This window comes from Eleginops maclovinus, chromosome 3 (genome assembly GCF_036324505.1).
Source record: "Eleginops maclovinus isolate JMC-PN-2008 ecotype Puerto Natales chromosome 3, JC_Emac_rtc_rv5, whole genome shotgun sequence".
Classification (NCBI taxonomy): Eukaryota; Metazoa; Chordata; class Actinopteri; order Perciformes; family Eleginopidae; genus Eleginops; species Eleginops maclovinus.
In genome coordinates, this window is record NC_086351.1 from 2,801,449 (window position 1) to 2,944,689 (window position 143,241).

The window sequence follows — 143,241 nt, forward strand, 5'->3', positions numbered from 1 at the left end:
GGGATTTTTTCCGATCTTTCTACTTTCACTTTACCAAAACTTTTCCACCTCCTCCTACTCCTCCCTCTATCCCTTTATTTGCTATTCATCGCAGTGTTGGACCTCAATAGGACTGCACACTCTCCCCTTGACACTATTTTTCTCCCTCCAGGGAAATTTCGAAGGAGCTTAACTTCCCTTCCCTTTCCTTCCATGTGTGTGTGTGTGTGTGTGTGTGTGTGTGTGTGTGTGTGTGTGTGTGTGTGTGTGTGTGTGTGTGTGTGTGTGTGTGTGTGTGTGTGTGTGTGTGTGTGTGTGTGTGTGTGTGTGTGTGTGTGTGTGTGTGTGTGTGGTAGTTTTTGAGATTATGTTTTTGATGCCGTCAAAACAAGCGGCTTTGTTTAATGGTGTGACACAGAGAAGCAAACAAAAGGGGGGAGGATGAGGGGAGGGAGACGTGGGGGGTGTCTGGGTGAAAGGGGGAGTGGGTTTGGGGGGTAAATGGGTTGGGGGGGTGCACACGGTGATGAATGCCCAAGGGCCCCGGGGGTAATGGTGATGGTGGGGGTCGTGGGCATTCTTCCACACACACAAAAAAAGCATAAAGAGAGAGGGGCTGGGCAACAGGAGATGTTTTGTGTGTGTGTGTGTGTGTGTGTGTGTGTGTGTGTGTGTGTGTGTGTGTGTGTGTGTGTGTGTGTGTGTGTGTGTGTGTGTGTGACAGCAGTACCCAACTAAATGAAATGTTTAGTGGAATAGAAAATGTGTTAGGGTGAAAAGTAGGTCAAGAGGACATTTTGGTGGCTTTCATTTAAATCGTATAAAATATGGACCCTTTCTGGCAGGTCGGACATTTTTTGGGAACACTGTGTGAACAATGTGTATCCTCCATAAAAACATGATGCCAAAAAGGACTTGAATAAGCACCAAGCATCTGTGAAATCTCTTTCTTTTCTCTTCCCATTTACATCTCTATTCCTGCCTCATACACGGATCCACACAGTGTATTCATTAAGAGCACAATAAGATCACAGTGCCGACCTTTCTGCTTTTATCTGATTTCACTGGACGATTGGTTTTATCTATTCCCCTGTGTGATGCCAATATGAGCTGGTCAGGAAAACAATAACAAAAGGCATCAAATCCGTTATGAAGTTTAATTTCAGGCTCACTTCATGCAGTGTATCTTCAAATCCACCAAATCTAATAAAGTGGGATATTTGTCTTCTCATCTGTCTTCATGTTGCCTCACTGATGTCTATGCTGTCATCTGTGAACCCTTGATAATGAAACTCACAATCAGTGCTTATTCATACTCAAAAAGACCATCTCTACAGCCATGCTGGCTGCTTTGACAGGTAGTTTGACACGGCAGAGCTTTTGACTAACCGCTAACCTTAGCATGCTAATATGGTCACAAAGAGAATGCTAATTAAACTCACAAAAAGTGCTTATTAATACTCAGAATTACAGTGTACAGCCATGCTTAGCAGCTATGTGGTGTAGATACAGTACCTAGCTAAGCTAAATGCTTACATTAGCATGCTAACATGATGCCAATGCTTATCAAGCCCACAATAAGTTCTACTTACTGACTAAAAGTGTTTAGCCATGCTAGCAGCTCTGTGAGCTGTAACATTAACATGCTAACTCTACTCAAATGATCCATACTAATACTATACGAACATGCTGATGTTAAACAAGTTCAATGTTTACAATGTAGTTTGAGGGGACAGCATGCTAATATTTTGTAGATTAGCATTAGCCTCATTATTATTAATAAGGGTGAACATTGTGCTTTAAAGTTAGCACTGGACGAAAAGTGATTACAGATAGTCGAATGGGGACATGATATTTTGTTGCCATCCATCCAACAGTTGTAAAGATATTTCACTTAAAACCACATGTCAACTTCGTGGTGATGCAAGAGAAAAAGTCAGGGGATCAAGAAGTTCAACAAGAAACAGATTATTTCTGGCATTTTCTGTTTGATAAATCAGTTGCATGATTAATCAAGCACTAACATGTTGACCCAAATGCACGAAAAACTGCTTTTGTACACAGTTCCATAGCTGTGACAATGGATGCAAGTGAATTGGTCCTCTACACACACACACACACACACACACACACACACACACACACACACACACACACACACACACACACACACACACACACACACACACACACACACACACACACACACACACACACACACACACACCTCAGAGTAATGCAGTGTGGCAGCCCTGTGTTACACAGTATTTTGGGGTTAATTCCTCCTGCAGCTATCATGTCAGATTGTGGGTCACGTGCTGTTGTGGCAGTCCGGGCGACCTCCTTAGTGATATTAAAAGGGGTACATAATAGATTAGGGGATATTTAATCCTTCCTGCAAAACATAAACACCCACTGACCTTCCCCTCCTTTCGTTTCATCTGAATCTCAGAGGGAATATCACATGCAACCCTGAGCATGACAACCCTTTTTACATCCTTCATCCTCTATCGTCCCTCCTCCACTTTATCTTTTTCCATTCTGCAACAACTTAATAAAAAATTTCAATAAAGTTATACAAACATTGGGCAACAGCTGAACCTGTAGTCAACAACAGACAGAAGAATATCAGGGATTTCTCTTACAGCCCTACTGAAGAAAATGCCACTATTCGTGCAGAAATAATATAACGTTGCAGCAAATGGAAGCTTCTAAAATCCCCATTGCAAGAAACTAGAGGACAAAACAGTAGTTGGGTTCATTATTTTTGATTTAAGCTCTGTGGTAAATTTATAAAATTCTAGTTTTTGCATGAATGCTACAGGTTAGCACTTGTTAGCTTGCCTTACAGAGTGTGGTGCAGAGATGATGTATTTACGTAGGCCGACCCGCAAGGGCTCCTTTGAAAAAAAGCAAATTGCAGAAAACAAGCTCTGCAGAAAACGTACGTTTACGATACTTAACACATTTTGTTCAGCAGGATAATCTCCACTTGTAAATAAAAAGCTAACGCTAGGCTACAAAAGGAACTACATCGCGTGGCGTGGCTACACATCACCACTGCTAAGCTAAAGGCGGCTAATGTTTGCGGTTTAGGAGTCTCATTTGTAGAAATGCTTAGCAACCAAAGTTTTCATGACACATAGAAGCTTCATATTTTCAAGAGGAGTATTTAGTGACGTATTTTTGTTGTAGCAAAAATCTGGAAGTGTTACGACATGTGATAACCACAGACTTTATTTCAGGCTTCTAACCAAAAACCTGTTGACTTCGAGACGATGGAACCAGAAGTGCTAAAGTGCTAACTCATTTCCAGGTTTAGGGCTCATTCCTGCACCAGGCTATACATCCTACTCATGAAAACAGAACTCATTTGTCAGTTGATGTTAGCAGCTGGGCAAGATAGCAATTAAAACCTCTTGTATCATCAAACAGCACACAGCAACAGAGTGATCCATGCATGAAGCAAATTTGCTCACTTCAATATTGCACAGTTCAAACAACTGAAACCAACACAATTCAGTCAGTCTGTATGTGTGTGTGTGTGGGCAGACCTGGGGTCATTGTATGACCTACATCTCTATACGTGCATGCTGAATTGTATCAAGTCTAATTAGCTCACTCTGTAACAAACAGGAGAGCAGAATCTAGCCTTGGAGATTGTTTGCTGCACATATGGAAATGAGATGTGTGCTTGCTTACTTTAAATCTTAATACAATACTCACATGCCCATGTGTTCATTGGCAGAGTTACTGTCCCCTGCACTTACTCTCTCCTCTAAGTGACGCTCTAATTTAAGAAATGTTGCCAAAGTTATTCTTTTTAATGCAAAATCCTCTGTGTCAGGAGGACCCAGAAACTGAAGCAGCAACATGTCCTTTAGCCATCATTTGTTTTATTATTTACACTTTTGCTCTTCCAGGAGATTGCTGCCTCCTGATCGGTCCCCCCGATGATATCAGTCCCATTTGAGCTGCGGCATGACAACAGAGAAGCAGCATTTTGTGTGTTTTGAGATGTGTGCGTAAGTTGTGGTGCTCTGTTGGGAAAAGCTTTGTGTTGAAACCAGATATCGGAAAATGTGTGATTGTTAAGGGCTATTAGTCTTGTTTAATGGTTCCTCTGTTCCCCCAGCCTTTCCCCCATTATTATCCCATCTTCATCCATTTTTCTGTGTCTGTTCTTGGGCTCGGAGGATGCAGCCTGCTGTGTTTGCCAACCAGAGCAGAAATAAACTGTTTGTCCACCCTCTTCATAATCAACCCCTCCCATTTCTGTGCACCAAAAATAATGCATTAATTCCCTCAAAAGAAAAACCCAACTAAACCCATACAGTCTGTTACACACTGCACATGTATTTCTCAAACACTTCACTCAAAGGCATCTCTTTTTCTCAATTGGTGGCTTTTTCCCCCCCTTCTGATTCGCAGGTCAAAATAAAGCTTTGAATGTGTTAATATTTGTTGATGTCTCAAATGGGATGAGTTCTGTCAGGTTGGCATTAATGAAAGGTTTTCTCTCTGGTTTTCCCGCCGCTGCATCCAAGACGTCCAAATATATGCTCTTGTTTATATTTGTCATAGTCCAATACAGTCTGTCTCTCAAAACCAGATTTAGGCTTGGATTCACTGAGTGCCACAGGGTTTCCCAAAAGTTGCTTCTTCAAAAACGACTTGTGTGTTCAGCCTAATTCAATAGTACATTGTCACTCATGTTGCCAAAATGGACAAGAAAGAACTCTGCAGCTACCTGAGTTTTCCCGCCTTTTTTAAGCTAACAGTAAAGCAAGCTTACCACATTGTCGTGGTCTTTAGTACGTTACCAACCTTTGTACGCAAAGGCTGACTAACTTAAGCCCAGTACAAAATAGATCCAGATCAACTTTGTGAAAAGCTAGTAAAGAGGTAGAAAGCTAACTGCAAAACCTGTTTTAGGTGAGACGTGTTAGCCTTAATAAGCTAAGTAGCTAAGTACCCCCTGATCAGCGCAAAAACCATTTGGAAGGGGAAAAAAGCCTATAGAGAGGTACAGTGCAGCGCTGCTCCATCAGTGCCTGATTTACCAAAACTACAACCTTGGAAGCAGTGACGTCGTTACTCTAATCTGACCCCTTTTTTCAGAAATGAGTAATCTATTCCTATTTCCAAACCAGTAATCAGATTAAAGTTACTTCCGAGTCACTGTGCGTTACTGTTTCTGTCCTTTTCCTCAATACATACATGTCAAAAGTTTGAATTAAATAGAGAACATGAACAGAGTTAAAATAACATTTCATATTTTTATTGAATACAGATTAAAAGAAGCACAACCAGTGTCCGAGCTACGGGGGGACTCGGGGGATCCGAGACCCCCTGAAACTGACACGAGATCCCCCGAAAACATGATTTGGGAAATGTTGGGGGGTCTCTAAAATATCAGTCAAGTCAAGCGCAAGCGCAAGAGCAAGCGCCCCCCCCCCCCGAGAGAAAAATGGGACCCCCCGAAAATCTCGGCATAGTTCGAACACTGAGCACAACAACAACAACAACAACAACAACAACAATAACAATAATAATAATAACAATTATAAATTTCCTAATGAATCTAAATTGTGACGGCCGTCTGCGCTCTCCCCCGTCGCTCTTCTGTTCTGACATCGGTCCTCCCCCGTCGTTGTCTGCGCTCTCCCCCGTCGCTCTTCTGTTCTGACATCGGTCCTCCCCCGTCGTTGTCTGCGCTCTCCCCCGTCGTTCTTCTGTTCTGACATCGGTCCTCCCCCGTAGTTGTCTGCGCTCTCCCCCGTCGTTCTTTCTGCACTCTTACCTGTCTGACTTTGGCCCTCACCCATTGTCGCTGGCACTCTCCCCCATCGTCCTTCTGTTCTGACATCGGTACTCACCCGTTGTTGTCTGAGCTCCCACCCGTCGTTCTTTCTGCACTCTTACCTGTCTGACTTTGGCCCTCTCACCCATTGTCGCTGGCACTCTCCCATGTCATCCTTCTGCCCTCTCCCTTGTAGTCTTGCCGCTCTCCCCCGTAGTCTTGCCGCTCTCCCCCATTGTTTCAGCGCCCCCGCCCGTAGTTTTGCCGCTCGAAACCATCGGGCTTGGCGCTCTCCCCCTTTAATATCTCCTTTTCTTGACACACCTCGGCTCCTCCTTCCCCTCTGGGGGCTCCCCAGGGGGTCGCTTTCTCTTCCTGGTGCTCAGAGACGAGCTTTCTGTGGGTTAACAAAGTTTTAAAGTTTAAACAAATTCCAGACAAATGAGAGATGTTCATGCAGGACAGAGGTGGAGAGTTCACACACTCAAGTACTGAAGTACACATTAAGATGAAAGAAAAGATGAAAGATTCAACTTTATTGTCATTGCACAGAGTACAAGTACTAGGACAACGAAATGTGGTCTCTGCATTTGACCCATCCTAGTGTTAGGAGCAGTGGGCTGCCATTATGTACGGCGCCCGGGGAGCAGTGTAGGTAACCAGTGTCTTGCTCAGGGACACCACGGTGGCACTTGGTCTTTCGGGGACTTGAACTGGTGACCTTCCAGTTCCCAGGCCAAGCCCCTATGGACTTTGCCACCACCGGTACTTGCATTGAGATTTGATACTACTTTATACTTCTACTCTACAACATTTTGGAAGCAAATTGTCTACTTTTTACTCCACTCCATTTATTTTACATATTTATTTAGTTGTTACTTTTAAAATTATGATTTAGAAACACAATACTCAGGAAACGCTTTTAAAATATGATTAATTTTTAAGATTTTTTAACACTTTAAGTACATTTTCCTAATCATACTTAAATTCTACTTAAGTACCATTCTCGACGCGGTTCTTTTACTTGAAATGTAGTATATGTACAGTGTGGTACCAGTACTTTTATTCGGGTAAATCCACCACTGATACAGGACGCGGTTAATCAATTTAAGAAATCTCAAAGATGAACTCACGTGTTTTTATCTCCTCCTCATCTAGACTCATCTTCCTCTTCTTCCTCTCCGGAGAGCCGCTGCTTTCAGATCTGCACAGAAGAAACTTGTTTGAATCTCTTGACTTTGAAACGTGATTTGAAATCATTACAAACCGATAACATAACACCTACTTTAACTCGATGTGGGACGCTAAGTAAGTGTCCCACGTCCGCTTTCTCCCGGGATTTATCTTAGCCTCAGATTCATCGGTTTTCCTTTTCTTGAACTCTGGTGACTCCTTGACTTGCTTTCTGCATTTAAAGAATGATTTTTTAGTTTTTAAACTCATGAATTATTACAGGGAGCTTCAAACAGTACAGACAAAGAGATGAACACCTACTTTAACTCGATGTGGGACGCTAAGTAAGTGTCCCACGTCCGCTTTCTCCCGGGTTTTATTCCTGCCACTTCAGACTCATCACTTTTAATTGTCTTGTTCTCCGGTGACACCTTGACTTGCTTTCTGCATTTAAATAATATTTGTATTGTTTATTTTAACCTCATGAATTCTTGTGTGAGCTTTAAACAGTACAGACAAAGAGATGAACACCTACCTTAATCCAGAGGCCGCACAGGACGGAGCCACGATCGGAGCCTCTCTTGCGTCGCTCTTCTTCACCGGTAGAGACATCTGTGTTTGAGTGAACTCTGGATAAGAGAAAGAGAAAGAAAGCAACGGTTTGGTTTGTGTTACTAAATGAGTCACTCGGCTCTTAGATTCCTCCTCAGATTTAAGACATCTGTCGCTGTGTGTAAGTATTAATGACTTGTCGTGTTTTGCTTACTTTCTTCTGTCTGGATGATTTCTGTCTTCCTGCTCTTGCTTGATGGTCCGTCTCTCTCCGGGCTGCTGCAAAAAAACGGTTTTAATATCTCAGATTATAACTGCAGGTATCACATAGTATACACCACAGTATATAAAAGTATACGGTCAAATCAGTGCAGGACCCAAGAGTTGTACTTAAAGGCCCTTTTGAGGTCATTTAAATGTTTGCATAGATTATTAAGAACGCAGAATAAAAATACCAAAAATACTCAACAAATAATGTGTGTGTTATTGTATTGCTGTATTATTTAAGAAAGAAATAAGGGATTTCAACACCAAGCTTTCCCGGGTTATTAGTTCCATTACGGTAATTCCAAAACGTTGGATTATTATACAAAATTATTCTTTAGTTGTGTTGAGATATTTGATTCAAAGGTTGAAAGGAATTCATAATATCTCTTAGTATACTTATCAATAAACTACACTATGAATGACAAACCTCTCTAAAAACCTTCGAGAAAATGGGCTTTAAGGATGTGTAAAGTAAAGATGTATGTACAGATTTGGAAGGCACTGCAGGTGAATAGGTTGTTACATTAAAACCATATTTGTTGTTTTAAAGATGTGTAAATATGCAAACAGTTGCATTAACACAAAGTAGAATAAACACCTCTGTGTGTATTTGGTACATTTTCTCCCCACTAGTCTGATAGCAGACTTGAAGCAAAACTACATGTTAGCCTGTCCTGAGATCTTCATCCTGCAACACTTACTTGTCATCACTGCAGGGTTTTCTCCTCGACGATTTCCTCGTCATCTTCCTCCCGGTTCTCTCTTTCTGGCAGGATGGCGCCACAGCGGTGGGGTTAGCCTGCAGCGCCGGTGACACAGACTTCGTGGCAAAAGACCGGCCAGGGGGTTGTTGTGGGAGATTCTGGTCATCGTTTATCGAGAGGCTGTCCAATACCTGGGACGAGATGCCCAGGGTGAGGGGGTGTTCTTGGGTCCTGTACCAGGCAGGGAGGCCCTTTGCTCGGCTGACGGAGGACTGAAGGGTCATTCTCGGCTGCTGACCCCTGACGTCAAAGCCCTGAGTCTGATCCAGACAGACCTCCATCTTTTCACAGCTGGATTTCACGCTGAAAAGAAGAAAAATAACATTGTTAAAACCAGCGTTCAGAGTCAGGATTTTATTCCACGTTACAGTATTGATTGATACCCTTTTCCACATGTATGTATGAGACTTATTTCCGCACCATTGTGTCGTCTCTCTTGCACTACTGTTATTCTATCTTTGTGTCTTAAGTGTGTTGCAGCGTTGGAGGAGCCTGGGACTTAGGATTTCATTCTCAGAACTACACTTGAGCTATTGTGCAGAGGACAATACAGCCTTTAAATCTTATCAGAATCAAAAGTAAATACAGTAATGCATTAGTCCTACAATTAACACTGCATACAGCAGAGGTCAAGTGCAGGTAATGTGCAAAAATAGTTCATTTTGACTTGTATTTCCACTTCATGTCTGCATCACAAGATTTCAGAAGTCATTTTTCACCTATTATGCAATTTATAGCTTATTTGACCAAAAATTCTGATATAAAGGCTTTATATTGTGCAGCAATTTTGGTTTTCCTATGTAGCTGGGGCACCTAGTCACAATCCAGATGTCTATGAGCTGGAGATAGTTTTATTTAAATAACATCTGAGGTACAACAAAGGTCAGAACATCAGTTATTTCCCCAAATGAAAGCAAAAATGCCCTCCAAAAGTTCACATTTTGGAAGCTTTTCTCTCCTATTGATCCACTCACGTCTGCTCAGATTAATCCGGGGACCTTTTTGAGGGAATCATTAGGCAAAATAAACTGAATGTATATTACATATTTGCCCTTAAAAGTATGAGCGCCCTCAGGTTTTTTGGGAGGCTGATTCAGAATCGTGGGATAATAAAAAGACGCCTCACCGTAACCCTTTGTTTTAACTTTAGGTATAATTAAAATAACAGTATTTAATAAATGAAGTTTCAAAGGCCAGTTACCAAAGGGTTCAAGAGGTTAAAAATCTGATAAATCAGCTACGAACAAGACCAATAGAAGTATTTAAAAATCAGTCCTGAGATTTTAAAATCAGCGTGATGTGGCCTCTCTTTACAGGTATTCTACAAACTGTTTTAATGTGGACTCACTAGAAGCTGGATGGGAAGTTTTCAGCGAGGTTGTTCATGGTGATGAAGGGATGCTGAAGCAGCTCGCTGGGTGAAATCCTCTGACCGACGTCCAGGTGAAGCATCTTCTTCACCAGATCCAGGAAGGCCTGCTGGTCTTCGGTTTCTGCCGCGGTGTCCTCGTCCAACAGGTGATGGGGTGTGTGTAACTGAATCAGAAACAAACCAGGAACGTTAGTTAAACCTGTATCTGTCTCGGTGGATCACGGTGACAGATTTACGGTAAATGTATTATGTTGAACGGCTCGTTTTCAAACAGTATTTCCTACCTTTATTATATCATTGAGCGAGTTGAATTGGGCCAGGCTTGTGTTGGTTTCTCCATACTGCTGAGCGTTCTAAAGAGAAATGGTATGGGATTAGGTAATCTGTCTCAAAGGAAATGAGAAACAGGGAGATATTTTAGTTTAAAAGCAACTCAGTGCCGGTACCTTCAATGTCCAACGACGTCTCCTGCCCCTCCTTCTTTTATGGAAAAACCAACGGGTTTTGAGACCACTGTCCATGAGACGAGCCGGAGGCTGACCCTGAGTCGCCACTATATGCTGCAGCTGTTGACACAACACAAGCGAGTTAGTTACGCTTAAATCAATTTAGAGTTTCTCAACAAATATCCAAAGTTTACAAAAAGCAAAGTTCTATCCCTATTTAACGAGGCCCTATTATGCTTTGGGGGAGTTTCCCTTTCCTGTAGTGAGGTTTTTGTGCATGTAAATGGTCTACAAAGGATCAAATCCCAACATTTTGGAGGAAAAAAAGAGGTAAGGATAGATACATCTCTGATGTCTGTGCATAAAGTACATTTCTATAACAGCCTGGATCTTGCCAAAAAAAGTTACACCATTAATGGCGGCAGTGGCTTAGTCTGTAAGGGCTTGGACTTGGCTCCAAAGGGTCGCCGGTTCACGCCCCGATTGGACCAAAAAATATGGAGTGAGCTGGTAGCTGGAGAGGTGCAGTTCTCCTCCTGAGCCACTTCTGAGGTGCCCTTGTGCAAGGCACCGAACGCTGACACTACTCCCTGGCTCCGGGTACATGGCAGCCTCCCTGCTCTGCCACCTCCTGCATGTGTGGTTGTGTTTGTGCATGTATACAGGGTGTGCTATTTTAAACTACAAAATCTGAATCCTCAGCTACAGAGTCTGTCTCCCTGCTTCCAGCACCACCATTAGGATGTGACATTGATGTAGGTCGATGCAGGGAAGAACTACAAACTACTTAAGCTTGGATTTCTCTCGTTAGCCTCGTCCCGCTCTCTGAATGCCGCCCAAAAAAAAGATTCCTTGTTCTAGTAGCTTGTATCACAAACCAACTACATTTCTAACCATGAAAATATCAAATGAGGAAAGAGTGTCTAAATAAACTACATTTACAATCCACACCGATGTGGACGCCAACATAAAAGGCGGAGGAGTAAAAAGTGTTTGACAGTCAGAGAGCAAGGATAGCAGTTTGTAGCTGCGGTCAGTCTTTATGCTAAACTAAGCTACTGGGTAATAAACACACACATTTGAGCGTGGTATTGACCTAAGGGAAATACAATGTTTCTTAAAGACACTTTTTAAGCTACCACAACTAATATAAAGTGTGTGTCCTACTTTTTATCCCTTCTAAATGATACCTTTATGTTCTGAAGTATTTTTACACTTACCATTTCGTACTCGGTGTCTCCAGGGTACAGCACAGAGCCCGAGAGCAGCTCCGTGGCGATGCAGCCCAGAGACCACATATCGATGGCTGACGTTATGGGGAATCCTAGTATCACCTCTGGAGACCTTAGAAAAGATAAGTAAACGTACATTGTTTTAGCTTTTGTGTATCTTTACAATTGAGTACCGCTACTTCAACTCTTTAAGTATAAAATCTCCTTCCCCCACTGCCGGTTCCTCACCTGTAGTGTCGTGTCTGCATGTAGTCGCCGAGCTCCGGCTGAGAGATGTGACACGCCACGCCAAAGTCGATCACCTTGACTTTCCACGGCTGCTTCACGTGGTCCACCAACATGATGTTCTCCGGCTTCAGGTCGGTGTGCACGACTCCCAGGCACTGTATGAACTGCAGCGTTACGGCAACCTGAAATAAAAAAATCACAATTAAGTCACATAAGAAGAAAAAAGCATCACTTGACTCTTAAACTTAAACCCTGAGCTCAGCGTCAATCAGGTTTGGGGAGATTACACCGGATTAGCTAAAAAGAAAAGGTACCTGTATTCCCTTACATACCGTTCAATAAATGCATTATCAGATTATTGATTTAATTACAGAATTACATTAAAAATAACGTTTTATTCTAATATGGTGCAACTGTCATGAAGCCTAATTTCCCACCTAATTTAAATGATTGATAATTTAAAAAACTAGATTCATCGACAAGATCTGCAACCAAATCTCAGAGGACTTTCAGCTGGATTAGCAGCTGATAGACCTGCTAGCAATACTAACAAATGAATTGATGGTTGGCGTCTATTTTTGTCTAACTCTGCTTAAAATGAAGGACCCAAAAAGCGTTTTGAGGTAATCCTGTGATATCATGAACTAAAAGGTGCAACACAGGGGAATGGGAATGATCTGAGCGGCTGTAAGTGTAGCATGAGGACAGCTGTGGTATTACCAACAGAACAACGACCTTGACTTGAATGTGTTTAGTTTCTAGGTCGAAAGACAGTGTGCGTATTTTTCCTCATCACGTTTTATGCACTGTTTAATCTACGCTCACACAACAAATAACAGTTTTGCACTTTTGTTGCAAGAATATTAAACACAAATGAAGGTTTGAATGGAAAAACAAGCTCTCACATGAACCAAGTTGACTATACTTGCACTTTTCAGTTTTGATTGGTTTACACAAATGTTCCTTAATTTTTCCAAGCAGGGTTTTTCTTATCAGCACAGAGAGAATGTTCGGTAGTTCCTGCGTGGTGCATATAGCTTACCTGGTATAGGATTGGGCGGATTTCCTTCACAGACAGAGAGCGAGAGTTTGGTTTCAGGTAGAGGAAATCAAACAGACTCACGTCCAGCAGCTCAAACTCCAGACATAGGATCTCCCCGGAGATAAACGCATCGTTGTACGTCACAAAGTTGAACCTGTCGGAGTCAAACGCTCTGAGGTATTCCATCATCCTAATCTGGGGAACAAACGTTTGCATGTTGAGAAAATATAGCTTTACAGGGCTTTCACAACAAGATGAAACACAGGTGCATAACAGATACATAATGGATTCATCATTACGGTCTAACGTGTATGAAATGTCCCATCTAGAGGGTCATTACTATGGTTTGGTGTTTAAACCTCGCCCTGTATATCCATTCTTCTTTAAATATATGAACTTGATTTCCAATTCATGCTTTTGCATTATATTGCATTTACAAGATCCTCCCATTTAAAGTACATTTCTGCAACTCTAATGACTAGAATGAAGTTAAAATCTTTATTTCTTGATGTTTTCTGGTGTTTTTCAGCAGGATATGGGGGTTTTCATTTACAGAAATACCACAAAAAGCACATTGACTCCAGGATTTTGGAGTTTGTATTGTGTTCATTTGAATTTTGGGTGGCTTAAATGACCAAATTATATCTTCCACTTGTATTATTCCCAAGAGTAAGATGTAGCTGTAATGTTTTTGCTCTTTACTTCCCAGTCAGGTTATGATAAAATGCAGAAAACTTCAATTTCCTTTTTTTACATTGAAAATACTTTGTCTAACTTAAGCTATGAGGCAGACATCTTAAATATGTATGTTATAATAAATAAATAAATTCATTATTTATTAAAGAAATGGGAATTGGGGGAACCATAGCTGGGATCACATATTTTTTCCTACCTCATTCCTTGCCTCTGCTATTAAGTCTTTGCCCTTCGAGATCTTCACAGCCACCGTTTGGTTAGTGGCTATCTTTAAGCACTTTGCGACTTTCCCAAAGGTGCCCTCCCCCAAAAAGGACTGGATCAGGTATTGGGAGGAGGTGGAGTAGAGGAGATCTATGGCCTTGCGCTCTTTCCCTGAAGAAGAGGATGAGGAGGAGGAGGAGGATGTGTTTGTGTCTTCCTGAGGTGACGGAGTTGAGTTCGGGTTTCGGTAAGACTACAGGAGGAAGAAGAAAGAGTGGTTAACACATGAAGTCACATGTTGTCTCGTAAAACAAGACACCAACTATAGAGGTCCAACAACTGAGGGTGATATTTATCAAACTGCTTTTATTTAAGTGCAGAAATAAGATTTGTTTGGCTACAAATAAACACATTATTTGTTCATTTATAAACCTGAACTAGGATCCAGATGGATAGAAAGTTGCTCACTAATCTAATTAGTGAAATATATCAACATGTGATTAAGGAGAAGCACCTTGTGTTTGTTTTTAACGTCTGTTAACAAAAACAACATTCAAATTCCATTTTAGTGCTTCTTTGACAAGACTAAACTACAGTTGTTGAATTACAAAACCTAAAATAAGGTGCAAGATGGAGTGAGTGTAATCTTCTTGTAAGTGAAATATATCAACGTATTGCTATATATAAGCACTTCCCTGTACACTTAATGTGGTAAAATGGGATCGTATTTTAACATAGTATCCCTTGTTTTGTAACAACAACGTAGATTGAATGTCTTTTACTCCTGATTGGATCAACTCACCATGTTGTCGCTCATGTTGCTAAAGGTGTTTGAAAGTTTGGATTTAAAAAGTTGAGTCTCTCCTGGTTGTGTTAACCCGATTGAAGACGGCTGTGCAGTGAGACCTGCTCCTGCATGAAGGGCCTTCTACGGAACATTCTACGGCTGTGATGTGAATTCCAAACGGAATGATGGTCCGGAATGTTCTCTGAAGAATTCCGAATTGGAACAATGGCGGTCAAACGCTTTTTAAGGGTCATTCCACCGCTGACAAACAATAACAATGATAATTAACAACGTATATCGATTGTAACTGCTGTGTTTATCGTGTGTTTGTGTAACATGTGTGAATAGTTCGTACATTTAGGATTAGAGATCAAAAGGTTAGCCACTCTAACTTTTAATTGATAAGTGAGACTTATTTTGAAAGATTGAACAGCGTTGGCCTTTCAGATGTGACTGGGGAGGGCGTTTCAGAGGGAGGGGGAGGCTGCATCGAAGGCCCTGTCACCCCAGGTCTGGCACTTTGTCCTGACGGGCTGTAGTACATTAGGGATAATGTTAATCACATTTGATTTAATATATAAATAAATATTGTACACGTTCTACAATGATTGCCACATTTTGCATAATAATTCATCTTTCTAAATGTGGTGTATACTTAAACGGTTTTATCACGTGTCTGTCATGGTTGGGTGAGTTATTTTGACTCATAACTGTAAGTGTTTTGTCAGTATATATGAAATGCCTAGGTTAGCTACGTTAGCTTACAGCAGATCTGCAATAATTTCAGAAGAAGTCATGTGATCAAATGCTGGAAATAAGCAGAAAAAACTTCACATTTAAGAAAAGGTTTCCAACAACAGTGACAGTTGGCAAACTTTTCCCCAGAATGTCACAAGCGCTCCGGTGCAGCGTTTCGTCTTTGCAGCATTTCGTTTGCGCCCCGCTTTTAGTAAACGCTCTGCACGTTTCATCAAGGTGGGGTAGATGTTCCTTCAATTGCATGTGTCTTGAAAGTGAGTATTATTTAATCTCAGAGCAGAACAAAAACAAAGACTCTATGGTTATGTGTTTTTGTATTCAAGATAATCTAGTCATGGTCTAGCGTATGCTTTTAGACAGAGTCATTTTTGTCCTTTGTCTCTTACTCAGATGGAGTAAGAGACAAAGGACAATGAAAGACAACTGCTCTCAGGAGGAGGAGGAGGAGGACAAAGAGGAGAGCAGCGTGGGAGGAGGGAGACGTCTTTCCATCGCTCTTTCAAACTCATGTGGTGCTGTGAAACGCTGGCCTACTTTAGCCTTCTCCATTTTTTATGACACACACACACAGTAAGACTGCAACCTGTAAGTGTACACACACACACACACACACACACACACACACACACACACACACACACACACACACACACACACACACACACACACACACACACACACACACACACACACACACACACACACACACACACACATACATTTAACCCTCATAAGCATGCAGACTGGGAAATGTCATCTAGGAAAATGTGCATGAACACACAAACAACCTGCAGTACTGACAGTCTCAAAGTGTTTCAGGGTCAGCTTTCAGTGCCTATATATATATTTATTGGTCAATCAGACATTTCAGAGGTTGTTATTACTCAATAACACATGACTGCTAAGCAAAATAGGGGCCATTTCTAAGGAGGATCAAGAGAGAAGGAAAGAGGTAAAAGACAGAGCGCTGGACGTCAAAGAAATCCTCAGAAGATGGCAGACAGAGGGTTCACATCCACAGGAACACACACTGGCATTGTGCAGGACTTGTTGGTGGAAAAGAAGCTGTGCACATACTTGAACAGCTACAGAAATCATCGATCAGTGCTAGCGTCATTTTGAGTTACGTTGTTTCAGTTCCAGCCGTTGGTACGCAGTGGAACGGAGTGTAGCGGTAGCAATACGATCATCTTCAAGTCAATAAAATCATTTCAATTGGGAGTCAAGTGTTTCGTTTGCCGTGTAATTATTCTATATGTAATTTGTGCATCCATTTAGTCTCACTCAGGTGTGTGCAGTTGATTAGCTAGTTTGATTAGCTCCTACTCGGTTCATGTCATATAATTTGGGCAGCCGACGCGCCCCATTCTCGTTGCCTACATTGGCACAAAACAGCAGAAGCTACCAGGAAGCTCTTTTCGGAGGAATAAGATGCACACCATAACCTAGAAAAAGAGATGAAGCTACAAAAAGTCTGGCATATTATTTACTCATGTGTTAAGCTGCTGGAGGGCAATTCCTGGCATGTTTTTGTGTCACATGCAAGACTATATTTATACGGTTTCAACAGAAATGTACATTTTTTAAAGGTTATATGGAGATAATATCAAAATCTCCCAGCATTGGGTCCCACATTGTCCAATGCAAATCTGTGGCTTGTTGGCACCTGGTCACTCTAGGTAAGAGTGTCAGGGATGGTAACAAGCAAGTTAAAAAAAACCCACAGAGAACGCTCGAGTTGTAAAGTGTAAAGCTCATCAGCAGTGGCAGATTCAGTGCAGATGTTGGAGGCCCAAGGGAGAGGCTATTTTAATTATGAAACATTCTGGGGAAAGAGTGTGTTCGCTCACACACACACACACACTATATAGATATGCTCACGTATGAACATATAAAGCCACAACAGGCTGCTTAACAAGTCTTCAACTGAGGTAGAGGGGAAGAGCTAAGACACACAGGACTTTGAATGCTGATTTTTATTTGTATTGACAGTCCCAGATATATAAAAAAACAAGTCTTTGCTTTGCTCATTTATTTACTCTCTACACCAGCAGGAGGCTGCATGAGGAAGAAGCCAAAGGATGGATGCAACTGGAACATATAAAGGGACTGAGCAGATACAGCCGAGGGAAATAAAACATTAAGCTATCCTCTCCCGTCTGAAACACATTTGAGAAAACAGAAAGTAGTTCATCTTATTATCTGCAACACAGCTCAACATGAGTTGTATTTGTATGTCAAATTCAACAGGGTTGGGGAAACAGGACCCAAGTGCAGGCAGGTAAGGGTCAAAAACAAAAAGCGAGCTTTATTCAAAAGCTGTTGATGAAAACACGAATCAAGGGGAACACAGGACATGAAAAACACTTAGCTCCAGACATGAAGGGCGACAGGAACAGGCAGGTACCATGGACAAGATCAGGGAAGAAATGACGACGACCGAACACCAGACAAAAGGGGAACAGGGACTAAATACACATGGGTAATCTCAAGACGAGAGACAGCTGGAAGGGGGAGGAGAAACACAGGGGCAACAGGTGAACACAATGACACAATCAGGCACAGGAGGGAAACGCAGACAGGAAGTGAAGCTTAACATGAAACAAGAGGGAAAACATTTCAAAATAAAACACAACACAAGGATCATGACAGACACGAAACAAGGATCATGACAGACACGAAACAAGGATCATGACAAAATTCATCCAAATAATTCAATGTACAGCAGCAATGTCATGTGACGTGTTTTAATGAGCTTTTTACACCTCTTAAATGTGATGCAGGCTGACAAGAACTCATTTTTTAGCCACACATGATCTGATCGTGAGCAAATACTCACGTGAGGGCAAATCTCAGCAGACACCTGTCAATCATGTTCCTCTCCGCTGTAAGACTCATTCCAGTCAGGCAAGGAAAAGACAGTCGAAACCTGGAAGAAAATGCAAAATAATATCTAGAGAGAGATCTGACATCAGCATGTCTGAGACTCCAAAAAGGTCAGTGCTGTGTCAGGTCAAAATACCCTTGTGTAAAACACTTGACCCCTGCTTCATCGCTCGCTGTCAGATATGTTTTCAGAAGAAGTATCAGCAAAATGTAAATTAGAGAAAGGGAAACAGTCGAGAGCAGTTACAAGAGTCGACAGATTTGAGAGTCAGATTCAGCACTGATCGTTTTCTGTAGGATTTTTTATCTTTTGTGGAACTGTAAGGAATCCAGAGCAAGTTTCCTTATGGGGACAATAAAGTGTATCTGTTGAGTCACATCAAAGGATCTTAAGTGAAATACAATCTAAGCCAATCTGCCTGCCTTCCTGAACAGACACGTGCACACAGTGTGGGTCACAGTGAGTCTTCCAGACGATGCTAGCTTGACTGCTCTGCGTAATTAACAGCCATGGTCATAGTTTATGTTCTCAAATATCATTTTTAAGGACTGATTTCGGAGGGATGCCGTAAGGAACAGATCGATGTAGCGAACTTGGGACTTTCCCGCCAGATCTAGCAACTTTTGAAGCTAACGCTGCTAACTACATTAATTGGAAAAGAGTTAGCATCATTGGCCTGGGTTTGGTAGTGAGAAAATAAAAGAGCTATGACTGTTAGCTTCTCAAATGCTACTTACCCAAGCTTCAAAAGGGAAATGTATAATAATCATTATTTCTACATACAATAACAGTTAGGTGTTTCTAAAAAGTAACAAAAATGTGCTAATAGTGCTAACACTACACCCCTTTCCCTGTTAGCCTGGCTAATAGCCTGTTGGTCTTCCTCAGTACAGAACAAGGTTTATGATACTGATCATGTTTCATTCAGCAGGATAATCTTCACATGTTAACACCAGTTTGTGAATTTTGAAGCGTAAATGCAATTTGCACAAGTAAATTGCTATAACCAAACTACATCACGGTCGCATGGTATCGCCACTGCTACGCTAAAGGTGGCTAATGTTTGCCTTGATGAAGTCTTATCCAGACACTTATAAGCAACCATCATTTGTAAGACACTTGGAAGTGTTGGACATTCATGAGTGGAACATTTACTAGTGTATTTTATGTTGTAGAACAAAATTAGAAAATCTTTTAAGCTTGTGGTGACTTTATTTCAGGGACGAGAGAAGTGGTAAAACGCTGACTAGGTTACGGGTTTTGGGACTCATTCCTGCACCACTATGGGGAGCTCATTCCAGCTCTTGCTCTGCACCTCTGACTCAAACATTTCCCCAGCTCCGCCCCTCCTCTTCCACATGGAGTAATAATCACCCTCTGGCACTTCATCCCTCTCAATAACATCCTCATGGTCAATCTGCCAGGCCGAGACCCCCGCCCCCTCACCAGATTACAGCGCTGGCTGGGATTAGGTTTTCAACAGGTCTCGCATTTTGCATACACACACACACACACACACACACACACACACACACACACACACACACACACACACACACACACACACACACACACACACACACACACACACACACACACACACACACACACACAGTCCAAAAACAACCTAAAACATGTTCTCCTCTCATGACGTGCCAGGCAAAAAACAACCTGATTTGGGTCTTTCTGTAGCAAACTGGATAAAGAAAAATACAGAAAGTAATCCTATGGCTCCAAAATGAAATATGCAGCATCTATCTAAAATCCCACAGCGGTTCACTCTGGTACCACTGACTGTGTACATTATAATGTACCTCTAATGTGTAGAAATATAGTTTCAGATGTAGATTTATAAGACTAAATCAGGACAATGACCTGTTGATATTCAGCAATTTACTACCTACAAGTCTATTTATGTATCCAGTAATCACTTAAAATTAAATCACATTGATCTGGAATGATGTGGTAAATGTTTCAGCATAGACGTCTATACTTTTAAAAATAAAAGTGAAACACACACATTGACAACAACCTGATAAACCTGTGATGTCACTGGTTCACACACACACTGTATATCACACACTGTGACGCATCCTGCGCAGATGTTATCTAGCGTCCCTAATCCCAACACAAAAGGCAGGAGAGACACGAGCAGATAATCCAGATCCTCTTCCTGGAGCTGCAATCCGACAGAAAACTGACAACAAAAGCAGAGAATACAGAAACAACCTTCATCTCCAGATTATACCAGATTTTTACAGCATGATAACACTCAAACTTGAGGTTTCCTTTTCTGTTTTAAGAGCTGAACAAAGATAGTTTTACTTAATCCTGCTCTCATACTCCAGTGGTGAAATAAGTCCACAGATCATTCGTTTAGGTAACAGTACCAGCAAAACAACGAGGGGAGTAAATACAATTACAAGTCCTTCATATTTTAAAAAGGGCCCTATTAAGCTTTTGGGGGTTTTCCCTTTCTGTGCATGTAAACGGTCTGCAAATGCTGAAATTCCAAAAGGTTCCTCCAGAGGGAGTTTCTCTTCCACTTTCTCTCCCTGCCCGAAATGCCTCCATTGGACTCCTTTCTAGAACATATTGACATCCCCGTGTGTAACACTTGAGCTCTAACACAGAACGTGATAGGCACGTGAAGGGGCGGGACATCTCTGCGAGGTTGACCAATCACAACAGAGAAAGAGCTAAAGAGCCAGCTAAGAGCAGACTGGGCTGTGGTTTCAGACAGAGGGTGAAAAGAAGAGCTGCAGCACAGGCAGTATGAGAAAAATAAAGAGCTTTTAGAACACTAAAGCATGGAGACAACCCTTAAAGTCAGCTTTAAATGAGCGTGCACAACCTTTACCATTTGGACTTTGCCACACGGGCAGCGTAAAATATGTTTGTAAAAACTTATCTTGCACATCGTACCATTGCCTTTTGTTTAAATGTCCCACATGCATTGTTAATCCAGGTTTTCTTTAGCAGCATGAACCCATTTATGTGCTCAATTTTAATGCAGTGACTCGAAGTCACACTGTGCAGGTTAAGCTTTTGACCTCAGTGTGACCCAAAATATGTTTCAGTAACGTGGATCAGCCTTTAAAGCAAAATACAACCAGCTTCTACTTATCTCCTGTAGAAAAAGTAAGAGTGTGGGATTCAGGCTGGCTTATGGAAGGGGAGCGTTGTGCAAGGGAGGAACCAAAATCATTTAAAAAATAAAGAAATCAGGACATCCATCTCATACAAAACACAGTTTATTCAGTGTCTAGGTCCAAGTACCAACAGACCCCGTACAAAAGAAAAAAAACAAACATATGCTACAAACTTCCAAAAAACAAAGAGAACTTCCATCTACACAAAACTTTCTCCGTTAAAAATACATTACCATTAACACAAAAGAGTATCGATTAAAGATAATATATGTTGGGGGCAGGGGGGGGGGGATTTCCGTCATAATTAAGTGACATTACATAACAAGCCTGGTTAAGATGCTGAATGGGAAAGGAGGTGAATGAGAGTGTGTCTTAAATCCTCCAGCAGACAAGAAAGAGGGCAACAGTCAGTGATGCAGCAGTCATGTGGGCAGGGAAGGTACAAAAAGAAAGGAGAGGTAGCGAAGGGATGCGCAGAGAGGTAGCAGAGAGCGAGAGGAGGATTTCTAGAAGAGGTAGCTAGCCGACAAACGAGGAGGAGGTAGCAGAGATGCTAGCGAAGGGGGGAGAGGAGTGGTTTCAGTCATGACTTTCAATCATAACCAACCTTTTTGAGCCTATTATCCACCTGCAGAACGCCATAGTGAGTCAGCAGGAATAGAGTTTGGATCACTTGTCTGTTTTATTAGCTTTATTTTAAGCATGCATTCAAACTGCTGTTTTTAATTGACCTTCAGATTGAATTTCTAAACTGAAAATGTCAAAAAGTAGATAAATACGCAAAGTTAATTTCAACATTGAAAAAAGCAGAACTGCTGAGGAATATTCTGCAATACCATTAGGACAAGTACTATTGGATCTTTGAGTGAGAATATACCAGATATCCGCTGGTCATGGCATTAAATCTCAGGACTGCAGAGTAATCCATCTACATTTCAGGCAATACAGTCAGAAATGAAGCTGGCGTTTTCAAATGTCTATTTTGGTTCGACAAACAGTCAGAAACTCAATTAACTTTTTGTCCAACAACATTTAGGACCAAGAAACTAAAAAAATATTCACATTTGAAAACTGGAAACAGAGAAAATGTGTTATTTTTTGATTGAGATATCTCAAAAATGTCCAGAGGAATTCACCACTACTCGATTTCAGCTCCTTAAATAAACGTTTGGTGGTGTTCCTCGTTGGTCCTGCACTTTTTTTTAAATTTACTTAACACTCATCAGAATCAGAATTTAAAACTAAAGTGTGGAATCATGATTTCTTCTCGGTGTTAGCGCCGTTTTTTTTCCAGTCGCGAGCACAAATACGATGATGCACAGGAATGAGGATATTGCTTCCTGTTGCTAGCGGCTAAAAAGCAAAAATGGCTGTGCATGGAGGTGTGTGTGGGTGTGTGAGAGGTGGGGTTAGCGAGGTAGGCAGCACTAGGCGTTAGGAGAGTTTGAGCAGAAGAGGAAGAGGAGGAGGAGGAGGAGGGCGGGGGTTAATCGCTACAGTATCAGCACCTAAGAAACATCTAGAAGCCCACCGCGGTGATGTTTCGGTCGAGCCGCATCACAGCGTCTACCTCTGTTCTTGTGTGTGTGTGTGTGTGTTAATGCATGTCTGTGTGATGGTCCAGTGTTTTGTGGCAGGGTCAGGCCGAGTCGGTGTGTGCAGCCTCCAGTGTGAGCCTCAGTTTAGCTTACATTTCTGTGTGTGTGTGTGTGTGTGTGTTTGTGTTGTGTGGCAGAAGGATAAATAAAGTCTGTCTCTCCTGTCACTGAGCCTCGTTTTCTATCCAAATCTGTCTTTTGATTTCAATGTTCAACAAATCCGCAGCCAAAACCAGCCATAAATTGATTCCTGTCTTCCTTATGAAACTATTTGCTTGTCCACACAACAAAAAGGACACGTTATACAACAGCTGACCATGAACAGTTATTTTGATTTAATCCCACATTTACGTACTGACTGAATGATTCTAATCTGCCGCTAAAATAGATCCCAACAGTGGCTTTGTTTACTTCCGCTTGAGTAACATTTGCTAAAACCTACAGTGGTTTGCTGTTCTGACAGATTCGCATGATCATAAATAGGTATTGGGCTTTGTGCTGAGGGCCAATCTCAGACAGAAATCAGAGATGGTTCTGGTTTTGTGATACGAGATGTTGAAAATCTGAACAATTTATTATGCGGCCAATCATTTCCTGTTTAAATTCAGACAGGAAACACTTTTTTATGTCAGAGACTAGACCAACAACGTAATCATATTCAGCCTGCACCCTGTAGGGACTTTGTTTGGGTCAAAGAACAGAGATGTACCTTGTGGAACAGATTTTAAAAAAAGAACAACTTTTATTTTAGGTTTTAGACTTTTTGTTGCGGAAAGACGTTAGAGACTTAATTTGTTTCTGTTGCTCTGCCATGAAACACCCACGTCTTGAACACACGCACACACATAGAACTACAGTGTATCATTCAAAGAGGAGCAAGAGGTAGATACTTGACAAGACAAGAGCGAGGGCAGGCTGGGTCACCTCTGCGTGTGTGTGTGTGTGTGTTATTCATATTAATTGATATCTGAATGTGCTGCTAAGCTTCCTGCCTGTGTGTGTGTGTGTTACAGCTCTGCACACACACTCATTCCCCTGCATGTCTCTCTCTAGCTCTCCCTAGTGATCAGCTTGTAAAAAGAGGCACCAGGCACGAAGAAGCGTGTGTGTGTGTGTGTGTGTTTAAAGAAACAGGCGGAGGTTACAGTGTGATTTTAAACAACTAAGGGGAGAAAAAATTTAAAACACACTTTTTTAAATCTTGTTTGGTTTTCTGTACACACTCATTCCCTTCAGCCTCGATCCGAGCAGAAAACAGTGTTTATTACTAGACTACCCTTGCCACTGTGCCCTGAGAGGAACTCTGGGTGTGTGTGTGTGTGTGTGTGTGTAAAACTGGGTTACCCTTGCCACTGAACCCTGAGTGTGTGTGTCTGTGTCCTGTAGGTTTGAGGGAAATATGGCGAGCCAGTAGCAAAGGCCATCGAAAAGATGTTTGGAAATTGTTTTGTATGTTTGTGGGTGGGTGTGTATGTGCGCGTGTGTAGGTCTTAGTTGTCAGCCACTCGTCCACTGGCGGGCGCTGCAGGACCCACAGGCACCACAGGGACCGCTTCAGGCTGTGCAGGGGGGGGGCCGGGGTCTGGAAAAGAGAAAAGATGGGAGTTTTTAGAGTCGGAAAGTAAGAAGCGCTTTATAAAAACTGAAAATTAAAAAAGAGAATCCACGGAAAATAGATGTTTCTTTGCTTTATTTTCAAAATGCTGCTTCCTGATTCCAGTGGCTGCACACTTGAGGTTGAAGGAACAAGTGCGAGCTACAGTCTCGTTGTGTGGTCGGGTGATATTTGCCGCAGTAAAGTAAATACAAGCTGGTTTGTGTCTCCATAGTATTTACATTCCCAGAAACCTCCTTATTTTTCCTGAAGCTGTTTGTGGTGTCAATACCGGGTTCTATAAACACCCCGTACTTTTTACATTACTCTGGTTTTGGTGAATTAAATGTGAAGAAAAACACATCTGAATGCAAATCCTCTAAATCTGATGTACAAAAACATACAAGATTATACATGTGACGTGCACACTGCACAAACAGAGTGTGAAAGAAGGGAGCTTAGCACTCACACATGCCGTTGGGAGCTCCAGGGTGGCGTGGGGGCATCATGGGAGGCATGCCGCCGGGAGGGGCGCCGGCAGAGGGCGGGCCTGACATCATACGACCTGGGATCGGTTGGCCTGGTCCCATCGGTCCTGAAAATATGGTGCGGACAAGTCAGACGTGGAGAATTGTGGAGAGGACCAAGGTGTACATAAAAAAAGAGGGTGTGTTGTTTCTCCTTTCTATACCGGTCACAAATAGATCCTCTGTGTTTTTATGCACAGAGGCAGTGATAGAGGGAACAATCCAGGGCGTAAGGCGTCTGAGTTATACAAATCATTTAGGTAACATTTCTCTGTGTTGCTATCCCAAAAGCAGGAACAGTAACTCCCCACCCCCACTGCTCTGTTATCTGACCTGTCTGTCCAGGATGGTGAGGTCCCATTTGGTGGTGTCCCATGGAGGGGTAGCCTGTGTGCATGACAGCACCAGGTGGAGCCACTCCATGGTGGGGCATTGGCGCTCCGTGGTGTGGCAGGGGCCCTCCGGGGTGCCCGGCGTGGGGTCCAGATCCAGGAGCCTGTCCTTGAGCCTGGGCGGCAGCGGCAGCCGCGGCGGCCGCCTGCTGCTCCATCTGCTGCCTCGCCTTCATCTCGGCGTATTTGAGCTGCTCCATGTGGAAGGCCTGGCGCTCGGTGAGCAGCTGCTGCCGCTGGAGCTCCAACTGTGAGGAGAGACGGAGGGAACGTCAAGAAAGCTGACATGTGCTGGTGAGTTTAGTAAAGTTTATTTATATAGCCCAAATTCACAAATAACATATTTGCCTCAAGGGGCTTTACAATCTGTAGACCACCATCTGTGGTTTGACCCTCGATTCAGATTAAGAATTACAACATTTAAGTAAGTAAAACTTTCATAAGAACATCAGCAAAAGAAACTGAGGAGCGGTTAGATGGATAGACATGTAATAGATGTCATGTGCACAGAATAAGGAATATAATAAATGTACAGCTTTGATGACGAACAGACATTTAAAGAGGTGTAGAGATGAGTGAGGGGTGATGACCCTACAGAAACCCTGAGAGGATCACTGGATTTCCTTTGCCAAATAAAGAGGCTTTTTTTTTGGGCACGTAAATGGTCTGCAGAGACAAAACCCCCAAAGTTCCCTCCATTACAGACAGTAAGAGAAAGTCTGAAAGGTTTCCCCTCATCTTAGAAAGTGGATATATAAAACAGTGTTTGCATGGCTAGATTCTAGCTGTCAGCAGAAAAATGTCAAATCCTCTTTTTTGGTTTATAAAGCTCAACGATAATATCCTGCAGTTGCACACTTCAGTGGCGTCGGAGGAATTGGTGCATGTGGAAGACTCAGTGTAACACTGTCTTGTGTCCTTTTTCTGTTCCATTTGGATCCAGTGTTTCACAGCCAGTGGCAGCAAAGGTTTGATTTCTCTCCAGTCTTTGGAAAGCTTATGTAAACCAGAGTCCTTTTCATGCACTATTTACAGCTGTGAAACTGGGCTGCACTCCCAATGCCTCCTCCACGATGAAAACAGTTTTACACTCTCACTGGCGTCTCCAGGGAGTGTCCAGTGGCAGGACACACGCATACACAGCTGAGGGCTATTTATTTGCGCTGAAGAAGTAGGCAACAGTTTCACTTGCTTGTCAACAAACCGTTGCTTTGCTCTGGAAAATGTCTGTGATTCTGTGTCTCCTCTTAATTACTGAGGAAGACTTAAGACTCATTTGAAAGCAGCTTGTTCAGGGGCCAACATCTACCAATGAACTCCAAATATTTACCTACTACTTATTCCAAACTCCCTCTAAAGAGAACACAGGGATTGTAGCCTTTGCAGACCATTAACATGCACACAAACCTGTATAACACTCTACAGCATAGAGTAGGGCTGCCCAGACTAAAGATGTTTGTAGTCGACTAACAATCGTAATTTCCAGCGACTAATCGTCTCACTTATCTGATATATGATTTATATAAAATAAGAAATCATAATTAAAAAAATCTTCTCCCAAAACGGTTTCCGTTTGAAAGGCTGATGAAGAACCTTATTATAACAGGACGGTACGTTGTGCTTCACATGAAATATGAGATACAACTGTAATAATTAACCGTTGAAATAGAAATGACACTGTACACGTAGAAAGCGCACGAGTCACAGCGCACCGCCCGTCAGCAGTACAAACAGCAGAAGCTCCGGTAAGGATTCTTAATGTGTGTGTGAACAAGCAGCGAGCACACACACTGAGGATTTAGTTCTAGTTTCTATCATTCATATCTGAATATAACACCCCAATAAATACTACACAGGAAATGGATACAGCGAACTCGTCGGCAAAGATCCCTCCGCACATTGCGCCCTGATCATGAAATGAAAGCTAGAATTGATGGTGTTCTGAGCTCAGAGTGATTATATATGTTGATACACAGCTAGGCTACTGCCTGACTCACTGCTGCCGTTTTCCTCCGAGTCTGAGGAAGGAACTCATGTTGTCGGGGATAATAAAGCTCCGTGTTTTGTTATGATGGCGTGGATACGGACGCACCTTTTTTCCAGCGGAGTTTGCATGTCACCTTTTGGGGCTCGTCCCTAACATGCTCAGAAGGATCGCTCACTTTGGATATCTTCCCCGACAAAACTTAAGGACCAGGCACAGCTCTGAATGAAGTCTGAGGAGGTTTCCGGCTGACGCGTCATAGCACATGCAGCGCGCAGACGGACCTTTTTTTCTCGACTCATCAGCTAATGAAAAATCGACTAATGGGGGGCAGCCCTACCCAAAATCATATATAGTTTTTACTCTTTAAGGTTAAATGTCACTGGATGAAGCCCCCACATATACAATTTTACATATACACTTTAGTCAGTGGTGCTACTCGAGCTGGCTGCCTCTTAACGGATCTCCTTCATTATTAATACCCGGAGCGGAGAGCACTAAGTGTGTAGAGGTGAAACGTTAATGCTTGAACTAACGCGGCGGCACAGGGTCAAAGCTGGCCGACATTTAATCTCCAAATCGACACTTGTTAAGCTGATTTTTGGACTCACGGCCTCTTTCTCCCGGTCCATGATGGTCTCCAGCTCCTCGAAGTGCCTCAGCTTGATCTCCAGCTTCTTCATCTGCGTCTCCACCAGCAGAGCCACCAGGGACTTGATCTTCCTCTCCTCCACCGCCGCCAAGTGCTGCGAGGAAGAACACAAACCATAAGGATCCAACCAACAGGAACAAACCAAACTTTCAGCAGTGTTTCCAACATGAGAACAAGGTGAACTGTGGGTAAATCAGACGTGCGTGTCTGCTTGCCGTGTCAGCACGCCTGTACTCTCACCTTGGCCTTGGTGGCAGCAGATGCCAGAGCAGCGGCGGCCGCGGTGGCGATGTTCCCCTCTCCGATGTCGTGCTCGAGTTTCTTCCTCTTCTCCTCTCCCTCCTCTGTAGCTGCCTTCTCCTCCTTGTCCTTCTCCGGCTCCGAGGACGACGTCTCCATGGACTCCTCTTTGTCTTTGTCTGACAGGGAGGGAGACAGGAATTTAACGACTACATAAAACAAAACAAGAAACCCTTCTGATCTCCGGACCGGTCTCTTTGGTCGAACATATTAAAGCATGAAGCATTTGATCCTGATTCTCTGTTACCTGCTGGAGCCGTCTTGACCTCCCCTCCCTCTTCACTCTCCTCCTCGCGCTCCGACGACTCGGACCCCTCCTTCTTCACCTTGTCCGCTGCCTCGGTCTTGTCGCTTTTCTCTGCGGACTCGCTGGGCTTCTCCGCCTCGTCCTTCAACTCCGCCTGAAGGTGGACACAGACGATAAGTGGACGTGTCGATGCCACAGTTTAGAAAATAACGCCTATGTTTCTAGCCTTTGAGACCCTGAGCTAAAGATGTGTTTGAGAAAAGATCGAGTGAGATTTTTGTGTTGCATAAATTAGAAAAGCTAACATTTCTGGGTTTCAAAACCACCAGTTAAACCACTGAAAAGTGATCTCACAATGTAAATGAATGAAGTTATAGCTGGTAAATGTGATTATGCTCAGGTGATAAGGAAAAATGTGACCCTTTCCACTTTTTGGCAGATGATCACTGATTTAGAAAGAGTCTTGACGCTGGTTAATGGATGCTAATGAGGTAGCTATTAACAAGCTGCTCTGCAGAACTAGGACAATGTGATCATAAAAAAGAAACACCATTACATTCAGCAGATGGGCCTTTTCAAACCAAGTGGAAATCAAATGTAGATGAGTGGAAAACATACTTTTAAAACAAAGTAGGAGAGCGGAATTGTGTTAAAAACAAATATGGATTAGAAAGTTGTTCATCCTTTTTCTTCTGGAAAAGAAACTTTATATTTGGGGAAAGTTTTAAAAGATTTATGCCTTCGATCTGGGCTGAGTGCCACGGACAGGGTAGGGAAGTGCTTGGTGACAGACAATAAGTAATGGTCTATATAGTGCCAGCTTTGAGGAGTTACTAGCAGAGGTTACGGTCATGTGATTCACTCGCAAATGCAAAGCAAAACTGATTTTCTTGGACTTTAAGTAGACATGTAAAAACACAAACAAATCTTACCTTATCGGCCTGCTGGGAGTCTGTGTCTGTCTCTATCTTCTCTGCCTCCGGGGTTTCTGCAAGAGTAGAGGAGAGTTTAGCAACATGTCGGACTAAAATGGATCAAGAGGGTCTGGATTGTTTCGTTGTAGCTGTCAACTACTGTTGCTAAAACCAAAGAGCGTGCAAGAATCAGGGTGAGATTGCATTTTATACGACAAACAGACCGGGGCAGCAGTGCTACATCATGCAGTTTGATTTAAAATGCATTATAGATGTATAGAGGGTGACCACGGGCAAAGAAAATGGGGTTTGAGTGAAGAAACTCAGGACAGAAAACTAAGGATTTTTGAAAACAGGAAAGACTGAAGCGTTTGCACACACACACACACACACGACTACATGCGTACGGGTGAGTGTTAAACTATGTCACGGGTGCACTCGAACGTGTGTTAACTGTTTGAATATTGATTGTGTGATGTGTGTGTCGGTCAAATGCTTCAGGCCACTCTACACATTTAAGCTATCGATTGTAACTGTGGCTCAGGAGGGCTGTAATTCAGGTTTAATGAATGATTGGTGTGTGAGTGCAGGAAAGGGAAGAGGATGTGAAGATCAAAAGTGAGAGAGAGATAGGGTGAAATAATTCAAGAAAGCACTGAGGGAAAGAGAGGGAGAGATAAGCACATGGTAGTGTGTGATGACCCAGTTTCCCCCTCCCCCACCTCTGCCCCATCTGCCGCTGTTGTTTTAATCCACTGGTGCGAAAATACACACCAATGTTTCTGCACAGCTCACCCCCTGCTGGGGAAAACTGACGTGTGTATCGCCTACAAATGTCTTCCATCATATTTAGACAAAAAAAAAACACTGATTTGTATTCAAAGATGGAAGAAAGACAAGGATGGGAGGATAAAGTGCTGATGCTTTCCACTCCTTGTAGCTCGAACACACACACACACACTTTTTCTGCTACTATCTGCTGCCCTCTGGTGGCTACATGTGTTACAAAACATAAATACAATTAAAAGTCATGTGAATAAAATAGAATTACAAGTTGTAAGACAACAAGCATGGTGGAGTGTAACATGTATCAGGTATTACACATGAGGTTCCACTTCATACCTCTACTCCGCTGCATTTTGGAGGAAATCTTGTACTTTCTCCTCCACTACATTTACTGACCTTTAGTTATTCCTCAGATTATTAACTAAAATATAAATCAAAGAAAATAAAGTCCAGTTTTAGACACTCGTCAGGTTCTACTCACCGGTCTTCTCTGGTTCCTCGGGGGCGGTGCCAGCGATGCCGCTGCTCTCCAGGCCGAAGGCGGGGTCCACCTTCCCGGTGCTGCGGGCCGCCTCCTGCACCTTCTTCACGTGAGCCTCCACCAGCTCAGCCGGCACCTCCTCACGCACACGGGAGAATTCCTCTGCACACAGAGAGGACAGTTATTCATTTACAATTACCAACTGACTTTCATTTATAACAAGGTCCAAATCGCAGTATGGGCAGCTTTAAAAAAAGGCAAAACGTGAAAACATGTGGATTTGTTCCATCTTGCTTCAGAGAAATGATAAAAAAGTTAGCAAAAAATCTCTGGTAAATATCTGCTTATGAAAAATAGTCATTTTTTATTTATGTTCAATAGAAGTTAATATTGTTCCAAAAGCCATTAAAAAGGCAATTGCAATATTAGTCCAAAAGTGTTTGCTTTTGGACTAATATTATTACCTATTTTCCCCACATTTTGTAGTCCTAAACGGTACAGCACTGAATGATCTTTCATTCCCTGCCCTTTCAAGAGCTCATTATCTTCTTAGGATTGGATTTTTTTAAGCTTACAACCTTGAAAGCTTTTTTTTGTGACAAACTATATAAATATTGTCCATGCATCTGTAGATCCAATCAGGCTGCTGCTCCTTACGAGATAAACAGGTGCAGTTAACTTAATTTTAGGACTACAAATTAGTTGCTACAATTGTTGAGCTTTTGGAAGCTACTACTAAAAAATACTTAAAACATAAACATCCAATATCTGCCACTTTCAACACACTGCAGTTTTAATATCCTCCCCCATGAGTTCTCACCTAGTGCTGCCCTGGCTGCAGCAGACGCCACCCTGGGGTCCACCACCGAGGCCAGGAAGGCAACGGTGCTCATGACGGGGTTTCCAGACTGGCTGAAGGGGATGGGCTGGTAGGCCAGAGGGCCCAGAGAGGCCTCAGTGCTCTCCATGTACGGATCCTCGATGGGCAGCCGCAGGAAGTGCAGGATACACTCGTCCTGGGTGCGCGAACCGATGTGCTCTGACACTTTGTTCCAGTCGTCCTTGAACATCTCCAGGGCCTGGAAGAGATGTCAGAGGTGTCAGTCTTTATATCTTGCCAGTATGCAATATTTATAAAAGGTTGGCAGGAGTAGGAGGCCAGGAATACAGATGAAAAGAGGAGTAATAAAACGGCAAGTCGGTAAGAAAGAGACCAGATTGAAATGGAAATAGGGTTAGTGCCAGGAGACGACATGCAACAAGCACAATTGCCATGTTCTGTTTCCATCAGTGTTTATGACAGCTGATAGGATGGAGTTTCAAACATACGAGTGTATTATTCTAGCTTTTTTTCATCTGGAATGTCTTTGGGGCTCACCTCCAGCAGCAGAAGAGTCTCCTGCTCGGTCCAGTCCCTGGTGGAGTTGACAGTTTTACCCTGTAGGGAACAAAAACAACATCACATTATTATAGATATTAGGACACGAAGATGATGTATTGGCAGAATATTCAACGTAAAATAGCCTCTTGGTTTTATTGTATACGTTTTTTCACTCACTAACTTCTTCAGAACCCCTAAGAAATAATGTCACCCCCGTTTAAAAGAAGTCAAACTCGAAAAATAAACAGGTTTTCAAAGACAGTTGATTCAAAGATGCTGACCTTGAGATTTTTCTTGTTGTAGAGGTCGGAGCGCAGGCCGAAGTTCTGCAGGTCGATGGACTTGTCTTTTATTTTGTCTGCGAAGTTTGGCATCTGCTGTTGAGGGGGGATCTAGAGGGAGGAAACACAACACATGAAGAACAATTCTACTGTGTTAGCTTATAATGCTAACAGCAAAATAAGATATGAACACTACGCTGAACTGCAGTGAAGCTGTGTCAATCCCTTTATCTTCATTCACTCTGTTTATACATGTAAATATATTATAGTCAGCCTTACCGGAGGGGGTCTGTGGTTCAGGGGAATGAGGCCAGAGGGTGTGTCAGCCAGCACGGTGAAGTGGGGGGTGGGTGGGGGTCCCATGGGCAGCGGGCGACTCTCAGAGTCCACCTGGTAGTTCACCAGACCCCACTGCTCCAAGAACGCATGAACCCTGAAGAACAAAACATGAATACATGTCATTTTTCTCCAGTTTATTTCAATGTATTCATACGTATTAAATCCTCTGCTCACCTCATGATGGCACAGACGTCCCCGGTCAGGTTCCTGCGACAGGAAGTGGAGGTGAGGTACTCCTGAGGATTTAACCGGTACGTGTCGATCATGAAGTTACGGTAGGCCAGGAATCTGAGAGAAGAACCACAAATAAATTAGCATGGAAAAACACAAGAGAAAGGGTATGAAGATGTGTGGTGGTTTCATTAAATCTGAACTGTGTATGAGCTCACATCTCTGGAGTTTTGGACTTGTTCTTTCCGTTGAAGAACTCGGGCAGGGCTCTCCTCTCGATCTCATGGATGCTTTTAAGAGAAGGAGAACAAATACAAATAAATAAAACAGTTTGGTTTTATAGTAAATGAATTTACGAGTACAAATGAACAACGACTAATAGTTATTTGCTATATTATCACAGGTTTAACTATTGCTATAAAAAAGGTGTGATCTTCTCAAACCTCCACCTTATACTGGACTGCCTTAATAGTGTACTTTTTTTATCTCAAGAACCTCAACTAAGTAAAATACTGTCAGAGGTAAATGATACGTTGCATAAAAGAACTATAGCACCCTTCTTAAAATCTCCTGGGTGTACAGCATCATAGCATATTTAGGCCTAAAGTTCCCATTATATCCCACTGTAAAAACAATACAAAATCGACATTTGGAAAATAAGCAACATGTGTGCAGTAGTGACGTGTTCATCCTCATTCCCCCGGTCTCACCAGTTGTAGTCGAACCAGGCGCTGTAGCTGGGGATGATGATGTGGTGAGTCTGTTCGGTCACGTTGTCCTCGCTGGCGTCCATCAGTCGGTTGATTTCGGCTTTGCCCTGCTCCTCATCGTCCTTCAGGACAACACAAGACACGTCAGCATGATGAAGGTACGCGTTATAAACATTATAAAAGTCAAATGTCCTAAAGCTTTCTTAACATCAACAAAGTGTTTGCACGGATGAAAACTTAAGCTTAGCTTGGAGCAGTATTTCACAGCGGCATCAAATATTTTTCGTGTTATTGCATATCTAAATAGGACCTCGGGAACACTCCATCCCCAACTACGGGAAAAACATGCTCAGTAAAGATGAATATGGGAATAATAATAATAATAAAAGGAAGGTAGACTAAGAAAGACTAAATGGTTTGACTCGATCCACTTGATAAATAGCAAAAAGGCCAATGGTCAAAAAGACACAGCAAATTATAAGTAAACATCCTTTAAAAAAAGACTTGTAGGAACTCCTTTCTTTAGTATAAATATCGTCTTTTCAGGCATATACTTCTATTATGTGTATTCCAGGCACAGATTATATGGATTATGTATCGAGTCCTGGCATTAATTACATACAATCCTGTCATCAGCCTGATTAAACCAATTGGAGTCTTTCAAATCCCCTGCCTGAAAGCTTCCCTTGTTGGTCAATACATTAAAAAGATTGTAGCAAAATCTGTAAATGTTCTTCCCATCAAAGGTCGCTGGTTCAAGTCCCCGAGCAAGGCACCGTTCCCTACACTGCCCCCAGGCGTCGTACCATTAAGGGTTCTTTCTTCAACAGAACCTTTTGTTTTGTCCCGTTGTTTTTATTGCATTTGTAATTGAAAACTAAATTCCCATAGAAAGAAGAACATGGCATTTCATTTGGGAAATGTGTGAGACCATTATTCAACTGAAGGTAGACTGTGACACACCTTTGAGCTCTAATAACACCTGGGGGTCATTTTGTTTTAATGCCTTTAACCCGTTTCCTCCCTCCTATTCACTCACAGCTACAGTATTTAGTTTGATGAACACAGAGGAGTCATTATTCATCTCACCTTTCCACCAGACAGCACCGAGTCATCCTCCATGTCATCTGGAAGTAGAGATACATCACAAGGGCAGAAATACTCATGTTTAAAGATCTAAAACGGTGTTCTCCTTCAGAAATGTCATTTAAAAGACAAATAACCACATCAATTGAGTAATAAATACATACCCAGGTCAGCCAAAGTCCCTCCTTTCACCGGAGTGCTCTCACTGTCTTTCTTTGAGTTTGCTGTGTTTAGAAAAAAAGAGGGACTATTAAAAAAGGGTCAAATAAAATATGTGTTATACAAGTTTGATTCAGCCGTGGGTTTGGAGGCAATAAGAGACACTGATTTGAAAGGGAGGACACTGGAATGAAGGGAGTGAGGATCAGTTTTCGTGTGTTCAGGGGGAGAGAAGTGGTTTCTGTAAAAGTGGGACATTTCAGATGGGACTTTGGTTTAATGGGAGCAGTTTTTTTGTAAGGATTGTGTGTCTGGTTCCTGAGGCTTTTTCCTACTTTTCTAACTGAAAAAATGTGTGTGTTTGTGTGTGAGAGGAAGAGGATTTTTTGTGCCTGGGTGATTTTACCCTCATTTTCCACGTTTAATAAGTCTACCCTGATTGATTAGCTGGCGAGCTCTGTTGTGATTGGTCAACTGCCTAGAGCTGTCCCGCCACTTAGCCTAACAGTACAATGTGTTGGCGCGCTAGCCGATAGAAGCACAAGGGTTACAAAGTGATGTTATTACTTTGGGATTTTAGCCTTTGCAGACCATTTACATGCACACAAACCCCTATAAACACACATCAGGGAAACAAGTCTTCAGCTGAGCCCCGCTGTCACGACTTACCGTTTTTGGACACGCTGCCCTCCTCCATGCTGGCACCAGCTGAGGAGTTGTCCATGTCTTTGTTCAGGTCCTCCTCTGTGTCCTCCTCCTCGCCTCTGTGGCCCCGACGCTTCCAGGAAGGCCCCTGGTTCCTAACACCAAAGAGAGCAATGAGTCGACAGAAATCTATTGTAGACACATTTCACGAGATCCCCCAATGTAAAGGTGTTTCAACCATCTTTCAAACATTTTTCAAGCAATTTAAAGTGTTTTTTAAGTTAATTTAAGTCATACGATTGTTCAAATGCAAAGACTGAAAGTTAAGACAAAGACACCAACAGCCAAAATAAAAAAAGGTGCATTTTCAAGTTTCTCTTGCACTGTACGTCTTCAAACACAGTGCATACAGATTACTGATCACTAACTAACTGAGATCAGAGTTTGCTATTAACAACTAAAGCTATGTTGTGTGACACAAGTCCAATTATCTCATCACAATTCAAGCTGTTTGTTGCACTTGATTCAAAACCAAAGCACTTCTCCACCTTGAAAAACAAAGAACTTTGAAGGATTTCCAGCACTTGTAGGAACTCGGCATAAGCACACAAAGACAATTTGTGTTTGGAATTAGCTTTGTTATAACTCTTAATATCTACTGTGGTGCATTAACATCCATGGTAAGATTAGAAAGGTAATATTAAACATTTTGTCACACCAAACCCTCTATAACAGCTCAAAACCCCCAATGAAAGTTAAAAAAAGTTCCTAAAACCCATAAAACAGCAACAGTTAAGCACTAGGAAACATGCTAATCCTGTTCCATGAATATCACAACTACTGTTTTGGACTCAATCCCACAATGCCCTGCGTACAGGAGAAGCATCAAATGAGTATTATTCCGCCACAAACAGATGCACTATTTGAGATACATTGCCCTTATATTGTTTTTACTCTTACCCCTTCTTTCCTCCCTTCTTGCGGGACTCGGCGGGAGTGCTGGGCGGTGAGGGCGAGCGCCTCCTCTTCTTGCTGGCGGAGTTGGCCTTGCGCTCCTTGCGATCGGGTGTACGGGAAGACTGATCAGACAAACCCCGTGCAGCGCAGAGGGAGCGAGGGATGGAGGATGAGAGAAAGAGCCGCAGAATGAGAGGATGGAACGTTTGCACACACAAGGAGGGGAGGCGGTGGGAGAACGACGGCAGGGAGTGGGGGGAGAGGAGGATGCAGTGGAGGTGGAGGAGACGACCAGGGTTCCTGTATACTGTCCTCTATTTAATGGAAGCCTTCACTTATAGTAGCGGACAAAGATTCAAAATGATCTTGAGCAGACCCCTAACTTTGGGAATAACTGCTTTTGGTTCCTACCCGTTTCTATTTGAGAACATGCTATTTAGGCCACTTTTCCCCCTTTAAAACAAATGTAAGTGAAAACAAACCTTTGAACTAAACCATGTAATAAACAGCTGTGCATTGTGTCCTATATCGTTTACATTCCTGATTTCTTGAGCTGAATTATTTCCCTCAATTTGTTCCAATTTTAATGAAAAGATATTCAGTTTAATGTCATTTTTCAGGTTAACGTTTTCTCTCACACGATCTTCAATTTCAGTCGATTAAAAGCTTTGAGCATGTGCAGCAGATCAATTACTGCGAGTAAACCTTCTTCACTATTTTACCAGCTCTTATTCTGATTTGTAAATCCTGTAAATTGTGCATTATCTTTTTCCAAACATGGACAGAAACCCCGAAACACATTAGACGGAGACACAGAGTGAGGAAAAAGGCTTGGAAAGGATGGGCAGACAGACAGACGGAGGACGAGGACGGCCTCGAACAATTCACAGGACACAGCCACGTGCAACAAAACCTGCAGCAAAATACACCTTCACTAAAACTGCCATTCAGTCTGGACTCAAAGCTTTCCATCAGGACAGCATTCATGACCAGTATTCGATATTTAAAAAGATGTCTTTTGTTGGTTAGTTAAAACACTTATATAGGATACAATTAGACACGTGTGGCCGTATTTAAACAACAAGCTGTACTGATGATGCAAGGACTTTAAAAACAAATGCCTGGGACTGATTCACACACGCACACACACGCACACACACACACGCACACACACAGTACAGTACAGTTAGCTACCTCCTCCTCCTTGGGGAAGATCCTCTGGCGGAAGTGGACTGGCTTCTTGTTCTCGTCCACCTCGTAGTCTTCTTCGGTCATCCATTCGTTGAACGAGTCAGTGTCTAACACCCACTTTGCATGCACCTGAGCGGGAAGGAGACGGAGTTTGTGGACAGTTGTTCAACTTGATCAAGTCTGAGTGTGAATGTGTATTAATCCATCCTAGAAGAGTCAGATCAACACGTCTGCCCTTCATTTTATCAATTGGAAATGATGTCATTTGACCAAATATTAACTGAACATCTAAAAGGTACTTTTCAAATATAATTTCAAGTGCAACCACATTTAACATTTGTGAAGTCCTGCTGAACGCACTGACTGCTTGTTCATCAAAGCGGCAGCCAGTCCTCGCTAGCTGTTTTTTTGTTGAGCCAAACAAATTGAATATATTTTTCTGTATTAACGCCAGTGCCTTCGTTTTAAAGCTAAGAGGTTTTTCTTTTACCTTCCATGGCCGGTCGGTGCTGGGGGGGTCCTCCACGTCACCATCCACTTCTGCTGCTGACACCCAGGTATCATAGCTATAGAATAAATAAACAGGCCAAGGCAGCGATAAGTATAAGATTCATGATCAGAGATGAATTCAAACATACTCCTGGATATGTGGATATGTGTTGATCAGTGCAATATGTTTATACAAAAGACAAAAATCTTCTATGTCATTATTATATCATTTGGGAAATTGAAGTAAAACATCTTCATCAAATCAGTCAAGTCACTCAAAAAAGGGAACGTAGAAAAGAGTAAAGATCTTTCTGAGCAACATGTTATCAGGTTTAAGAATTTAAGTAACTTCAGAAACGTGTAAGCTGTTCTGGTGGCTTCATGACAGATGGAGGAAATGATGTTTGAATGAAAACTCATCGATACGACACAAGAAAGATCTGTGAGCCTCTCTACACTGCTCTCTACTCACCTGTCGGGGGAAAGACCCCAGTGAACCAGCACCTGTTTGTCTTTCCTCATCACAGGACGAAGCCACTCCTCTGCAACATACACAAACCAATAGCTGACAAATACACACTGACCAGTAAGCTATACGAAACACAACTGCGTGAACGAAAACATATATGCCATTACAGAATAACTGAAAACACTGGGGAAATGATTTTCAGCCCCCAATTATGTCAAGAATTGGACCTAATTATAAGTTAAAGACAATCCAACCCTACCCTCTTCTTGTTGGGATGTAGAGGGGGAAATGTGGTGGGTGGCCTTTGACTTGTCATCAGTAATGGAGCCCTGGAGAGGATAGAGTGGAGAAAATAACAATCATAAGTTACCAAAAAGGTAAATACAACCGAGTTTGCCATTAGAAAGAGTCCTTTGCCACATCCCTGACATAGAAAAGGTTTTTATGTGGTTGGTTTGGGCTCACCTGGTGCCGTTTGATGATGTCTTTCAGCTTATTGGTTTGTTTCTGCTCGATGTCCGGTGACAGGAACACGGTGGGTCGAGTCAAGCAGTTATTCTATATGCACAGAATTAATAAGTCAGGACCACAAAGAATACATTTCATCCCAAAAAAAGTATCTGGAAGAATAAGGCTGCTTATTTTGGGTAGAACTGTACAATTACAACACAAATAGACCAGTACCACTAATGCAGGTTATTTTGCTAAGTCGCAGATTCATTTTAGAAATACTGCAAAGTTCTGGTTTGCAAAAGTAAGAATGCAGCTTCATTGAGCAATACTTGGCGTTTTGAAAATATTGTTAGGATCTTTCTGCTCATCAAAGAAAAACAAATATCAAGTGTATTCACATAATTACAGTGCAGCAGACATTCTGATTTAGTTCTGTGTTGTGTGTGAACTGAATGTTGTTCTGGGCATGGTGAGTGTTGTTTTATTTGCAGGTGTCAAAGACACGTTTTTAAACTGTATGTACATTTAATAGCCAGTAAAGAAATCGAATATGTTCCTCAAAGCAGCAGCTTGTGTTTGGAGCGTATGGGTCGTACCTGGACCAGGTTCTTCTCCACATTTAGGAACATTTCCACGTTCCTGTCCATCCTGGAAGGATTCTGCAGGTCAAATCTACGCCTGGGAGCGGTTTGAGAAAGAACAGTTAGACATATGGTTGTAATAGACTGATACAGAACAAACAACAGCTACAACAAAGAGTTAAGTAAGAGTTAAAACAAGAGAGTGAATGTGTGAAAGCAAAAACAGGAGCTTATTTGTGATAACAGAGCATATTGGTTGCTTTCAGGACTACATCATTGTGTAAGTTTTGGTCACTCACCATCCCTGCTCGCTCTTAAACTTGTAGACCGACCCCAGGATGTGACAGAGAGCACCTCCTGCCTTGAAATCCAGGAAACACTTGGCCTAAAGATAGAAGAATAACAAGGAGGATATCAAATTTCAGCACTCAGATATTGCCATCAATACATTTAATTAAAGCACAGACAGAAGGGACGTATGATATTTTGAGGAAATACAAAACGTATGTGTGTGTTTGTTTGGTGTGCTTACAGGTAGCTTGGTGAGAGCAGGATTGTTGACCCTGCGTCCGAACGCATCCTCCTGGAACTGCAGCAGCTGGACCACCAGACCCGCCAAGGATTTACTGGACGGGGAGTCATTCTGGACATACTGGGAGCACACAGAAATAAAAACATTCATAAAACACACATGTATCCCATGTTTACTCCATCACAACTCTAATGTCAATAATTAAGGAGGGTAAAGTAAGTCTGTGAATAAAACAAATGTATGAATAAACCACCTGAAGAAATAATAATGCATATTCACAGAGCGCTTTACCCAATGCTGAATGACACATATTTACACATGTAATACATCCTATTTAGACTTACATATTTTACTATGAATTACAAAACCGTTCACATGTTAAAGGGCACATTTAAACATTTAAAAAATCATGTGAAGTCTCCAATATAGGTCTATGTTTGATCTAACACTGCAATCTTGATAGGGGATACAATGATAGAATGTCTGGCTTGGAGAAATTAGGACAAACCAAACTATTTATAACAAGGACAGTGAGAAGGAGAGCAACTTCTGACCTTAAAACACATCCAACCTGGCTGCTCTGAATCAATGATTGCATATAAACAAACCCAAGCAAAGCTCCAGGGTTAGCATGTTTAGTCCCGGATGTGTTGAAATCTTACTTAGTCTACAAATCAGCTTTCAAAACGCTCAAGCTTAACTTCAACATACAGGGCTATAAAGCGTGTCAGTGGGTTTGATGAGAGCAGGAAGGGACAGGAGGAGCTTTCTTTGTTTAGCTAACTTAGTGCACAGTGTGCTATGCTGCTGTGTTGACAAAACTCAAAAACGCGCACTCTTCAGTCCCAGCTGAACACCAAACTCTGACGGTTATGTATTGAGTACAGTGGAATTCATACGAAATAAACAAAAAGAGGTAAAGCTTGGTTCAATTCAGGATATATTTTAAGTTGTGTGATAACGCTGGGTCCCGTGACAAGCAAGGGTAACGTTGGGTTAGCTTCTGGGGCCTTTGGCAACACGCAAAAAGGGAGTTGTGTTTAAAAGGTTTCAATAAATAAAGGGTGCACACACAAATTGCACACCTGCAGAAGCTCTCATTTCCGCGCCTTTATGAACTTTTTCGCCCCATGTGTGTTATTGTAACAACACTGAAGGAGCAGTTAGAGAAATACACACTTTCTTTTTGCACTGAGCAATAATCTCCTATTGTGAGAGAAATAAAAACTGTTGTATAATGTCACAACACCTTAATGTGTCCCTTTTAAATCGCTTCTACTCATTTTTAGCCATGGTTGGGTACTAATGGCTGTCTTTATTATTACCAATCGTTGCTTTTCTTCTCTTCATTTAATAAATTAGCTTATTCTGTATCATTGAAGGCCACTTTTTTGAACCACGTTTGCTGAAACACCGTTTATTTCCCCGCTTCGGGACTAATAAAGGGATTCTGATTAGCCAGCTAACGATGAGCTAGCTATCACATAAACAGCCTCAATCATGTAAAGTACGAGTATTTTAAATCACGTTAACACGGAAATGTGCTTACAATACACTCCTGCACGTAAAGCGGAACACTTGAATGAAAAGCACCGTCTTTATCTTTAGTTTGTGTTGCTAGCTTGGATAGCAGTTAGGATCCATTGTGCCAACGGGCCGTCATAGAAATCAATGGAGGACCAGCTACCTTCTTGTAGTGTTTTCCGATCCACTGCCGAACCGTCTCAAACTGCGATATCGTCTCAGAACTTTCCCAGAATTTCGTGGACGGACCGCCGTCTTTCTTCCTCCCCACTGCGGTGGTCCCGCCGCCAGCAGGACCCGTCGCCGTTCCGCCTGAGCCCGTCGCGCCTGCCGTTGTCGCCGCCGTCGCCATTGTGTGTTTTGTTCGCTGCGTTTCTTTCTCCTCCACCGCCGCGTCGCTCAGCGTGCAAGTTTTCGAATGATATTGCGCAGCCGCAGACGAGCTTTACACTCACATCTCGCGAGACTCATTATTATAGGGCTTTATGGGAAATGGAGGCCGTTGCAGGAATCGGAAAGAATCAGGTTTATTACTAAGTAGGTTTACACTCACGAGGAATATGCGTTACATGGTGCATACATAAACAGAGGTGGGAGAATTACTCAGATATTATACTAAAGTAAAAGTACAAGTGTAGGAATACTCTGGTATAACTAAAAGTCCTGAATTCAAAATGTTACTCAAGTAAAAGGAGAAAAGTATTGAAAATGAAAATAAACTTTAAGTACCAAAAGTAAAAGTAGTCATTGTTTGATTGGTCCATTTCAGAATAACATATTCTCAGAGCTGGTAAAGGTGCAGCTAGTTTGAATGGCTTTGTATACTGCAGGGTAGCTGCTGGATTTACTGCAGGTGTCACTAAAGCCTTATTTAAGTGTTGCTTATATTTCACATCATTAATCCAAAATTGCACTTTTACTGCACAGTACTTGAGTAAATGTACTTAGTTACTTCTCACCTCTGAACATAAACACAGTTAAAGAAGATAAAAAGTTAACAAAAAAATAAAAAATAAAAACTATATATTAAAAAAAATATTGGCGGTAAGATAGGCCTATACAGAAAATGACTCGCATGAAATCTGGATAAACCAACAAACTACGTGCAGTGTATTATTTGCAATACTCAGAATAATAAAATAAAATATCTGCAGTATTGTTATAGGAAGTGAAAAGCTGTGTACGGTAGATTCTAAGAGAGGGAGCAGATTTTAGAAAAGATAAAAAATATATATATATTTATAATAATAATAATAATAATAATAATAATAATAATACATTTATTTTACACGGCAAAGCAACTTATTTATAAGGCATCTTTAAACACAAGGAAATTCAAAGTGCTTTGAAAAATTGAAATACATTAAAAGTAAACACATTATAAAATGGCATTTAATAACAGTCACTAAAAAGCAAAGAGAAAAAGATAAACCAAGCTAATATAGAACAACAAAGGTATGAAATACACGAATAGAGTTACAGTGCAGTGTAAGATATGAATAGGTCAATATAACATTATATGTTTCATTGTTTTTATTATTGCACACTGAACATACATGCAGACTTAAAACATTATGGATCGTTTCTCTGCTCTTTTCTCCTCATATGGTTTCACACTTCATTGTTTGTTTGCCTTTTAAGTATTAATATGACATTTCGGAAAATACAAAGTACAAACGTTATCTCCCAGAGCCGGGAAGTTATGATTTCTATGATTCACATGGCAGTTTATCAGCAACATCAATGGTCTCTACTGTAACTGCACTGATTGATCTAGTTGTTTATCTGACCAGTGTTCCTGTGAAGTACACTTGATCTAGATTCTGGGTAGTTGTAAAACTGGATTGTAATTTCTCAGTCATTCCTATTTTGTCCTAAATGATTTCATGTTGAAGTGAGGTGCCTTTACATACAACACAATATACACATGTGCTAATGCTAGCTGCTGCTGCGTCCATCCAGCTGCTAAATACATCTTCACAACGTTCTGTGACCCCTCCATCGCTTACTGTGGTTTCTTCCAAAGGTGGAAAAAGTACTCAGGTCTTGTACTTGAGTAAAGTAGAAGTACTCAGGTCTTGTACTTGAGTAAAGTAGAAGTACTCAGCTCTTGTACTTGAGTAAAGTAGAAGTACTCAGGTCTTGTACATGAGTAAAAGTAGAAGTACTCAGATCTTGTACTTGAGTAAAGTAGAAGTACTCAGGGCTTGTACTTGAGTAAAGTAGAAGTACTCAGGTCTTGTACTTGAGTAAAGTAGAAGTATTCAGGTCTTGTACTTGAGTAAAAGTAGAAGTACTCAGATCTTGTACTTGAGTAAAGTAGAAGTACTCAGGTCTTGTACTTGAGTAAAGTAGAAGTATTCAGGTCTTGTACTTGAATAAAAGTAGAAGTACTCAGATCTTGTACTTGAGTAAAGTAGAAGTACTCAGATCTTGTACTTGAGTAAAGTAGAAGTACTCAGATCTTGTACTTGAGTAAAGTAGAAGTACTCAGGGCTTGTACTTGAGTAAAGTAGAAGTACTCAGGTCTTGTACTTGAGTAAAGTAGAAGTATTCAGGTCTTGTACTTGAGTAAAAGTAGAAGTACTCAGATCTTGTACTTGAGTAAAGTAGAAGTACTCAGGTCTTGTACTTGAGTAAAGTAGAAGTATTCAGGTCTTGTACTTGAATAAAAGTAGAAGTACTCAGATCTTGTACTTGAGTAAAGTAGAAGTACTCAGATCTTGTACTTGAGTAAAGTAGAAGTACTCAGGTCTTGTACTTGAGTAAAGTAGAAGTACTCAGGTCTTGTACTTGAGTAAAGTAGAAGTACTCAGGTCTTGTACATGAGTAAAAGTAGAAGTACTCAGATCTTGTACTTGAGTAAAGTAGAAGTACTCAGGGCTTGTACTTGAGTAAAGTAGAAGTACTCAGGTCTTGTACTTGAGTAAAGTAGAAGTATTCAGGTCTTGTACTTGAGTAAAAGTAGAAGTACTCAGATCTTGTACTTGAGTAAAGTAGAAGTACTCAGGTCTTGTACTTGAGTAAAGTAGAAGTATTCAGGTCTTGTACTTGAATAAAAGTAGAAGTACTCAGATCTTGTACTTGAGTAAAGTAGAAGTACTCAGATCTTGTACTTGAGTAAAGTAGAAGTACTCAGGTCTTGTACTTGAGTAAAGTAGAAGTACTCAGGTCTTGTACTTGAGTAAAGTAGAAGTACTCAGGTCTTGTACTTGAGTAAAGTAGAAGTACTCAGGTCTTGTACATGAGTAAAAGTAGAAGTACTCAGATCTTGTACTTGAGTAAAGTAGAAGTACTCAGGGCTTGTACTTGAGTAAAGTAGAAGTACTCAGGTCTTGTACTTGAGTAAAGTAGAAGTATTCAGGTCTTGTACTTGAGTAAAGTAGAAGTACTCAGGTCTTGTACTTGAGTAAAGTAGAAGTATTCAGGTCTTGTACTTGAGTAAAGTAGAAGTACTCAGGTCTTGTACTTGAGTAAAGTAGAAGTACTCAGGTCTTGTACTTGAGTAAAGTAGAAGTACTCAGGTCTTGTACTTGAGTAAAGTAGAAGTACTCAGGGCTTGTACTTGAGTAAAAGTAGAAGTACTCAGATCTTGTACTTGAGTAAAGTAGAAGTACTCAGATCTTGTACTTGAGTAAAAGTAGAAGTACTCAGATCTTGTACTTGAGTAAAGTAGAAGTACTCAGATCTCAATGTGCACATGAGCTCATCACATTTTGATCGCTTGGTTGTTTGTTTCTTTGCGTTTTCAGCAGCAATATTATATTCCTGCGAATGCAAAGTACATACTTTATCTCGTCAAACCAGGAAGTTGTGACTCAAATGATCCACATGGCAGTCTTTGGCATTTGTTTATCTGACCAGGAAGTACAAGCAATTTAAATCTGGTAATTTACAGTTAACGCAGACACACAACAACAAGTTATAATGGGCATTATATGAGTCTGTTAAGGAAGGACTCTGTGGAACTTTTGCATGGCTCTCTTGCTTGTCTGCTCATACTAGACTTAGGCTGCAGATTTGTCCCTGTCACCTGTCTGTGTAAAGCCAGGAGCTGGAGCTGTTTCACAAAATCTCCTATTTATTTAAGTGTACAGGACCATCTTCAAAATGAGGCATTCAAAGAAGGGTTAGGGTTCGGCTTATTGAGAAAGGGGATTCTTCAGTTCTATAAGCAGGTGATTGTATTCATGCTTACCTTTTATATTCTGAGACAATACAGCCTGGGCACACAGATAGGGAGACAAATAAGTTGGTTTAAATTGTACACAAAGGTGGAAAAATGATTGCCCTTTCTGTCTGACATACATGAGCCTCAAATTCAGAATTTTGGGCAGGTTAATCGCATAAGGACTTAGCTCTAGCGTTGATCTATTACGCTTTCTCAACCAGCTGCCATATTATACTATATTAATACCCTGTTTGATAACTGGATGTGTTTATGTCTCAATGAGAAGTATCTGTTGACTTGGCAAAAGAGTATTCACTTTTTGAATCCACTTATCGTTCTGAAGAATCTTCCAAATTAGCCTTATCTGCACACAAGGACAAAGTCATCGGTGGGTAAATCATCAATGAATACAATCCCATAAATACAACATGTGCCATGATAAAATGTGCACATAAATATCACTGTGTGGTCCACATTAAATCATATCCATCGGCACAGCATAAACAACGGCTTCTCGTATTCCTCTGAGCATATTTTGCAAGACACGGTAGGTTTTTTGTTGTTGATGCTTTTAAACGTCAGGCTGTAAACGTTAACGCGTTAAACCTTTCAAAGCTCTCAAGGACACCTTACAGAGCATATTTAAAAACAAAGAAGGTCAAACAGTAATTCCAGAAAAACAAAGGCTTAAAAACAACAATCGGTTTAGAGGAATTATGATATACAATAGAATACGCACGTTTAAAAAGGTGGGTTTTCAGGCAGGATTTGAAGGTTGAGAGTGAGTCCATATTGCAGATGTCTTGTGGGAGAGAGTTCCAGAGACGGGGGGGGCAGAGCGCCTGAAGGCTCTTGACCCCATGGTGGTCAAGCGGGCAGAAGGTGCAGTGAGTTGGAAGGCAGTGGAGGATCGAGAGCACGAGAGGGAGTGTAGGTGTGAAGGAGTTCAGACAGATATGGAGGTGCAAGAGTGTGAAGGGCCTTGAAGGTGAGGAGCAACATTTTAAAGTCGATGCGGTATTTAACGGGGAGCCAATGGAGTTGTTGAAGAACCGGAGTGATATCATTGTATTCTCTAAACTACTGGCATTTTTTCTCCGTGTAGAAATACAACAAACACCGGAATGGCAGCCATACATGTAGAGATAAAGGTTTAAGAAAGATTTGGAGTGGTCTCTTCATTTTTTTGGAGCTTATATGTGTAGCGCACATTATACAGAGGGCAATCACTGCTGCTTTCTTTATGCTTTAGCTGGGTGTGGTAATATTTCACATTTCACACGCACTGAATAAAATGAAAGGTTGACTTTAAATAAATGTAGTATGCCAACAAATTTCACAAAACTTTATTAGGTTAATTGAAGGCAATAATATTAAATTGAACCTAATATTTTGTATTCAAACTTGATATTATTGCATTAAACCCACCCAATACAGTTATGGGAAATCTGTCGACTGAACACATTTAATTAAAGTCAACTTTTCAGTTTTTTAGTGTGCAAATAATTCCAAAATCTTAAAATCTAAACTGAGATATTATAATATATATATATAAAAAACTCGGATTTCTCTTTCCTACAACACCACACATGTAGTTGATCTGTCCCCATTTCTGAGGGTTGTTTACTCTGTGCTCACATACATGCAGTAATGCCATTCATCACCAGTTATTCATTCCCATAGTTCTTCTGGAACAAAGACTGTTGTACTGTAGGTCTGAGATAAATAGCATTAAGTTATAATAATGGCAATGTTCATTTCTTCAGGAGTTGCCTCTATCGTCTGTATCAACCAGAGCAATGACACACAGTTCATTTCTGCCTCTGCTCCTCCTCCTGGGGACGTGTTCGGCTTACACCTACCGTAAGTATGACCTGGCCTTATCTATGGTATCTTTGATAATAAACACTGAAGTGGTTAACATGTGTTTTGCAATTTGTGACACCACTTGGATGTTTGGGCTTCAGTGTGCAGAATGATGTGTGTGCGAAAATGCTGTGTTTACAATTACAAAAATCAGATTGTAAAACCTGCATGTGTGCTGCGTTGGAGACAATCATGGTCCAGTATGCTTACACCAATGTGACAAGGAAAACTCTCCAGAGGGAACATACAGCAGAGAATTGACCCCTCGGTTGACATCTTGCATCAAACTGTTGAAATGCACGTTTATAGATGACAGATTTTTCATGGAGGCATAAAGAAGGATATTGTTGAGAAGTTAAATCTCAACAATGTCTGTGGAGGAGTCTTTCCTAACTTAGTGTCAATAAAATATCCAGTGCCGTTGAATGGGACGCTATTTATGTGTAAATTAGAGACAACTTCACCCAATGAACATACAAGCAGGTGATATGTCAATGTTGTGTTCACAATTTGTGTTGGCTGCCCCCCAGTGGCCATAAATTAGTTTTTTCAGGTTTGTTGATTACATTTTTTTTCCATCCATCAAACATTTATATGTGTATTTCAAATGTCTGCTTCACAGAAAATGTGGCCTTGCGTGGAAAAGCAAGCCAGTCATCGCGTAATCCAGACCATTATGGAGATGCAAACAAAGCTATTGATGGAAACCGTGATTCTAACTATTATAGTGGTTCATGCACCGCCACTACTGAGATGACCAACCCCTGGTGGAGAGTGGACCTGCTGGAGTCATACATCATCACCTCTATCATCTTCACCAATAGAGGAGACGCGTATCCAGAAAGGATCAACGGGGCAGAGGTTCACATCGGCAATTCTTTGCAAGACAATGGAGTGGCAAACCCAGCGTGAGTGATTCGCTGTCTCTACAAAGTGTTAGAATAATGTATGACTCTGAGCTGCTACCTTTCTAGAACTGCAGTTATTTCAACTTCATGTAATTCCTCATTTTCCTTTCTTCTAGGGCTGGTGTAATTTCTGAAATCCCTGCAGGCAGGTCTTTAAAAATGACTTTTACCAAACTTGTAGAGGGACGATACGTGACTGTGACTCTGACTGGATCAGGGAGACTCCTAACACTCTGTGAGGTGGAAGTCTACGGGTACCGTGCTCCAACTGGTGAGAATTGAAAACAAAGCCATAAATATTTTATTTTCAAGGTGATAAATCCTCATATAGGCCCATCCATCCATCCATCTATCTATCTATCCTCAGCTTTCTATACAGCTGCTGCCACTCCAGAGTTAAAACTCCACTAACTTGAATGAACATCCCACGCAATATGCAGAGCGTCATGAAAACTAATTATCAGTGCTGATGTTTGCAAATGTGTTCTGTTTGCAGGAGAGAACCTGGCACTCCAAGGAAAAGCCTCACAGTCATCACAGCACGCAACCTACAGTGCTTATAAAGCCATTGATGGAAATCGCGCCAGCCTGGCACAACAGGCTTCTTGTGCTCACACGGGATCCGAATTGAACCCTTGGTGGCGACTGGACCTCGGCAAAACCCACAAAATATTTTCTCTCAACATAACCAACTACCAAAATCGACCCGAGTTTATTAATGGAGCAGAGATCAAAATTGGAGATTCTCTTGATAACAACGGCAACAACAATCCCAGGTACTGTCCTTTAACTTCAACACTGCTGTAGCTCCACGTTTATTATAATGGATATCTGTATATCTGTGACAACTGTGCATTGACCTGAAATGATTTATATCTTTAGAGAATCCATTTTTTAAACTGTCAGTAAAAAACAAACACATTTCTTCTTCTGCTAGGTGTGCTGTGATCCCCAGCATGCCCGGAGGCTTTACGCAAAACTTCCAGTGTAACGGGATGGACGGTCGCTACGTCAACATCGTCATTCCTGGAAAAACCGTGTACCTGGCATTCTGTGAGGTGGAGGTGTACGGCTCCAGACTGGATTAGGTCTGAATAGGTTCAAAACGTGTTTCAATGCCATTTGACACTAGCTGCAGATGGATGGGAGTTCTAGATTTGTAAACTTGAGGCACTCCAACAACAAAAAGTAACAAAACTTGTCATTCAACATGAACAATAACAGGTTCATGTTTTTCCATTCTGCTTTTTAAGTGTATTTCCACTGTCTCCTTTATAAGGTATATCGCATTGCATGGAGAAGCAATCAAGTCAAACCAAAATGGGGACATTATAATCATGTAACAAGACATGAAGATCAATCAGTTTCACTTAGACGTGTCAGTAATCAGTCCGACATACAGAATTGTTTTAAATGCTTTTAGATTTTCATTGTATGTGAATAATATGTATCTTCCTTTTATGTCTTCAACATATTGCAGAACTAAAATGTTAAATTTACCGGACTTTGTGCATCTGTGTGGGAGAGTCGAGATGACGCCATCCTGTGGCGACAATCAATGCCTTGTTTGTTGTTGTCTTTTAAATAACAAACTTCTGGCATATACCAATATTCTACATAGCTTAATTGTTTTTGTTGCTGCAGTTTACATTTCTCCAGATGCAAATGCATGAACTGAACTATAATGAATGGACAGTAACTGCATTTAGTTGTGCAACTCTCTGTTGCAGAATAAAAAAAGGTTATTTTACTAAATAGGTAATAGGTAAGTTTTTGTGGAGGACACGGTGCGTGCAACGTTTTGGTTGTGCTGCAGCTTGATTTCCTATCCTCTGTAAGAAGGGGTCGAACGACTTGTGAGGAAGAACGGCTGTCCACAGGCAGTTCCAACTTTAACAGACTTTATCGCAGGGTGATGAACTGAACATTGATGTAGGTTTAGTAGGGGTTAGCCTGTTATACAGGGTGTGTTCTTTCGTGTGGGTTTGTGTGTGTGGTCTCTGTAACATGAAGATGAAGCAGAAATCAGTAAACAGGTAATGTAGAGGGATGATACAGTTGTCATCTACATTAAGAAAAGGCACAATTGGCTGGCCTATGCCGCCCTCTATTGGCCAAAGGCCGCAACAGCATAGCACCGACATATGCTATTACATGAGGCCTAACTATTATAACATACACACATAACAAAGTACAGGAATGCACACAATTCTATATAATAACTGTAGTGTACATAATAATGCTTACATTAGCCCTGCACTTAATGGGTGATAGCGTTATACATTAATACAGGCTGTGCTGCCAAGTGCTCCGCATGGCGAGGCTAGCTGCTATGGCTAACTAACCTCATTTACGGAGTTAGCGGGTAATTGCGGACATAAACTTCCTGAACACTCAACTGGACAACACTACATGCACTTACATTTTTCATGCATGCACACGCATGTCCGCAACACACAGACTCCGCCAACACTACAACACAGTTATGCGGTTATAACACAATAGTGACAGTCCGATCGCCATCAGTCTCCTTGCTTCCACTGAACAGCAAGTGCACGTTGCGAAATTGCGCCACATGGTTGAGACCACTTGTAATTCTGGCTAGGGGTCGCATGGAATAGTCCAACTAACGGGGGAGTTTTATACAGTTTTACAACTCAAACTCAGCTATGAACACTCTCCACATGTTTCTCCATGCATGCAGAAATGAATAAAAAACTAACTACATTTATGAGAGATACAGTATATCTTATGAGCGGCTAAAAGGGTACAGCTTGTTATGACCTTGTTGCTGTTATTGCTGGACAGCCTAGACACATTCCCTGAGAGTTGAATATTCATTTCAATACAGCTGTGGTCAAAATAGTTTCACTCCACTCACTAGTAGGAAGAAACAACTAAATGCATGCACCTCCTGTTCCTAATTGATCTCTCCTTGGCAAAGTCACATCTATTAAAGCTGCATGTGTATTACTCCAACATGCAATACAGTCAGACTTCACCGGCCGGTTAACATCTGATGAATTGTTCATGCACGATATAAATTGGCAAGTCATAAGAAGACACGATTATTTCAAATGTTCCTGAGATTCTGTGTTTAGTTGCAGAAATAACCACTTTGTTATCGTCCATTTCAGTTAAAGTCCAAAAGATTTATCATCTTTATCTTATTGTAATCAAAGCGGTCTGTCTGTCTGTCTGTCTGTCTGTCTGTCTGTCTGTCTGTCTGTCTGTCTGTCTGTCTGACTCCAGAAACAAGTCAAAAGAGCATTGTGAATAGTTGCTGATCCCTTCTTGATACACATAATAAGTCTATCTACTAAGGACAAAAACAAGTCATATATGGTCAATCATCGACGAGTAACAGCATGTGCCACGATAAGATGTGCACATAAATATCCCTGTGATTTCCTATTGGAATCATATTCATCAACACAACATAAAGAGCAACTCCTTGTCTTCTTCTGAATAAAGTCAAGGTAAGTGGTTGTTGGCTTTTGGATGTATAGTTTGAAGGCTTGTTTCATATTTGTGAACTTACTTTGCTCTAACTGGAAACACACAGTTATTCATTTTGAGTTATTGATCTCCAAAGTGAATTCAGATAATCTCAGAAATATTGCATGTAGCAATAATGATGCAAATGTTCATTTCCTCAGTGCAACCATGGAATTCACTTTTGTGTTTGTCACCCCCAGAACAATGTCACACAGTTCAGTCCTGCCTCTGCTGCTCCTGCTGGGGACGTGCTCAGCTTACACCTATGGTAAGTACGATCTAGCTTTACATGTGATATCTTTGTTATAAAACATTAAAGTACTACATAAAAAACAATAAGAGATTAGGGCCCTACTTTAGAGATCTACAGTGCATGGTCTTAAGTGCATTTTGAACATTTTGTTTACCGGCATACAGCTGGGCACAAAGTAAGGTGCAAGGAGTTTGTATTCAGTCTCTTGATTATTTAAATGCATATTTTGGGCATAAGAATCATTTTTCTAATACAAGTCAGGTGTGCCTGCAAAAGATGCAAATACTATTCAAATTGCAGATTCGACAAATTGGAAAAGCAAACTGAGGAAAAAGTGTCCTTGTGCACAACATGAGACGTCAGCCTGAAATGCTGCCGTTTAGGGGCAGTGTGAGCAAGTGAAACAAAAATATGAATTAGTTGACTGTCAGCTTGATGGGTGTGGTAGGAAAAAGACTTGTGAGTAAATATCAGAGTTTGACTTTGTAAGCATGAAAGATCAGGGGACCCAGAACCGAACCATGAGGGACCCCAGTGGTAGGGTCGAGACAAAGAAGTCACCCTGTAAGTGTTTTAGAAATATGTGGAAGAAGAGAAACCGGTCAGTAATTCTATAGATCAGAAGGGTTAAGTGTTTTTTAATTTACTAACATTTACAATTATACATTTAATGTGTATTTCAACTATCACAATCACAGAAAATGTAGCCTTGCGGGGAAAAGCCACCCAGTCAGACCGTCATGGGGACTACGGGGCCGCCTACAATGCTATTGATGGAAACCGTCAGTCTAACTATCTTGCTGGTTCATGCACCCACACTGTTGAGATGACCAACCCCTGGTGGAGAGTGGACCTGCTGGAATCATACATCGTAACTTCCATCACCCTTACCAACAGAGGAGACTGCTGTGCAGAAAGGCTCAATGAGGCCGAGGTTCACATTGGTAACTCTTTGCAAGACAATGGTGCTGCAAACCCAGTGTGAGTGATGGTAACGACTTCATAGTCACAGGGTTTCATCTAGTTCGGTGTCATTTCTTTCTTTATACTTCTATAATTTCGAAGTACTGCAGTTTGAAAATAATGTTCAGCAATGCTTCTTCTTTCTCTTTTTTAGGGCTGTTGTAATTCCTCATATCCCAGTTGGCAGGTCTTTAAAAATAACTTTTACCAGACTTGTGGAGGGACGTTATGTGACTGTGGTTCTACCTGGTATAAAAAGGATCCTAACACTCTGTGAAGTGGAAGTCAACGGTTACCGTGCCCCAACAGGTGAGAGTTGAATATATTTGGATGAAGTCATATATGATTTGATTTTTGAGCCTCTGCCTCTTTTTCTATGAAGCATACCAGAGTTTTAACTGCTTCCATTTATAAAACTACATGTGCTTCTTTCTGTCCCTATAGTAATAAAGATATCTCTCTTTTGATGAGTAACATGCAACAGAGATCCACCAGCTAGCCTGTTCATTTTGCTTAACATCTCAAAAGGTAATCATTGGCAATATATGAATTCAGTAATTGTTAGAAGAGCCGTTATCAACAGTCACCTGGACTCTGGATAGTTGAAGAAAACAATTTACAAATGTAAAACTAGTGGCTGCTGGTGCATCCCTCAAGTTTTGCAGTGCTGGTCTAAATAAACAACATGCATCCTAACAACTTTCACTGCAGTTTTGTCCTACTACTGGAAACGACAATAAACAAATAGTTATGGAATTGACTTTAAGACATACACAGACTGGGGCCACATTGTTTTTCAGACAGCATCAAGGAAAACCAATTATCAGTGTTGATATTTTCAAATGTGTGGTTTGTGCAGCAGAGAACCTAGCAATCCAAGGAAAAGCCACACAGTCATCGCTGCATGGTATAGGCATTGCAAACAATGCTATTGACGGGAATCGGAACACCCTTTGGAGCCAGGCTTCTTGTACTCACACGGGATCCGAATTGAACCCTTGGTGGCGACTGGACCTGGGCAAAACCCACAAAATATTTTCTGTTAACATAACAAACTACATAGATGTTAAATTACAACTCGTTGGAGCTGAGATTCGAATTGGAGACACTCTTGAGAACAATGGCAACAGCAATCCCAGGTACTTTAATGTCAATTAACGAAATGTTTGTACATTTATCATTCGGTTTGTTTGAAACAACAAATGATGGCAATAAAACAAAACAAAATCAAAGCACATGTTTGGCAAAACAGCAGTATCTTAAATTTCTCAGAAGAAAAATGAGACACCTTTGTTATGGTGCGTTCACGCTGGACACGATCCGATTTTTGGCGCGGTGGCACGAATGAAAAAATTGAAGTCGCGCTCTCGTGTTAGCCAATCAACGGTGAGGATCTCAGCCCGCTGTCACTGACATTGAATCAGAAAACCAAAACATCAGCCGTTAGCCATTAGCCATTAGCACACAGCGCTCTCAGCTACTCATATCTGTTCAGAAACAACAGAAAAGTTATACATGTACAAAGCACAGACAGTATGGCATGGCGAACACAGTCGCTGCTTTAGTTCTGTCTGTATGAAGTTGTTGTGAGTGTGGGCGGAACAGCTACAACGTTAGCTTAGCCTGATTAAACCAATCTCTATTCAGAAAACATTCATTTAAAAAGTGTTTTGCCTGCCGTATTGTAAGCAGATTCGTCGAAGCAATAATTCATGGTTTTTACTAACCGGTATCAGTATGTAGTAATTACGGCATCCTTTTGAAAGGTGTATTACAAATAAATCAGGGTAAAATATGTTAATTTTTGTAAGAAATGTTCGTTTATTTGAAGCCCAGGAGACGGTTTAAAATAAAGAAAGCAAAACTCCCTTAAAAGTTATAAAAGGAGTGTTTAATAAAAGGATGCAGTAGTAGGCCTTACAAAAGCTTCACAGCTGTGGCTCAATAGCCCGGGACACGCGTCCACAGGCCACTGACTGAGCGGAGCTCATCAGTAGTTACTGTCTGGCGGTCCGGAACAAAAGAGAGCTCGATTTCACAATCCTTACATGTTTTATAGAACCACCCCTTTCCGACCATACAATAAACAACTTCAAAATCAGACGCGCCCCGCTGTCGTGCTCTCATTGGTTGGTAGCGGGGGGCTGGATCCTCCTCTATAGGCTGACGTCGTCGGGGGCGGGTCCTCTTATGACGTCACCGTCGCCATCTTGTTAGCGAAGTCCTGGAGCTGTCATCTACGATAGTCTATTATGCATTTCTTAGGAGGTTTATCAGTTATTAAACAGGCAACTGTATCATTGCAGCATCAATGAGTGAGAGGTAGAGGCGGTGTGTTTCGTATGCAACTCCACTGGTCCTTCTCCCTCTACTCATATATACAAAACAATATTAGCTTTATGCTATCTGAGGCTAAAAACAACATCCTGTAATACTACCGGAAATGGACAAATATGATCCGTCCAGAAACAGTGAATTATCTTTTAAAGTTCCGCTCTAATATATTGATTATTTCTAACATTTTGTTGTATCTATCTATCATAGTATGACAGCCGCGGTGAAACTCGGGACAATTTTAAACCAGCGAATATTCGCATCGCATCCGGTGTGAATATACCATTAGATTCCATTTGTTCAACTGATTATTTGATGTGTTAAAGTATGTTCTTCTTCTTCAAGGTGTACTGTGATTTCAAGCATCCCTCCAGGTTTCACTGAAAGCTTTCAGTGCAACGGGATGGACGGTCGCTACGTCAACATAGTCATTCCTGGGAAAACCATTTACCTGGTGCTGTGTGAAGTGGAGGTGTACGGTTCCAGACTGGATTAGGTCCGTAGGTAGATTAGGTACTGTAGGAAATGTTCTTTTATTCGAAGCCCAGGAGTCGATTAAAAGAAACGAAGTGAAGCCCCTGTTATAAGTTTTAAAAGGAGTATTTAATAAAAGGATGCAGCAGTAGGTTTTACAAAAGTTTCACAGCTCATCAGTAGTTACTGTCTGTTGTCCGGAATAAAAGAGAGCCCGATTTCACAATACAAACATGTTTTATAGAACCATCCCTTTCCGGCCATACAATAAACAACTTAAAAATAAGCCCTGCTCCGCTCTCGTGCTCTTATTGGTTGGTAGTGGGGGGCTGGATCCTGTTGGCCGCTTGTCACATGGGGTTCTCCGGACTTTTCTATAGGCTGACGTCGTCGGGGGCGGGTCCTCTTATGACGTCACCGTCGCCATCTTGTTAGTGATGTCCTGAATCTCACCTACGATATTCTATTATGCAATCCTTCTGAAGTTTATCAGTTATTAAACACGCAATAGTATCATTTGCAGCATCAATGAGTGAGCGGTAGAGGTGGTGTGTTTAGTATGTAACTCCACGCCTCCTTTTCCCTCTACTCATATATACAATACAATATTAGCTATATGCTATCTGAGGCTAAAAACAACATCGTAATACTACCGGAAGTGGACAAATGTAATCCGTCCAGAAACAGTGAATTATCTTTTAATGTTCCGCTCCAATATATTGATTATTTCTAACAGTACGTATATATTTGAGAAGTACAATATAAGATACGCAAAAGTTTCATTTGTGGGCTACATTGCATTATGCTTTTAGAATTTGCAGAGGGCCGATTCAAAATGGCACAGTTATTCTCTAGATGCCTATTTGTGAACTGGCAACAACCTCAATGTCACAGTGCCACTTAGTGGACTGATGGACTAACATTCAATATATATTTTACCTTTACAACATCCCTTTCCCTTTAGTCAGGTAATATGCATCCAACCGGAGCATTGTAACAATTTGAATCCTGTATTTCATAATGGATGGAAAACAAAGGTGTTACTGATAACTTTAAGGGTGGCTCTGTTTTATTTAACTTTCCCCTTTAAAGTTTGACTGTATGCTTAGCATTTACCAGGACCCAGAAAGTGAAGGAGCTTAATGGAATTCAGGATGGACTGTAACAACCTAAAAGTACCGTTAGACCAAAGACTTAGATTTTATGTTGAGGAAAATGTCGGATATGATAATGAAATGTATAGAAAACGTATACAGTGCTGAAACACACTTGGATCTGGGCGTTCTTTTGAACATCAGATATGATTTAGTAGTGGAGTTAACATACAAATGCATAATGCTGTGAATGTATGGACTTTATACTGCTGTATTTGTACTGATCATACTGTGTTGGTAAAGCTATTGCTGAGTTGTTTTTGAATGAGTTTAAGATTGTACTGTGAATGCCTGCGTGTAAATACTATGTCATTTTTGCTGAAATAAAATTGAATTCTTTCACCTGTATTCATTCATTCCTCATACAGTGATAGTAACATGTTAACTGCTAACACATCATTATCACCTGTTGAGGTTTGAAGGTGCTTGACACTCACACAGACACATAGTCCAGTAAATGGAACATTTTATTCTTGCAACATGTAGTATACATGTTTTTAGATCATAGTTTGATTAGATCATTTGCATCAGGATTGTTATACTGATTCTGAAATGGCATTATAAAAAGAATAGGTGTGACTTCCTCAAAAGCACAAAATAAAACCAGAGAACATCTGATCAGTTAATGCATTTCTGTAAAAACTGTATTTGTTTTATTCAATTAAACCGATTGACTATAATGTATTTCTATCATCATATATGATAATATATGTCCCGTTGCAGTCCAAATTGGCCGCTTTCCACATTTTCTTAATTATAAAAGAGACAGTTGAACACAATTAAAGCAGAATGGAAACATTAACTCGTTATTATTCATTATATTTTGGCGAGTCAGATCAATATGCAGCTAGCAAAAGAAGATTAAGCTATGATTGTAATTGAAGTATCAATAAGATTATCAGCATAAAATGTTTGTCGAAAATCTTTCTTGTCAGACCTAATCCAGTCTGGAGCCGTACACCTCCACCTCACAGAGCGTCAGGTAATCATGTCTCTCAGGAATGAAGATGTTGACGTAGCGACCGTCCATCCCGTTGCACTGGAAGGTTTCGGTGAAACCTGCAGGGATGCTTGAGATCACAGTACACCTAGCAGAAGAAGACATTAGTTTGTCATTGAATGATCATTTGAACACATTTTGGTAAAACATGTTTAATAGATATAAAAAGTAAAGTATGCCTATACATTTATAGAGCATACAAGTGTTGAGATCAAAACTGATGACAATATTCATCACAAACTTTTAGCTTGAGTAGTACAACTAAAGGACTGTAAACTACCTGGGGTTGCTGTTGCCATTGTTTTCAAGAGAATCTCCAATTCTGATCTCAGCTCCATTAAGTCGTGTTGGCCCATTATTGAGAGTGTTGGTAATCTTAACAGAAAATATTTTGTGGGTTTCAACCAGGTCCACACGCCACCAGGGGTTGAGGTTGTACCCTGTGTAGGCACATGAACCATGGCTAAAGACACTGTCACGACTTCCATCAATGGCATTGTAAGCAAGGCCTTGGAAAGAACTCAGTGAGGACTGTGAAGCTTTTCCCTGGAGTGCCAAGTTCTCTCCTGTAAACAGAAGGCATTTGCAAGTATCAGCATCGATAAGAAATTGCTCTTCATGCTCTCTGTAAAATAAAGTGGCCACATTCTTTTGTATTTCATAAAACTCTAATGCAAAAACATGCAAGTACACTCTCCAGTTGTAAAATATGTGGTAAAAAATAATAAAAGGGAGGTCAACGAAAGTTGAACAGTTGCATAGTTGTTATCAGATGTATTTCCCTTGGACAAAGTGTAACAGCAGATAGCAGAAGCAAATTGTTGTTTATGTCAGTGTCAAAAGTGGGATGCCATTAGAAACCGTTTCTTTAGAGAATGAACAATGCCAATAAATAATTAAGATGTTATTTAAAGATGAAATCGCTTGTGTGTCAGAGTTAAGATATGCTTGGCTCAAATAGCCCTATTTGTAAAGGACACATCTGTTAGTAACACATGCATTGATTGCAGCTGTATAGAAAATGAGGCAAATGCACCACCTCCAAAAGTCACCTCTTTTGTGACTTCAGCCATGTATTCAATGCTCACCTGTTGGGGCACGGTAACCGTAGACTTCCACCTCGCAGAGTGTTAGGAGCTTTTTTACACCAGGTAGAGTCAAAGTCACATAACGTCCCTCCACAGGTTCGGTAAACGTCATTGTGAAAGAACTGGCTGCAGGGATTTGAGAAATCACACCATCCCTACAGACAGACAGACAGACAGACAGACAGACAGACAGACAGACAGACAGACAGACAGACAGACAGACAGACAGACAGACAGACAGACAGACAGACAGACAGACAGACAGACAGACAGACAGACAGACAGACAGACAGACAGAGGAGGCAATTCATGACGTTTTGTAGGTGCAATACTGAACAGGTGTATAGCAACATAAAGCAAGACATTATACCAACTTTTAACCTGCCAGAAGAACAGACAAGGCAGTATTTCACACACCAAATGCCACGTGTTCAATGAGTGCAGCTATGGTTCATTTCTTGATTGTAATCAAGAAATCTGTGCGATCACTCACACTGGGTTTGCGGCACCATTGTCTTGCAAAGAGTTGCTGATGTGAACCTCTGCCCCGTTGATCCTTTCTGAACAGCAGTCTCCTCTATTGGTGATGATGATGGAGGTGACGATGTAGGACTCCAGCAGGTCCACTCTCCACCAGGGGTTGGTCATCTCAGTAGTGGCGGTGCATGAACCATCAAGATAGTTAGAATCACGGTTTCCATCAATAGCTTTGTTTGCATCTCCATAATGGTCTGGATACCGCGATGACTGGCTTGCTTTTCCACGCAAGGCCACATTTTCTGTGAAGCAGACATTTGAACAATTCTGGGAAAATGTTTACAAATCACCAAACCTGCATCACCTATTTTTCTCGGTAACTTGATGGCAGCCTAAAAAAACTGAACACACTATTGACAGCATCACCTTTCGAGTGAGCGAGTTTGCTCACTTAAACGTCCAGCAGTTGTCTCCACCAAATGCAATCAATCTCAAAAAGAAAACAGCTTTCTAGCTTTTAAAACTCTGCATGTACATTATTCTTCAAAGTGAAGCTAAGAACATCCAAGTGAATAAACACAGTAATTGTTCAAGTGAGGGGGGACTTTTACAACTGAGCGTTATCCCACTTACGGTAGGTGTAAGCTGAGCACGTCCCCATTAGGAGCAGCAGAGGCAGAACTGAACTGTGTGTCATTGTTCCTGTTGAGACAGACAGAAGAGTTCATTACACTGAATACATATACGCTGTCAAACAACTGAATAACATCTATCCTTGACATACAACAATGGCAGCGGCACTCGTTAACTCTATGTGAGGTTTGAATGGAGGAAATGCATTTCACCAAACCATACTCTATCAAGTTTGTTGAAGTAATTAAGTGGGAGATGGCATACACATATATGTACTCACTCTGTTTAGTTGTGGGATGGAAGATGACTTCAAGGTGAGTGATGGACAGCTGATAGGTTTCCCTGGAATCAGACGCGACAGTCAGGTCAGAGGCAAGCTGGGTTAGCTAAAGAAAATCGTCCTGGAGAGTCGTGCCGGAGTTGCAAAGAACAATCTGGCAATGAGTGGGTGCGCAACAGAGAGGCTTATATATACTAGCTGATTGGAGAGGAAAAGCTGCTAAGAGCCCAGGTGAGCTGATGGTGTGGGTGTGACTGTCCAACAGGGTGAGGTCGAGGCGGGGTTAGAGGAAAAGTCCTGAGGTTCAGCACGTAAGGCGAGAAACAGACAGTGACAATAAGACCCGGGATCAGCAACTTATTCTACTGACATTGGAAAATGTTTATTTCAGCTGGTGCTAGCTTTGCTTTTGTCAATAAAACATGTAGACTGCCGTTAAGAAACATACAGTAAATGCAATTCTGCTTCAACCAATAGGGCTAGGAACTACCCTCTAGAAATCTAGTGACAACAACAAACATTTATGATGAACTGAGGATGACCCTCCGTAACTGTAGAGTAACTAAGAGGGTGTCTACGGTCTTTTGGGTCAAACTCCATGAAAACGTTCTGTATTCAAAGGTCCATTTCATTGTGTGGGTATATTACAACACATTGAAGGAAGCCCAGCAGAATGGCAGCATTGTTTGCTACACACAAAAACTTGTCCATAACCTCTTGCCCCTCAAGGACGATGCCAATGTTTCTGGGTGCAGCTTGTGCGTCTCTGAAAACAATGATTGCAATAGTGTGAGTCTGAAGAATTTGGGCAGCATCCCAAATTTCTTCAGACTCACACTATTGCGAATCATTGTTTTCAGAGATGCACAAGCTGCACCTGGGACATGAAGTCAGGAGCAAGTTGTTGTCTTTAATGAAGAGCATCAAGGAAGCAAAGGAGAAACAAGGTTTGCCAAAGACAACAACTTGTTCTGAACCTCATGTCCCTCAGGTATGATGCCAATGTTTCTAGGTGCAGCTTTTGCATATCTGCAAACAATGATTGCAATAGTGCCAGAAGAATTTGGGCAGCATCTTAATTGTCAGACACCCAGAAAGGAATTTGAGAAGGAAATAGACAGCTGATACAGGCAGGGTTTCTCCCAGAAACACTGCCTAACTTCAGAACTGTAAACTCTCATGAACGTGGAAGGCTATAACTGGCTTTAGGCAGAACTGAAAAAGGTAATTATTTGTCCAAATAAATGTGTCATCTGGAACGATATGGGGGACATGATTTTCCGAAAGATAAGTCACAGGTCAAGGGTCTGAGGTATCAAATGAGTGTTGATCCATGACACCTCTTCAGTACATGTCGGTCGATGACTTCAGAGGTTTCTTCTCTTGATTTCTTATCGTTTCAGTATAGTTTACCAACTGGGGAATACTACAGTGAGATGGAAACAATAACACAACAGAACCAAGCTAATACCACATATGCATTGTATGTATGTACCTGAGCCTGTAAAGGGTGGAAGTGTTTGGCTCTGCACTGAATTAGCATTAAATGTACTTCATTTGCAAGAATTCTGTACTATGTAATCAAAACAATACGTGCATCTTGAGTTGATTGTTTACATATAAATACAACTATCTGCAACAAAGGGCTGAGTTTTTCTTTGAAGACTACAAAGTATTGTCCCAATAGGTTTCTAAATGATTCATGTCACTTATATCACATACAGTCTGAAGAATTTGGGCAGCATCCCAAATTTCTTCAGACTCACACTATTGCGAATTAGTGTTTTCAGAGATGCACAAGCTGCACCTGGGACATGAGGTCAGGAGCTAGTTGTTGTCTTTAATGAAGAGCATCAAGGAAGCAAAGGAGAAACAAGGTTTGCCAAAGACAACAACTTGTTTTGAACCTCATGTCCCTCAGGTATGATGCCAATGTTTCATGGGTGCAGCTTACCGACATACCAAAGATCCAGAAAAACCAGTGAAAGCAACACGTTTTGTTAAGAATAAAAAGCCTTAGTTGAACCTTTTTTTTTGCTTAATGTGCACAATCAACTTCTCTGTTTTATGCTGTGTTTACTTGAATGTCTCAGTGTTTCAACATTTTGAATGCAAGATCTGAAGAAATTTGGGATGCTGCCCAAATTCTTCAGACTGACACTATTGCAATCATTGTTTTCAGAGATGCACAAGCTGCACCTGGGATATGAGGTCAGGAGCAAGTTGTTGTCTTTAATGAAGAGCATCAAGGAAGCAAAGGAGAAACAAGGTTTGCCAAAGACAACAACTTGTTCTGAACCTCATGTCCCTCAGGTATGATGCCAATGTTTCTGGGTGCAGCTTGTGCATATCTGAAAACAATGATTGCAATAGTGCCAGAAGAATTTGGGCAGCATCTTAATTGTCAGACACCCAGAAAGGAATTTGAGAAGGAAATAGACAGCTGATACAGGCAGGGTTTCTCCCAGAAACACTGCCTAACTTCAGAACTGTAAACTCTCATGAACGTGGAAGGCTATAACTGGCTTTAGGCAGAACTGAAAAAGGTAATTATTTGTCCAAATAAATGTGTCATCTGGAACGATATGGGGGACATGATTTTCCGAAAGATAAGTCACAGGTCAAGGGTCTGAGGTATCAAATGAGTGTTGATCCATGACACCTCTTCAGTACATGTCGGTCGATGACTTCAGAGGTTTCTTCTCTTGATTTCTTATCGTTTCAGTATAGTTTACCAACTGGGGAATACTACAGTGAGATGGAAACAATAACACAACAGAACCAAGCTAATACCACATATGCATTGTATGTATGTACCTGAGCCTGTAAAGGGTGGAGGTGTTTGGCTCTGCACTGAATTAGCATTTAGCATTTCAAAACATTTCCCCCTTTGAGATCAATACATTTATCTTATCTTTGATTAAGTAGATGCATTCACACGTAAGTACACTTACTAAGTTTTGAATAGAAACGATAGCTAGAAGAAATGTATGTTAGTGTGTGTCGCAAGACCCTCAGATTTAATCGTTACTTAAAGGTCCCCATAAATGTATATGTCTCCCCTCCATGGAGAAGCAGCGTTCAGTTATTATGCTCCAAATATCTGGAACAAACTCCCAGAACCCTGCAGGGCCGCTGCAACTCTTACTACTTTTAAATCCAGGCTGAAAACATTTCTTTGCCTTGTGTTGAAAGGTGCTATATAAATAAACTTGCCTTGCCTTGCCTGTGTGTTAAGAGACTCTGTGTGTTGTACGGCCATAGCAACAAACCAACCACGGTAACCCCGCCCACCGTCATACCTGAATACCCTCCCACCGCACCTCTGTGTTTGTGTGTGTTCTTGACCACCGGTTTTACTAGGATGTCTGAGAAGAGTGGTGGGGAGCAGCAGCTCATTTGCATTTAAAGAAACAGTTGCAGCCCTTTTGGAAAAGGGGTGAAACAGAGGGGTTTATGGCATGCTACAGTTCACGATCTGTTGGGTATTTTGACCATAACACTTCAGAGACATGTTTTGTATATATCCGAGACCTATAATATGTTGTTGAAATACAGTTTAATACATGACCTTTAATTATCAAAAGTTGCAATGGGTTTTTCTGTCAAACGGGAACACTGTGTCTCATATTTTGGCCCATTATCAGAGCAAGGTATAGTTGCACAATAAATGTCATAACACCGTAACCTTCAGAGTTGGTGAATCCAGTAATCTGCAGGGAGAAAAACAGAAGTAGAGCATTCAAAATGTTGAAACACTGAGACATTCAAGTAAACACGGCATAAAACAGAGAAGTTGATTGTGCACATTAAGCAAAAAAAAAAGGTTCAACTAAGGATTTTATTCTTAACGAAACGTGTTGCTTTCACTGGTTTCTCTGGATCTTTGGTATGGCGGTAACTTTCCATGAGCAGTGATATGATCATTCACCGCAATGTTTTTCACCACAGTTATGCTGGTACTGTTTAATGCTATTTGTCACATATTGGTCAATGAACACAAACACATTTAAAGTTCGATGCATTTAAATCCAGAGTAAGTACCATCAAGCTCAAATATATGCTTTTCTAGACTGAAGTTAAACAAGTCCTGAAATCCAACTAAGTACAAAAGTACTCTCATCTAAATGTACTTAAAGTAGCGACAGTAAAAGTAGTCATTGTTTGATTGGTCCATTTCAGAATAATATCTCTGATATGTTTTATAATGATTGATCATTAAAGTGTTCTCAGAGCTGGTAAAGGTGCAGCTAGTTTGAATGGCTTTGTATACTGCAGGGTAGCTGCTGGATTTACTGCAGGTGAACTAAAGTCTGATTTAAGGGTTGATTATATTTACCATCATTAATCCTAATCTGCCTAGCAACTAAAGGGATTAAATAAATGTGTAAATCATAAAACATAAATATTAAAGTAACATACACTACATGTACTCAGTTACTTCCCACCTCTGCTTTTACTTGAGTAGAAAATCAAAATACTCTTTTACAAGTCAAATCCTTACATTGAAACGTTTAGCCGAGTTTATTAACAAAAGTAAATCAGTAAAATGCACATCCAGTCAGTAAATGTTTTTGTTTTGCAGAGTAGCACCTTTGAGAGTGTGGTTTATAAATGAGTGTTGGAGATATTCATTCCTTTATATTATTTCATAATGAAATATGAGACTAATAATAATATTTATTTATATATATATAATAATAATGAGACTATGCACATCGAGTCAAAAACAGTTCAACTTTTGGAAGGTCACTTGGCAACGCGTACCTTAAAAGTCGGGACAAAAGCAGGAATCCAGAGCCAGGTGGACCTGCCTCGCTTCCCCAAAGCGGGAAACAACGCCCATGTGTACGGCCCCATATTTTAGTTTCCCTCATTAGAACCGTGTTGTTATTTATTTATGTGTCACAGTATCACCTTAGAATCAAGATACGAAACATTTTCAACCATACAAAAAATAGACCTACAAATAATTTCATTTCATTTCCATCTTGTTTTCCTCGAAGCTTCTTAGTTTGAATGTTTTCGGGCACTGTTTCCCTTCCAGCCAGTGTCATGCAGTAGGATTAAAAGCTGTACACATTTTTCTTCCTTTAATAATATCAAACTGATATTATTGGTAATACATTGGTGTGTATTGAGTGATCTTTAGCATATTTCCTGGCCTTAACTTGGATGACTTCTGAAATCAAATTCACCAGAAAAGGGAACTGAAATACAAGTGCATGGGAGTAAACCGAATAAGATTGGTTGGTGTTGAATATGATCTGACTTCTGATGATTGGTCGGATAAGGTTTGACCGAGATGCATATAAAGAGCAAATGGATGTCTTTGTTTTGGGGCTTGAAGTCTTTTCTTTCTTTTCCATTGAACCAACAGACTGTCAGGGTCTCCAGGTAACACTTTTTATGTTGTCTGTATCCTGTTCTCTTAAACTGCTTCTCACAGCTTGAGAATGGATTATAAAACGTGTTATATAGCGTGTTAATAGAAAGCCTCTGAAGCACAACTTATTCCTTTGGGATACATTTTATAACATATTCTATTAATGATATCCTCCTGCTCTTCCAGAATGATCAGTGTTTTCCTTCTGCTGCTGCTCCTGCAGACGTGCTCAGGCTCCACTTATCGTAAGTATGATCTGAGAGTGTCCAGATACACATTGAATTGTCTGGACGTTTTTCCTCCAAAAGTTCCTGCTTTGCAAAAAGTGTTTGTTCCCTTTAAGACAGTGTTTCTCAAACTTTTTCAGACCAAGGACCACTTAACCAATAAAAAAATACTCACGGACCACCTAACTCCCCCAATATCCCAAAACAAGATTCAAGATTCAAGAAGCTTTATTAATCCCGAGGGAAATTGAGGTGCAACAGTTCAATACAAAGAAGGAAGGAGAAATATACACCAAATATAACTAAATATAAACTAGAATAAATACAATAGGCCTGCTTACTACTCCAACAGTATATTACAAATTACAGCCTCATAATAACAGCTTTATGTGACCTTCTTTATATTGCTCGTTCACACATTAAATCAACAATACAAATACAACTACGGATTCTACAAGCATTTCGTTCACATGCGATTTAAACGGTAAATGCTGATAGATTTTACACATCATATGAAACATAGACTACATTTATTACTGAGTTTATGTCCGAGCGAACAGAGAGATACGCAAAATGCACCGCATTTAGTACGACACAAACTTCTGCTGTGTATTTTCAAAAATAAAATCAGTAAAACTATGGTTGCAAGACCAAGTTTAACAAGAATTTAACAATAAACACAAGGTCATTATTTACACTGTTACATTTACAAATAGCATCGTATACTCACTCATACACTGCGTGTCTCTGTTGCTACCTAATGGGAGGAATGGTGCTGCTTGTGCTGAGATATCAGTGAAACAATGTCTGGATCCAAACTGGAGAGTTTTAGTCTCATATCACAGTCCACATTGATCCTGTTACGCTGCTTTGTTTTCAGACCAACAAGTGTAGAAAAACCAACTTCACAGTTGTAGGTGGTTGGAGGCATCAACCGTTTCAGAGCAGCGTCAGCCAGCTCTGGGTGCTCAGGCTGGACGTGGACCCAAAAGTCCGTCAAGCTTTTCTATCTGAAAGTCGTCTTCAGTGTCCCATCAGATGCGATGTCCACAAGGCTGTCAACCTGTCTTGATGGGAGCTTGGAACTGACGTGTTCGATGTGCGTTTTGTCCCCAAATGGATTCCTGATCCACTCATAGCCTGCATCTAGTTCTGGGAAATATCTTCCCAGCTGAAAGTGAAGGCCTTGCAGATGTTCCTTGAAGGCTGCAACTGTGCCGCCGTCCAGCTCTTCATCTGCAGCGAGGAGAAAATCGACAAGCGTCGGAAAACAGTCAAAATCCTGGCGATCCAGACGGACACACCACAATTCCATCTGGAGGCGTGCGGCTTTAATTTAGTCCTGCACATTGAAGGCGGTGACGGCTTTTCCCTGCAGCGCTAAGTTCAACGCATTGAGTGCGCTAAAGACATCGGCCAGGTATGCCAATTTTGAGAGCCACTGGAAATCATGCAGTCTGTCATACAGTTCATCAGTATGATGCAAGAATAACATCACCTCATCGCGCAGTTCAAATAGACGGGTGAGAACTTTCCCACGCGACAGCCAGCGAACTTCAGTATGGAAAAGCAGTTTTGTGTGTTCACTTCCCATTTCATCACACAGCTTTAAAAAGACGTGTGTTCAGTGCTTTGGTTTTTATTGTATTAACAATTTTCACAGACTCGTCCAGTACTGATTTGAGGCATGGTGGCATTTTTTTCACAGCCAGCTGTTCTCTGTGAATGCAACAGTGTGTTGCTGTGGCGCAAGGTGCAACTGCGCGTACGCGCACTGCCAGTCCCTTGTGTTTCCCAGTCATTGCAGTTGCACCATCTGTGCAAATACCAACACATCGTGTCCAGTCGATATTATTCTGCAGGATGAAATCGTTGACTGAGTCAAAAATGGCTTCCCCTGTGGTGTTGGTCGGCATGGAACGACAAAACAGAAATTCATCCTGCACACGCCATCATAAATGTACCTTACAAAACACAGCAGATTTGCCTCATTCACGATATCAGTTGACTCGTCCAGTTGCAGTGGGAAAAACTGGCTTTGGCGTAAACGTGTGATCAGCTGATCTTTCACATTTTCGGCCATGGCTGTTATTCGCCGCTGGACAGTATCATTGGAGAGGGGGACCCTGTTAATTTCGTCGCTTGCTTTCTCCCCAAACAATACATTAGCCATAACCTTGGCAGCTGGTTTGACTAAATTCTCACCTATCGAATGAGGTTTCCCTGTTTTTGCGATGAGAAGGGATACCCTGTATGATGCCTCTGTAGCCTTCGCAATTTCCCCCGGCGAACCGCTCTCCTGGGACTCAGTAACGCACACAAAATCACTTGTCGCTGCGGCTGAACCACTTGTAGTTGCTGGATCTTCTGCATCAGGACGATGCACCTTGACTGTCACGTCAGATTTGTCATTTAATTTTCTTTTAACTGACCCTGTCTTTAGCCATCGATCCATCTTGTCAGTTGACAACTCAAATTGACTGCGCAAATCATTTATGACGTAAGATCGTAACCTACGTAGCTACGAACCTACGTAGCTACGCTACATCTATGCTACACTCTATACTAGTCATTTTAAGACAGTTTGAGAAACACTTTAAACTTATAATATATTAATTTCAAATGTGACATTTTACCAAAATACTCACGGACCACTAGGGGTCGCTCACGGACCACCAGTGGTCCGCGGACCACTCTTTGAGAAAGACTGCTTTAAGATAAAAACAAATATTCATTAGAAAAGTTAAATATTAATTCAAGCTTTTGGACAATTTTATTATGATGTTTAAAAAGAAATGACTCGAGATGTATTCTAAATCAGAAGATTGTAATCTGCTCACATTAGATGTTTAAAGCTACAATAACTAGTCTGATCTCTTCAGATGTTGTACTTGGACTGAATCAGCACACCACTTCCTCTTTCTGATGACTTGTCTGCAAACATTTCAAGCAGGATTTGTAAATATTTAGGCTGAAACCGTCCAGTTGCTCAAGGCATTGCAATGTAAGGAAACGCATGCAAATGACTGAATAGAAACAGAGAAGCACTGCATCAAAATCAGACAATACTACCAAACTTAAACTACACCAACAAAGACAGAAATGCACTATATTTGGAATAAAAGCAAACACATCAATAATGTTGAGTACTCATACATCAAGCTAATAATTGACTTCATGTCCGATTAACTTTCCTAACCCTAACCCATCTCAAAGTTATCTATTGAAACATTGACATAGCTCCGTCTCCTTTCTAGAAAACTTGGCCTTGCGTGGAAAAGCAACCCAGTCAAACCGTTATGATCATGTATTTGGAGCTGCCAGCAACGCCATCGATGGAAACCGTGAGGGTGATTTCCATTTTGGTTCGTGCACCCACACTGATACAGAAGACAACCCCTGGTGGAGAGTGGACCTGCTTGAGTCCTACATCGTCACCTCCATCATCATCGCCAACAGAGGAGACTGCTGTCAACAAAGGCTTAAGGGGGCAGAGATCCACATCGGCAACTCTTTAGAAGGAAATGGCGTAGCAAACCCCGTGTAAGACATATCCTGCAATTACATGTAGTTATATTTGGCCTTTGATGTTGTGAAACTGTCCGAGCATTTCCTCCTCTGCCCTGTTTAACTACACAAAAAAAGTCAGATTATAGAGAAAATGACCAATTCTCACCTGATTTATTACCTCAGTGAAAGGTTTATGGTCTCAATTGTGATTTTGAACGCTTTAGAGTCTGACTACCATGTGATTGACAGGTCACAATCAACGCTGTTGTCCTGTCTCGGTCCTTTCCGTGATTTGTGTTACATATTCAACCCATTCACTTCATGCTTAACACAACATTTTACCTTTTGAGCACCAATGTTAAACCCTTAATGACGGCCACAATGAAATGTATTTAATGTGCTTCTTTCTTTCTCCTTTCTGCTCTCTTTCTGTTAGGGCTGCTACAATTAAGAAATTAACTTCATCACATTTGGAAACTCTGACTCTCACTGAACGTGTGGAGGGACGCTATGTGACCGTGGTTATACCGGGTGCTGATGAGATCCTTACCCTCTGTGAGGTGGAAGTCTACGGGTACCGGGCCCCAACTGGTGAGATTTTGAGCTGTTACATAAATAAATATTCAGGTGATTATCAAGGAACTGTCGTATAAGCCAGTGGTTCAATTCTGAAGTGCCTTAAACCTGCATTCTTCCTAAAAGTCTGATTGTGCAGAAGCCTATAAAAACTGGTCCTGCAACTCACTTGATTTATTACCGCTGTAAAGAGTGTAACCATTAGTTTATGTTCTGAATTGCTACCGTTTTAATTCAGCATGAGGTTCAAGTTGTAAAATATGGTGCCATTAATAGTAAAAAGAGTAAGGATGTGCTTAGCTCCACCCTTTCATGGTTCCTAAAAAGCAAGCTCAAATTTGCTGTATCCCCCTGAACAAACAGGTCATTTTTTTATTTTAAAATGTAGCTAAACTTAGTGCATTGGATCTAAATGCAACTATATACTCAATATATTATAGACTATAATATTACTTTAATTCCTCTTTTCCACGGCGACTGCTCTGGTTCTAAAAAGAAGTCTGATTGTGTAGAAGTCTATGAGAAAATGACCCTACTTGTTTTGTTAACTTGGTAAACTTCATGATGGTCTCAATCTCTAGAATCGAGTCTACTTCAATAAAGCATGATGCTCATGTTGTTCCTATTTGGATTTAAACAGTATATCTGTACCTACTACCCTCTCATGTCAGGGCAGTGGCTCAGTGAGTAAGGACTTGGACTGGGAGCCGTAGGGTCGCCGGTTTAAGTCCCCTAACAGACCTACAAATACTGAGTGTGGACTTCTCCTTTGGGAGGTCCCAGTTTACATCCTGAGCAAGGCACTGGACAAAATACGAAAAGATCAAGGCCGAAAAAAAGGTTGTTGGATGAAAAAACGGATGACATCACAACGACGATGCCAACCTCTTATGTACAGTCTATGGTGCAAGCCAAAAACTCAATTATGTGACACATTTTTTACTTTATAAGGCCAACTTTCTTATTAGCTACATTTGGAGTAAATTGAGAATCTTAATTAAATGAAATTGGTGTTTAATCCTGCCAGGGTCCCACATCCTATCTAATGCCTTCCTTCTTTTCTTACTTTTAAAGTGTACATCTGAAAAATGGTTACATTTGGTTGAATTTGTCTATTTGGTTTTATCCTGTATTTAGTATTATTTCCTGACTGCAAATTCGGTGCATCAGAAGTCATACATGTTAGTGATAAGACCTTCAACTTGTTGTCATGATATCCACAAAGCAGTCAGGTAATTTTTTGTAAATGTGTTTTTCTTTTGCAGGAGAAAACCTGGCACTCCAAGGGAAAGCCTCACAGTCATCAGTGTATATGTTTGGCTTTGCATCTAATGCAATAGATGGGAATCCTGACAGCAATTGGGAGGACGGCTCCTGCACTCACACAAAAAACAGCATCAGCCCATGGTGGCGATTGGATCTGCGCAAAACCCACAAAGTGTTTTCTGTCAAGGTAACCAACCGAGACGAAATCCCAGAACGACTCAATGGAGCTGAGATCCGCATCGGAGATTCTCTCGAAAACTTTGGCAACAACAACCCCAGGTAGCCTTTCAAAGTGCCTGGTTTCTTCTTGTACTCAGCTTTGTATTTTGGATATAAACAATTCCTTTTTTCCAGCAGTTCTAGTCACTCTAGTGGCCGGTCACTGCTTTGTTCATATTGAATTACCCCAACTACTCCTGGATTGATTTTGGTGACACTTGCTCCAGCCCAGTCTCACATGAGAGCTTCAAATACCAAAGCTTCATCATGCCCTCTACCCTTTAGTAGGAGACACATCGCGTTTTCAATTAATTGCGGCAATTAGACGCTCAGAGCAAGTGCTGGTGGTGACGTAGAATAAAGACCAAAAAAGTTTGCCAACTGCAGTTCAGTCAGACAACTCACGTGTTTCATTAATATGTTTATGAGAAACAGTATACAGTTTGAGTTTGGCGTCTAGGCTCGGGCCTCATCACTCCACATATTAACATAGAACATGGAGTGATGATTAGATAACTATCCCCCGAGCCTACAGGTGGAAGCTGGGGAGGAGCTGGGGTGATGGTGGGGCAGGCGAGCATCGCCAACGTGAAAGCAGCAGCAGCGTGGAAACAGCAGTAGTAGCAGAAGCTGCATTAGCGAGGCAGAGGTAGGCGGATCCAACGGCTTAAATAGAGCGCCAGATTAGGAGACTGTGTTTGGTTGGTTGCAAGAGTGACGAGGGGCAATATGTGCGAATGTATCATTGGTGCTCGAGTTGACTGCCTGAACTAGCTCTCAGGCTTCTTTTTTTTAGGACTTTTACCCAAAAGACGGTGGTTTGTGGAGCGTAAAGCAGCTAAGAGCAAGATATTTCGCTCCCCAGTTGGCAGAGACTAATTCAGAGCTTCATCAGGTGGCCATCAGATGATTGGAAAGACAAATGTTTGCTTGAACGTCTGCCACAACAACTTTGTGAGATTATCATTTCAAAGTCCGGTTTTTGCAATGTTTGTTGTGCTGCCCTGATGTGGCCAACCGTGCACTTTGTTAAAGCAACAAAACCATAATTTATTGAACACAATAAGGTCATTTCTTCTTCTTCTTCTTCTTCTTCTAGGTGTGCTGTGATCACAAGTCTCCCTGCTGGTGGTGTCGGTGATTTTGATTGTCAGGGGATGGACGGACGCTTCGTCAACATAGTCCTCCCAGAAAAAGACGAGTTCCTGAGTCTGTGTGAGGTGGAGGTCTACGGCTCTCGTCTGGATTAAGTGAAGAATTGAACAATGCATAAAAAAAACAAATATCCCCCATTTCTAAATTCATCTCCTAGAATGACAGTGATTGTTTTTTGAGAATGTTTACTTGATTACATATAATGTGGTTTTGATGCTGTTTTTTGGTCCCCACCTGGTCCAGGACACATTTCTATGTTCTCAATACTGATATACAATAAAAACGGTCTGTCCATCGTTATTGGTCCGCATAAATCCTTTATTAAAGTTTTTTGCCCAAACTAAGAGCTTTTCCAGACTAAAACGTCAAAATCAACAGTTGTGTTTTTGTTATATTTCATTGATTTGATCAGGCTCATTATTCTTTTGGGGGTTTTCCCTTTCCTGTAGTTTGTTGTACAGGCTTTTGTATATAGGCTAAAATCCCTGTTTCCCTCCAAAGAGAGTTTCTTTCCCACAAGAGCTTTTTGGACAGGTCAACAAAAAGTAAACGAGCGCGAGAGGACTCTGCCGAAGTCATGATTGCTTAAAGTCTGGCCCGAGTTACACCTATTGCAAAACGTTGCTCATTAAAAGGCCCAGCAAGACCTCAGGCCAAATATCAGCTCCAGTGTCAGGGCCTTAACTAAGCTGCACCTTTGTTTCTTACAAAAAAACACTCCTAGATCTTAAAACGAAGAGAATAGATCCATCCCAGAAACATCCCAGGACAAAGTTAGCGCTGTGCTTTCTGTGATCAGAATCAGAATACCTTCGATCGTCCCACGGAGGGGAAATTTACATTTGTACAACAGAAAGAGCCGAAGACAGCTTAATATTACACCCAAGAAACAAAAATATATATACAAGAATCACACAATTACTGATGATAGTGATTCAATTTGAAACAACTCTATCCATACAGATGAACCGATTCAATGTGTAGATTAAGCTTCACATAGTTTGGACAAACGGACCACCAAAAGGTAACAATCAGCTTGTAATATAAACCTTGTTACAATTCAAAGATTCAGGAGCTACTGTGGTTCTTAAACTACGCATAGAGCGGGGCTGATAACAAATGTCCTCTAAATATAAAATTGCCCACCCAAACTGAAAGTCAAGACAGACTTTGACTGGCATCTCAAAGGCTATTTATTCAAAACGTGAGGAATGTTTATTTTAAAAGGATCCCGGGCAATGTCCAACTCAAAAAGCAGTCCTCTTAAATCAGATGCATAGTCCAATGGAAAGGAATAGCAAAACAAGGCCTCGCAAGAAGTACAAAAACACCCCAAAAGAAATCAACCCAACTTTCTGGTCCTCAGACTCCCTGGGTTTAACTGTTCCTGTGACAGCCTGAGGTAACAAACAAGTCCCTCTCCCAAGCTGCCAGACTTCTTCTCCCTCAGGCCAAACCAAACAATTCCTTCTCCCTTTGTTCCCCCGCCCCCCTGTCCTCACCTGAATTCAATAACACCTGATTAGTGCCTAGTGGAGGAGAGAGGGACTCACTGGCTGGTTAAAGTGAAGTAAGTAGATTTACTCATGTACTGTACAGTTTGGAGGCACCTGTACTTTACTAAGCACACTGAGTATTTTAATGCTTTGCTACTCTGTACTTGTACCCTACAATTAAGAGGTAAATGTTGTACTTCTACTCCACTACATTTATTTAGTTGCTAGGCAGATTAGGATTAATGATGGTAAATATAACCCACTTAAATAACTTATCAATAAAACAAGGCATTTTTCCCAGTTCCTGAAGACAGCTGTGGTAACCCCCATCTTCAAGGCTGGAGATCAAACACTGGTGGAGAACTACAGACCCATTAGTATCCTACCTGTGATCTCCAAGGTAGCCGAGAAATGGGTGGCGGAGCAGCCGACCACTCATCTTAACAAAGGCCAAACACCACTGCACCTAATGCAGTTTGGCTTTCGAAGTAACCACTCCACAGAAACAGCCAACTGCTTTCTCATTGAGAATATAAAAATGAAACTAAATAAAGGAACATTGTGGGTGCAGTATTTTTAGACTTAAAGAAGGCCTTTGAGACTGTCAATCATGAAGTTCTTTTGTCAAAACTTTCTTACTTTAATTTCTCCGGGGATGCCATCAAATGGATGAAATCATATTTAACTGACAGAAAGCAAAGTACATGCATTAATAACACTCGTTCTACATACCTAAGCTGTAAAATAGGTGTCCCTCAAGGATCTATACTGGGCCCTCTTTTGTTCAGTCTATACATCAATGACCTGTCCATCAGTGCACATACAAATGTATGCAGATGACACTGTCCTCTATGTGCATGCTAAAAATAAACAACAAGCCGCACACCAACTGACTGAAGCCATGGGCCATGTATCCAACTGGCTACCCAATTCATGCTTACACCTGAACATAAGCAAAACTCTTTGTATGTATTTTTCAAAACAATCTACTGTGTCTCATAACCCTGCTGTCCTAGTTAATCAAGAGAACATCAGAGTGGTGCCTGACTTTAAATATTTAGGAATCATCCTAGACTCACAACTCTCATTTCAAAAGCATGCAAAAAAGGTGGCCAATACTGGCAAATTTAACCTGGCAAATGTTAGGCACATAAGACCATACCTGCCAATGAAGGCTGCAAAGCTCTTCTTGCATGCAATGCTCTTCTCTCATTTTTCTTACTGCTTAACTAGCTGCTCGCAAGCTAATAAAACAACTTTGCAACCAATTCAATCTCTCTGTAAGCAAGCACTAAAAACACTGGACCGTAAGGCAAATAGTTATCACCATTGTCTTGTAGTGAAAAAGCATAACTTGTTTAACTTTGAAAACTTTATACAATTCTCTGATGCCTGTCTCATCTTTAAGGTACTTCATGGGCTTGCTCCACCCCCACTGCACCAATTCATAAAACAGAAAGATAGTGTCAATAGAGTAACCAGATCAACCGCCAGAGGGGACTGCGTAGTGCAGTACAGACAAAGCAAGTTTGGACACACAGCCTTCTCAATTAGAGCCCCCAATTATTGGAATAGTCTGCCCAATGAATTAAGGGTGTGTAACAGCCTTACAACTTTCAAAAGCAAACTCAAATTTTGGATTAGGGAACATCATATCTGTAACCACATACCAAATGCTTAAAGCCATGTAATGTTATTCCTCTCTTTCCCTCCTTTGTTTATTCCACTGTAACCTACTGTATGCTGTGACCTTTATGTGGAGGGTGTAGTGAGAGGCGTGCATTGTCTGTGTCTGTTTGAGGGTGTGTTTATGTCTTTTTAATTATGGTTTTATTTGTTATCAGTTTATGTATTTTTATATCTTAGGGTGCCTTTTAAGATCTGGCTAGGGACAACAGATGGAAATTAGCATAGCAGCCAACTCTGGCTTATTTCTTTCTCTGTTAATCAATGAGCACTGTCCCTACCAGCTAAATAAATGAATAAGAATAAAGGTCCTCTGAACTCATATTAGTTTTACATTGATAGAGTTTACTTTCTCAACTAGATGTGTTTTTTGTACCTATTCATTCCAATGTTGAGTAACACATCTGATTGGATCATAAATTGATCTTTATCCTCATGTGTTCTTTATTCAGACTGAGGTGCTGCAGGTTGTCAGAGATCAGCTGTGCTTCTCTGGCCTCAGCTCTGAAGTCCAACCCCTCCCATCTGAGAGAGCTGGACCTGAGTCTCAACGATCTGCAGGATTCAGGAGTGGAGCTGCTGAGAGATCTTCTGGAGAGTCCACTCTGCAGACTGCAGACTCTCAGGTCAGTGAGGGGTCGACTCAGTCTCTGCTGGTTCAGCAGTATTGTATTAAACTCAGGGGGGGGGGTGTGTTCCTCACTCTGTTGTTCATCTTGTGTTTCTTTACTTCCATTCTCCCAAGAACAATATAATGCAAGCTGACAATGCAAAGCCACATTTTAGTGCGACTTGTTAACAGACAGATGGGATTTTACAGAAAAGTGTTGACTGTGGCAGAGCGATGTTGAGCTTTCATTTAATACAACAAGAGAATCCTACTCTGCATAATCCACTCTGAACCTTTAACTCCTGAAACTCATCTTATTTTTCTCCTTCATGTTTTTTAATAAAAGATAGAATAACCGGTTAATACAGCTTATCAATATTTCTATCAAAACTATCAGACACTAACAAATACATTCAGGTTTAGCTTTTCCTTCAACATGTTCATGAAGCTGCATGATGCTCATACTGACTGAACAGTCAGACTGAAGATGTTCTGGATCTATGATTCCACTATTCCTAAAATAAATATCCTGTATTTATTTTTGATCACATTCCTTCAGAATTCATCCTGAGATATTTGTGGTCTTTGTAGACGTTGTGATCTGGAGTTGAATCAGTTTCTGAGGAGTTGTTTGTCTGGCTGCACATCATGAGTTAGTGTAGATGGAGTTTCAGATGTGAAGTCTCCTCTTTTTATTGAAGTAGAAGCACGTTGTCTTTAATATAAATGAGAGCTCTTACTTCTCCAGCTCTGAACAGATTATTAAACCTGGAATATTTGAAGCTGAAACGTTGTTTTCTAAACTTCATCATGTGTTTATTATTTAGATTGAGGAGCTGCAGGTTGTCAGAGATCAGCTGTGCTTCTCTGGCCTCAGCTCTGAAGTCCAACCCCTTCCATCTGAGAGAGCTGGACCTGAGTCTCAATGCTCTGCAGGATTCAGGAGTGGAGCTGCTGAGAGATCTTCTGGAGAGTCCACTCTGCAGACTACAGACTCTCAGGTCAGTGAGGGGTCGACTCAGTCTCTGCTGGTTCAGCAGTATTGTCTTAAACTCAGGGGGGGAGTGTGTTACTCACACACTTCTAAATGTAGCCTAGCGTTGCGCCACAGATCAGTAATGTTACCCACTGACTGCAGTTTCTCCTTTTCTTTCCTCTTATTTTTATTACATTTACAGGATTTAACTGAAGAGTGAAAAAGGGGGCCTGATTTTTTTTTCCTGTCATGTTTTTTTGTTTCTAGACAAAAGTCTATTTATTTTCTCTCATGCAGCTTAGAGCTGAGGGCAGTCAGTCGTACAGTTTCCAGAGGGGATATGATGGGATGTAAAGCATTAGATCAGTCAGGACTCAGTAGCGAACAAACTCTAAGAACAAACAATTATTTTAATCTTGATTATGTTCATCCGTACAGGATCAATGGCAGGACGATCACAGCCAAGATACAGAAGAAATGTGAGTATTGAAACCATATCGTCCTTTCATCATCAATCAGACTTTAAAATCTGAACCTAAAATGAGCATGTCCTCAAAGAACAACAAACATATTACAACTAAAATGTATCCATTATTTATTCAAGACTCGATTACATTCCTGTTACAGCTCTCTTCAGTCAGTTTGGCTTCTACTTTTTAAGTTGAGTGAGAGAAAGTCCAGGGATTGTTGGGAGGCGTACACAGAGATTACCCCGGCGTTGTGAGTAGTTGGCTGGATGTGAGTGTGGATAGAAGAGAGCAGAAAGGTGATGAGAATATGTGTGAGGCCTATAATACCTGAGAGAAGACACCTGAACAGAAACAGAGATTATACACATGATAAAGGAGAGGGGAGAAGAAAGCAGAAAAGGATACTCAGCCCAGTCAAAGTTGAATTGACCTCCTCTCTGACTCACTCTGTCAGCTGAGTCCGCTGCTGAAGCTACAACGTGTCTTTAAACGACAGCTTCTGGCAGACAATGCTGACACGCTACAGGAGACCAGAGGAATCGCACCCTTACCTTCATATAAAACTACAAATGAATTACAATTTTCATGTCATTTGTTATATCGTTACTACACAACAACAATACACATAACATAGGTGTAGTTGTTATTATTACTATATTAATAAGACATTTGAATGAGTAACTGTTACATATCATAGACATTTATTTTATTTTTACTTAATCGTTTTTTGGGTTTTTAAGAGATCTGAGTTTAAGATGTTGGTTATATAACAGAAGTGTTTTCCCTGTTTATCTACCAGGTTGAGAAGGGGAGATGCCCCAGAGAGATGTCTCCAGCTGTTCTGAACCATCTTCTGGATAAACTTCTGGACGTGAACTGTCACTGATTCTGAAGTGATGGTCAACCCAATAAAAAAGCAATGCACACTTCAGAAGAATTCCTCTAAATCACAATATGCTTCAAATGGCACACGCTTAAGTCCTATTAAGGCTTTCTATTTGAACCAAGTACCCACTGTTGCTTCAGAAGAACTTTAATCATTGGTGGGCTTATTATAGATATTGTAGTCTTCATAGTAAAGCACATGAATACCTTGAGCACACATTAGACCGCTTCCTTTTACTGATGAAGTTTTGTATTTCGGTCCACATTGACATATTCCATGTACAGCATGTTTAGATAACTGGCCTGTGTCACCTGTGCTATGTATAGAAAGGTGAATTCCTGTCTTATCTATAGAACCGTGTGCAGGGTAAGGATACAGACAAGTGTGAACTGAGCGCATGACAGAACGTGTGTTCAGAGTTTGGACACTGGAGCTGTTTTGCTTTGTGCTGAATGCTTTGGCGATGTTACGTTGTTAAGATGTGGTCATGCCAATATAGCTCCTATGCATTGTATTGTGTCAGGTTCAATGATTGAGATATGTCATCTCAGTGTGTTAGCAGTTTTATTATTATACAAACATCAGGCATTTATGGCAATTTATTGACCAACAAACTGGTCTCTTTTAGAAACAAAAACTAATGTTGATCTTTAGATTTTGCAAGATATGGAACATTTCCACTGATTTGGTTCTTTGTTCGATTGCTATTAGATTTTCTAAATAATATTTGGAAACCACTTTTCTACATCTTTATATTTTGTCTAACGTATAACACAACAAGAGCATTTCTTGGCATGGCTTATTGGAAATGTCCTCCAATTCTAAAATGTCCCCTCAATTTCCACTGGATATATTTTAACTGATATTTCAATCTGTAATTAGTCATCTAAACAGTGTATTTGGCATTGTGGTAAGAATTCGGGTTTTATCAGGAAAGGTTTCAGCTTCCTGCTCCACGACGCTGCAGTTACACTAAGCTGTTAGATGAATGTGTGTCAGATTGAACTGTTTTTTAGGAAATAAATAAAAAGAGAAAGATAATAACTAATAAATACAAATACGAAAACACATTGTCTTGTACGTGTGTGTGTGTGTGTGTGTGTGTGTGTGTGTGTGTGTGTGTGTGTGTGTGTGTGTGTGTGTGTGTGTGTGTGTGTGAACGGTCTGGTAAACCGTCTGGTACCCGCTGCTTGTTGTTGTCATGGTTACAAGCAGAAGCTCCTTGTAATGTGACGGACGGCCGGCAGGGGGCGGAGCTTCATCAGATGTGAAGGAGGAACCAGTGGAAGCATCAGGCAGCAGGTAGTGAAGGGGCAGATCCGTGGACCAGATACTAGTGTGGGGCTGCTTAGCTCACACCCCTCGGGTTTTTTTCCCCTTCTCCTCGGATTCTTGCCTCGGTGGCTCTTTACTGGCAAAACCATGGTGGCTAAAAACCGAAAACAGACCGGTAAGGGTCCAACGACCCAGGCTGACCGGAGCCCGCTTGTTTCGCCCCCTGCCAAAAGTAACGCCAGGCGAGCAGGCAAAGCTTTCAACGGCTCCCATCCTAACGGGCTCATCAGACACAAGCTGGGGCTAACTCCTTCTGCAGTCGCAAAGCTGGGGGTCACTCTTCTGCTCGGTGAGTTAGCCTGCTAGCTTCTCGGCGGACTCCCCGAGCTAACGGCTGCTAACGTTGCGTGTATATCAGTAGCATTAGCGGGTAAATGAAGTTATCTCTACCGCTGATTAGTTGGCTAATGTTAGCACATAGCTAGCTCACCAGCATTAGCCACCTATTGTTGCTAATAATGAATTTAAAAGTGTTACTACCTGCATGTTACTTTATAACAGGTTTTCTTGCAAAAGTTCAAGCTACTGTTTTTATGGGATATCTTATAAATGCACCGCAGCAGCCACATGTTATTACCTCAGTCAGTAAAAGTATCACAGTGTAGGAATGCTCTGGTACAAGTCAAGGTCCTGCTCTCAAAATGTTACTCAAGTGAAAGCACCAAAGTATTAGCATTAAAATATACTCAAACTACTAAAAGCAAAAGTAGTCTTGTTTGATTGGTCCATTTCAGAATAATATCTCTGATATGTTTTATAATGATTGATCACTAAAGTGTTCTCAGAGCTGGTAAATGTGCAGCTAGTTTGAATGGCGTTGTATAATAAGGGGGTAGCTTGTGAAAGTGACTCCAGGTTGAGAGAAAGTACACTATTTACCTCTGAATTGTAGTGGAGTAGAGTTACTCAGTAGCATGGGAATACTCATATGAAGTACACATTTTTGTTAAGCAGTATTTAAGGTTGATTCTCTCTGTCCACAGCTGCTCTGACTGGGTATCTCCACTGGTAAGTTTCACTATAAGCCTGTTATTGCTCACACATTTCTGCTGTGTTTACTTGTGGATTCAGCTCTTGGCTCACGTATTTCTCCTGCTGTCATCAGGCATCATCTCTCACAGCTGTTTGAGAATGACAGACACTTTTCACACTTGTCAAACCTGGAGAAGGAAATGGCTTTCCGGACAGAAATGGTAAATAGATTACCGTTGTTGTGGTTTCATTGTTATGGATGCACTAATAGGTTGTTTTGAAGCAGGTGCCACTATTTCCTGTTGTGTGACAGACAGTACGTGCACAAGTGCAATTGCTGGTGCACAACACACATATAGGCATGTATGCAAAGCTTGGTACTGCAGGACTGCAACTAACAATGACTGTTATTCTCATGTGGTACAACTATTTTGAGACTTATTGGCTGAATGATTGCAAAACAACTTAAACAATAAGTTACATGTGCCCTATTGGATATCTTTACATATCTTGTTTTGTCCGACCAACAATCCTTAACCCTAAGCGATTCAATTTACGATCATTTAAAAAAGAAAACGAAAAGCAGTACATTCTTTTATTTGAGAAGCTGGGACCAGGAAATGTTTAAGATTCGTCCTTTACAAATGACGTAGTATTCATTGATTGTAAGAATAGTTGCAGAGCAGTGTCTTTGTGGTTAGACCACCAATCAATAAACCAGCTAATCATTTCACTTTTATGCTGAGACTTGCTGCTAATTCAACCCTCGGATTGCAATCAATATACTTTTGGAACAGTAAGATAATATTCTGCTTTCTATTTGGCAGCAACTATGATATAAGGAATCAGTTAGACGACGAGCAATGTCCATTTGTCTACCGCCTTTATATCTGTATATCTTGCCTGTGATCAGCCATGACATGAGGTGCATTTTTTATTCCTAAAAGGAACAGTAGATAACAGTGTAAGGGCGAAATGTCATCCCCCAAAGGATTAGGTGTTTTAATTTAAAATAGTAATAGGCAGAAAGTAATGGTAAAATACATTAGATTTCCAGCTTCATCCACCGTAACGGAACTGCAATATAAGCCTTCCTCAACCAAATTGCTCTGTAGTGAATAAGATGGGATGTCTTTCTGATGTGGGTTATAGATATAAATCAAGCCGAGTGAATCGGTTTGTATTCTGGCATTGTGTTGTTGTACAGAACAAGGTGATCACATAGCAATGGACCAACAGTATTGGCATTTCCAAGCACAGTGTTTCTATTTGACAACCAGTTTTTTGCTAAAGTTGAGCAAAGATGGACTATGACCTGCAAATCTGCCAGAGCTGGTCAGAAAGGGGAGGCAGTCTGGAACGTGTTAGTTTACCAGGTTTCAGTTAAAGTGAGGTGGTGAAACAAAATGAATATTCAAAACAGAAGTGTAACTTGACCATACTGACTCACTACCATCTGCACATTCAGAGAAAATTACAATCTTCCTCCCACAGTTTTATAACCAACATTAAACTTTGGCCATCCAAACTGATTTTTCACATCCTAACAATATGCAGTATGTGGATTCATTTGCAACATCGTGCTACTCGAGGGTCAAGTCAGTAAACGTGTGTGTTTGAAAGCAGCATATCTTCATCACTACAACCGCAAAAGTGGCTGACATTCCACAGGCAGCGCAGTATTCGTACCCCTCTCTGAGCGATGACAGTGAAGGTGACGATTTGATCATATGCAAACCGAAGATTTTCCTCCGCTCACCCCTGCTGTGTGCTTCTAAATAGGCTGTGAACCGTTACCATCTGCTGCGCCTGTAGAGCTCGCTCCGGTTGCTTCCGTCTGAGTTGAATGTTGTGGAGTTATTTTTAGCGTCTGTCTACCGTCTCTCTGTATCACTCTCACTCTTTAAACATCTCTTTGTTTGTTCTTCTTCTCCGTCACTCTGCCTTGACCTTCCCGTTCATAATGTCTTTCTCAGTCGCTCTGTTTGTGCCTAATTGAGTGTATACATCTTCATTTGGTTCCAGGGTCTGTATTATTCCTACTATAAGACCATTATAGAAGCTCCCTCTTTCCTGGATGGCCTCCACATGGTGATGAACGATCGGCTGACGGAGTACCCTCTGGTTATTAACACGCTGCAGAGATTCAATCTGTATCCAGAGGTAATGCTCATTCTGGCATGCTATTCAGATGCTTTGTAGTGTATGATGGGATTACTCATCATAGTGTTCAAAGATGTTTATTTATCAGACTCTAAACTGGCTTAAACATCCTTTTACTGGTTGCATTAGCACACAAATAACTGATTTCAATTATTCCATATCTGTATTGTTATATGATTTTGGATATTAAAAGTTAAAGCACAATTTTCTAAACGTAGGTCATTGAAAAATATAATCAAATCATCACGGTGCACGTTTTCTTGTGTCTTTCGTGGATTTTATTTGAGTTATATTTTCCAAATTCTGCATAAACCAACTATTGCTCTTACTGTGATTTGGATATTGCACTATTGTATAACATGTCCTGAAGTTGTGCAGCCCTAACTGCAGTTATTTTAATCAATGCTGACATTTTATTTAAGGCGATGACATAACGATGTTACTCTCCATCTCCACTTAATAGGCTGACGTCAGAGTTTAAATGAAGTCTTGTTTTACACACTCTTTTTATACCCTGCATTCTCTATAACCAGCTGTATTTTAGGCAGCATTATTTACTCATTCATAGAAAGCTGTGCAGAAAGGATCAGTATCAAACCCCTCAGGGTAACAATTGAAGCACTGAAAAGTCTTCAGTGGGAATCCTGTGTGTCTGCCCACCCCCGCCCTGAGATGAGAGGACACAAAGTCTTTTCTACCAAGTTGTTTTAACAGGCTTAAAAACATCCTCCTCTGCTCCACAGGTGGTCCTGGCCAGCTGGTTCCGGGTGTACACGAGTGTGATGGGATACTTCGGGATTCCCACAAAGATGTGCTGGGCCATCAACCGAGGGGAGGGGCTCACTCCCGTGGACAGCTGTGAAGGTACAGACTGCAAATACCCTCATTTACACACACACTCACACACACTTGTCACAGGCAGGTTGAATGACGACTACATTACACGGGCAGATAGCTTTGTTTTTACAACCTAGAGCTACAGCAGCATTTAGAATACTCTCACGCTGAATTGACTGGATGACTCATTTTATTTCAGACTTTGATGATTTTTCTGAACTTGTGGATGCAGTCAAACATCCTCATGGGCGAGTTGGCTGATCAAAGACATTTTTACAGAAGGAATTCAACACATTCATGATTTGGAGCAAAATTAAACAGATTTTGCTACAAAGTTGCCCAACAGGGGGAAACAAAAGGAACCAAATCTGACCTCCAGCAGCTAAAAGCTCACTAATTAAAGCCTCACATCTTGTTTGTTTAACACATCCAAAATCAGAAGTGTAGAAACAAGAAATTATGGTCTTGTGTGTGTTGCGTGGTGGCTTATTTCTTGGCCTTGTGCCAGGACTAAGAGTCTTGTCACCACTGTGAGGTTCCAGACAACCAGAGGCAACACAAGGAGGTCCAAAGCCCATCTTAGAATAAGGGTGTCCTTTAAAAACAACTTGCTTAACTATCATAAGACAAGCAAAACAGCACATCCTTTGAGAAGATCTTGATATGTCTGTGCTTTTTTGCATAACAAATGTCTGAAAATCCAATAACAGCAGCAATAACACAGCTAGGGAACACTATGGTCATCATTAAAGCAGCTCTATGGGAAATACAATGATTTTAACCTACAACATACAAATAGTCTCCCCGTAATTGTTCACTGGAACATTTCCCAGAAGGCTAAATCTGTAATCTGTGTGTTTCCGTCAGTCCCATTAGTGAACCCCTCCCCAGGGCCAAACGCACACACGGCTGTTTTCACCATGTTCACACCAACCTGACGCAAGCTACCTTGCATAAGAGCGACCAGTCAGAAGAGAGGGAACACTTCCTGTAACTGTGAGCACAGTGACTGCATTAGCCACTGTATCTGGGTGAAACCTTCTGTTCCACAAAGGGGACACATTTTTTATTCAGTGTAATATGTTCTTGCGTCTCCTGTTCTAATTAGGTCGACACTCGCTGGTCAACGGGAAGTGAACTGTTAGTTTCTACACATCTCAAGTATGCCACACTCGGCCCTAACAATTTCAGTTCAGCTTTTATGTCATTTAAATCTCTAATGTGTTTTATAGACTTCCCTCTGCAAGCAGAAGTCTTTATTTCTTTTCAATCTTGCGCTTTAAAAATAACTTTGAGCCCGATGTGAGCTAATGTTCAGTCTCTCCTTCCAGAACTTTGTTTTTATTATGGTTATGTATCCATCATTGAGAGGTCAGAGAGAGAGGAAGGGATTAAACCAAACAAAAGCCATCAACATTATAGGTGTAGTATTTGACATTATCACAGAAAAATGTCTAAGAACAACCAGACCTATGTTTTATATGTGCCTGCTAACATTATCCCACAATTTTAGAGAAAATGACATATTTTTTAAGATAGTATGTGGTTTAAGCCTCCACAACTTTTAGTTTCTTCCCCTTTCGTCGCGTAAATAAACATTTGTAATGTTCTGTTTACTTCAGTCCTCGTTATGGCCAACTCCCTCTGTTGATTGCTAATGTGTTTGCCTTCAGGGCCAAACACACTGCATATTCTCTGCCTGGACTTTGGAGAAAAGGATGCATGTGTTTTTGATATGAACACCCTCTGGATTTGTCGAGTGATTGTGACAGTTCAGATTATAGGATTTGTATTTGACTTGGATGAAAAGCACAAGACGATATATGATGCTGATAATATGTAACGAATAAATCAATTGTTTTGAACTCTCATATAGTAAAACATGAACAATAAAAGGCAGGCCACAGAAAGCCTGCAGCCGGGGCTTCTGCGGTGTGTTGTCCTCATATGGAGAGCAGTGCACAATGAACACATGCACTGGGAAAAGCTCTGCACACACACTTACCTGTTTTAGGAGCTATTTTTACACTTTGACCTAAATTAGAGATTGAAAGAGTCTGAAACTTCCACCCTTTATCAGCACAACCATGAAAAGGTTTCAAGTATTAGACAACCAGTACCAGAGTCCCACTCCAATAGTAAATAAACACAAATAATAATGATGGAAAGAGAATACAAAGGTGTTCACAATTCTTACTGTATGATGTTATTTGCTCCATGTGATGGATACCTACACTCTCTGAAGCCAGCAGAAATAGGTGGGAGGTTCTGGTTTCAACCACTTCAGGGCCGCTGTAAAAAAGTTCTTAATAGATACGTCTTAAGCCTTTCTTCTAGACCCTCAGGTAATACTCCCAGTAAGGGCCACCATCGGATTTAGAGCAATATTCTGCTGGAGCACTTCTTTAAGAGCCTCAAATATCTCTTTCCAAAATATATGAGTATGATTTGCCACAGTTCCTCCAACACAAGTTAAACTTCCAGACGTTTTACTGTAAAAGCAGAAGTGTGTTCAGGATAGAAACTTCCTCTGGAGGGAACTTTCTGTCTTCAGACCATTTACATGCACCAAAACCTTTATACACACTACAGGAAAGGAAAACGCTTCTGAGCACATCGTGTGTGTGTGTGTTTGTGTGTGTGTGTTAGGGATGGGCGACCCGGCGTATTTCTACGTGACCTTCGTGTTCCTGCTGAACGGCGCCATGATGAGCCTGTTCTTCATTTACGGTGCCTACCTCAGGTAACTCCACTCGCAGAGGGCTCGCTCCCGTCACGCTCAGACGGCCTTCAGACAGGAGAGGGTGATCCTGATGACAGAAAACAGTTCTGTGCTCCGTCTCCTGTCAAATACGGGTGTAAAACATGAGATGGAGGATGACCTTTGGTCTGTTCTCTGCCTCTCTCACCTCTATCCGTTATTCCCCGTCTAGTGGCAGCCGACTGGGCGGCGTTGTGACCACGATGTGTTTTTTCTTCAATCACGGCGAGGTGAGTGCACCGCCCGGAGAACTTAACGCTCGTTGCTTCGTCTTGTACTTTTGTACAATAAGTCTGTGGGTGTGAGGATGTGAAATGTGTAAAGGCACTCAGAAAAACCAAGGAATTGATTTCAGCCCTCAAAGGAGCTTAGAGACCCAAAGTGGAGTCCCTCCTCCTCTCCAGTTTCCCCCAGAGCACTAGGTCTCTATTGTTAAAGCTCAGTATGTCAACACTCACACACATTCACTGTTTAGTCTCCGCTTAGCTCTCTTGAATAGAGCTGCAACAATAAGAACATTTATAGATCAGTTAATGAGGATGGATTGATCTTTGAAGTATAATGCAGATATGACAGAAAATGCTGCTGGCCGCTTCTCAAATATGGAGCATTTTGCTTTGTTGAATTAGGTTAATTTATGTGATACTAAACACATTATTTGGACGAAAACAATTATGAGAACGTTTAGTTTAATTCCAATCCTGCTGTCTTATATATTCTTCTCTTCTCTTTTTGAGTGCAGAATCACAAAAAATGTGAGTTTGTGGAGTAAAGTCTGTTTGCATATAAATAGTTATGTGTGATTCTATCAAAGCACAGCCACAGGTTCCTTCTTATAAACTATCAACACTGTGTGGCAGTCCAAACAACTTCAAAAATGACCTCAGATAAAATGTTGTGTGCCAACGCTGCTCAGTACAGTAAAACCACTCGTATACGTAGCAGCAGGGGATATGCAAATGTTGGTTTAAAATGCATCTGGCTCATTAAAATAGCAGCATGTGCTCCTGTAAATGTGGCACTAATTATTCACAAGCCACTTGATCTAAATACTGAAGGTCCTGGCTCCAACCATTAACGTTTATGGGGTTAAGTTATTGGTTTATAAAGCAAAACTGGGAAACTGTGATGTTAAATAAATAAGCCGTCCATTCAGACTCCAGAGAGCACAACACCCTGATGCTGGTGGGGATACAAGCATTGTTTCACTTGCATGAAAAGTACAGGTGAATATATTCCTAAGCTGCAGAACTACATCGAGTAACTCTATGCTCTGTGAAGTTTTGATTTGCTTTTAATGTGCATGTTTTGTGTGTGTGTTAGAGCACCCGTGTGATGTGGACTCCGCCCCTGAGGGAGAGCTTCGCCTACCCTTTCTTAGTGCTGCAGATGCTGCTTCTCACCTACATCCTACGGTAAACTCACCAGCCTTTCTCTCTCAAAATCCCAAATCTGAACTGTTAGCAAATTACAACTCAACAACATGTGTGTAATGTCGGAGTGAAGCCATTTCTCGTTCTACCTCTGTGTGTAATTAAGGGGCTGTTTAAAAGTCTAGTAGAGTCATTACACATGAGGCTTAAAACACGCAGCTCTCTAAGTTTTGATCGAACGCGGTTCAACATCGTATAGTGGATTATTTTGGTATTCACTCCCTGAATGAAATAACCCATCTCCATTGCAATTTAAACTACTTGTCTAGACTCACTTTTGATAACAGGTGGTCTTTTTTATTTAGTTTTCCACTGTGAATATTACCCCATCAATGTAGGCAATATTCTCAGCTGATTGCCGTAGCGCCGCCTCATTAAACTACACTTTTGAAACCCGACCGATTTTAAAAAGTCAGTGGTCTGCAGTGTTTTACCTTTTAGTAACAACTCAGCTTTCTTAGAACCTCAACCAAAGCTGTACCAGGGAAGTACTATCCACAAATGTTGCTGAAAACCAGAAGAAGAGGGAGTCAAGTAGAGCCACGCTGTCTGTTGGGAGAACATTGGGTCCGGTCAGGTCACTCCTGTAGCCTGGGGCTGTCGGAGCGCTGCGATGACATCACCACCTGTCTCCACACATCCCAATCTTCCACCAGTCTCATGCACTGCTTTCCCTGTCCACCTCTTAATGTCCGTCAGCCCTTCTCCCGTTGGCCTACCTGCTCCACTTGCTCCCTCAACTGCGCCGTGCATGATGATAGCGACCCGCTAGCTCTTGTTATATGCTACAATCCGCAGTCCTAGAAACCCTTCGAGTGCCTGCGTCACTGAGCTGTCTGTATGATGCATTTTCCATGTCGTTTTCCTGTGGGAGAACATCAATAACCTGGAAAAGCATCTGGTTTTCTTTTTGTTTCAACACTCTGTTAAATATGTGAAACAACAGAAGGAAAAACATGATCACACAGCTGTTCCCTCGTCCCACTAAAGATAGACGGCTACAGTTTGTGTTGTGATTAGCGGGGTGAAGCAAAGCTTGTTCTGTTCTCTGCTGAGCGCTGAAGCACTGGAGCAGCAGCGGTGAGAGTTAATGTACTTGTCACACAGACTAGTTATCTTGTCGTTGCACATGAGCTGGCAGACGCCACCTTGTGTTATGTGAGTGCAGTGAGTAAACTGTGACTTGAACGCTGTGTCATATTTCTGAGGCCGGCTCGTGCTTTGGAGTGCTCTCAGAGGGAAACTGAATGTGTGTGCTTGTGTATACGTGTGTTCTCTAAGCCGTCTCAAAGCGTCTTCTGTTATCTCCTCCACACCCACACTCTCTCACCACTATATATATGTTTTATTCCTCTCTCAGGACACGGAGCCCGAGCAGGACAGCCTTGGTCGCCCTGGGCATCTCCAATGTGTGCTTTATGCTGCCTTGGCAGTTTGCCCAGTTTGTGCTGCTTACTCAGGTAAACACAATGTGAGAGAGACATTGAGAGGGAATGTGGGAAGAAAGCAGAAGGGGTAGAGAGATTAGGGAGAAAATAGAGACTTGGAGAGAACAGAGGACTCTCGCGAGGAAGATGCAGAGATTGCAGAAGCTGGGAGAGAAACAGGAAAGGGATGGAGATACAAACAGAAATACATTTTAAAGGGAATCATTGCCCCCCCCCTCGTCTATGTAGGTTTCCTGTATTGTTAAAGTTTTCTTTTTTCCAGGTGGCTTCTCTGTTCGCTTCTTACATCCTGGGTTACCTCGGCGCTGCCAAGATGCAATCCATCCTCGTCACTCATATGGTACAGTACTCTACCTTTCCACAATCTGAAATGAATCCATCTGTCAGAGTGTGAAGAGTGTTTCCTTGTCCTAACTTTAAATGTGAGTTTGTCAGTGAAGCATCATGCAATGGCACCTTGTGTTGGGACCAAATTATTTAAAGGTCATTTTCAGGATCATATCAGTATGTAGTGTCTCTCCTGGGACATGTCTCCATGCTTTAATGTTCAAAAAGCTCTTTATGTTTCTCATACTGCCTGTGCTGCAGCACCTCTTTTCACCCTCTGTCTGAAACCTGTGTGTGTGTGTGTGTGTGTGTGTGTGTGTGTGTGTGTGTGTGTGTGTGTGTGTGTGTGTGTGTGTGTGTGTGTGTGTGTGTGTGTGTGTGTGTGTGTGTGTGTGTGTGTGTGTGTGTGTGTGTGTGTGTGTGAGGATTATGTTTTGTGCCCAAAATAAGTGAAAGTATTTCCAGCTGCTGTCCCCTGAGCTGTAATGCGCTCCGTCTCGGTTCTCCTTATCTCGCTCAGCTCCTCGGCCGGAAAAATATCTTGAGCCGTGAGGACAACACCAGCCGGGGGTGACTTTCTTTAGCATCCACGACGCCGCAGCGTGTGCAGCGCTGCCTTTTACCATTAAAGAGGGACGATATGTAGGCAACTTGTTGGCCCTGACAAGGACAGTGTGTGTGTGTGTGTGTGTGTGTGTGTGTGTGTGTGTGTGTGTGTGTGTGTGTGTTTGTGTGGGTTGTTCTGGCCATACGTCCCTCTTCTCCACATTCCTCCCCCCTAATCCCCTCAGCATGCCAAGCCCTGTGTGCTCCACAGATAAGGAGAAGGCTCTTTGTGGTAAGATGCTGGAGATTTGTGTCAGAGGGAAGAATATGCCTCTGCATAATTTAGGGAGCTTGGCAACGATGACTTTGTGTGTGTGTGTGTGTGTGTGTAACTGTGTGACTGTGTGACCGTGTGTCTGTGTAACTGTGTGACTGTGTGTCTGTGTGTCTGTGTAACTGTGTGACTGTGTGTTTGTGTGACTGTGTGTTTGTGTGACTGTGTGTGTCTGTGTGTGTTTTCAAAAAAAAAAATGCATGTGTGTGTGTCCTCTGTGACCTACAGCGCTGTGTAGAGCCTGAGTAGTGACACTTGTTACAGGGAAGACAGACGTAGAGGACTGCTCCCTATTTCAACATGAGATCATCGACGGCCCATCAGTACTTAAGAGCGTTATCACACATTAAAAGCCAGTCTGAACCGGGGATTTTAGGTCAGTGTTTTGAAGGTGGGGGTCAGTGCAGTCTCTAATGTGTTGTGGGGTTCCAGAGAGAGGGGGCAGCGGTGCTTGAGTGATTTGTGTGTTGAAGGACAGGGAGCCAATTACCATTGCCGCTTAATACGATCTATCCCGGACCTCCCTGCTGCCAAAGAGAGGCGAGGATACGTCATGCTTAATGTTGTTTGTCTCGCTCATCGCAGAGCTCACATGTTTCTAATCATTCTATTGTTCCTAAATGAATGAACACCTCCTCTCCTTCCTCTCGTGCTGCAGATCACCCTCGCCGTCTGCTTTGTCCTGATGTTTGGAAACTCCATGCTGCTCACGTCCTTCTACGCCTCCTCGCTCGTCTCCATCTGGGTGAGTTGATAACCGTGTCCTGCATGTATCCTCGAATGTTCAATGCAGTGAGTGAGTCAAGAATGGTTAAATTTGATCCAAGCATCCAGCTGGTTATAGATTAGGTTGAGGAAACGGCAGTGCAGAGGAACATCTGAATGCAAATCCACCGTTGAGATTAAGTGTGTTGGTGAGTTTGGACTTTTTTTAATGATGTTTTCTTTATTTTTTTCCAGGCAATCATCGCATTGAGGGATCGATTTGCTCATCTCTTCAAAGCTGGCATCATCATGTGGGTATGTGGCAATGATTTTCTGTCTTATGTTTAGAGGGATACTATGCCTCTTTGTAACTGCAGAAATGATGTAGCTATAAAGCAGTCTTTTATATTTAAATAAAGCTGCTATTGATTATGCAGTTTTGATTTGGATCAGTTAGTTTGTTTCACATTTAAATGAACAATAAAACTAACCCATATTTGGCTGCAGTTTCTGGCCACGGTGTCAGTCCACAGCCTCTTTGGACGTTCCCAACTCTCCAGCACTTTACAGCTTTAATTACAGGTCGCTGTCCAGAGTTATATGTGTGTGTGCGTGGGTGTACACGTCAGCCTGTCAGTGTGTGTCTGTTCTCCCTCCTCAGGTCATGCAGGGCTTGGCTTGGGTCGGCTCCACAGTTCTGCTCAAATTCCTGCTGTCCACCGTCCTCTGCGCCTCAGATGATGTAAGCTGCAGCAACTTTACCTTTAAAGAAAAGTCATGAGGCTGGAATGAAGGCTTGTATTCAGTTTGAATTATGTTGACAGTAGATTATATTCCTGATGAGGTAATAATCATATATAGTTTAATTTATGACTAAAATAGATGTTTATAAGGATTATTTTTTGCAGAGGAGAAAATCCCTGAATTAAAATGGTATAATTAAGAGAGAAAGAAACTCTTTTACTCTTACTAATTTAATGGATGTATTTATTTGAACAAGGACCATGCATACAAATACCTTAATCCCAAAAAAGAGAAGGGATGATTTATGCCAGATTTGAGCTGATAGCTAATTTCAATCTGCAGTCCTTAGGCAGGTACACAGCAAACACTAAAAACATTGCATAATCTCTACCCCACAAACAATAATGTCAATAAGATAGTACATAGTGCAGGTATGATATAATATTACAACACAAACAATCTGATTACTGTGTAACTGATGGTATGATGAGATTGTGCAAAGGCGTCTCAGTGGGACTTCTATACATGTGTGTTCTTAATCTCAGAGAATATTCAAGTTATTCCTCAGAAATGTACCACTGTAATGTTGTAAATTCACATATAAACCCCCTCCCCTTTGTTTGGCCTTAATGTCAGTACACATACCGTTTAATAATGGCACATTTGGACTGGCTTTCTGAGAGTTCACAGGCTAACAGTGGGTCATATTGTTCCATGATGACATCAGAGGATACTGAAATGAAATGCAGTCACACGTTTAAAATCATGAAGCAACGTTTTTCGTTCACGAATAAATACAAAAGCATGTCTGAGATATGTGTCTGTTTGTGTGTCTCTTCCAGGCGCACATCAGTGGACTGATAAAGTCTAAGTTCACGAGCTACAAAGACTTCCACACTCTGATGTACACGTGTGCTGCAGAGTTTGACTTCCTGGAGTTGGAGGTAAAGTTAATTTTGAGCAAAATCCGGCCCTCAACGAGATTAACAAATAATCCTCCTCGTGCCTTTGTGTGCTAAAGTGTTCCCTGAGGTAAAACTGAGGGGGATTGGTGTGAAAAACATGTGTTTGTATCTGCTGTCTTTACATCAAAGAGTCTGATGAAGTAAAAAGGGAACCAGATCTGTGCTTTTAATTTCAAAGGAAATAGAAACCTGGCAGCTCATTTTGATTTTAGCTCTATTCCAAACTGGACCCTGTTACTATGCAGTGCACATTATACGATTCCTTACAGTGTCTCTGTCTCTCCCTCAGACCCCTTTACGATACCTTAAAACGTTGCTGCTGCCCATCAACATGCTGGTGGTCGCCGTCATCGCCTGGAGGGTAAGACTTCATGTAGCTTTTGGACAGAACGCGGACAAACGAGCAGCAAAACAAATATGACCCCCGAAAAAAAACATCTTAAAGTGGCAATTATGTAGTCCTTGTTAACGGGGTCCGTGTGTGGCTGAATTTCAAGTTCATATTAGTATTTAGTGCCTCTACTGTGACATGCTTTAATGTTCAGAAAGCTCTCTATGTTTCTCATACTGCCTGTGCTGCAGCTCCTCTTTTCACCCTCTGTCTGAAACCAGAGCCCAGTCTGCTCTGATTGGAGTTTTACTTCTGTAGAACTGTTCGTACACAGGCTGCATCTTTACACATGTAGCATATGTAGATTTAGTATATTGAGATATCACGGGATACAAGGAGGTAAAAAAAAAAAGCATCATAATAATTCATTTAACATTTGGAGAAAAACTACAATCAAATATTTTTAAAAACTATGAAATGAATAAATACAACTATAAGATATAACAATAAGAAAAGAATTCAAACTGAATTTCATAAATAAAACCACACTAAAAAATGTTGAATGAAAAGACCAATTAAAGGGGGATCTAAAAATCAGCTGTTCTAATTACAGCCATGTTTCATTGTTTGACAATCTGTGGGAAGTGAGTCTTATTTGCAGTTTGTATTTAGAGGAATTGTACAGATGTGTCACCTTACAGAACAACACAGCAGGCAGTCACACATCAGATGAGACGCCTGCTCTTTAATTTCAGTAGATTGCAGTGTGCCCCTGCATGGGAATCGTAGCTCAGATTTACATGTGTATACACCTAAGCTTCCAGAAAGGAGGAACAGTGAGATTTATGTCTGATTCCTTTTAACATTATTTTGATTCCTCTGAAGGGGAAGCATCAGTAAAAAGGGGATACTTAAGGAAGTGCTCTTTATGTAGTCTAATCTCATTACGCCTTGCCCCCGCTGAGCCAAGAATACATAAGTCGGTTTGACAAAGCATGGGATCCAGAACATAAGCTCTCTGCTCCTACTGTGCACTGTTAGTTGGAAACATGGCATTATTCTAACCGTTAGTCTTTTGCAGACTTTCCAGGATGTAGTCCGGTTCCTGAGGGACGGAGGGAAGGCGTCTGTGAAGCCTGAGGAGGCTGATGAGTCTGCAGGGTGAGCGTCCGGAGCCTGGTTGCTCATTTCACTTCCCTTAACCAGCAGGAAAATCCAAATGAGTGTGTAACAATCCGTCATCAAAGCTTACAACGAGCAATATCTTTAAACGTCATCTTTTAAGAATTAGGAGTTGGCCATTTTTTACGACTACAGTGTATGGGGACCACTGTAGGTTTAGGGTTAGACAGAACCAGTGGAGCGGTGTACAGTTCTGTGTGAATGTGGTGGTAATGAGATAAAATAACTTGAATGTCCTTTGACCTTTCAACTCTCAAATCACGGAGAAAAAAAACTTGAAAAGGAGTGTTTTTTTGGGGTGAATTTAAGAAATAATGTTCCTTGTAAATTCACAATTCGACGACCTGAAATAACCTAAATATGATTCCATACATTTTATCCGGGCTCAAGTGTGCGATATCACGTCTTTGTGTTCTGTGTTGCAGGTCTGAAATAGCCGCCAAAGGAGAGGTGAGAAGAAATACTTTCACAGCCTTTATGTCGTTGTTAAATATATGCACACACCTTATCATAATCACACCTCAGTGCGAGCTCTACATTTGCAGAGTAGTTTCCTTTTTCTAAATCTGTTCTATTCGATTAGCTTCCTCCACGTCTGCTCAGTTACTTTGTCCCTTAGGGATTTCCATCCCTTTTCTCATTACTGAGAAATGAAAGGTAGCTTCGCCTTCTGTTAAAATACCTCCCTCTGCTGCCTTTTGTCAGCTTCTCCCGTAATATCCCTCCCTCTCCCTCCCTCCCAGGGCAGAAAGCGTTCAGATGTTCCTCCAGCAGCCGCACCGTGTGGAAGTTTCCAGAGTTTCCCAGATAATTGCTTTAATGTTTCCGTACGGCTCAATGAGACCCGCCGAGAGCTGAGGGTGCTCTGGATCCTCGCAGCAAGATCAAAGCATCATGCAGATGTCATTATACGATCGTTCTCGAGGCAGGTCACTTTGAATTGGATCTGCCTCTGGAGAGATCACAGCAGGGCTGAGACTTAGGATTTAATAAGCAAACGTTGCCGTCACATTTTCAGAAATATCAACTTTTAGTGATTGAGGACACTAAATTATCGGCATATTCCCAACCTCCACTGTCTTTAAAAAGTAACAAGCCAATGTTAATGTGAAGTAGAAACTCAATATTACAATCCCTGGAGATATTTGGCGAAAGCTACATCAGCCAAAGGTTTTGTGCTGTACCACCCATCGCCAGCTAGTGTCAGTAAAGCACCAGGAAATAAATAAGGGCCGATGATCCAGCAACGTGTGTGATTGTGTCTGTGCAGATGGTGTACCACAGCCTGCAGCTGCTGGCCTTCGCAGTGCTGGCCGTCCTCATCATGCGTCTGAAGCTCTTCCTGACGCCACACATGTGCATCATGGCCTCGCTCATCTGCTCCAAACAGGTCTGTCTCTAACCCCAAGTCAAAACAAAAATATTTGTTTTCATCATGGCGTTGTCCTTACATCTTCTGATTAAATCCTCAGTATGCATGGTTTATAATAACAAGAGGTTAACTCATTTAGTCCTTCACTTATGTTCACTCTCGCTCTCAGATTGTTTGAGAATTGGGGTGCGATTGTATTTTTTTAAAAGTTACACGGTTGCTTTTAGTTCTGTAGCAGAGGATAAGATGACCTCTTAATATATCAATGTTATGTATTTAATTTAGGGTCGCATGATTGACAATACAACAATTGTTCAAGCTGCTTTAAATACCTTTTCTCTGTCTTTCTCGGTTGTGTCAGTTGTTCAGCTGGATCGGGGAGAGGTTTAAACACCAGGTTGCGGTGTTTGCACTCATGGCCATCATGGCAGTACAGGGCATTGCCAACATGCAGGCGCAGTGGGCGATCATCGGAGAGTTCAGCAACATGCCGCAGGAGGAGCTGCTGGACTGGATCCAGGAGAACACCCCGCCTGGTGAGATCAACGCACCTCAGGGACAGGCGCTTTTTTATTAACGCTTTGTCTTAACTCTTGAATTATTAAGCAAGCCCAAACCTTGTGGAGATTATTACCCATGTGTGCTTTTTACTGTCGTTTGCTTTTTAAGTGCCCTTTAAAATAATGAAATGAGAGTTAAAAAGCAGAGCATTTGAGGGAATCTATCGGTCTATCCACGAGAACACAATGTGACCGTGCGGTTCCACAGGTGCTCTTCATCGTCTCCTCTTCTGCAGCAGTATATGTTTTTTTGATCAAAGTGGGGAATTTGCGCCACCTACTGGTTATCTCGATAAACCAAATTGAAATGTCTTTTATTGTCTGGTCTCTGGACTCACCATTTGAATGGACACCCATCAGTCAATCAGCCATAAGTATTTTCCGGGGCTTACGTCTTTAAACCGTACAAGGTAGAGAATTATAAAAACTCAACGACATTGTCTGGTTTTTGTTTTTGTGTGTGACTGATGCAGATTCTGTGTTCGCCGGGGCCATGCCCACCATGGCCAGCGTGAAGCTCTCCACAGGGCGGCCCATCGTCAACCACCCCCACTACGAAGACGCTGGTCTGAGGTCAGTAAAACTCACAGCAGCACAACTGCTCTTAAACATAGACCAGAAAACACAAATGGTAATAACTTGTTTAGTGAAACGATGAAGGGCAAAACATTTTCCACCAAAAATACGCTGCATGGTTAGGAATCTTTAGTTCAATGTTTTTTATTCACTGTTATTATTTTTGATTTCTTTTTAATGAACAGATGTTTTTATTTGGATGCACATTGATTTACTGACTGCTCAGAAATTAATACAGAATTGTAATACATATATATATATATATATTATTCTGGAATAAGCTTTACGATTAACTAGTAGTAACTAGTAACCTTTGCACCTTTTTACAGAGGTAAGGTTTTAAATGCAGCACCGATAAAGGAGTGTTTTCACAATTGTGTATTGGTGCTTTTGCAAAAGTACAAGCTCCATGTATGTCTTACACCTGTACCTGTACTTTGCATGTAGTTGTCCTCCACCTTGTTCATTGTGTCCCTCGCAGGGAGAGAACCAAGCTGGTGTACTCCATGTACAGCCGCATGTCTGCCGAAACAGTGAAGGGGAACCTGATGAAGCTGGGGGTGGACTTCTTTGTCCTGGAGGATTCCTGGTGCACCCGGAGAACCAGGTAACCTCAAGCCACCAGAGCCCTCTCACAGGAGGGGGAACTTTTCAACCTGTTTTCTGTCATATTTAGATTGTGGGTATTATTTTATAATATGATAACACTGTATTGAAAGATAAAGTCCGAAATCTTTGAAACAATTGCTCAACAAACATTGAAATCACAGAAGATCATTTTTGCAAGGCTCTTTAATGTGCATTTGATCTGGGGTTAAACAACTCTGTATTTGATTTGATTTTGCATTAAAGGGGTAATTTTATGCACATTTTCAGGTTCATATTTGTATTTTGTGCATCTTACCGTGAGGACAAATGGTGTGTATTCCTCTTTGACCTTGTCTTCCTTTCTCTTCACTCAGGCCCGGCTGCAGCATGCCAGAGATCTGGGACATTGAGGATTCACAAAACGTCGGTAAAATCCCCCTTTGCACCCACATGTCCAGGAGCTCACGACCCCACTTCACCACCGTCTTCTCCAATGACATCTACAAAGTTCTCAAAGTCCCCAAAGATCTGAGATAACGGCGTGAGATGGACTAGTTCAGCACCTTGATCTTTCACCCGGTTTTGATCAGTCACTGCCATTGCTGCTTATTACTCGGAGTCCGGCAGTTCCCCCTCTGTGCGGTGCTCTGATTCACTGAGCGGATGGACATGCCAAAACAATTCGCCCTCACTTCTCAGTACCTGTGGACTTACTGTGGCCAACCATCTTTACTGCTGCGTCGTTTTCATACAGCAATGTTTCCATTACGCCAAAAGGTTTCCTGGCTTTTAGTTTGTTGCATTGGTTCTGGTTTACTTTCAGAAACGGTGTCTTCAAAGACGTGCTGTTCATTCATCAGTATTATCTCTTACCCTAAAGAATTGATTGTCTTTGACTTTGGCTTAGGAAGTATGTCACTCGTTGATGTCTACATAACTGTGAAGCAATACCCTTTGCAGACTTGACAAAATCTGACTTCTTCTATGGTTCTGCACAGTGTTGATCTATGGAAAGACTTTTCTGTAGTGCGCTATTTTCATAATTTATTTGTGTGTAAGTATTTTTATGCAAAAAGTGTTAAGAGGTTTCTTTAGAGGCCAGCAGTGTTTTAAGAGTCTTTGGGTAATCCTGTTCCTGTGTTCGGAAGCTTTTCAATACAATTTTTACTGCATATCATTCAGCTTTCAGCAGGCAAGCTTTCCTTCTTACTTCAGTTCTAAAGTGACAGAAGGAGTTGTGTTTAAGGAGACTGTCTCTTACTGTGCCCCGTCTCAACCTTTTTGTAAATACCTAAACTTTTTGTAAAATACAACTGTACGGCCTTAAAGAGGTTCTCTTTCTTTCTTACTGTAATTCTTGCCAAAGGAAGTGTTGTTTTTAAAGCTGCGTTTGTGGGTTGCTGTAACGTTTACAGTTACTGATCAAAAGATATCACTTGGTAGGTTTTGCAAAAGTCAACTCAACCTATTTGTAGCAGTGGAGTTACTTAATGGTAGCAGTCGTCGGTTCCTTCTTCATGATATAGGTTTTATTGCTTTCTTCCCGAGAGTTAATGCACTCACTTGGGTATCCCTCTCCCAGCTATGGGCTAGCCAGCTGACCGCCAACTGACCGCTAGCTGCTAGTCACCTACAGCTAGCTGACAGCCAACTGAGAGCTAGCTGCCAGCCACCTACAGCTAGCTGACAGCTTTATGAGCGCTAGCTGACGGCCAACTGAGAGCTAGCTGACGGCCAACTGAGAGCTAGCTGACGGCCAACTGAGAGCTAGCTGACGGCCAACTGAGAGCTAGCTGACGGCCAACTGAGAGCTAGCTGACGGCCAACTGAGAGCTAGCTGACGGCCAACTGAGAGCTAGCTGACAGATAACTGAGAGCTAGTTGACAGCCTTCTGAGAGCTAGCTGACAGCCTTCTGAGAGCTAGCTGACCGCTTTCTGAGTGCTAGCTGACCGCCAGCTGTAGAGCTACCTGACAGCCTTCTGAGAGCTAGCTGACAGTCTGAGAGCTAGCTGACAGCCAACTGAGAGCTAGCTGACAGCTTTCTGAGTGCTAGCTGACCGCCAGCTGAGAGCTAATTGAGAGCATTCTGAGAGCTAGCTGACAGCTAACTCAAAGCTTCATTCGAATGTAAAAAACCCATTCATTCAATTGCAGGCTTTCCCCGTGAGAGGGCGCTTTCTTCACGAAAACACACAAACGGCATACAGAGGAAACTGGACTTGGTTTGGGCCTCTAGACATACATTAGTTTTTTAACTTGAATATTGTCTGTGGCCCTTCAGTTATCAACATACCACTCTTACAGACATGATGGGGATTGATCTTCTCATCTAACTTTGGGTAGGAAAGCTTTCAGATGTCTTTTTATAATATTTGTCTATTTTGTCTGTATTTACAAAAATAAAAAACTTGCCTTCAGCACCATCGCGTTCACTGCTCTTTAATGATTGATAGAACAATTATATATCAGTTATTTTCTTATGACATAAGACAAGCACATCCGCAGAAGGTGCCCGTGTAAAAGCAAGACTCGAGGCTGATTATTTTGTTTGGATCAACGTCAGAGTCTCACTCTTATTTTAACCTTGTGATCACAGGATGCCTTCCGATGTTATTGCAGGTCTGCTTTAAGCTAGCTGGCCACAAACATAGCTAACCAAGTCATTTCAAATATACTGACAGAACACTGACAATTATGAAACAGACTAACAGGGAAGGTTGGCCAATGTCAAAATCCCTTAACGTCCAAAAGTGCTCCTGGCTCAGCTGTGTGCGTCACTTTTTAGTGTCCCCGTTTCCATTTGTTCTATTTGCAGCTTCTCGTTTATGCAGAGCTTTGAGTAAACATGTGAGGTATATCTTGTAGCGATGTGTGCATACAATTTATGGAAGAAAATGTGTGTGCGTGTCCAAAGTGTGTGTGCTCACAGGAGGTAATCAATAACAATGTGTGCCTCACTAAGTGACATGTGTCCGTTCATAGGGGCCCCCTAACGTATTCCGGAGGTGGTTATACAACATTGCATTGTTTTAATTTAGCTGATAATACTTTGGTATTTTGTAGATTCTAGTAATGAAATATTTTGACAATAGGGTTTTGGTACTTTTACTTAAGCAAAGCATCTGATTACTTCTCCCACCTCTGTCTACCGGTGATGAGCAGTTAGCAGCAGAGAGGAGAAAATAAGGGCCCCTGAACGACATCCTCTCTGCACTCTCAGAGCGTAACTAACTGTGTGTATGAACAGATGTAATACACCCCACATGTCTCATCAAACTGGTGAACGTTTTTCTAAGTTCTGCACGTGTTGTCAAGTTGGTGAGGTTGTTTCTTTATTTGCATGTGTTTCTGCACCTGTGGTTTTTTTGTTTGCATTGTTTTGGAAAGTGCAGCTCGTTTCTCCTAATAGAAGGTTTGGGCCCTGTAGTGTTCGGCCATAATTAACGAAATGAATATTGTGCTTTAATGAAGTGCACGTGAAAATGGTGATTGAGAACATAAAGTCATTTCTTGCTGATAATATTTAGTGAGGTATAAGAGTGAGAATTGGTCATTTTCTCGTAGACTTCTATAAAATCCTTTTTGATTTGCAATGCAAATAAGTAAAATCACATGGTTGAAACATTTAGGAATGAGAATCTACTGGCAGATGTGGGTAGTACATCGACTTAAGTACCGTACTGAAGTACGACACTGGTACTTAATTTGAGTATTTCCATTTATTGCTACTTTATACTTCTATATAAATCCTCTACATTTCAATATGGACATAATGTAATTTTATTCCACTACATTTATTTATTCTTTAGCTGCTTTTAACAAAATTCATTTCCAGAGATTAAACTAGTCGACTAAAAAGAGTCAACATATGTAAATGCTTCTTAATGCAACAATATATCTCACATTTAATCATAAAGACAAGGCACTTTGTTTTACTTCTTCTTTGTATACTTTAAGTTCATTTTGCTGATAATACTTTTGTATTTTGTAGATTCTTGTAATGAAATATTTGGACAATAGGGTTTGAATAGACACCATTCGGTGAACGGTGAGAACAGAGGTTTTATTTCTGGAGTTTAATAAAATAACTCCCAGTCTGAGCCGCAGTCACCTCAGATCTTCAGCAACTGTAGATAAAAACCCTCAAAGCTGAGCTTTATATATTTACAATCTCCCCCCAAAGATTGATTGATCCTTTATGCTTTATATTGATCTTTTATTTCATTTTTTTTTTTTACATTTTATGAGAGCAGCATTCAGACTTTACAACCATCATAGCCTCTGGGGAGTCCACCGAGAAGCTAGCAGGCTAACTCACCGAGCAGAAGAGTGACCCCCAGCTTTGCGACTGCAGAAGGAGTTAGCCCCAGCTTGTGTCTGATGAGCCCGTTAGGATGGGAGCCGTTGAAAGCTTTGCCTGCTCGCCTGGCGTTACTTTTGGCAGGGGGCGAAACAAGCGGGCTCCGGTCAGCCTGGGTCGTTGGACCCTTACCGGTCTGTTTTCGGTTTTTAGCCACCATGGTTTTGCCAGTAAAGAGCCACCGAGGCAAGAATCCGAGGAGAGGGGGAAAAAAACCCGAGGGGTGTGAGCTAAGCAGCCCCACACTAGTATCTGATCCACGGATCTGCCCCTTCACTACCTGCTGCCTGATGCTTCCACTGGTTCCTCCTTCACATCTGATGAAGCTCCGCCCCCTGCCGGCCGTCCGTCACATTACAAGGGGCTTCTGCTTGTAACCATGACAACAACAAGCAGCGGGTACCAGACGGTTTACCAGACTGTTCAAACACACACACACACACACACACACACACACACACACACACACACACACACACACACACACACACACACACACACACACACACACACACACACGTACAAGACAATGTGTTTTCGTATTTGTATGTATTAGTTATTATCTTTCTCTTTGTATTTATTTCCTAAAAAACAGTTCAATCTGACACACATTCATCTAACAGCTTAGTGTAACTGCAGCGTCGTGGAGCAGGAAGCTGAAACCTTTGCTGATAAAACCCAAATTCTTACCACAATGCCAAATACACTGTTTAGATGACTAATTGCAGATTGAAATATCAGTTAAAATATATCCAGTGGAAAATGAGGGGACATTTTAGAATTGGAGGACATTTCCAATAAGCCATGCCAAGAAATGCTCTTGTTGTGTTATAGGTTAGACAAAATATAAAGATGTAGAAAAGTGGTTTCCAAATATTATTTAGAAGATCTAATAGCAATCGAACAAAGAACCAAATTGAGTCTCTTCTTGCTTTTGTCAAAGAGAAGAGGTCAGAGGGGGATTTCCAGGCTATTTATGACAAAGCAGCAGGTCTCACATCCGACCCACGAAATGAGCCCGTGAGAAAGCGCCATCTCTCCCAATTCCAGGATCCCCAGGAGCGCTACAGAAATCTGTACATGGCCATCCTTGATAATATCATGGAGCAGATTCCTCTGCGTTTTTCAAATTTGGAAAGTTTGCGCTTCTTAGAATTAGTCAATCCAGGGAAGTTTGATGAGATGAGAGAAGTGTTTCCAGAGGACGCATTCCAGAGTGTCATGGAAAGTTATGGCCAACACTTTGATTCGGGTAGACTGAGGTCTGAACTTCAAGTCCTGTATTCCAATCAGGACTTGCAGGGTAACGGGAAAGCTGTGTGATTTCTTGGTTTTTCTAAAAGACAGTTGGACAGTGCAACGCCCCAGCTGTACAAACTGTTATCATTAGTGGCAACAATTGGAGTTACATCTGCGGATGTAGAAAGGAGCTTCTCCAGCTTAAAAAGGCTTAAATCTTACACCCGCAACACAATGGGCCAAAAGCGTCTAAGCAGCCTAGCTCTGCTGGCCATTGAGAGGACACTGGTCAAGTCCCTGGTAAAGACGCCTACTTGGTACGACAGGGTCACAGACCATTTTCTTGAACAGGAACGGAGGGCAGAATTTAGGTATAAATAAATCGACAACTTTTATGATGTAGGCCAACAATGAGCTTCCCCTCTTTGAAAGACCAGCAGCCGTGGCGAGTGCATGTGTAGAGCGAGTGAGAGAGAAGTTGAGTGAGCAGATGAAGTTTCTGGTAGTTAGTGGGAGTAGCAGCAGTATAACAAAGACACAAATAAAAATGACAGCCTCCCAAGAACATTGAAGGATGGATTTCATTTACCGATCCTGCATGCGCTGCTCCAGCAGCTCCTCACAGAAGAGAGGAGAGGAGAGGAGAGGAGAGGAGAGGAGAGGAGAGGAGAGGAGAGGAGAGGAGAGGAGAGGAGAGGAGAGGAGAGGAGAGGAGAGGAGAGGAAGAGAAGAGAGGAGAAGAGAAGAGAAGAGGAGAGGAGAGGAGAGCAGATGCCCCCCACTCTACCCCGGAGTGACTTTAGAGTTACGGCAGAACCACAGTCACAGTTCCAATCCTTCAAAATGATGCCCTGACTTTAGATTTTGTTCGTCAGATTGAAAAACGACGACCCTAACGTCACTTCTCGCAGTCACCGAGCAAAACATTAACATCAGCCACTGCCATCGGCGCATGTCACCTTATTTACTGATGTGCCGATGGTGGTAAATAGTGCGGCCGATGCCGGTGTCTCACTGATGTATCGGTGCATACCTAGTGGTCACTGATTTTCACTAATTGGTAGGTAAGTCACAGGGATCAACCTTCAATGACACTGCTGATCCATCACCAAATCAAGATCTAAGTGCAGGATTTGGTAGAGAGACATCAGTGTAGAGCGCCTTACTGTATAAAGAGAGTTTGGGAAACCGAGCGTAGAAGACATTTCAGGGAAGAAGGTTAACCCGGGTCTGCCAGGAAAGCCCTCTCTCCCGGGAAACAAAGATAGCAGATATGTTGCTCCTTGGTTGAGACAGTGACTGCAAGGTAGTCATTGCAACATCAGCTGCCTGTCTCAGTCAGTGTATGTGAGGCTTTGGACCAGTCACTCTTCAGAGACAGACGGCTAGGGACTGAAGATTTGTCCTTGTCTTCCTCTTTTAAATCACTCATGCTCTTCTCCAGTCTGAAAGATAAACCAGTATCACTGAGGACAAACACACACATACACACAATAAAACACAAGTATGTAAATCAAAACCATCACAATGATACACTTTGGTTACGATACAACAGATCAGTCCCACTTCAGACAGGCCGCTCTCCATTTTGAGGGGGCTGGGACCATATATAGCAGCTCACGAACACGGAAATTAAAAAAGTCTACAACACTTGAAAAACCCACAGTCGAATCCAGGATGCTGAATTTGATCAATACTGTATGTTTCTGACCAACAGTAGAACAAAGTCAATAATAATAATAATAAGCTTTATTTGGATAGCACCTTTCATACAAGAATCGCAGTCCAGTTTTAAGTGCGTCACACAGTAGACAGTGGACATCTCCTTAAAATGGTCACAGTGAATTGATTCACACACACACAGTTTCCAGTAAAAGACGTAATAAACACAGTCTTCTTCTTCTTCTTCGGTGGGTTTTTTATGGCAGCTGGCATCCAAATTGTTGCATTGCTGCCACCTTCAGGATAATTTAAGTCATCTCTTCATATTCTTTTAATTAGTCCAGTGTCTGATAAATTAGGGTGACCAGACGTCCTCTTTTGCCCGGACATGTCCTCTTTTTATGTCCTGTCCGGAGCGTCCGGGGGGGTTTTATAAATTCATGAAAACGTCCGGTTATTAAGCGTGTACTTAAATTGAATGGTGCTTTGCTCAGAAGTCTACTGTACTTAGACTTCCCCCCCAACAATCGCAAGTGTCCTCTTTTTCACCACCTCAAATCTGGTCACCCTAGATAAATACGTTAAAAAACAACACCTTCCCCTCCCACTTGATCCCAAATTTAAAATGCCTTTAACTGCAATCTCTTCTAGACCCAATTCTCTCAATGTCTCTAGTAACTCCTTCCTTTCCCTGCTGTCCTACAATGTATAAGCACATGAGGCACTGTCATGTCACTGTCCTGTGCCAAATCCTCCATACTACTACAACTATCCCCCTGTTCTGCCATGGCAGAGAACTTTTGCACAAGTATCGTATACCGGACCTTACAGGCCGTCGGCCGATACTCCCGCAAAATATTCTCCTCCACTAACAATTCCAAATCCAACAATCCCCAGGTGTTTTGTTACTTGAGAAAACCAAACCAAACACTGCAAACTTTAGGCAAACGCTAAGCCGAAGTCCACACTCACGCTCCGCACAGGCCGAATCTCGTCTGGGTAAACATAGATTCAAAGTTAATGGATGTCTTTAAACCGAGCAGAGCCTGGTTTTAACCTCACCATGTCTCCTGCGCCTGACTTGTCCTAGTATATTATGTTTCATTTTTGCTCTTAAAGTTATACAGTCAAATAACACATGTCTCTTGGGAAGAACATCTTAAAACAAGCACAACAGAGTTATTAAAATTAATAATACCGTAGTGTGAAGGTAAGCCAATACTGTAAACAACGGCTAAGAGGTTAACGTGTATTTTAAGTTCGTCATGCCTCAGGCAAGGGGACTGTATTTAAATGTTGGTGCTCTCAGGCCTAGAACATGTGTGGTATTGTTTTGCCTGTATTAAATGAATTAAACTAAGTTGTGATGGAGGATTTGTTATTATCACTCCTGCTGCTCATGCACGTTCCACCATCATTTCAGAGCCAGCAGATGTCGCTGAAGGATTACAGAATATTTACAATCTCAAATCTCAGGTCAACTTTTATGGCTCACAACAGAGGCTCTGGATGTCTGATGCCAAATAGAGACTCTGTTTATAACCAGGAATGGGAGGAGTACTCAGGTCCTGTACTTGAGTAAAAGTAGAAGTACTCAGGTCCTGTACTTGAGTAAAAGTAGAAGTACTCAGATCTTGTACTTGAGTAAAAGTAGAAGTACTCAGATCTTGTACTTGAGTAAAAGTAGAAGTACTCAGATCTTGTACTTGAGTAAAAGTAGAAGTACTCAGATCTTGTACTTGAGTAAAGTAGAAGTACTCAGATCTTGTACTTGAGTAAAAGTAGAAGTACTCAGATCTTGTACTTGAGTAAAAGTAGAAGTACTCAGGTCTTGTACTTGAGTAAAGTAGAAGTACCAGAGTGTAGGAATACTCTGTCACAGTAAAAGTATTCTAAATGTTCCTCCAGTGAAAGTAGAAAGTACTCTCCTCTAAATGTACTTAAAGTAGCGACAGTAAAAGTAGTCATTGTTTGATTGGTCCATTTCAGAATAATATCTCTGATATGTTTTATAATGATTGATCATCAAAGTGTTCTCAGAGCTGGTAAAGGTGCAGCTAGTTTGAATGGCTTTGTATACTGCAGGGTAGCTGCTGGATTTACTGCAGGCGAACTAAGTCTGATTGTACTAACGTACAGTACTACTGCAGTAAATGTACTTTACTGTTTATACAAATATTCAAAAGGATCCTTTATGCTTTATATTGATTATTCATTTAAAAAACAAACATTTTATGAGCGCAGCAGTCCGACTTTACAACCATCATGGCCTCTGGTAGACACCCCCCCCCCCCCACACACACACACACACAACACCAAAGGCTATAACAGCCCTGTTTACAATAATGTGCAATACTGTAAATAGTATACCTTCACCTTTACTACTTTCACCTGGCTGCTACATTACAAAATGATTCATGGATGTGTATTTAGTAAATTGTTTAATTTCTACTTATCTTTAATATGTTTATGCATGCATGCACATTTCCCCTCTCTGGGGCGAATAACGGTGCTCTGATTGTTCTGATTATCATCCTCTGTGGATGGGAGAGATTCTGCAGATCATCAGGACAATAAAAGGAGGAAGGACAATTGTATTTTCATTAAAACAATACAGCAGCATTCTGGAAAGAAGAATCTCTTTTGGGATGAATCTTGGGTCATAAGTTTCTATCTGACGGCACAGACAGCAACATCAGGAGGGACGAGTTGATCTCATCTGTTTAGCTTGGAGGAGCACAGGGAGGCAGCTAAAGGGAGAATAAACGGTCTGATTTCTGGTGGTAGCTTCCCTCAAACTACCCAAACAAACATATGCACGCTGCTTCCCGCTCAGGGTGATGTGGGATGAGACGCTTTTTTGGGAGACAGTGTGTTTGTTTTCTCTGCCAACTCAGTTCTGGGAAAGAAAAGAAAACTGTGGGAATCATCAGAGAAAAATGGGAGAAGGAAGACGAACATGGAGCAGGAGCTGAGGTCATTCATCATGGGACATTTGTTTTGTAATTTGACAGGATTTTGTGTCTTGCACCTTTGCTTAATTGAGCTTATGTACATTTGTTCTACTTCAGAGTTCCATTCATTTTTAAAATACAAATGGTAAAAATGTCTACAATTCTTGCCATGTTAAGAGCTGCAGGTATTCAAAAGGAGAGTTGCTTGAGACACACATCGTAGCGTCAGAAGTCAGGACATACATCTTTTGGACTAAATACTGTATGTATTTTCACAGTCTTTACTAGTCAATAAAATGGCCTTGACTTGCCTTCTTTGCAAGAGTAATGAAAACAAAATCAAACTATCTTGGCTTGACTCAATACAAATCCTCTCAATGAACTTTCTCAGTTTCTTCACTCTTAAAAATAATCACAATTAAAGGAATGTATTTCTCTCAAAATGAACCACAAAAGTGTAATTCTCTGTCTGTTCAGGAACTGTTGTATGGTACTGTCTCCATTTAGATTTCTACAGCAGTTGTTGTTGGAGCGCCGTGCATTTGTCCGTCCAAACCCACGCCTGAAAACCGCCAGCACATGTGGACACTGCATGGGACAAAACCCCTTTCCCTGTATGCCACATCTCTCATCATCACCCCCAATTTCCAACTCATTGTGGTATTTTCTCAAACTCCCTGCTGATCCACGGCTGGCGGGCCCCGGACGAAATACAATAACTGAGGCTGAGTTGTCGTCAGGGCTGTCAGAGGAAGACGGTGAAGGACAAGCTTTTGAAAACTGTTAGCTCAGCTTGTTATTACTCTGTGGAAATTTATTTTTACACCAAACACATCATGGCACTGGTGGGGCGAGGGTGTGGGTGGGTGCTGTCAGGGTTACTCTGGCCCGAGTCAGTGTTGAAGTTTGGGGTTGATGACACTTCATATCCAAGGTGCTTCATCGGGGGCGTTGCTTAAGGGACCTCCTGCTAATTAAGAACAGCCGTGTCTGAATAAGACCAATAAAAAAATACACATTTAAAGAGATCCTATTATCTTTTTGACGTTTTTCCCCGATTGGACTCCTTGTTTACTTTTGTAAAATAATGACATGACTATGTAACACTCAAATTTCTATTGGCTAGAGCTCCAACACATTGTAAGTGATAGGCTAAGGGGCGGGATATCTCCAAGGGGGTTGACCAACAACAACTGAGCCAGCCAGCTAAACAATCAGAGCAGACTGGGCTCTGGTTTCAGACAGAGGGTGAAAAGAGGTGTTGCAGCACAGGAAGTATGAGAAAAATAAAGAGCTTTAGGAACATTAAAGCATGGAGACATGTCCCAGGAGAGACACTACATACATGAACCAGAAAATGAGCAGAACAAGGCCCCTTTAACAACTATCTTTGAATTGAAAATAAATAGATTTAAAACAAACCCTCTGAAGAAGTGAAGACCAAACGTCCTCACAAATAGCAGAAGCATAACACACCTGCAAAGACAGGTATACATCAGTAAAGGGAATCTCAACATATGGTGCTAGCTGCTGGTAAACACACACAAATATCAGCTTGTCATAATATCAGCGGTATTTGAATAATGCTAATACACACAGAATTGAAACCATTGCTCCACTATTACAATAAGGAGGTTAGTTCAACAAACACTGATTCATACTTTCCCAATTTTGTAAAACATAGCCATTGTATTACGTGATTAAATACAAACACACACACGGCCGTCTTCCCTCTGTCCCCTGGTTACTTTGGCATCAATGGATCCCCTCTCTGTCCGAGCCAGGGTCCTCTTGCAGACATCTGGACGATGTTTGTGCAGTAGAGGTGACCTCGCTGCTCTGACAGCAGCAGCTTATAAACACTGCACACTGTTTCACACCTCAGCCTGCTCACTGACAGGACACACACACACACACACACACACACACACACACACACACACACACACACACACACACACACACACACACACACACACACACAAAGAGACAAGACTGAACAGGCCTTTTTTGAAGATGAATAAATGCATCATAAAACATTCTCTCACTTTAGAGTCCCACAATGAATCACGTGACAAGGAGATTACATGACAAAGCATAGAGTAATATACAGTGGTATGCAAAAGTTTGGGCACCCCTTAGGAAAACCACTGCATCAGTTTGTCACTTGCTGAGCTTTTGAAGCAGCAACTTCATTTTAACATATGTTATACCTTATGGTAACAGAAACATCTCAGTAGTGAAATAACTTTTATTGGTCAAACAGAAACATGTTTATGTGCATTCAAACAAAAATAGGCATGTGCATAAATTTGGGCACCCCTAAGAAATAATTCCATTCATATTTAGTATTGCCTCCTTTTGCTGCAATAACGGCCTGTAGACGCCTCCTGTAGCCACAGACAAGTCCCTTAAGCCTGGCAGGTGGTATTTTGGCCCATTCTTCCACACAAAACGTCTCCAGTTCAGTCAGGTTTCTTGGCCTCCGTGCATGGACAGCCTTCTTCAAATAAATCCATACATTTTCAATGATGTTAAGGTCTGGGGACTGGGATGGCCATTCCAGAACATTGTACCTGTGCTTCTGCATGAATTCCTTGGTGGATTTTGATCGGTGCTTAGGATCATTGTCCTGCTGAAAAATCCAACCCCGGCGTAGCTTCAACTTTGTGACTGACTCTAGAACATTCTTGTCAAGAATCTCCTGGTACTGTAAGGAATTCATGTGGCCCTCAACTTTAACAAGTTTTCCAGTACCTGTGCTAGCCACACAGCCCCATAACATGATAGATCCTCCACCAAATTTTACAGTGGGCAACAAGTTCTTTTCATTGAATGCAGTGTGTTTTTTTCGCCATGCATACCTGTTCATGTTATGACCAAATAACTCAATCTTGGTCTCATCTGACCACAGTATTTTGTTCCAAAATGCTTCTGGCTTGTCCAGATGTGCTTTTGCATACCTCATGCGACTCTTCTTGTGATTAACACTCAGGAAAGGCTTTTTGCACATCACCCTTCCAATGAGCTCTTCCTGGTGCAAAGTACGCTGGATTGTGGAACGGTGAACAACTACACCATCAGCAGCCAGATGTTGTTGTAGTTCTCTGGAGGTGGTCTGTGGCTTCTCTGTGACCATTTTCACCATCCTTCGCCTGTGCCTTTCCCCTATTTTTGTCGGCCTACCACATCTTTCCTTCACACGGACTGTTCCTGTGGCCTTCCATTTCACAACTACGTTTCTGACTGTGGAGACAGACAGTTTAAACCTGTCAGATAATTTTTTGTACCCTTCTCCTAATTTATAATGTTGGATTATCTTAGCTTTCAGGTCAGTGGAGAGTTGTTTTGAGGTCCCCATCTTGCCACTCCCTAAGAAAGAACCTAGGCCAGGCACAGCCAGCTATTACCTATGTTAAATAGCCTTTTTCATGATTGGTTCCACCTGTCTTTGTAATTGAAGGTCTAATGAGCTAATCAAAGCAATTTTGTGCAGCAACCTGTCAGCTATAAATCCGTACAGGTGTTGAAATGAATGCTATTTATAAGGGTGCCCAAACTTTTGCACATCCCATTTTTTGCATTTTATTTTATTATAATAAAACTATGTAATGCTACCCTAAGAATTTTGGTCTGGAAAACACTAAAACGTCTACATCTTTGTAGGAAAACAAATGTTGTTGCTGTGATCTTCTATTATAAAGGAAAAGCAAATTGTCATGAAATCTCAGAGGGGTGCCCAAACTTTTGCATACCACTGTATAAGAATTCTGGGTTGAACTGGGAACACACACCCCAAAACAAGCCATCGATAAAATGATCTGCAACAAAAGATCTAAACCCAGTTTCATTTCATTCGGTTTTAATCAGTAGGCCATGGGCACACTCACTTAATATAACCTCAAGATGTGTTTGTTGAATTAAGGCTGGTTTCAGAATCAGGTCGTGGTGAAGGTTGGGTATATTAAGTGTCCTCTATGGTGCACTGCCCACTGCATGCAGCTGGTGCAATTTTTTAATACGTTTTTAACCCATGCCCCTGAAACAGCCTTAGATGTAAAAATGTGATGCACACAGGAAGGAATGTTTCACTTAGAGGAACAAGTAATGGAATAAATATCGGCACTGAAGTATTTTTTCGTTTGGACTTTGCTAGCAAATTATTCGGTCCTTCATCAAACAGTCATCTTTTTTTCCCCCTGGGTTTGTTCTGAACTTCAAAATCTGCCTTAGAACACGTGGAATTACATTTACCCTATTCTCAAAATGTATTCTCCCACTACGCCTGGATAATTCAAGACAATACTCTCATACAATTTCACCTCAGTGTGCAATCATTTGACTTAGTCCTCTTTAGCTTGAAGGAAAGGACCAAAGCAACAAGTATATTTCAGGCTTGGATCAAGGGGCTAAAATCATGCAGCCTCATACACCATGCAAAGGGTAAAACATCATCAATAATTCATATCAAGTTAATCTAATTGTATGTCTTTGTGCACAAGAAATGGTATTCTGAAAGCCTGACGTATCCATGTGCTCGGTAATACTGTGTGTGTGCGGTGCTTGTGTGTGTGTGTGCGGTGCTTGTGTGTGTGTGTGTGTGTGTGTGTGTGTGTGTGTGTGTGTTAGGTGGGGGGAGGAATTAATTTGCGGGCCAACTGGCTCCCTGTGGTGCTGGGACATGTTTATCACGCAGCAGAAACACATGCTGTCAATGATCACTCGTTGTTTGAGTATCAGTTATCTCAACATTAGGGCCCATTAGTATTCCCTGCAAGTCAATTCAATTAGCGCTCTCCAGGGGCCTCGGGGCCACAACACCACATCAGTCAGGAGCGAGCGGCTGTCGCAACGTGGGCGTGTGTGTGTGTGTGTGTGTGTGTGTGTGTGTGTGTGTGTGTGTGTGTGTGTGTGTGTGTGTGTGTGTGTGTGTGTGTGTGTGTGTGTAATAGTGAACATCGTACTAGAGGAGGTATTATGTGTTTTGCCACTTTTACCTTTTTCTAATTCAAATAATACATTTTAAAGGAACTTTAACCCTATTTTTTCACACAAATAAAGTAAATACAGATATCTTGAACATATGTTTGTCATATTTCTATCTCTGTTATTTTGCATTGTATTTAATTGTTTGGTGAATCCAAACGTACCTCTTCTTTATTTACACCTTTCTCTTTTCACAACTCAGACATGATCTTGTAGCTGAATAAGTGTGAAGATATCATTCCGTCCAGCTTCTTTTTTGTTGTCATCATTAAAAATTGACTGGCGCTTCCCCCCACCCCCCAACAATCGCAAGTGTCCTCTTTTTCGCCACCTCAAATCTGGTCACCCTAATTAAACACCCAATAGTATCATCGCAGCATCAATGAGTAAGAGGTAGAGGTGGTGTGTTTAGTATGTAACTCCACGCGTCCTTTTCCCTCTACTCATATATACAATACAATATTAGCTATATGCTATCTGAGGCTAAAAACAACATCTGGTAATAGCCTACTACCGGAATTGGACAAATATGATCCGTCCAGAAACAGTGAATTATCTTTAAATGTTCCGCTCCAATATATTGATTATAGCCGCGTTTAGCTCAGCGGTGGTGACCTGAAGTCATGTGACCGTGCTGTAGTTCCTTTATAGCCCAACATTAGCTGCCTTTAGCTTAGCGGTGGGCGACGTTAAGTCATGTGACCGTGCTGTAGTTCCTTTATAGCCCAACATTAGCCGCCTTTAGCTTAGCGGTGGTGATGTGAAGTCATGTGACCGTGCTGTAGTTCCTTTATAGTCCGACATTAGCCGCCTTTAGCTTAGCAGTGGTGACCTGAAGTCATGTGACCGTGCTGTAGTTCCTTTATAGCCCAACATTAGCCGCCTTTAGCTTAGCAGTGGTGACGTGAAGTCATGTGACCGTGAAGAAGTTTCTTTATTGCATAACCCTGATGGCTTTTTACTTTTGCTGATTGCATTTACACTTGATAAATCACAAAGCGCTGTTGAACAAAATGTGTTCGCCACAAAGCTTGTATTCCAAAATCCAATGGAAAAATCCCTTTGCTTTTCGTCAAGGGAACTCTGGAGATGCTAATTTCTGTGTTGGCCTCCAAAAACACATCCTCACTGCTCTACTCTTTTGTGAAAGATAAATGAAGTCTGACTATGTGTTGGGTTGTTGCCATCTATGTATGTCTATGTGTGTATCTAACATGGTTTTGAGCATGGTTGATTTTATGTGATTGTTTTACCCTCAGATGTTTTTGTTCCTGCAGGTGCTGTAGCTGTATGGCACTTGTGTTTTCTCTCCCTCAGGTCATCCTCATGGCAACACCTGTTTTAGGTGGAGAGCGCCATGGCCTTGGCCTCGTCTTAATCCTGGTAACACAGCTGCCCGGATTACTGGAGCACCTTGACCTCGAGCATTTGAATCCCTCGCTTCCCGGGACAAAGCTGTCGGCCGGTTCACCTGCCGCTCGGCTGATGGAGAGATAGAGTGAGGAGGAGACGCCAGAGCTGAACACACTCTGATGCACACCAGGGTTTCATTTCACTCAACCAAAGCTACTGCTGGCTCAGCACAGTGTATGGAGTATATTTGGCTTTCTATCTTTAAAGGGGCCATAGTATGCTCTCCTTTTTCTGCCTTTCCTGGGACATATTTCCATGCTTTAATGTTCAGAAAGCTCTTTATTGTTCTCATACTGCCTGTGCTGCAGCTCCTCTTTTCACCCTCTGTCTGAAACCAGAGCCCAGTCTGCTCTGATTGGACAGCTGGCAGGCTCTGTTGTGATTGGTCAACCACTTAGAGATGTCCCGCCCCTTAGCCTATCACGTACAATGTGTTGGAGCGCTAGCCAATAGAAATGTGAGTTTTACATAGTGATGTCATTATGTTACAGAAGTAAATAAAGGAGTCCAAAGGAGGTGTTTTAGGTAGGGTGTGGAATTTTAGACTTTGCAGACCGTTTACATGCAAAAAAACCCTATATAACACACTACAAGAAAGGGAACAGCAATAATAAGGTCTCATTTATAGTTAGTTAATGTTGATAGACTTTATGGACATAAATTCTATCGTGCCTTTGAAAATCCAATAAGCTCACATTTTACTAAACAACAACAATAACTAATAACAAACGTTATACGTTTACATAATGCAATTCTTAAATACCTGCAACTGAGGAAAGACAATATAGTCTTTAGATCTACAATCATGACTATAATCCGTTTGAAATGTATCGAGATAGAAAAAAAGGCCCGAAATGGAGAAATTATGTTGGTCCTTTTCACTCCTGCAGGCTTAAAAAGTTCTGTCCACAAAAGCAATGGCCCTGTTTCTACTGGTGATTATATTGAACATTTACAAACATATCAAAGCAGACAACCATTCATAAAAAGTAGGGATGTATAATATGTCGTTTGTTCTTATTCAAGGCAGACACACCTGAGGGCTGTATGGTAACAATAAAGATTAAAAGCTGAGAAAAAAAAGAGGCAAAGGGCAAGCGAGAGGCCAAGAGTTGGGGTGAGAGAGAGGACATGATTGGCTTAAGTCGGTGCAGAGAGATTGTTTCCTTTGGCCCGCTGCTGCCATTTCCTGCCCTGGGATCATTTCTTCCATATGATTAGTCCGATGTGCAGAGCGTGCAGTCATATGACAGGCTTTGCCACCACGACAAATGGAGCAGAGCAGCAACAGAGTCCAACACAGCGAGGATTATCCGCCGCGGAGGGACGACTCACAGGTGACGATGGTGACACTGTTTGTTTGAGGGTAGAGCCTTCATACAACTGCTTTTTTTCCTCAACACACACACTTTCAGCTCCCCACGCACACACACAAGCCCTGAAACACATGCACTGCAACCCTACAATGATCTAGATTTTTCCAGGAGAAGCTATGCGAGAAGCAGTCGTCCGAATCATTTAGACCGGATAAAAGACTTTACCCTGCCAGCTGCCTAGAATTAAGTTTGTGTAATGTCCGATTGAGATCATGTGTGAATAGAGCGGCTCATTGTTTGGAGAAGTGGGGGTGTCGCTGGTCTGCAACCAGAAGAAAACAAACATCCATGGGTGTAGAAGAAGGGTCATTAAAAAAGATGGACACGTACATTTCTAACTATGGAGACTTCTTTCAGTACTGCAACGTATTTCCAGTTAGTATACAACTCTACGGACACGGATAAGCTCCTGTTGTTTGCTCCATTTGTGATAGGGAAACTCCAGACCCTAACCCTGTCGCTATGAAGCATTCCCAGTTTCTAACCCCAAAAAACTATAACCTAAAATAAAGTCCAAACCATCAACCTTGCCAAAAACATTTGTAGAAAAATGAAGCAATTTTCTAAAAATGTCATCAATCTGAAAATGATCTTCACATAGAATGAAGGACAAGAGCACAGTCCCAAATATGCACACTCACACACACACACACACACACACACACACACACACACACACACACACACACACACACACACACACACACACACACACACACACACACACACACACACACACACACACACACACACACACACACATAAATCCAGACCTAACTATCCCTGAGTAGGGTCTAAGTAATATAATTAGCCCAAATCAGTGACCTACTATTCAGACCCTACACAATGTAAGAGAGGCCCTGCGCTCCCTCAGCAACCTCTCAACCCGCACACACACACACACACACACACACACACACACACACACACACACACACACACACACACACACACACACACACACGCCTTTGCCCCCACCACCACTAAACTCCAGAGTCACACAGCTGGGACTTTCTGACTAATGGACACAGAGAAAGGGAAATACACACAGTGTGTTTAAGTATGAATAATAGAGGGAGTGAGGGTCACCAGCAGCCTGTGGAAACGTTCATTTTGGACAAACAAGGTTTAAATCTGGATGAAAAGTTGTTCAAAGTCAAGCTTGCAACAGTGACTTACTTTTAACCTGCTTTGTCAATATGGATAAATAATATTAGGAATTGGTGAAAGTAGAATTGTAACGTTTCCTCACAGTTGATATGAAGTTCTTATCCATTGCAATATTTCCCACATCTCTCTTTCTCTTTCGACCTGAACTCATTACCACAGCGAGTTCTGTCTAATCCTCTTACTGCTACAGACTGATCAAGTATTGGGGAAGCAATCTGGAAAGCCAATTGCTTTAATTAAGGTGAAGAGTTCACGACAATTTGGTCATACATACACCACCACGCACAAGTAGTGTGTGTGTGTGTGTGTGTGTGTGTGTGTGTGTGTGTGTGTGTGTGTGTGTGTGTGTGTGTGTGGTGTGACGAGGTTCCTCTGTCATTTGTCAACACCCTGATGGTTTAATCTTTCCTGCCTGTGCAAGTATTAAAAGATTATGAGCGTTCTGCATGGTTTCATGCATGCCGCATAAGGGGCTGTTTCTCCCGGGGCCCCTCACTTCATTCTCAGAGAGCGGGGAGAGGGGGGAGCCAGAGGCCAACGGGGGCACAGAGAAGCAAAGGAGGTGGTGGTGGTGATTTGGGACTAGAGGGCAGAGGTGGAAGAAGTACTCAGATCTTGTACTTGAGTAAAAGTAGTACCAGAGTAAAAGTCCTAGGATCAAAATGACAGCGACAATGGAGCCAATCTACAACTCAAAATGTATTTCTAACTATTTTTAAACTAGGCTTTTTTATTCATAGCTAAACCATGAGTTTTGCCACCTGAAATGACAACTTTTGCTACTCTAGCCAGCTCGTGAAATAGACCAACGTTGACTGGGAATTGGTTAAAAAAAAGCTGTCTCAAGTTGACTCGTTTAACTCCAGATGACTTGTTTTGAGACTTCTTCAATGTACTCTTTCTAACAAACATAGATAACATTGTGCTGAAAGACATACAAATAAGAGGAGCTGTATTGCTCTCGTTGTGTAGAGATTTTTCATGGTGGAATATAAGAATGATAAAGACTAATGAAATGTTTGGCTAGATGTATGGTTTACTGAGTGTGTGTGCTTGCTTTTATGTTATATAATTCTTCCCAAATGCAACTACAAAATATGTTGTCGTTGGAGGTTATAATTTTATACTGCTGCTCAAGCTCTTTGCCACTTGAACGTACAAGCAGTTGCTGAAAAGACTCATACTGTCATTTATATGGGGAAGACAGTCTCCACTTTGGACGTCACAAAAGAAAAGGCATGGACCGTGGTACGCTGTGACTAATGTTTCTGTATAGAGCATCTACAAACAAATGTGTATGTTTAATTTATAACAGTTATAGTTCACATCATTTCAATTTATATTACTCACAAACAAATCAAGTACAATCTTTAGTCAGAATGGAGATATGTGAAATGGGAAACCATGAGAAGCTATCCGAAGATCGAGAAAAGGAGCCAAGACACCAAAAAGTAAGACCGTCTTACTGCCATGCCGAGAATTGTACAGAGTTAGTGTATTTTACAGAAACAACCAACTTCAAAACACCACACACCACCCAAATACCCTCAGAATTGAACCCAGTTTGCTTCAAGTCTTTGCTCATTTGGTCGGAGATCTGTTGAACATACAGTATTTGTACTGGGTGTGGTGTTGAAAGGCACTCCCACAGTTCCCTTCCACTCTGTCCACCTGTATGCTTGTCCAACAGGCTGAGTCAGATGTAAGGAGTGTATACTTCTTGCAGGCAGTGTGTGTGTGTGTGTGTGTGTGTGTGTGTGTGTGTGTGTGTGTGTGTGTGTGTGTGTGTGTGTGTGTGTGTGTGTGTGTGTGTGTGTGTGTGTGTGTGTGTGCGTGCATGTGTGTGTGTGCGTGTGTGTGTGTTTCCATTAGCACAGGGTCCAGGTACTGAGGCGAGGTGTAATCGGCTCTTTCAGCGCCCTGGCTGGCTGGCGTGCTGCGGTGATCTTTCAGCGGCTGGGCGTCCCGCTAACACCTCTCTGCTCACTGCAGTCCTTCAATTAGCAGTTTATTATTGCAGGGGCCCGCAGCTTCGGCCCCCGGCGCGCTCGTAGCTACATGCCAATGCCGCTACCGACAGTCTCTGTGTGTTTGCGAGGTGCCAGAGTGCAGAGTGACTCCTTTCAGCAGCAGCCTTCAGGGTTTTTGATGAGGCATGATGTTGAGCTGTTTTATGTTGATGTGTTCTGCAAAATATACAGATCCACTTGTGTGTGTTTATCTGTGTGTGTCTGTGTTGGTATTAGAGCCTCCCAAGAACCTTGCCACAATGAAACATGTGTCCTGTTCTCGGCGTGGCAAAATGGCTCCCAAATGATTCGCTATTATTGGTGTTTGACTCCATAACCCCCCAGACACACACACTGGCATCTTAAGGCTTGTTTTGAGACAGGTGATGTCTCTCCTGAGTAAAACAGTGTATCTGAGCTTTGAGTAAGCTTGAATTTCATTGAATAATAAGATTAGAATCGTCCAATAGCGATGTTCTTTTCTCACGATTTACAAACAGGAATAAGAGATTGTGAAGTTAAGTGGATCACCATTTTTGTTTACCACATCTCCATTCAATAACTCCACCTCAAAGCAGAACGTGACATTTTGACATAGTATCTATTTGGGTTTGAGATAAAGAAAACTATTAGTTCTTAATTAATAAGCTGTAGAGGTCACGATGTATATTTTAACTTTACAGGGAGCTGTTTTTACCTAAAGTATTTATTGCAAATAGTTTTTGCTGCAGATGTTTCACACCCTGCTGCTCTGTGCGGGCATTACCGGGTGGGAGTGGGTTCACACACACACACACACACACACACACACACACACACACACACACACACACACACACACACACACACACACACACGCTGCAATCCCCCCCCCCCTTCGCTCTCCTCTGCTGCCAATGCGCTGCTGGTTAGATATTGTTAGGATTCCATTTGCCATTTACATTTTCTCTGCTTGACATAATTGAGGAATGGATGCTCTTATGAAAATTAAACTCGCAGTCCTCCCGGGTTACTGTAACCCTGTTAAAATGTAATGAGATTCTTTATGCGTCGTCCTGTGATTTTTTTATTAAATAGAATATCAGTATGACTAATTCCCCCGGCCCAAATGTGGACTGGGACACCGCATTATTGATAGGCCAGTGCATAAGTGGTCTCTCTTGGCCTGCCTCTAATGGCCTAATAATGCATTATACCAGTATCAGTGGGCCTGCGGCTTGCAGTGCTTATTGTCGTTATTGAAAACACCTGGGCGGACCATTCATCAAGGTTAAATCACCAGGGCCCATCCGTTCATTAGGCTGTCAGTAAACATCTTTATTTAGTTTCGGCTGCCGATACTGACAGAATGGAGACACGAGGAGCCCTGACGAGCAGCTGTGGCCCCCGAGCATCCAGGAAAACACAAGGACACGAAGCCAGGCGGCGGGGAGGCTCCTGGCCCCCGCGGTTGGACTGAGCCTTCCCCCTGTCAATTGGACAGATGACGGCCAACCTAATCCGTTCCCGGACTAGAGGCAATTTTACGATAGCTGTGCGTTCGCTGTGCATATTCATCTTCCCTGACGATGGTTTTGAGTGTAAGCAGAGGGAGAGGCTGAAAAACTGTCCGAGAATTTGGACGGTTTTTTTTTTTGTATCCCGTGACGGATGGGCCCTCCCAGGCCGCATAAAGAAGAAAGATGGGCCGGGCGGAGGAGCCGGTGGAGAAATGATTAACCTCATTGACTCCCATCTTTACTTAAAGAGCAACTTGACAAATCATCACGGCACAGGCTGACGGCAGCAGTTTTAATATATTCATATGGATACTAAATGCCCCTAATACAACACACACACACTCGGCTGCTACACTTGCAAAGAACAATTACGTCCAATTGATGAGTGTCATTTGCCTCTCCAAAATGAGCATATTTAAGTGTTACTTCCTTTTATTTGGTCTAAATATATTCTGTAAAGACATGTGAAACATATAGATGTATTCTAATCAGATCTATTAGTAACAATACAACACCTAAACTGGATTGACCTCCCAGCTAACCTTTATTTAGAGCACAAACATGACATTTTATAAATCTTGATCTGCAGTAATGGTGGAAAACAATATTCAAATACCCATTTAATCTGACCCCTTAAATGGTTTCCAAATCTTGTGGGATACAGTCATTTCACAGGCTGTGTCAATGTGTAACATGGGCGTAGTATACGTGTTAGATCGATGTAGTATAAATGTACTAATGGCGTAAAAACAGTGTAATAAGGGTGTAATGTAGATGCATTATGGGTTTGATAACAAATAACATGTATACCTTAAATGGGAAATGTATCTCTCAGGAGATAAGAGTATGTACTGGAAAATAACAGTAATAATTTGAAGAAAAGTCTTGAAATGTGTAATTTCACACATCAGTTATCATTCATTCATTTTCCAAATGATATGCGTATATTTTGAAAGGTAAAGCACATATTCTCTTTATAGTAATTTTATGTAAAGTATTAAAAGTGGTTCACAAACACAGTCTTGACTTTAATTAATTAACAACACACTATAAGCCATTGTGTGCACCGAAAAAATAAAACATCATTAAGCCATAATAGGACATACGACTCATTTGTTTTTGTCCCGGGCCAAAACATGGAGAAATAATTCACTGTGTGCTCATAATTAATTTCTTTACAGCCTCGGGAGTCGTGTAGCAGAATTGGACAATTTAATGAATAAATTAGAGGCAGGTTTGAGAGAATAAGCGACGTCTGTGGGACCTAATGGGGTTGGCCGTGACATTAACGATTAATTCAGAGAAAATTTGCAACAAATTAAGGAGCTGGGGTAAAGTTTCAGGACTTAATTTCAATAAAAAGAAGAAAAGAAAAACAGACTCTGCTTTATCGGTTTGGATTGTAATCTGGAAAATGGGCTAAAAATCAAAAGCTGCCATCACTGGCTTTTAGTAGTTTCAGAATAAATGATGTGGGCGACTTCTGAGTCAGTGGGAATGAAGATTACAAAAGCATGGTGGGAAAGAATCTGCTGACTTGTGGTGCAGCGAAACAAATGATGTGTTGCTTCATCAGTTTATCACTGCCTCTCTGAGCAATGCACTCAGACTTACTCATCTCAAAAAGTACAATTCTTCTTTGTCCTGCTCTCTCTTAGCAGTAAGCTGAACACCATGTTTAAGCTCCACAGTCCTACATGAAACAGTGGCTTGTTTTTATTTACAACATCAAATCTTTGCTGAGCACATTATCACGTTTCCCGTCACATCTGATTTTCCCCAGCGTGGATTCACAGGAAGTTCGCGCCACAAGTTTGAATGGCAAACATCAAACTGAACACTGAAACAGACTGACTGTATGGTGGCCGACTGATGCAAAACGGCCCACAACACTTCCATTAGGAGAAGCGCACTGCAGCTCCAGAAATGATGCAATATAAAAACACAGGGGGACACTAAAAGGGGACGCACACAGCTGGGGTATTATAAAGTTGGTGAAATGTAACTCTTGGCAAAGTTAGTCTGATTCATAACTGTGAGTGTTTGTCAGTATATCTGAAATCTACTTTAGCGTACAGCAGATCTGCAATAACATCAGAAGGAATTATACGATCACATACATGTTTTGTTTTACATGCAGCGCTTAACAGGTGTGCATCTTTCTCACACTTCCCAAAAAAAGAAAAAGGGTGATAGCAACAGAACTCCCTGGTTACGTTTAGGCTTGGTTAGGTTTTGTAGAAAGATCACGGTTTGGATTCAAATGAGTATGTTTGGTACGTTACTAAAATGACAGACATTATTCCCACACAGGAAATGAACAGCGGTCTCACAGGTGAAAGTCCTGTGTTGGTTTGAACTACATACAATCCTCTATTGCACATTTTTACAGACTTATAGAAGATTGAAACCTATACATGATACCTCAAAGTGAAATGTAACTCAGGAGAAAGTACATTTCCCTCAAAGCATAATCGATAATGCAGTTTTGTAGTATAGAGTGTTATTTTTGGAAGAGCAAGATGGCTCCAAACAGAGGTTAGAGTTAATAAAATAAAGGTTTAAGTAGTTTAATAATGGCTAATTGGGGGGGGGGGGGGAGGAACACCAGCTCTAAACTAGACACGTGCCGTTCATAAACCGTATTCATTGAATAAAACATACATCATCAACATGCTACTGTCATATGTTTTTATACTGGATTTATACTGGCGATGTACAGAGAGTCAGCAGAGGAAAAGGTCAGAAGGAGATGGAGCTGTGGGTCACACACACACACACACACACACACACACACACACACACACACACACACACACACACACACACACACACCTCTGGCACGTTGTGAGGAGACACCACATGTGTAGCCGGCGGTTGGCGGTGTTGATGAATTGATGTGGCGGGAAGCTCTTCTGCCGCCAGCTCCGGACACACAGCCCGGATTCATGGGAACCGAAAGCTGCATGGAACAATATTTCTCTCCGAGGCCGAGAGCGGCACGTCTGTCACTGAGCTGACCAGGCCCCGGGGCCTCAGACCAAACACAAACAAACTGAATCAGCTGGACCCACACTTTGATGCACACACAGTCATGTACATCACAGTCTCACTCACACACACACACACACACACACACACACACACACACACACACACACACACACACACACACACACACACACACACACACACACACACACACACACACACACACACACACACACACACACACACACACACACCAATACCTCATATACTGTACATGTAGGATGGTGTTTATTCAGAGCGAAACCACACAGTTCTTTAGGCAGAGGGTTCAATATTTGAAGAAACTTAAATGCTGTTTATTTACGTTTGAATTTGTGCTATAATGTAATCTCTGTCACAAACTTTAACTATTAAAATAAAATAAAAAAGATGTGATGTCAAATCCAACATTTAAGCACATTTAGCATATTATTTAAGGCTTAATTTATTTGGTTTTGCACCTGTACTGTCTTCGCACCATAAGCTGGGAGATAATATTTCTAAAGACTGCCATTAGGAATAAAAGTTGACACCTGAGATATCTATTTTTAATATCTGTTTTAGTCTGATTTGGTGAGTCTAGTTACTAAATACCTTTATTCATACTGTATTCAAGTCTGATTTGGACATACTTATACTTCTGTTCAATTATACTTTTATTTCAGTAGTGTACTTTAATTTCACTATACTTAGTTTTCCATAAAAACATCAAGATTTAATATTTTGTACTTAAAAAAATACTGTAGGGAAATTATTTTAGAAGTGAACTCGCAGAGGTTTGTGTAAATATAAGTGTCACAGTGTGTTGTTATTTATTTATTAAGTGCCACAATCTTTAAAAACCCATTGCCTCATCCTGCAAATACATGGTTATTATTAACAACGGTTGGAGTTAATTTACCCTGACTGGGAAACAGGGCTCTGTAGTTCCTACGTTGACCTCTAGGGGGAGTCAACAGCATGAAAAGCATCCTGACCTTATCCAATCAGGATGATGTTCTGCAGAAGAGAGGAGAAACATTTCTGGAAACATGAAGATTCACAGAGGAGAGGGAAGTTTACAGAACCAGAAACAAAATATTTCTTTTCACTTTCACTCGTCTTTAATGCTCTGTTTCACCTGGAGGATTTCTTTACATGTGTCTCGATGTCTGGTCTACTATTATCAAGAATTCAGATGATGAAGATTGTTTTTTTTTCTGTGTTTGAAATTCAAATAAACTAAAAAATAAATATGTAGAGAAACAGAAAACACTAAACACTTCCATTCTTATATTGTAACTTTATAATTGTGATCCCTGTCTCTATCTTCATTGGGAGCCGAAGGGTCACCGGTTGGACCGTTAGCTGGAGAGGTGACTTACTGTGCATGTCAACATGTACTCAGACTTAATGTGTATAGGTCCTGTACTGTGCATGTGTGTGTTGTGTGTTAGAGTGAACAACTGATTTCCCCTTGGAGTTAAATTAAGGGTCTCCTCTCCTTTTTTCCTTTCATATCTAATGTATATGTTTGAGGAATAGTTTGTACCTGCAGTTAGCATTTCTCTCACTACACCCTGCCTTTTTCCTTGCAGAGAGCAACATATTTCCAAGCATCTGGAGACAGACAGGGACAATTAAAAGCTGTTAAGTGAGTGTGTTTGGCAGCGGCTGGCCGGACAGCTCCCTCTGGCAGGGAGAGACTGAGGGGAGAATGAAGTCCTCTCGACAGCGTTCGTCATCCAGGGCCGGGCCCCCGAGAACTTCTGAATGAGTAAAATGATTTGATTATGTTGAGGCTAATGACGAGGGGCGTACTTAAATCCATCTCCACGGTTTTCCTTGCTTCTGCCCCTGATTCAGCGCGCTGTCAGCAGCTTGTTAGGCGGTTTCACTGCTGAACCTCGGCTCACTGTCAGAAGAAAACTGAGAGGACGGAGAGGTGTTACAAGACAGGGAGGAGAAAATAGGTTTGGGTGGTCTTCTGTCGTGGAAGAAGTACTCAGATATATACATTTAGAAATTTAACTGTGAAACACTCTCAATTTCATGCATTCAAAAGTACAAAAGCATCAACGCTTACCTAGAGGAGCAAAGGGAAAATGACATATTGTGCAGAATGGCTCACTATTTCATAGGATTTGATTAAAATGATTGATGCATTAAAGCGTTTCATGTTGGGAAATATGGAGCCAAGGTGTTGAGAAGAATAAGGGGTATTAGAGTTCAGTGCCATGATTGCTCTGGGGAAGAAACTGTCTTTGAGTCTGTTTGCCTTTGCTATTGCAAGATTATATTTGTTTACCTTTTGCAGACGCAGGTTTTCTATGTCATTTGTCTTTAGGGTTTTAAATAAACCCTCTAGTATCTGCTCAGCTCAACGAATTCCAATAACTAACCGTGACTTTTGCAAATGGAAAACCAAAAAAAACAAAACGAATGGAGTTGATGTCCTTCCAGGCATTCCAAGTGTGTTGTTTCACTGGGGGTCAACTTGTACTCTTTCCTGCCCAGGAGGAGAATAGTCTCCACTATTTGCTGGACAGCTGGTCCTTATTAACTTAAATATTACTAAATAGAAGCATGCGCCTGTGTCAGCTGCTCAGGATAAACCACCTCCACTCTGAAGTTATAGCATCAGATGTTAATCTGTGTCCCTGCTGCAGAAGTCAATACCGACCATATGGAGACATAAAGTCACATCTCCTGTAATTGACAGAATTTTAATACCAGGACCAGAACTGAACAATCAGCAGCATGCCGAGCTCGTCCCGCCCCGCACTTTAAGTGACGTATCAAAGAAGGGGAAACAAAGCTGGTGTGTGACAGACAGCGACCTCTGCTTCCTGCCCGTCAACACAACAAAGACATCCGCCGTCCATTTGCAGGCAGCTGCCGCTCCGCACACAGGCCGCCCCGCAACAATCTGAACCCAAACGAATTACTGTAAAGAGAAAAGAAAATCACGTTAGGCACGAGAGTGGAAGTGGAGAGGAATCACGGCCTGTTGTTCTAATATTAGCGCTGCCATTGTTGTGGGTGAAGCCGGGCCTGCTGGGAGCTCTGTGAATGGTCGTAATACGCGAGCCGTTGTGTCATTGTGATTACATTTTGTACTCAGGACAATGTTCAGAATAATTTGTGTGTGTTGCGTGTCCATTCTTCCCGATGCATTAGGGCCAATCAGGGGACGTCAGTGGTCCTGTTACTGTCTCATCCACTGCTGTGTGTAACAAGATGAGCCCAATGTTTCGGGACAATATTGAGCTTTTATTTAATATCAGATATCGGTCGCTGCTGTAACTTGGCAATATGATGGAGGCAAAAAATTGACAATTATTTTGATGAAAACTACCTGTAAAAAACACACATTATGTTTTCACTTTGGTTTTTATTTTATTTTCCATGAAGTTATCATTTTGTATTCCTTATTTTTTTGTATAATTATTAATATTATTTATATATTATATTATATATATTAAGTCTTTACTTATTTTGTCTAATCTTTGACATTAATATTACTTCAATATTTAGTAATTATTTGTTAAATCTGTATATTTGAATTAAAGGCGATTATTTTATTATTATTATTATTATATTTTAACTTCCCAATAATTATTTAAACAAAACACAAAAAAACAACCCATTTTTAGGAACACATTGAATGTTTTTACAGTTATTTATTCTACCTGAAAAAAACACAATTGCATTTTTTTATGGACAGGAAAATATCTGCTACCAGTAAATCAAAAAATATATATATAAAAAAAAATCAGCCATCAGAACCAAAATCAATCAACCCTTCCACGTGTGTGTGTGTGTGTGTGTGTGTGTGTGTGTGTGTGTGTGTGTGTGTGTGTGTGTGTGTGTGTGTGTGTGTGTGTGTGTGTGTGTGTGTCCTTTTGCATCACAACCTGTTTAGTCTCCGTGTTATCGACACTTCCTCGTCCACAGCCGCAGGTCAGGCAGCTGAAAGAGACAAAGCGAGAGCGTGCAGAGCGAGACGGCCGAAGAAGAAGAAGATGAGGAAAAAAAAAGAAACGTTTCACCGCTTTCAGGGACGCTCCATCGGTGAGGTGCACCCTCGCACCCCCCTCCACCCTTTCTCTCTAATCACATTACCCAAGAAAACTTTTACTTATGGCTAATGGAATTCGCTTAAAATTGAGCGGCTGGGGCGAAAGTAGATTTGCATTGATCCAGATATGTATAGAGCCAAAGTCAGTCTATCTATTCTGTGAGGGAATTAAAGGCCGCTAAGCCTATAGAGCCAGACTGTATAATCCTATGTTAAAAGATCAATACTGGCTGGAACCCACGTGAGCTTTTCCATTGTGTGTGTGTGTGTGTGTGTGTGTGTGTGTGTGCGTGCCTGAGTGTGTTTTCATCCCGGATGTATATTTTACCTGTAAATCCTTCAGTTTGTGGGAACTGGCGCTCCTTTGTTGGTCTCTGGCCGCGGTTCATCGTGAAGGACGGGCTTCTTGGAGCGGGTTGAAGGGGTGTGGTGGGGCTTCTGCAGTCAAACTGTTAACACCATACAAATAAGCCCGGCTGCCCGGCGTTTATTTAGTCTGACACCCATCGTCTAGCGTGCCCTCTGACAGCTTTCACCCCCTGGAAGAGTTGGCAGCCAAGAAGTGGTGGATGCAGCTCTGGCTTCGACAACCAGAAACCATCTGGATATTGAAACACAGCGAACAACTCCAGCACATTTCGAAGAAACAACAGCAGCTCACCTGGCAAGAAAGAAGCATTTCTGTCCAAGCAATAGTAGAAGTCAAATTTAGATATTCTGTCTAATAGTGATGTGCAGACTGACCAACATTAGAGTTAAAAGACTGGACAGAAGAACACAGACAGGAACTAAATACTAACGGGAACAGCAGAAGAAGACAGACAGGAAGTCAATACTAACGGGAACAGCAGAAGAAGACAGACAGGAAGACAATTCTAACGGGAACAGCAGAAGAAGACAGACAGGAAGTCAATACTAACGGGAACAGCAGAAGAAGGCCGACAGGAAGCAAACACTAACAGCAGAAGAACACGGACAGGAAGTAAACACTAAAGGGAACAGCAGAAGAAGACAGACAGGAAGCAAAGACTAACAGCAGAAGAACACAGACAGGAAGTCAATACTAACGGGAACAACAGAAGAAGACAGACAGGAAGACAATTCTAACGGGAACAGCAGAAGAAGTCAGACAGGAAGTCAATACTAATGGGAACAGCAGAAGAAGACAGACAGGAAGCAAACACTAACAGCAGAAGAACACAGACAGGAAGTAAACACTAAAGGGAACAGCAGAAGACGGACAAGAACTAAACACCAATGGGAACAGAAGAAGACAGACAGGAAGTAAACACTAACAGCAGAAGAACACAGACAGGAAGTCAATACTAATGGGAACAGCAGAAAAAGACAGACAGGAAGTCAATACTAACGGGAAAAGCAGAAGAAGACAGACAGGAAGTAAACACTAAAGGGAACAGCAGAAGAAGACAGACAGGAAGTAAACACTAAAGGGAACAGCAGAAGAAGATAGACAGGAAGTAAACACTAAAGGGAACAGCAGAAGAAGACAGACAGGAAGTAAACACTAACAGCAGAAGAAGACAGACAGGAAGTCAATACTAACGGGAACAGCAGAAGAAGACAGACAGGAAGTAAACACTAACAGCAGAAGAAGACAGACAGGAAGTACACACTAACAACAGAAAAAGAACACAGACATGTTTTGTTGCTGTCGCCACAGAGTTAGTCGTTGGTACGCCATGAAACAGACTTTTTTCGTAATAGAATCAATAAAATAATATCAAATCAATACTGTCAATCAAGTCATTGGTTTATGAAGTGTCTAAGCTGATAGAAATGATGGATGAAACTACGAAAATAATTTGGATCCAGAACTCTCCTTTACACTCAAAGCTTTTTCCCAGCATCCTCTTGTCGCCCAAAGTCTACTTGCACCATTATCGTGTTAGCATAGCTTCAGGAAGCGCTGCTTTCTTTGCATGTGCTTAACATGGAGTCAAAGAGGGAGATTAGCTAAGTGTATAAGCGTAATCAAATCACAAGGTTTTAACCGGGCAACATTGATCAGCTCGGGAAAATAATTCCTCGTGGCAGTCCATCAATCTCATCCATATTCACCCCCCCCCCCCCCCCCGAAAACATCTCCACGGTCCCCTCTCAAACCCCGAGAATGTGCTAAATGACCTCACACACTGACAGCGTCGCCACGCACACACCCGATAGTGACCTCATTGATGAGCCAGCTTCTGCCAATCCTCAAACAAACACACACACACACACACACACACACACACACACACACACACACACACACACACACACACACACACACACACACACACACACACACACACACACACACACACACTAATCACTCAGGAGGTCACAGCAAACCCATCATCATCACACCGGTTGCGATGGACAGCAGCGGCAATGACATTGGCGAATCTGATGACTAAGAAAATCCAAATATGAGATTAGTCCCTCCTGACTATCCTGCTCCTAAGTACCACTCCACACAAATGGGGCCCTAAGAAGATAATAACCGTACAATTGCTTTTATAGGGATGGAGTTATTCAATTACAAGCCCCCAGAGTGAAATGTTGCTATAACTGTACCACGGCCGGACACGACTGGTACAATCTTTGGAAAGAAGTAAAGAGGGCGTAAAGTTTCCAAGAGCAAATGTGAGTTCATGCCTCTACATATTTATTCTTGTGCATGTATTTCTTCTCAAAATACTTCAGTCCACACCTCGTAGCTGCCCGGTGCAACTGCGGTTCGATCTGCTTAGAGGTTAAGTGCCTTGCTCAAAGGGTACCAAAGTTTTTCTCTTTCCCATTGCAGCTCTGGATTTATTCCAATGAGAACAGAATGCAAGATGCCACTTGTAGTCACCTAGACAGAAAACATAATCTTTTTGAAGCCGCTGCAGAAATTGGATGAAAAGCTTGTTTTTAGTTGTTTCTGTCGGGCAAAAACTATCGTCACAAAGTCTGTTTGTTGGAGCAGATAGAGCGGATCGACACCGAGTGTTGCTGCCGGTGAGTTTGTGACTTCAAGCATCCTCCCTTCCTGTACGGCGAGCGTTGAAGCTCATTTATAAAAGGTGTGAGAGCAAGAATCTTCAGGTTGATGCTTATAGTGAAGAAACAGATGATAAAATCCAAGGGGGTGATTTTAGTCCGTCTAACAATACCGTCAATGCGTTGTGGAGATATCGTCCTCTTAGAAACAATAGAATAAACACTCGGAGCTTCTTTTTAAGCTGCATTGTGTACACAGGCCCATATAGCTCTTTTAACCTCAATGCTGTTACTTGGTACCATCAAATATCTGCAGTGAAATGCTGTAAATAAGAAAGTGTTCGTTGTTGATTCATGTACAGCTTTGAGACTTACCACAACAGATTCATTTCCATTAAGGAAGAAAATGCACTGATGAACATGTTATAAAGTATTCCTCCGTGAGCATACTTGCTGCACACATGGCCTTAAAAGATGGTATGTCATTCTGCACACGGGTCAACATCTTGCATGAGTCACATTTGCGTTTAATTTGCATATCTAGAGCCTTCTTAACGTCATCAAATTAAATAAACTACCACCTCGAGGTGCATAAAACAAGTAATCGGGAAAAATGACCAACAACCACGATCTCTCCTACAACCCTCAGCTGCATGCAGAACCTACCAATGAGAATGAACGGCTGCCGCGGCGGGGCTCAGGCCGAGTTAACGAATGAGAGGCTTTGACCATTCTTCCTCTTCTCTTTGGCAGCATCCACTCAGAGCTGTTGAAAGTCCGGAGGCAAAGCTCGCCCTCTCCCCAACCCGCTACCTCCAACTTAATCCTGTTTGTCCCCGTTTACCAGGATTGAAGTGGAGAGGCCTCTCTGGAACCCCAACCCCCCGCTGCCTCCCGCGTTTAAAAACATTTCCTGGACCATATCTATGTGCCCTCATCCAGGACAACTTCTATTACTTACAAATTACAGGCTCGGTAACCTAGTTACCCAGCGAGGCTCCCGTTCCTCTGAAAATCGACAGGGTTTCCAGGGGACAGTGGCCCGGCCAAGGGCAAACCACAACTGAGAGGAGTCTCTATAAAGAGAGAAGTCGCTGCAGGTACCTCACATCCTCTACTCTCAGAGTTTGGGACTCCCCCATCTTTCCGTAGAGTTGTGCTCCTTAGGGCCAGCCAGAACGTTTAAAAGAGCTATTGAATTCAACGTCACTTTACTACATCAGGGAACGTTGCTATCTGATAGAAATGTTATCTCTTTATCATCGAGGTTCAAGGGTTTTTATTATCATGTGCACAATATCTACAGTGTAGTTATGGCAATGAAGCTCCTCCAACACTGCAACGTATTATAAAAGGACATAAGACAAAATAATAAAATAGGTAGTTTGAGTTTAAATTGTGAAATAGTGCAGGTATTTTGTTACACCAGTCTGTAAAAAGTGCAGATGAAGTACGTACATCACAGAATATGAACTCAATAAGTTAAATTATGCACGGAATGATGAAGCGTACATTCAATAAATATTAAATATACAATAGCAGAATGTGAGATTAAACATCGTGCAGTGAATCACAATTAATACTGTTGTTCTGTAAATAACTATTGAGATGCAACAGGATAAATGGAGTCACTATTGCTCTAACTTAATGCTGCTACCTGCCAATTTGCACGTTAATACCTTTCATATTAATACGTTTGAATGGCGTGCTTCTGTAACGTGTATTGCATCTTTGCTGTACTTGAAAAGACACATTTGAGCTTAGGTGGAAAATACAGTCTAATTGTTGTGCTCCACCTGTAGCCAATTAGCACTCAGGATATAAAAGTAGGAACTAATGTTTGTTTGCTTGGGTTTCACCGGAATGGCAAACTTTTTTTGACCACACACTCCCAGGCCCACATACACACACTTAAACTGGGGTAAGGTGTCATTTATGCATGGTGATTGAAGTATGATGCAAGTTGAATGGACGACCCTAAGTGGAAATAAAGGGATCCTCTCTAGACTTTTGGTAGAGGACTTTTATTCATCACTCAAGTCAAAATGTGTGTCATTTACGTAACAAAGTGTAGGTTATCATCAATACCAATTACCCAAATAAACTACCTTTAAAAACCAGGGTTTACTACAACAACATACGCAAACAATACAAACATAAATCCTAGGCTGAGAGGCAGAACCACCAGCAGTCCTCTCACCCGAGTCCTCTCTCTTCTGCTGCTGAAACTGGAGCTTCAAGCACTTCCTTATCCAGGTGCTCCTCGTTAGCCACCTCGTTGCAGCAATCCAGCTCACCTGGACAGAGCTACCAGAGGGGAAAACCAACAGGGAAGATAGAGAGATGTAACACTAATCTAAAACACCCTAACCCTAGCTTTGAAATGAAAAAAAAAAACACAAATCTGCAAATACTAATAATTGTTTTCAGTGAACATTTCCTTTTAACTCTGATCGGAATATTTGATGTGCTCGTTGTCACATCACCTTCACGTTAAATCGATCATCACGTGCCTCCACTGTCCCCAGAGAGCTTTATAACACCCATTAAAACGATTGATTAATCAACACTTTCGGAGGAGTGAAGGTGGAGACTAAGAGTAGTGGTAGACTGAAGTGAGATCCAATCAAACTATGGGGATGATTCATGTTGTGGATATTAAATATGCAATATAGTTAACATTTAGTGCTTTCCATGGTCTATTTGGTATGGTGAAAAAGGATTTATCCCACCATGGAACTTACTTTAGGTTGTAAATGAATGTGTATGTGTGGAAAGCATAGATTACTTTAGTGTCTGCCCTGGATGATACAAAGTTGACGGACAGAATATATGAAAAACGTTCAATGTGTGTTGTGTTCTCCAGCCTGTGCGACCCCCCTGGTCGTCTCTTTAATTTGTCTTAGAGCGAAAAAAACTCAGCATCCATTCTTTGCTGCACAATCTGCCCTCACAATACCTGGATGCTGCTTTGTTTTCCAAGTAAACAACGTCTCATTTCAACAGTGAGGAGAGAGACGAGTCGGCTCAGTGAGAGAAACTCAGTCTTCCTCAAGCAGCAGCTATGTGTTTATCCGCCATCAACGAGTGTGAGGAAAGCAACAGTCATGTTCAGAAACTGATTTCTTTACCCGTTTCTGAACTGCTGGCTTCTTTACAACCTGGATGATGGCTTGACTGTTGGTGTATCGTGACAGTATGCTCCATCCAAACTAGTTATTTACCCCAATAACAATCTTACTGCATTACCAATACATTTTTGGGGATGAATCACAATCAAGAAAAGAGTTTAGGGAGGTGGAAATTATCTAAGAAACTGTTATCATCATTACCTTTACATTGCAATATCATTAATATGTTAAATCCAATTGTTTTATTAGTTAAGCTATAGCAACGGTGTATTGTTACCGAACCCTAACCCCACTGTCTCTTCTCCACCTTCCCTAGATCCTCATGTTCCCTCTGCCTCCTCCCCACGCCGCCACTCTTCGTGTGAGCGTTTATTCGTGGAGCCTGGCCAGTGAGAGGGGCTTTAGAGGCTGTGTGATTTACGAGTCTTTAATAAGTGCGGAGGTGTGGAGATCTCGGGACTCGCAGACCTGTTGGAGCGACCTGCAGGCCTCCTCCGGGAGGGGATTAGGTTAAACTAACCCTCAGTCATTTACAGTTTATCACACCGCCGCTGCTTCTGCCAACTACTTTAGAGCACTTTCAGCAGAGAGGGCGGCTCTGGGAAATTTCACACAGATGGAGGCTTTATTGTTGTTATCCAGACACACACACACACACACACACACACACACACACACACACACACACACACACACACACACACACACACACACACACACACACACACACACACACACACACACACAGAGGCTTGAAGCCAAATATGACGTGTGCACACAGATGCGTTTATTAGAAAGCCAAAATATCAATCAACTAAAGAAATTATTTAGTCGTACTATTCATCAGAATGTGTTCTCCTGTTTATACAGAGAGTCTGCTCACAGAGGGAACACTATGATTCAACCCTTGTGTTGTCTTCCTATCAGCTTTTCTCCTCCTGGTTTGACTATTTATAAATGACACAGTATAGATAATGACCCACATCTATTTCACACCTTTTGAGGATTTTTGTTCTTCTACGTATTACCACAAGTGTTACCCTTCTTTTGGTCAATAGCCCTCCTTTACACAAAATTAAACCTAATTTATGAGTTAATAAAGTAAAAGATGACCACATATGCCATACATTTGAACAGAAACCAAAACCCAATGTGAGTGATCATAATTATGTTCTTGTGGAAAAGCGTAGTATACAAGCATACATGTGGTGAAAACATCAAATTTGGGGAAAATATAACCAAAATTAACTTAAATTAAATACGAAGAAACTGTAATTATAAACACTTAAAAATTGCCAATATATTATAACCCTGACTATCTTTAAATTTTGACACCTGACAGCTGTAGTTATACTTTCAAAATGTTCAGGTCCAAGATGTACAAAGATTTTCACTAGCAGGATTAAAGAGGCCCTATTATGCATATTTTTGACTTCCCTTTCCTGTAGTGTGTCATGTTTGTGTGCATGCAAATCGCTCAAGTCTAAAAGGTGCTGCAGCACAGGCAGTATGAGAAAAATAAAGAGCTTTTGAGCATTAAAGCATGGAGACATGTCCCAGTAGAGGCAGACAACGCAAATATGAAGCTGAAAATGAGCACGATATGTCATAAACAGTGATATTTGGCAAAACTCACAACTTAGATAGTAGAATGGTTTGTGTACCAACAAAAGAAGATGTGATAAGGTACACAGATACAAGCTTGATGTCGTAGTGCATGTGTTTTATGATGTAAACAAGGACATCTTGGCCCTGCAGCCACCATTGCATGCATCCACTTTCCCAGGGATCCTAAAATAAAGCATGAAGAGAGCAGGATGTAACCAGATATCAGCTTAAATGAATGCAATTAGTCACTGAAATGATTGGAAACATAAACAATATATTCTCTGTCTCTATCAGTCACCAATTATTTCCTCTCCTTTACTTGCTGATGCTTGCACACACACTCACACCCTTCACACACCACCTTGTGTCTCCTCCAGTTTGCCTCCCCACCGCCAGACCAACAAGGCCAACGAGCGCAGTAAGTAGCTAGCTAATTAGCTAATAACCAGCTAATCTAATTGGCAGCCGCCGGCCCTTTAAGGCTCGGCGCGGACGGTCCATTAGCATCAGGGACTGTCGTCAGAGATCTGATCCGTCCAATATTCAGCCACAGAGCCCGACGTTTCTCATCCAACAAGCACCTTTATCCATTCACAGGCCCTGCTGATAACTGCCCTCCTGTCTGAAATGAAACGTCCCTTTAAATGTCTGCTGTTACAGTAAATTACCCAACACACACACACACACACACACACACACACACACACACACACACACACACACACACACACACACACACACACACACACACACACACACACGCACACACTTCTTTAAGAGCACAGAGCTCTCCTCGCCTCCCCAATTAGGCTTCTAATTTGGCTAATGGAGCATTAATGGAGAAAGAGGCTGCTGAAGACCCGAGCTCAGCACAATGTCCTCCAAACCAACATCACACAAACACACACACACACACACACACACACACACACACACACGCACACGCACACACATACACTGTCTTCTGTTCCGCAAACCCCTCTACCCCCTATACCTAATACGACACACACACACAGAGATTAGATTTCACTAACAATAGTATCAGAATGCCCCTCTCTGGAGACAAGACAAGACACACACACACACACACACACACACACACACACACACTCACACACACTCACACACACACACACACACACACACACACACGCTTAAGTCAAATGTTGAGAGATGGCAGCCTGGCTAATTTTATGCAACTGCAAGAGCGTTTTGTAAATGATAATGTCTAACGAATCATTTTCTGACACAAACTGAGGGAGAACTATCTTCGAAGGGAAATTAGTGAAAGCATGTAATCATGTCACATCAGAAGCACGTATCTGTTTCACAATATCAGTATGCCGTATATTGCATGTTACGCGATACATTTACAGAGAACACACACATCACCCTCATTAAAGGATGTGGACAGCATGGGAACTACTGCAGCGCCGTTGAGAGGAGGATCAACATGGCGCCATCACCCTGCTCCTTATCAAACAGACACACACACACACACACACACACACACACACACACACACACACACACACACTGGTGGTCATGTATTGTATATGTACATAACCCCTGGTGATACTCTAAACACGATCGACCTGCCTTTGCTTCAACCGTCATATCTTTGACGAGTCTCAAATCACATTCTGAAGATTTAATACACTAGAAAAATCTAAATGCAAACCCCTTCATGTTTCCTGGAAAGCTGACACATGTTGAGGTCATCACCCTGTAAGCTCATGTTTCAGCAGCATGAGTGAATATTGTCCAGTGTGTTGCGATAAGGCCGCAGTGAACTCCTGCCTGGATGCCTTGTTGGGTTGCGTTGGAGTTTCCAAGGCATGACGGCGCTGGCGACAGCCCTATCTGATGCTCTGACCCTTTTCAAGTCAGCCGCGAGTACTTCAATCTCTCCCTCTGTTGCTAACACACACACACACACACACACACACACACACACACACACACACACACACACACACACACACACACACACACACACACACACACACACACACACACACACACACACACACATCCTCCCCACATCTGTAGATAGTGTCACTGCTCCAGTCTCCAGGCCTACGATAAGGGGACCCCCTGAAAAAAAGAGGAGGGGTGCAGCAAGTGTACATGGCAAGCAGTCTGAGAGTGGAAACCCATAGAGAGAGTGTGTGTGTGTGTGTGTGTGTGTGTGTGTGTGTGTGTGTGTGTGTGTGTGTGTGTGTGTCTGTGTGTGTGTGTGTGTGTGTGTGTGTGTGCAGCCATGCTAATCTCCAGCCCGGCTCCATAAACACTGCTGTGGCCCCGCAGAGCCAGATCGCCAGCAGCCCTGCGGCTCCAGGTCTGATGCAACGCGTCACACCACGCCGCCGCCTCCGCTGCTGAACGACAACAAGACCAGATTAGCTCGGGCACTATCTGATGATGTCATCAATTAAAATGTATGGTGATTGGGAGGGAAACATTTTTTACAGGTCTGTCTCTTAGGACTATAAAGACCTTACAGACAGAAAGTAGAAGAGATCACACCCGCTAGAACAACGTGTTATTCCTTTTGGCTAGTGAAGGAACAAGGAGATAAACACATGTCAAAATTAAGCAAATGTTACCATTGACTTGCAAATCTGTATCCATAACTTTAAGTCAAGGAAAACAAGAGAGACTTAAAGATGTCGCTGGATTGCAAGATCAAGAAGGACAGGAATGATCCTGTTTTCTTGGCGAGTCGATTCCTCTCTTGGTTTTCCATCTAACAGTTGAAGTATTTCAGTCTGAACCAAAGCGGTGGACCAACCAAGAAACAGACCGATGTAACCACAGACATACAGGGTAAAACTACGGGTAACAATCTTGGTAAGCGTCATTTAGCAGGCCGGCTAGCTCGGTTGCTGATAGGACAAGGAGTTCCCGTAGTTTATATAAAATACATATTTGTACCGACCAATTCATTACGGCGCATTTGAACCCTTTATTTGGACTCCTTATGTTGTAGCACTGACAAAAGAAAGGTTGCTTATGGTCTACTTCATAGATTCATCAATCAGCTAATTAGAATTATACATACATTTGCATGGATTAAAAAAAGGGACAGAGAGAAAATCCATCGACGATTCAATATTCTGAGAAATAAAGGTTGTTTTTTTTTTACAGATAAAGACCTTAGTAGAAACCTAGGTTATAATATTCCTTGGACTATCCTGCTTTATATTCATATTTTACAGAGAAATGTGATGACCTACGCTAGAAGAGCTTTGGTCTAAATGTCTATAAAGCACATCAAATCTACCCTTACATTTCCAAATGTCTACAAAACCTGAGCTACTGTATGTCTTAAGTTAGTAAAAGAAATGTAACCTGCAAGTGGCTCTTTATCACCGAACATATACTGCTTACCGCTCTGTTCACTTATGTGTCCTGTAATATTTCAAGAGGCTGATTGTCTCAAAGAACAGCGACAGTGTGTTTGCATCTTATCACAAATTACGTTCTTTCTAACATATTATTATTGTCTACGTGCGATTTCCCATTCATAAGAAAAACATAAACATTACTGCAATTTTTGCCCGGCCTCTGTCCTGATTGGCTGCTGGAGTTTAAACTGGGCTGTGATTGGTCGATAGCGAGAACAAGGTTAGGTTGTGAGAGGCAGAAGCAGATAAGAGCCGGAGCCAGACCAAAATAAAGACCAGCAGTCTGTTAGCATTCCTCACACCGCTCGATATCCCCCCTACCACACACAGACACATTCCTCCGCTGTCCCAAAAAGAGACACACATATATACACTTTCAGTACATGAGTTTCAATTTCTCAAGATAATGTGCAAGTTAGTGAGAGTCCCAGTGTCTGGGTCGCTCAAACATGTTGAAAGACGATTTTAGACCCTCAGAAATACCTTGGTGGCTGATGAAAAAACTGGTTCCAGCAGCTTTAGTTGTCATTGACGGTTTTACTTCTCTTTGGTTACAATGCAGAGCTGGCCGACTGCATTAAAGAGGATATTATACATTTCCAGGTTCATATTTGTATTCTGTGTCTCTACTGGGACATGTGTCCATCCTCTAATGTGCTGCAGCACCTCTTTTCACCCTCTGTGTGAAACCAGAGCCCAGTCTGCTCTGATTGGTTAGCTGGCCTGCTCCGTTGTGATTGGTCAACCCCTTAGAGATGTCCTTCCCCTTAGCCTATAACATACTGTACAATGTTTTGTAGCCCATAGAAGCGTGAGAGATACAGAGTGATGTCACTATGCTATGGAATAAACAAAGGATTCCAAGGGAGGGATTTGAGCCTTTGTAGACCATTTACATGCACAAAGAAATGCAAGTTTCTGTGCAGCCCTATATTTGAGAGTGTGCGTCCAGCTCTGGGTCTTCAGAGGGATACAAAGATAGCAAAATGGCATTGAACTTACTGCAAACGACGCAACGTTTAGTGGGGGTCTGTAAACGTGCATCAGTAGAAACCAGAAGGAGCTTTGATTGGAGTATGAATAAAACCATGCACACATGCTTGCGATCGCAGTGCCATGATGCTCAAGGACTCTGTGAAGTGGCTGGATTCAGAGATCGGGACCCCTGCAATTGTTTGTGCAACATTTGAAACCAAGATGATAGCCCTGCTCTCGACTATTTAGCAGTCGGAGAATGTTTGCTTTCACTTTTACCTGCTGTGTTTAGACAGGTGGGTTCCTATTGGCTCATTCAACAGGAAGTCAACATTCATTGTTTCCTGTCAGAACCAGTGGTGACTCGAGCATTTCAAACTGTACTGAGTTTTCAGTCTAGATGAATGAGAAGCTGTCAAGTTCAGGACAAAAGCTAACGAGTGGGAACTGCCAGCGGCCTCACACACGGAGAGCTTTCTCTTCCTAAACACAACAGCCAGGCTTCAAACACAACAACCGGTCGATACAACAAAAAAATGCAGAGCAACAATGCGAGCGCCCTCTCACACTTTCACTCATTCAAGACATGGGAAGTAGGATGCCGTTTGTTAAGCGCGGTTGTTTTGCTTGTGTCAGTTTTTACGAGTGAATGAGGTTAAGTTCCTGCTCTCCGTGACTCAGACCACCCGGCCTTCAGTTTGCACTTCAGTTACTTGATGCAGTAGCTAACAGACAGACGCATCAGCGCACATCAAGTTTAGAAACTTTAGGAAGTATACATTTCGAATAACTGGAGGGTGTAGTACGCTCAATATCAAATGCATTGATACAGATCATCACTCTAATGTAGAACTGGCCTCCAAATTCTCTCATGCAATTATTTTATGACATGGTTTCCCTCCTGCACATGGTTTGCAAGCTCCTAAAACCAAATGGAGATATCAGAATATGTAGTTTATGTATTTTCGAGGCTAGATAGAGGCCTGACAGCCCCTTGCATAAACTCCCAGTGGTGGACCTGCATGATTTAATTTATGTCTGGAAATTAAAGTATTTCTGCAGAGCCACTTTGAACTGCAGGTACAAAAATACAGTTATAAAACATTGGAAACATAAAAAGAAACTCCTGGGATTTTAGCCTTTGCAGACCATTTACATGCACACAAACTCATTTAACACACTACAGGAAATGGTGCCTCCCAAAAAACGCAAAGAAAAGGGCCTCTTTAAGTGTTAAAATGACAGGTAATCTATTCAAATCCCTTTCAACACAACCTATTTTTCACACTGGATCAAAAATAATTGACTTCAAGTGATTTCCTTCCAAAAAAAGAACTTGTGTTTATAGCACCTGAAAGATTTCCTTGAGCGTGTTGATGTTACAGGTCGCTCCTAAGTGTGTAATAATGCCTCCGTTCATTCAGGTCAGCGACAAGCCACGACTTAAAACCGCCTGACAGCCTTTTTTATCTTTGATCTCTCAGGTTATACTTCAGTGTTCGCACCTCCTCGCTGAACCATGCTGTGGTGTCAACAGACGACACTTGGAAAGGGCCGCTGGCATCTGATGATCCCTTCACTTCAAAGAGCCTAAACATGGCTGTTGTATGTGCAGCACAAATTGCCGTGTGTCCCATTTTGGTATTCATCTCTGTGCACAACAGTACCTGTGTTTTTTAAGGGTGTATCTGCAACTACGGCCCCGAGGGAATCCACTGGTTGAGCGCCTGAAAGCCACACAAGAGGAGCTAAGCCCGGCTGAAGAGAGGCTGTCATCTTCTGCAGGGCTGCACCTGTGGAGACCGGCCGAGCCCGAAAGAGAGGGGAGCTTTGGGAGGATTTAAGGTGAGAATGGCAGCCCACTTTGCACCTTGACGCGATAAATGCTCCACAGCCTTAGGGGAAGGAATGGAGATACTGCTTCAGCAAGTCAACTTCCACATTTATTCCAAAGATCATCCCGTTGATCTCTGATGGTAAATAAATGAGCTCAAGATGAGTCAGTTTAGCACGAGCGGAGGGGCCAGAGAATTGTTATTATGGGATCTAAGGTGGGCTCGATTGTTAACAACAGTTTGACGATCCCTGAAGGACGAGTCAGGTTTTGTGGATTCTTCTTTTTTAGGGCTAATTGGATGCATTCTAAAATATGCTTTAAAAAATAATGTAGAAAACTGAATCAGCTGATTAAACTTTTGACTGAAACCTTAAAAGACTATTAAATCCTTCTCTTAACAAAATATCCCTTTTTTTATTTGTTATTCTTAATGCTCTAATCCGGTCTGATGTTTGAATACGTTTTACTCACTAACACAGAACTCAATTTTCAACATTATTGGGATGACTTTGTATAAACCTTTTTAGTTGCCATTCTCTTTTGGAAACATCACTTTAAATCAAGTTAAAACATCTTTCAGATTTGGTGGATTTTTAAGTTAATGGAATACATTTCTGCCGAAAGTATAAACAAGGTGGAGAAGTACTCAGATCTTGTATTAGGAAGTACTCATTTACTTAGTAAAAGTAAATACTCAGATCTTGTACTTGAGTAAAAGTAGAAGTACTTTGCAGAGTAAAAGTGAAGTACTCAGTCTTGTACTTGAGTAAAAGTAGAAGTACTCAGGTCTTAGTGTGATACTAGATTGTAAAAAGTAGAAGTACTCAGATCTTGTACTTGAGTAAAAGATATCGAAGTACTCAGGTCTTGTACTGAGTAAAAGTAGAAGTACTCAGATCTTGTACTTGAGTAAAAGTAGAAGTACTCAGGTCTTGTACTTGAGTAAAAGTAGAAGTACTCAGTCTTGTACTTGAGTAAAGTAGAAGTACTCAGACTTACTTGAGT

The 143,241-nt window shown here is 41.7% G+C and overlaps 8 protein-coding genes across 9 annotated transcripts; 5 read left to right on the forward strand and 3 right to left on the reverse strand.

Annotated features, from left to right (window-relative positions):
• Nucleotides 1-5,763: 5,763 nt before the first annotated feature.
• Nucleotides 5,764-14,575, reverse strand: LOC134861671 (homeodomain-interacting protein kinase 1-like). The gene is made up of 15 exons (XM_063879066.1): nt 14,561-14,575; nt 13,751-14,011; nt 12,859-13,053; nt 11,817-11,998; nt 11,577-11,700; nt 10,357-10,476; nt 10,195-10,263; nt 9,887-10,074; nt 8,476-8,841; nt 7,722-7,786; nt 7,491-7,584; nt 7,277-7,399; nt 7,068-7,187; nt 6,916-6,986; nt 5,764-6,179 (listed from the first exon to the last, which is right to left on the reverse strand). Exons 1-15 carry the CDS (start codon nt 14,573-14,575, stop codon nt 6,082-6,084), a joined length of 2,091 nt encoding a protein of 696 aa, XP_063735136.1. The 3' UTR covers nt 5,764-6,081.
• A 6,854-nt stretch (nt 14,576-21,429) lies between these two features.
• On the reverse strand, nt 21,430-42,180 carry smarcc1a (SWI/SNF related, matrix associated, actin dependent regulator of chromatin, subfamily c, member 1a). The gene is made up of 28 exons (XM_063878928.1): nt 41,950-42,180; nt 40,263-40,382; nt 40,030-40,115; nt 39,746-39,827; nt 39,162-39,254; nt 38,956-39,025; nt 38,700-38,769; nt 38,229-38,304; nt 37,742-37,867; nt 36,551-36,669; nt 35,615-35,745; nt 34,951-35,010; nt 34,790-34,827; nt 33,701-33,822; nt 33,209-33,280; nt 32,994-33,107; nt 32,760-32,913; nt 32,481-32,591; nt 32,197-32,256; nt 31,639-31,897; nt 30,819-30,980; nt 29,570-29,625; nt 28,638-28,791; nt 28,331-28,509; nt 28,050-28,184; nt 25,396-25,702; nt 25,005-25,130; nt 21,430-24,523 (listed from the first exon to the last, which is right to left on the reverse strand). The coding sequence occupies exons 1-28, from the start codon at nt 42,136-42,138 to the stop codon at nt 24,432-24,434; spliced, it is 3,363 nt and encodes a 1,120-aa protein (XP_063734998.1). The 5' UTR covers nt 42,139-42,180; the 3' UTR covers nt 21,430-24,431.
• On the forward strand, nt 41,063-50,486 carry LOC134861610 (pentraxin fusion protein-like). 2 transcript variants are annotated; one of them, XM_063878933.1, is made up of 6 exons: nt 41,063-41,178; nt 47,724-47,820; nt 48,446-48,731; nt 48,848-49,002; nt 49,228-49,507; nt 49,669-50,486. In XM_063878933.1, exons 2-6 carry the CDS (start codon nt 47,757-47,759, stop codon nt 49,817-49,819), a joined length of 936 nt encoding a protein of 311 aa, XP_063735003.1. In that variant the 5' UTR covers nt 41,063-41,178; nt 47,724-47,756; the 3' UTR covers nt 49,820-50,486. The 2 variants fall into 2 exon arrangements, with proteins under 2 accessions (XP_063735003.1, XP_063735002.1); XM_063878932.1 differs by lacking the exon at nt 41,063-41,178 and adding an exon at nt 46,374-46,504.
• A 1,650-nt stretch (nt 50,487-52,136) lies between these two features.
• Nucleotides 52,137-56,539, forward strand: LOC134861612 (uncharacterized). Its single transcript, XM_063878934.1, has 6 exons — nt 52,137-52,210; nt 52,430-52,497; nt 53,181-53,463; nt 53,600-53,754; nt 54,305-54,584; nt 56,125-56,539. Exons 2-6 carry the CDS (start codon nt 52,434-52,436, stop codon nt 56,273-56,275), a joined length of 933 nt encoding a protein of 310 aa, XP_063735004.1. The 5' UTR covers nt 52,137-52,210; nt 52,430-52,433; the 3' UTR covers nt 56,276-56,539.
• A 1,317-nt stretch (nt 56,540-57,856) lies between these two features.
• Nucleotides 57,857-61,101, reverse strand: LOC134861609 (fucolectin-6-like). Its single transcript, XM_063878931.1, has 6 exons — nt 60,886-61,101; nt 60,606-60,674; nt 59,989-60,274; nt 59,496-59,650; nt 58,688-58,973; nt 57,857-58,495 (listed from the first exon to the last, which is right to left on the reverse strand). The coding sequence occupies exons 2-6, from the start codon at nt 60,667-60,669 to the stop codon at nt 58,345-58,347; spliced, it is 942 nt and encodes a 313-aa protein (XP_063735001.1). The 5' UTR covers nt 60,670-60,674; nt 60,886-61,101; the 3' UTR covers nt 57,857-58,344.
• Nucleotides 61,102-66,106: 5,005 nt separating this feature from the next.
• On the forward strand, nt 66,107-73,524 carry LOC134861608 (fucolectin-7-like). Its single transcript, XM_063878930.1, has 6 exons — nt 66,107-66,282; nt 66,458-66,516; nt 69,756-70,041; nt 70,445-70,599; nt 71,850-72,129; nt 73,169-73,524. The coding sequence occupies exons 1-6, from the start codon at nt 66,191-66,193 to the stop codon at nt 73,317-73,319; spliced, it is 1,023 nt and encodes a 340-aa protein (XP_063735000.1). The 5' UTR covers nt 66,107-66,190; the 3' UTR covers nt 73,320-73,524.
• A 984-nt stretch (nt 73,525-74,508) lies between these two features.
• LOC134861672 (NACHT, LRR and PYD domains-containing protein 12-like) lies at nt 74,509-80,416 on the forward strand. The gene is made up of 6 exons (XM_063879068.1): nt 74,509-74,599; nt 74,758-74,794; nt 76,859-77,032; nt 77,844-78,017; nt 78,431-78,471; nt 79,262-80,416. The coding sequence occupies exons 1-6, from the start codon at nt 74,509-74,511 to the stop codon at nt 79,264-79,266; spliced, it is 522 nt and encodes a 173-aa protein (XP_063735138.1). The 3' UTR covers nt 79,267-80,416.
• Nucleotides 80,417-80,633: 217 nt separating this feature from the next.
• On the forward strand, nt 80,634-100,949 carry dpy19l1l (dpy-19-like 1, like (H. sapiens)). Its single transcript, XM_063879723.1, has 22 exons — nt 80,634-80,972; nt 81,667-81,691; nt 81,789-81,876; nt 83,681-83,818; nt 84,562-84,682; nt 87,305-87,398; nt 87,589-87,646; nt 88,740-88,831; nt 90,210-90,309; nt 90,560-90,637; nt 92,163-92,249; nt 92,465-92,524; nt 92,871-92,951; nt 93,796-93,897; nt 94,208-94,279; nt 95,331-95,410; nt 95,857-95,881; nt 96,702-96,821; nt 97,165-97,339; nt 97,837-97,936; nt 98,421-98,546; nt 98,902-100,949. Exons 1-22 carry the CDS (start codon nt 80,771-80,773, stop codon nt 99,062-99,064), a joined length of 2,187 nt encoding a protein of 728 aa, XP_063735793.1. The 5' UTR covers nt 80,634-80,770; the 3' UTR covers nt 99,065-100,949.
• Nucleotides 100,950-143,241: the final 42,292 nt, after the last annotated feature.

What these genes read in the sequence shown, in the direction of transcription:
- LOC134861671 (XM_063879066.1), bottom strand. An exon ending in GAGACACCGAGTACGAAATG is followed by an intron (nt 10,477 to 11,576) that starts GTAAGTGTAAAA and finishes TTGTGTCAACAG; the next exon opens with CTGCAGCATATAGTGGCGAC. An exon ending in GCGTCCCACATCGAGTTAAA is followed by an intron (nt 7,188 to 7,276) that starts GTAGGTGTTCAT and finishes CTTTAAATGCAG; the next exon opens with AAAGCAAGTCAAGGAGTCAC.
- smarcc1a (XM_063878928.1), bottom strand. Translation starts at nt 42,138, where the DNA reads ATGGCGACGGCGGCGACAACGGCAGGCGCGACGGGCTCAGGCGGAACG. An exon ending in TTTAAGAGCGAGCAGGGATG is followed by an intron (nt 39,828 to 40,029) that starts GTGAGTGACCAA and finishes AACCGCTCCCAG; the next exon opens with GCGTAGATTTGACCTGCAGA. An exon ending in GCACCGACCGGCCATGGAAG is followed by an intron (nt 37,868 to 38,228) that starts GTAAAAGAAAAA and finishes CTTCCCGCTCAG; the next exon opens with GTGCATGCAAAGTGGGTGTT.
- LOC134861610 (XM_063878933.1), top strand. Translation starts at nt 47,757, where the DNA reads ATGACACACAGTTCATTTCTGCCTCTGCTCCTCCTCCTGGGGACGTGT. An exon ending in AATGGAGTGGCAAACCCAGC is followed by an intron (nt 48,732 to 48,847) that starts GTGAGTGATTCG and finishes CCTTTCTTCTAG; the next exon opens with GGCTGGTGTAATTTCTGAAA. An exon ending in AACGGCAACAACAATCCCAG is followed by an intron (nt 49,508 to 49,668) that starts GTACTGTCCTTT and finishes TTCTTCTGCTAG; the next exon opens with GTGTGCTGTGATCCCCAGCA.
- LOC134861612 (XM_063878934.1), top strand. Translation starts at nt 52,434, where the DNA reads ATGTCACACAGTTCAGTCCTGCCTCTGCTGCTCCTGCTGGGGACGTGC. An exon ending in GTGCTCAGCTTACACCTATG is followed by an intron (nt 52,498 to 53,180) that starts GTAAGTACGATC and finishes TCACAATCACAG; the next exon opens with AAAATGTAGCCTTGCGGGGA. An exon ending in AATGGCAACAGCAATCCCAG is followed by an intron (nt 54,585 to 56,124) that starts GTACTTTAATGT and finishes TTCTTCTTCAAG; the next exon opens with GTGTACTGTGATTTCAAGCA.
- LOC134861609 (XM_063878931.1), bottom strand. Translation starts at nt 60,669, where the DNA reads ATGACACACAGTTCAGTTCTGCCTCTGCTGCTCCTAATGGGGACGTGC. An exon ending in GTGCTCAGCTTACACCTACC is followed by an intron (nt 60,275 to 60,605) that starts GTAAGTGGGATA and finishes TCTGCTTCACAG; the next exon opens with AAAATGTGGCCTTGCGTGGA. An exon ending in AATGGTGCCGCAAACCCAGT is followed by an intron (nt 59,651 to 59,988) that starts GTGAGTGATCGC and finishes GTCTGTCTGTAG; the next exon opens with GGATGGTGTGATTTCTCAAA.
- LOC134861608 (XM_063878930.1), top strand. Translation starts at nt 66,191, where the DNA reads ATGCATATAAAGAGCAAATGGATGTCTTTGTTTTGGGGCTTGAAGTCT. An exon ending in CGGGTACCGGGCCCCAACTG is followed by an intron (nt 70,600 to 71,849) that starts GTGAGATTTTGA and finishes TTTCTTTTGCAG; the next exon opens with GAGAAAACCTGGCACTCCAA. An exon ending in TTTGGCAACAACAACCCCAG is followed by an intron (nt 72,130 to 73,168) that starts GTAGCCTTTCAA and finishes TTCTTCTTCTAG; the next exon opens with GTGTGCTGTGATCACAAGTC.
- LOC134861672 (XM_063879068.1), top strand. Translation starts at nt 74,509, where the DNA reads ATGGAAAGGAATAGCAAAACAAGGCCTCGCAAGAAGTACAAAAACACC. An exon ending in CTGGTCCTCAGACTCCCTGG is followed by an intron (nt 74,600 to 74,757) that starts GTTTAACTGTTC and finishes ATTAGTGCCTAG; the next exon opens with TGGAGGAGAGAGGGACTCAC. An exon ending in TGCAGACTACAGACTCTCAG is followed by an intron (nt 78,018 to 78,430) that starts GTCAGTGAGGGG and finishes TCATCCGTACAG; the next exon opens with GATCAATGGCAGGACGATCA.
- dpy19l1l (XM_063879723.1), top strand. Translation starts at nt 80,771, where the DNA reads ATGGTGGCTAAAAACCGAAAACAGACCGGTAAGGGTCCAACGACCCAG. An exon ending in CTGACTGGGTATCTCCACTG is followed by an intron (nt 81,692 to 81,788) that starts GTAAGTTTCACT and finishes TGCTGTCATCAG; the next exon opens with GCATCATCTCTCACAGCTGT. An exon ending in TCCTCTGCGCCTCAGATGAT is followed by an intron (nt 92,952 to 93,795) that starts GTAAGCTGCAGC and finishes TGTCTCTTCCAG; the next exon opens with GCGCACATCAGTGGACTGAT.